The following is a 144,179-nucleotide window of genomic DNA, read 5'->3' on the forward strand; positions in this document are numbered from 1 at the left end:
CTGCTTTTGACGTAGAACACTTTAGCATCTGGGTATTTGCTGCATGCGTAACCTGCGAGAAGGGAATGCGGACAGAAAATGAGATTGCGCGGATTCAGAATCTGCCACACACTGCACATAACTATGCACAAAATAGAAGTACACACTATACTGGCAAGTAAAAATTTGCGACTCTTAACAGGTGCTGTCTAGAAAAGGAAGAAATGGGTTGCTACGGTAAATGTTAGCTAAGACACGCACAGCGATGTTTCACAGCGGGGAGAAATATTCCCGGCTCTCGCAGAACCAAAGACCACGCGACAGTGCATAGCCGATACCAAGCAGATATCGAATCTTTGGGTAGAAGTCCAGCAGCAGGAATGACCTAAAGATACGCCGAGAGCGATGCGAGCGTGAGCGTGCCTGTACGAGTGAGATGCACCGCTTCTTTGAAGCTAGCCGCTCCGGCGTGTCTCTGATCATCCCACGCGATTTGCGTGCAGAACGTCGTGTACACGCCCTTGCACATTTTGCGCGGTAGCGTCTGCGCAGTGAGCTGGCTACATGCACGCGTCATTCTTCACCGCGCAAACGGTGCTCGAGGCGACAACGCGCCGAGTGGCGTTCCTTTCGCTTCTGCAAGCAACGCACATTCGGATCGGTCCAGCTCAAACAGGCAGCAGAGAACGGTGGCATGTTTCGGTTATCGCCAATTAAAATTGTACAGTACGCCTTCAACGGAAACGCGCCGCGCTAGATAAAGATGCTTACTGCGGCAGTTTTGGCGGTGATAGGCGATAAGGCGAGCCCGTCGGCGTTTGTTCTTTCGCGACGTCGTCACCACACCAGGGGGGGGGACACTCCCCGGTTTCGGTGGCACTAAAGCCCCTCAATCTCCCAAAGTAGCGCCATTCGCTTCCCTCCTCCTCCGCTCGGCGCGGCCTCGACGGTGGCGCCGCCGGTGGTGGGCCTGCCGTAGCAGACGACGGCTAACACGCTACGGGAGGAAATCCGCAGAAAAGTTCGTTCGAGCCCTGCGGAGCAGCTTTTTCAATCGAGATCTTTCTTCGTCAGTCGGTAACTGGCCTTTAAAATGTCGTGTTAGAATTGCGAAGGAAATAGAGAAAATGACCATTATTCAAGGCGTATTTAAGGCGTAAAGTGCGCGCACGTTGAGAGTTCGTGTTGCTGAAACACGACGCAAGCACGCGGTGTACTCAAACGCGCGTAATTACCAAAGTTTCAGGTGTTGACAGCGTGAAAGTATGTGTACTTGGTTTCGTAGGTTCATTCACGTACCTGCAGGACACTTTTGTTCGGTCGGCGCGTGCGAGATTCCGACTGTGTGCGGTCACCAATGCCTGGCAACAGGGCCGTTTTTTCATTGCGGAGTGCTTTGGTAATCGTGACGACATATTGTTTTTTTTTTTTACAAGTACTGCTCCAGGAGGGCACATGTGTTGGCTAACGGAGGACTCTGAAGAGCACGTAACATTACACTAATGCAGGCGGCACAGGGAGTGTTCGCATACAAAATTGGCTGTCCGCGATCTTATACCCCCTTGGCATGCACAGGCTTCGGCGAGCCCCATCCAGCGCTGGTTCTAGCTTTGGTGTTCCCGTTGCCGCTTTGGTGCCCTGGAGGCGCCGTCAATAATACGAAATAATGACAAGTTGTTACACTAGTAAATAAAATTTATTGAAGAAATACAATCGCGCCGAGGCGCCAACTTCCAAAGCAGCGCTAGCGCGCGAGTATTATGAAACGCCACCGAGGAATTTACCGGCCCACGTACGACTCTACGATCAAAGTACACGTTAAACATCCCCAGGCGAGCTAGATAAAGTTATCCGGAGCCATCCACTACGACCTCCATCCTAGCTTTAGTCGCTTCGGAGCGTTAAAAACATTAATCACCACAAACCAAATCAATACATGCGGGCGTACATTCGAAGCTAAAAGACTGCATCGTAAGTCATAGTGAGCCTTGCAATAGCGTCGAGAATGTGATAACTTCTGGTGGAGCTCAAAACAGACCCTGAATAAAGTCGTTGTTATGTCACAGGCCAGCTGCAGATGCGTGCATTTCACCGCAAGACAATACTACATGAAACAAAGAGAGCACATTCGAAAAAAGAAAGTCAAACAACGCGCTAAAAACCACGCAAAGCATGAACACCCACTTTTTCGAAGCGGAAGGCGTGAACTAGGCTCAAAATAAGAGGTCGTGAGTAGCCGTGGCCCTTACTTCACTAAGCCGTGCGTTCTTTGCCACTTCCTCGAAGTCAGCCCGCCCGATCCTGCGAATCCACACTTCTTTTTGCGTTGCGCCCGCCGGACGGCAAAGCAAAAAGCTTTTCGCCCTCGCTGTGTCTGTTGCGGCAACCGAAGGCGTAGCAGCATGGCATCGCAATTAAGTTCTCGGCCCTGCACATTCTATTACGCTAACGCACTCCGTCAATCTGCCTGCCGTACTTTCGTCGCGCAGGCCCAACAATGGAGGTCGGCGCGCGCTGGAAAGAAAAAATATACAAAAGCGCGGCGCCTGCTCCACGCTGGAAAGAAAAAAATATACAAAAGCGCGGCGCCCGCTTCCACATGACACAGATTGGCCAATGGGGGAGCGGAGGAGGCTAGGGCGACAGGAGGCGTGGAGGAGGACGCGTCAGGGTGAGCGGGGTGGCGGAAAGATCTAAGAATGGCGCTACTTTTGAAAAATTGAGGGGCTTTAGGTGGCACAGGAAATTGGCACCATCTCTGTAATGGGCGAACGCAAAAATCCGTTTCCCTTGCATGGCCTCGTAGATTGTCACGCGCACGCGCGCCGATCCAGGTGGCCGAGCCCTTCCCCCTCCCCAACTCCTCTCCAATCTCTCTCCCTCGTTACTACCCTCGCAACTCCCTCACCTTCGACTGTCTCCGCGCGCACGCCGTGCGGCCCCGCCGGCCCGGAGCCAGCTCAGCCCGCTGCATGACGTTTCATGTTTCGTTATCTGCTGTTATCGCGAAGCGTGCGCTGCTGTGCGTTGACCGGCGTGGCTAGTTTCGTCAGTTTCGTGGTCCTCGGTAGCTGTGTGCTTGTGCTCCGCGATGTTTCACCCGTTTCACGACTCGTACCGCTCTTGCATCGTGCACAAATACTACAAAAACAACCCCTGCAAGGTTGTTCCGGGTGCCTAAAGACAACAGGTGAGCGCTCAGACCCAAGGACATCAGAAGGCGCATGTACACGAACACAGCCCGGTCCATTTGTGTGCTCCATGAGGCTCCGGATGTCGCTGCGCCTTGATTGTGCTACACTTGCGTCTTCCCGGTAGAGAAAGCTGACAAATAGATGTTCCTCCTCGTTGTCACCTGGTCTGTGACTTGTGTTTTTCTGTGCCAAGTCTCATTCTGCAACTTCAGTAACTTGCTCAGCTTTCCATACCGCCCTCACTGCTTTTTCTGTGTCACGTTCTGCAAACCTACTAATAGCTGAAAAATTAGTGTTTGTGTACTATCTCAGCAACCCCTAATGGGAAAACCGCGCGAACAACCTTCATGTGTAGGCATGAAACGCTTTTTTTTTCTTCTGGAAAGCATGAGCATTGTAAGTGTCCTACATGCAGATTTTTGCAGTTCGTGTTTATTATACAAAAGAGAGCCCAGTAGGTACGACTTAGTGCTTTAAGTGACGTAATCATATTGCTAAGCATTGCATTCGGGTCGAAAGAAAAGTTGTGTTGTTGGCTTATTTTACCTGGCCTTTGATTGAGGAATAAGCCGTTCTTTCTGCGAATGTTTTCTATGTGCTGCTGCAAAAGCCGACCACCTTCTTTCTGTTCCCCTTGCCACCGTTAGTCAAGCTGTGGCCAAGTGCAAAATAATGTGATAATGTGTGTTTCAGTTTTTAGTACAATGTTATTCTTTTCCTGCCATGTTTTTTTTTCAATTTGTTCAGCAGTAATGAACATGTCACGCATTTCATATACTTTCGTGCAGATTTATAAGTAAGCTTTCTTTTGGTATGGGGGGGGGGGGGCTCTCAATCAAACAATGCTAGCATTTTATTCTATTTTTCAGGTATATTGCGTGTCATTGTTTTTGCCATTACCAGTGAGTTTTCCCTTTTTATAGTTGTCATGACTATGTCATACACGTCGTCCAATTATGTGCAATATCTTAGTGCATATATCAGGAGCTCGTCTACATTTCGGTCTTGAGGACGTTATATAAAAATCTTTTTTTGTGTGTACATGAAACGGCCTTCGCGTTTTCTAGAACTTTCTTTTGTTATTTCACCATCTGTGAACTTTTGTCTTTAGTACTTTTGTATATGTCATGCAGCTTTCACATTTGCTCATTTTTTGAGCGTGTATTACCACATTGTAAGAAAAATCTGTTTTCGGAAACGAAGTCAATAAAGCGAGACTAAACATCTGTTGTGTTGGAGGTGTAATTTTTTTTGTGCCCTGGCACATGCTGGTATAATATAAGTATGGGCAAGACTGCGTGCATGCCAACGCATAGCCCACAGCGCACCACGCGCCGTAACAAGCATGCTATAAAAAAAAAGCGTGCCGCTTACGTGTAAAAAAAAAAAAAAAGTGAGCTGCGCGCGCGGCATGGGGGAAAGGGAGTGGAGCAGGTCGGCATAATCAAAACAAAAAGGAAAGAAAAACGTTTGGGAGAGGAGGTGCCGCGCGGCTGCTGTTGCCATGACAACGTAAACAATCATGTGCGCCGCCATTTTGCTTCTGCGTCGCCCATTGGCTAGGGCCGTAACTGAAGGGGACCTTGGCGCTAGCGTCGAAAGAGCGTCTGCTCGAAAACGGCCAATGGGAGCCATACGGAGTGTCCCCCCCTTGACCACACCTCTGTTCATTTGCGCTATGTATCCGTATAGTACAGTCACCGCGCGGAAGCTGCGGCTTATCGGTTGGCCGTTCTCCGCAAATCCCAGAGGCGAAATGTATTTTGCGGTGCGCCCCATCATTAGGCGCGACCTAAATCTAGGCGCGCTTAACCGCTACGGCACAAAAGGTGATCACACTAACCGTATGGTATACGATGAGCCACTACGGATTTTAAAAAATAATTATGATGTCCTACGTGCGTAACCAACGATCTCAGTATGAGGCAGGTCGTAGTTGGGGACTCCGTATTAATTTTGACTTCCAGGAAATTTTTACGTGCCTACAATGCACGAGCGTTTTTGCAATCCGCTCCTTTGGAATGCGGCCGCTGCAGGGATCATATCCACGACCTCGAGCCCCAAACTGCCACGGCGGCCGCCATAGTTACGAAATGCGTAAGCGTGACGTGCAACACCGCCTTCCGGTACGAGTGTGGTACAAAAGTAGCACAGCTGCGCACCTGCTGCACAATTATTTGTCGCGGTTCTCCTAAGCTCGTAGTGTCTGCCTAAATACCTTGAAAGGCAGCGCACCTCTCACGAATCGGAACGCGAGAACAAGCGCTTAGACGACCCACGAGAGCCCCTATGAAAGATGGCGTGTGCAAAATTATCACTGCTCAGAGAAGCTGATCCTTATGTTCCAATTGTGTTCTCTCATACAAATTAAGGAAAGGTCATTAGATAGGAACAAATGAAGCAATGCAATTTTACGCACTTAAGTGACGGCGGCAGCGAGCGTTAGTATTGCGCGCTTTAGCTCCGGGGCATACGGTTTGCTTGAAGAAAGTGAACGGTGTGCTTAACATCTCACGCTTGTCAATGTCAAAATAGAAAAAAGGCTACGTGTCCAAGAAAACCAGATTGCTTACCTATCTGCAAAAGTTCGGCTGCGACTGTGTCGGGGAGCCTTCTCTCCAACAGGCATCATGACCTCTGCCGCGCAGCTCATCAAAACAGCCAGGCTCGCACATCAGTCGAAGACTAGTAGCTGGGTCAGCCAACGACTTCAACAAATAAACGTCCCACTTATTGTCGTTAAAGCATTTCACTAAAATGTGCGTCATGATGTCCGAAAAGAAAAAATATTTTCATCAAAAAGCACGCGGCGTGATTGGCTACACAACGGCAACTAACTGAGTCCGAAAGCCGTTCACAGCTTCACTATCGTATGGAGTTATAAAAACCTTTCAAACACAAAGTAACCGCACGGAAAAACCACTAATTAATTGGTAATAATTTTTCATCCACTAAACTTCATAAAGTTTTAAGAACAACATAATTTGTAGCGTAAACAATAAATACTACGACCAAAATGTGCGACTACGAAACTAGCGGTAACGATGCGTACTGTTGCAAAGTGTGCTCAAAACGAAGCTACAACGGTTGCAACCGCATGCACGCGCACACACACAAACACACGAACGCTACCTTGACGTTCGTAGCGCCACCTAAAAATAAAAATTACTACTAATTTTACTGTTTTTACAAAGGCAGCGCTACTAGAATAGTTTATTGCACCTTTGCAGATGACGAGGTGACAAGTAAGGTATGATAAGAGTCCTTGACCTGTATTTCTTTCATTCCCCTTTCGTGTTCTTCTTTTAACTGAACATACGGGACCTGTCCTGCTGCAGGCATGGGAGACGGGAGGCTCAGTTCGGCGAGGCTCAAATAAATCGCATGCTTCTTGCAAGGCGAGATGATGATGATGAAAAACGTTTATTTGCTCTATTTTTGCAGTGATTTACAAATGCCATCGTCGTTTTAACATGCACGAGATGACATAGCAAGGCGAGAGTCGGGAGCAGCCGCAGATACAGCAATGAGCTACGATACTGTTGTGGCTGTTTCTGAATCAGGAGCTCTTTGAAGTCAATGGTTATAGCGGCTACGCGCTGCGATCTCAAAGCGTGTTCGTTGTTTGATCTAGTACCACGGCCGTTGGATAAAAAAAGCTATATTTACTTTCCGGACAGAGGGTGCGACGCAGGAAATTCGAAATCTCTCACGTGTATGTTTGCAGCGTGTGCGCTGCTTGCATCCTACGGTTCCCACAGCGCGTCGGATGCTCGAAGGTAGCGTCGTCGCGTGTCGGCGTCTGTCTTATCGCCGGCCGCGCTGCCGCCGTGTCTACTTTTGGGGAACTGCACATGCGCGTAGTCACCGTGTTTGCGAGCGAACTTCGCATTCTTCTGCTCCCCGAAACTTGCTCATTTTGGATCGTACCAATTGCTATGTCACCTAGTGCATGCTAAAACGACGATGACATTTGTACACCGGCGAAGAAATAAATTGTTATGAACTTGGGCGGTCATGAAGCTATTCTAACGCTGCAGTTTTTACAGAGCGAAAACGGCTACGAAAGTGGGGCGGTCACGGAGATAGGCGCTTGAAAGCGCCAGCTGTAGCGACTGCACGAGGAAGTGGCAAGCTGCGCACGCGCCAAGCATTTCAGAACTTACTGGCTTTCGAACGATAGGAGCATGCGCGCGTTCGTGGCCTAATGGTTAGAGCACCGGGCTCGACGGCCGACGTTCAATGCCACCCCATCGGTCGCACATTATTTTCTTTTTACGAAAACGAGGCGAAAGAAGAACCTACCTGCCGCAAAGTGACAGGAATGAGGTTGGAACGCTTCGCATTAAATTTTTGGAATGTCTTCATATGCGAGTCCTAATTATTGTGTACTGGACTCAACTGCTACACAACAAAAAACAACTACAAAAATCAACACAAATTACCCAATAAATTGTTTATTGAGAACACTCAATGGTAATATTGTTGTGCAAGTGTTGAGCGAACTCAATTGCTTTTGAAAATTTGTTGAAGTCCGTTGCTTCAACAATTCCCCAACAATACATCAATGGTTATCAACAGTCATTTTTGTACGGGCGGAAACACGAATGGAATGTTGTACTGCAGTTTTCTTTTCTTTTTCTATAAGAATACTTCCCGTAAATCTGAGTACAGGGCGCTAGATGGGGCAGAAATGTTTTATTTATTTGAAGCGGCAAGCAGGGAGTTTAAATCTGTTTTTCCTCTGCGTTTTGCAAGACTTACTGATGGAAAACTATATGCGTAGAGATACACACAAGAGACACATGCTGCTCGAAGAACAAGAAAAATTTTTGTTCTCCAAAGAGAACCGTACAAGAACATATTAGAAATCCGACACTGCGGCCGCAATGCACGCGCGATCACCCAGCGGCATTGAAAAAACATGCGCAGCTTGCACTAGTGGTGCAAGGCTGGAGTCAACAGCGGAGCTTCTGATCACCTTGTATTTACATCATATCATATTGACCGCAAATGTTTGTGTTCTCTCCCTCTGTCCCCGTCTTTATTTTCGGTCAATATGATATGCAGTAAATATAAACTAGGCCAAAGTGAAGTTCTTCTGTTGCATTTACATGGCTTGCCTAAGTTGTTTGTAGGTTTCGCGAGGTTATGCTAGGTGTTGCTAAGTTTTTGGTAGGCTTGGCTCAGTCGTTTCTGGGCCTTGCGAGGTTATGGTACGCATGGACAAATTGTTCCTAGGTTTTGTTAAGTTGTCTCGGCGGGCTTGACGCTGGAAGCTTTCGAGCAGTCGCAGGCCTGGATCGCTTTCTCGGCGACGTCGAGCATTCAGACGCCGACTGTCGCGTTCCCTGGACTGAAACTTGGGATCCTCGACTCGGCGTCGCCTGTTCTTAGCCGCAGCTTCGGCGCCGTGTTCCGAATTAGCTGGGCAGCGACGCATCCCTTGCAGCATGGCGCTCTTCCTGGTAAGCCGCTTCTCTTCTTCGGACGTCCGGAATTTCTTCGGTCTTCCCATGGAAGCAGCATGTACGCACGGAGTAGAACAGGCGAGAGGTGTGTCTCCGCGCCTGCTGTTCCGAGCTTATACCAGGCCCCGCACACTCTCAAGTTCAACAAATGGCCACAGAGGGCGAAAAATCAATCGAGGCGCGTTTCAGCGTAAGCGCGCAAGTGGAGCTACTGTAATTTGGTCGAATACTTTAATTTGTGCTTTCTCTGCTAGGGGCGCTGAACATGCTGAATTTTTTAATTTACACAAACCATTGACATGAACAATCGAGGTGTCTAAGGATGCTTTTTTACCTCAGGCAAATAGGCAGTTGATTTTTTAAAAATTTGATTGTTGAAGCTGCTTTTTAGTCATAGCGTCAAGGTTTTTGTGCTCGCTTAACCACCGTCAGCGGACAGCCTATTGGTATCGATGTGTTTCCTAGCCGTTGGCGTTCGAATACTACGGCGGTAAAACATTTTCGAAAGCATGCTGGTTTCGTCTGCGAGTCATTACATAGACTTGCTGTAAAAAGGTCTACTCTTGGCAAAGAATAGTGCCTCATTTTGTTTAGGCGTTGATTATCATAATGAATGCGGCGGAGGTTGAGGGAGCTCGTACGCTTGAAGGTACGTTTTTATGCCGTTGATCTCCATAACACCGCAAGTACGCAAACCGATGTCACAGAACACCCGATGCATCATTGTGTGTTCTCCGTCATCGCTTGTTTGCTGTATGCCTACTAACTCTTCATTTCTTCAAGTGTTGTATCCTCCTTTTGTCCTTGTTCTCTTGTGCTTCACTTACAGTATGTCGTTCCGTCAGCTGTAATGCGCATTTGCAAAACCAATACATTTGATAAGACGCAGTGGTTATCATAATTTCACTACACGTGTATTAAGCTGGCACATATGGTTCAGATACAGATACCTGTATGCGAACTTGCACGACGTTGATGCGGAGATTAGGATAATTATGACACCCGTAAGGAAGAGGCAGCTGACGGCCGTATAAGCTGTTGCGTTCTTTCCGCCAAACTACCCGGCCTGGTAGTGCTGTAAAGATGCTGTATAAAAGTGACACGCGGTGACAGGGAAATTATTATACTTAGCAGCCGACCGTACGTTTTGTAGCTTAGGTCTTCTTTCTTGTGCTACCCTTATTAATGAGCCATCTCTTGACTATGTTCTTGACTATGTAACCGCGTTTGTGTGGATGCGTAGACGTGTGCTTTTTGTTGTACTTGTAAAATGCAAATAAAATATTTTCAGGCTTACTCAATCTTTGGTGTCGTGTGCGTTTATTCCAGTCGAGGCCATCGTGCCACCTGGAAACCGCATTCTGTCAGTAGCCCTACACGAAATGCAACAGCTGGAGCGCGGCGGCACAATTTAACTCAGGGTAACGGCGGCGTAATAAACGAAAAACCGCTCGGGATGCCCTTAAGAGTCAGTTCAGAGTGTGCCTTAACTCGATATGACTCAGCGCTACATGTATTCCGCTGCGCCTCGATCGTGCTCCCGCCAGTTTGGTTGCTGTGTGGCAAACGTAGCGCCTACATAAATATGTAGGCGCTACGTTTTACACAGCAACTAAACTGGCGGGAGCACGATCGAGGCGCAGCAGCCAGAAACCCAGTAAAGCCACAGAACACCTGGTAAAGCGTGTGCAAAACCCCGTTTCCGTTTCCTGTTGTACAGCGCCACCTGTGGTCGCATACTTTAGTTCACGACGCCACCGCTATGCTTATTTCCGTAGCACTGTGGAAGGTACAGTTTCCCTTCTCTAAGTTTGTATAGGTGTTCTGTGCTTATACTCGCCTGCAACGTCACGACTCCGCCCTACACACGTGGTGTGCGAGGAGGTTACGAGGCTCGTGCTCTCATAGGTGGTTGCCAGGCAACGCGAGGCGGCGCACACTTGGGCTGAGTTTTGTGGTAACGCTCCACGACGGAACGAAAGCTTAGACAGCTCCGCTGTTAAAAACTGAAATAAAGAAGGGAAAGAAAGGCATCTATTCCTAAGACATAAATGCACGTCATAGGAAATTATAAACACCGTTTGCGCAGTCTGAACGCATATAGCAGTGCGCGAAGCAGTACGAATGACCATTCCGTGAGGTTTCGCCGGCACTTTCCAATGGTGCGACCTTGATGCGGCCCAATCCACTTCGATCGCAGCGCCGTCACAGTACTTTTTGTCAACGCGTGCCTCACTGCAAAGCATGCGCCGCCCCAGTCGCTCGTCCCATTCAACCGTATTCTGGTAACTCCAGCACTACGCTTTTCTTCTTGCGCTTTCGCCATACCCTCCTCCACCGCTTTCCTCCACACGCTCTTTTCGCTATCGCAGTCTTTCACCGGGCTTGCTCTTTCATCCTTCGCTGTGCTCTTTCGCTCGATTACGAGGGTCGCCGAGGAATTGCTGATGGTTGGATGGAAACAATTGTATTTTAGCTCAGGTCTCCCATGAGGGGACTTCGAGGCCTTGCCTCGTCACCGCCTCTCGGGCCTGCTGGACAGCGCACTGTTGCGTCTTGAGGTTGGAGCAAGAGCCTCCGGAGCTACTGCCATTGTAGTTGATATGACACGACACTCCCACAACATGTGTGAGAACGTCGCTCTGGTTTGCAGACATAATTTGCAAAGAGCACTCGGGTATTGCGCAAGGAAAATGTGCTGCAATCGCACCGGACTGGGGATGGTTTGTGTCTGCAGTTGTCCCCAGACGACTGCCTGGCGACGCTTCTGTTTGGGGCGAGGGGGGGGGGGCAATAACCGCCTGCATTCAACTTACCACGTTGAAGGAGAAACCAGCATATTCTGCTGGTACAGCTAAAGAATGCTATTAAACGAAATGTCGCCTCGAGGCATAACCACTGTCATGATAAACTTCAGACCTTCCGAGCTAGTTATCATTCCTGCTACCGTGCCTGCAGACAAAAGTACGTTAGCGACAATATTCGTGCTGCGTGATGCATTAGAAAACTATAAACGAACAAAACCAAACGAAGTTTAAGCGTAGATCTATATTATTCACGAGAGCGCCTGCTCAAACCAAGTTCTCTACGCGATTTGAAAGGCAAGCAATATATTTATTTTAAAAAAAAGAAGCAAATGATCTGCTCGCTGGGATGAAAGTAGTCGTCCCGAGTTAAGTGTTTTGAATAGACCAGCATAGTGTAAGTCACCTTTTACGACTGCGGAAGATTCTTATCCAAGTAGCCATGCGATGCACGTCGTCTGCTTCTTTCGGGAAAAGATAAAATCATACGGCGCTGCCTTTCCACCGCGATGACACGCACAACAGTACATATTTAAAGTATTTCGACATCTGTCTTGTTTCTTTTTTCATTCTCGGGCTTGCGCGTAGCGCCATCCCGATGATTTGAGAACTACGAGGCATCCACCACATATACCGTGTTAGGACGACCCATTACGTTTCAAGCCTGTGCCTGGATCGGCTGGTGCTCGGCGCGGCCGCTAGGCGGCCAGCATTTACTTGGAGTCGTGCAAGTGCGTGGAAATGTGAGGCACGTGTCGCCTGATGACCGTTTCACAGCATGAACAGATTCCTTTCGGTACTTTGAAAAAAGAATGTGAGTAGTGACTTTGTAGTTGTTATATTCACAACTATGTGAAAAGTTATGCTGCTTGCACGATCTCTCTTTTGTGTTCGCGCAGTTTTTCCTGTTTATTCGATCGAGCACTGATGCATTCAACAAGTGGAATTGACGCAACTATGAAAGGCGAGTTTAAAATCTGAAACCGAGTGCTGACTCATTTCGCTACACGTGCTTAGACGACATAGGTTAATTTGTTGAATTGAATTTCAGTTTTTCCCTCAAGTGCGTTTATAAACTGATAAGCAGCAACCTTGAAACGGACAACCGAATGTTTTTATCAGCCTCTTTACAAATGCTAGTTTCACAGTAGGGTGCGGAAACGTCGCTCCAATGTAAGTAGTTATTAAGTGTACATTTTAAAGCTAAAATATTGACCGTTGTCGCAAATAAAACACTAAACATACGACGTAAAGGGGAAGGGGAAAATGTGCACTCAGTAACCGCGAGTCGGAGGCTGTTATGCAGACTCTCGCAGCGGATAAGAAATGTTGTTCGGTGGTTTCCTAGTGAAAGCAATTTTTTTTTCTTGAGATTCACGGGCACTGGAATAGGGAAATCATATCGTATTAGGAGCCCAAATTTACTCTGAAGCAGATCACAACATTCATATATAGATGTATGCAACTTGACGCAATAACAAAAATTCATAGCAAGCAACTTCACCCGTAGAACCACTGCCTCCCCATATTCTTGGACCTTAATTTCTCCCTCAGCGTCATAGCCTCTGCTCTGGCGTAGATCAGGGCGGTGTGAACGAAATTTTATTCGGACATTCACTATGGAGGCTGCGCGTGAGCGCGACCAATGGCGTTTATGTGATGCTTTAAAGAAATTGTTACGTCCTCGATCACTGCCTTGCACGGTGCCTTCGTGTCTGACAAGGCTGGCCTTTGCCAACGTGCAGCAAGAAATAATTATTGCTTTAGCATGGAATCTGGGGGGAATGCCTGTAATGAGCATGTGATAACGTTTGGCATATGTGCGCTCTCTCCTGCGAGTACAGCATACACCTGTAAGGCAGCTGTAGAACGCTGTAACACAAACGCTTAAGTTTAAGGATATATGCATTTGATAAAAAGAAGTACAGGTAATTAAGGCCACGCGAGCATCTCCAACGGTGCAATGAGTGTAATATGATGCGCATGCACGAACGACGAGCAGAGCGACGATCAGTTCTACCGGTGAGCAGAAGAGAGAGAGTCCAAGAACGCCGAGGACCTGTGGATACCGGCACAGTTGTAGCCTTTCACACGGATAGGGCGTGCGGAGAGCCTTCCGACACACGGTTATTTTTTTCGCGTACGAGGAAGAAATGCTTGCACTTTAGTGGCAGTGGTTATATATAAAAGAAAATACCTTCACAATGGAAACGTTCGCATACAAGTGTGTTTCACTCAAAGCAGCAAACTAAAAGAAACGAAATCTATATTCTGCTACATAAAACTACGTCAGAAAAATTCGCATTTGTCCGGGGGGTTCATATTCGTGCCCAAGGAGCAGTTGAACGCCTTGGAGAAGAGACGAGAGTGCCTCACTGCCTCGTTGCAGGCTTGCTTGGACTTGGCACTGGCGTCTCTGCCGTCTTCGGGACTGCAAAGCAGGTAGCACATGGACACGAAGAACGCTTGCATTTCTTCTAGTCGTGGCTCAATGTCAAGCTCGTTGCGGCCGGAAAGTGGTAACACTTGTTCCACGAGCTCCTCCAGCATCTCCAGAGGGACGGCTCTGTCGTAGTCCACACAATAGGACCCGTTTCCGGAAGGACCCGAGAAGCAGCGCAAATGGTCGTCGGGGTGGCTGGCGTTGCCCTGGCTCACTCGGGCTAGCAGGCCTCGGAAGGTTGCCTGAGCAAACAAAACACCCAGCGTCCCGAACCTGATTCCTCTCGTGAGGCCGCGGTCGTACATCGGCAGCATCGACGCATAGAGCGGGAGCCGGACTGTACTAGTCGCAGCGTGGAAGAATGTATACGAAGGCTCTGTGTGAACATCTTCCAGGTGTGTTGTCCGGGAGAAAGCGGCAGCTTTGTCCAACAGCTCAGTGCGCAGGCGAACCGCGCTCACCCAGTTACGGGCAATGGACGCCGTATTGTTTCGTGTTAGACTCGCGTCCAACTCTTGTTGATACGCTCTAGCCTGGATGAGTATTGAGAAGAAATCGGTCGCATTGACGATGTCGTAAATGCTGGGAGAAATGAGCCAGGTGCTCTTGAGCATCTTCGCCTGGATAGGTGCCAGCAGAGCGAGGGTTGAGGCGCGTATTTCTTCGACCACGTCCTTGGTAAACGCCTTGTTGGCATAGGCGCTGAAGGTGGCTGCTCCCAGGAGTCTTTCTGTCAGTTCGAGGCAATACCTCGGTGCAGCTTCGCCTGTGGTCTCGGTGATGAACCTGTGAAGAGCGATGTCCTTGCTCATGAAGGGCGCCATTTCTGCGACAGCTAGCCAACTCGTGCACCACACCATAACGCTCTCGTTCCACTTGTTGGCGAGGTCGCTGAACGCAGTCAAATAGTGAACGTCAGTTACGTTTATGACGATGTCCGTGTCGTCAGTGTTGAAGTTCTTTGAAAAGAAGTCGCTCCAGCGCGTTTTGTTGAAATGTGGCGTGAACATCGAAAGGGTCGAAGTGTCTGTCAAGGGACTCACTAACGCCGTTCTATTCGTTATTGGATGAATGGCCTCCCGGAAATCTTCGCCTATGCTGACGAAGCTGTCGTGCAAGATAAGAAATTCATGGCTGCTGTTCGGACCCGCTACCATGCTGAGTACTAGGTTGAAGAATTCGTAGCTTGCAGAGGCGTTTGTCCACATCGTAGATGAGTTGTAGAATTTGTTATTGCAAGATAGCCTATGCGTGTAACTTTTCGATTTTAGGACATCGCCCGGTTCAAGCAGGAACTTGGACTCGGTCGAGCTGTCGGGTGCACTTTTCGCAAGCTTAGTGATTTTGAGTAACGAGGCAATGTCGAAATATTTTCTGATCCGGAATGTTGTCGCCAGAACATCCGCTGCACCTTCGAGCTTTGGCCAAGAGAGTTGGGCTTCGCTTAGCACTTCTCGGAAGCCGTCTATGTCGTCATTTCCTCCCAGAAGTACTGACTCGCAGCCAGCATAGAGACTGGCCGCCTTTCCCGACACTGTCTTCTCGTTGTCAAGACCTCGGGCATCCCTCAGTGCAGTGGCGAGTTCTTCGAAGAACTTGGACAAATGCTCCTGGTACACCGAGCGACTGCTCTTCCATTTCCCGCACACGAACCTGCGTAATAAGTTTGATACACAAATTTGTAAAGAGCAGAAAAATGACAATACTAGCAGTTCCTTTTCAGTCTTCTTTTAAGGGGGGATGCTAGGCTGAAGCGTCAACTTTTGAAGCGCTCAACCAAATTTCACGAAATTTTGAGGGGTAGTTTATCTTGTTGTCATTAGGACATATGAGAGTGTCGAATATGAGCAGCCTAGCTCAACGAGAAAAAGAGTGAAACTGTGAAATTGAGCAATCTTCTGTGTCAATTTAGGAAAACTATCGTTTACAAAATAATGAAAATATACAAATTATTTGTGATTAGATACCTTCTAGATGGTTTATAGTGCAGGATAAGTCAGTTTCACATTTTTATGTCATTTCTGTAAAAATGCCATGACTCTGAAAATGAAGCTTATTTTTTTCGCTGTCATTACATGTCGAAGATCTACTAAATATTAGATGTTGGAAAAAAATTTAGGCATCTGAAAAGTACTTTATCTTGTTCCTCAAAATTTCAGTCTAGAAAAAACGTTGGAAACGGCATTTGGTGAAGCAGTTTGGAAATGATACTTTTCCTACAGCTTTTTTTTTTTTTTGCAAAGGTGCAAACTGACAAAATTCAGTTCAACGGTTTCAGAGCACGGAATTTATTATTTATCAAATCAAATTTAAATTAATCAAAGTGCCCTGCTGCACATGTCGAGCCCTCCTCTTCAACACGACGCTGCTCTGCGGCGATCGCTTCAAGGCGTCGTCTCTTTCTTTCAGCTTTAGAGCTATCCGTCGCTCTTGCCTGCGCTCGTGAAATGGCTTGCTTCGTTGCTTCCTGAACATGCTTATTCGCCTGGACTCCCATGTTCAAGTTCCAGCTTTTCGAGAACTCTCTTGATGCCACGTGCTCCTTCATTGAATTCTAGCACAGCCAGGGCTGCTGCAGTCTCCACTGTTATCGGTGATGCAAATTCTGTCTTTGAGCACCTTTTCCATACAAGAGCATTGAAGGACTCGTTTGCATTCTGTGTCTGCATCCTTGAACATCGCGCAAGAAGCTCTGGCTTACTAAGCCTGTTGTAGAGAGGCACCAGCTCTTTGGCAACGTCTCTGCTGAAAGCTGGACGATGGGATCTTGGCACTGATGGCATGTCCGCTGCAACTAGGGCTCTGTGCCGATTGTAGTGACACCAAGAGTCCTCACCAACTGGGCAAGCGTGATGTCGTGAGACTTCATCTGATGAGCAGGAGTGAAAAAGCGTCGCAAGTACTCCTCGTTGCATTTTTTTTTACATCCGGAGCATTGTCTTTCAGGGCAGATGCATAGGAAGCAGTGAGTTTTTTTACAACACTGTGTGCCAGCTTCCCTTTGCTTCCTAGACCTTTCGTTGGTTTCTTTAGCTTCTCAATTTCTCTAAAGAGGGCAAAAAACAAACTTCCTAACGTGGGCATTCACTTTACGTTGCGTTTCTTGCCCACTATGCGGCCGCGTCTGGAAAAACAGCGTTCAGAGTCGCGTTCCATTGGAAATGCGCGCCACCAACTTGTGAAAGAGATGGTTTTCTTCCTTTCTACTGCTCAGATAACTACCAAACTTGGTGAGAAGATTCTTTATTAAACAAGCAATTCAGAACAACTCAGAATAAAAAACACGTTTTTTTCACCGAAATCGGTATTTTAGCCCCGCCTCCCCCCTTAAGTCTCTTACGGCGAACTTGTGCTAAGTGTGCTTTATTTTGGTTGCCGTTGTTCAGGAACAGCTAAGATGCCTCGATTTTAGCCGAGTTTGCTCGCCCTTATGAACAAGTGAGCTTTTTGTGTTGCTGCAACGCGACATCAATGTACACAGCGACAAATGGAGACGACGATTTCGTTAAGAACTCAACACGTGCAGGCTTTAAACCGGCTCTTGAAAAAGCGTACATCGCATGCAAAACGTAACACCATAACTTTGATAATAAATTGCCATTCCCCTCAGCTGGAGACAAAAAAGAACGGGCCTCTGCAGGGTGCACTTTATTACTCGGTCCGAAAGAGCCAAGACCGCACGGACCCTCGCATTGTCGCCTCCTCCGCGACTTCTTTCACGGCAGTTTTCAGCATACCCCCCTCGCCGCACCACCGCGACGCGCATATATGCTTCCCCCATACAACCGTATAGTCGCGAACAGCGCTATAACTGCTTTACGGGACGCCGGACCTGCTGGTCATTCGCGAGTATACCAGAAATCAGCGAGCAATTATATCTGTCCCTTCTTCTAAACACTAGCGATATGGGCAATCTTGCACGTCAAATATGGCACGCTTATTTCCTCTGCAACGAAAATATCCTCGAGCTCTATTAGTTTGGTGACGGCGTCAGCCTGCTGTGGTGACGAGAGCGTACGAGCAGGAAATAGTGCTTCTTCCGCCACTCCAAAGCAATTGAAGAAACTCTTCCCGATGCCAGGGACGTCCCTGCATATCAGCCTGCATGCGACGGATAGTCTTCATGGTTTGGTGCTGTCGCTTTGCACGGCGACTACGTTTCCCTCGTGGGGGACTAGGCGTAGGGGGGCGGTTGACGAAATGGCTGCCTGGGTGTCCACGTCCAGCGTGGCCTCTATTTCATTCGCAATCGGGGCTACCTTACTCTCTTCGGAGGCCGTTTCTTCGTTTCTTTGTCGTATTCACTTGTCACTCCTTGTTTTTTGTTTACCCTCCTGCCTGCCAGGTGAACACGTTGTTTCCAGCCATGGCACATTTCCTCACAAACCTGTAACTGCTCTCGGGATATCTGTGCGACCAGTCCGCGTTTGTATACCGCGTCAGTCGATTCATTCAGGTGTCGGGTGACGTCGCAGATGGACGGGCTGGGTGACCTGGAGTAAGAGTGGATCGCGTGGTTGGCCTTCTCTATCAGGCCGCAGGAGGTCGTCCGCTGCTATAACTTGCTGATCTGAGTGTCGAGTCAAGTGGAGTCGAAGGCGGATCGGGTGAGAACAGTGCCGTATAAAGTAGGGTGAATCTCCGAGTGGCTTTGCAAGCGGTGTTGGCGCCCTGTTGGTGTAGGTAATACCAATTGCTTTCCGTGACTGAATCTGTCATTTGGCGTCTAGCAACTTAGCGTAAGACAAGCGTAAGACAAGCAACAAGCGTAAGACAGCTGACATAAAGAAGTATAATATGGGTAGAATTGAACATGCTCTCAGGAACGGAGGAAGCCTAAAAACAGTGAAGAAGAAACTAGGAATAGGCGAGAATCAGATGTATGCGTTAAGAGACAAAGCCGACAATATCATTACTAATATGGATGAGATCGTTCAAGTGGCTGAGGAGTTCTATAAAGATTTATACAGTACCAGTGGCACCCACGACGATAATGGAAGAGAGAATAATCTAGAGGAAGTTGAAATCCCACAATTAACGCGGGAAGAAGTTAAGAAAGCCTTGGGAGCTATGCAAAGGGGGAGGCAGCTGGGGAGGATCAGGTAACAGCAGATTTGTTGAAGGATGGTGGGCAGATTGTTCTAGAAAAACTGGCCACCCTGTATACGCAACGCCTCATGACAGCGAGCGCGCCAGAATCTTGTAAAAACGCTAACATAATCCTAATCCATAAGAAAGGGGACGCCAAAGACTTGAAAAATTATAGACCGATGAGCTTACTGTCCGTTGCCTACAAAGTATTTACTAAGGTAATTGCAAATAGAATCAAGAACACCTTAGACTTCCGTCAACCAAAGGACCAGGCAGGATTCCGTAAAGGCTATTCAACAATAGACCATATTCACACTATCAATCAGGTGAAAAGAGAAATGTGCGGACTATAACCAACCCTTATATATAGGTTTCATTGATTACGCGAAAGCGTTTGATTCAGTCGAAACCTCAGCAGTCATGGAGACATTGCGGAATCAGGGTGTAGACGAGCCGTATGTAAAAATACTGAAAGATATCTATAGCGGCTCCACAGCCACCGTAGTCCTCCATAAAGAAAGCAACAAAATCCCAATAAAGAAAGGCGTCAGGCAGGGCGATACGATCTCTCCAATGCTATTCACAGCGTGTTTACAGGAGGTATTCAGAGACCTGAATTGGGAAGAATTGGGGATAAGAGTTAATGGAGAATACCTTAGTAACTTGCGATTCGCTGATGGTATTGCCTTGCTTAGTAAATCAGGGGACCAATTGCAATGCATACTCACTGACCTGGAGAGGCAAAGCCGAAGGGTCGGTCTAAAAATTAATCTGCAGAAAACTAAAGTAATGTTTAACAGTCTCGGAAGAGAACAGCAGTTTACAATAGGTAGTGAGGCACTGGAAGTGGTAAGGCAATACATCTACTTAGGACAGGTAGTGACTGCGGATCCGGATCATGAGACTGAAATAATCAGAAGAATAAGAATGGGCTGGGGTGCGTTTGGCAGGCATTCTCAGATCATGAACAGCAGGTTGCCATTATCCCTCAAGAGAAAATTGCATAATAGCTGTGTCTTACCAGTACTCACCTACGGGGCAGAAACCTGGAGGCTTACGAAAAGGGTTCTACTTAAATTGAGGACAGCGCAACGAGCTATGGAAATAAGAATGATGGGTGTAACATTAAGGGATAAGAAAAGAGCAGATTGGGTGAGGAACAAACGCGAGTTAATGACATCTTAGTTGAAATCAAGAAAAGGAAATGGGCATGGGCAGGACATGTAATGAGGAGGCAAGATAACCGATGGTCATTAAGGGTTGCGGACTGGATTCCAAGGGAAGGGAAGCGTAGCAGGGGGCGGCAGAAAGTTAGGGTGGGCGGATGAGATTAAGAAGTTTGCAGGGACAACATGGCCACAGTTAGTACATGACCGGGGTAGTTGGAGAAGTATGGGAGAGGCATTTGCCCTGCAGTGGGCGTAACCAGGCTGATGATGATGATGATGATGAATTGATGGCAGTTCGTAGGCGCCTTGTGCCTTATGTTCACACGCAGGAAATAAGGAAGACGTGCTCGTTTTCCAAGCAGGTAAAACGCTGCTGGGGCTTGATGCATACTCCTTGCGCCAGCCAACCATGGAGAGTTTTACGACTGTCCTTTGTGACAAACTCTTCGTGTATGTGACCAAAACAACGACAGTCCGGAAGTTAAAGAGACCGGAAGCCCAACGAGTGCACAACGTTGAGCGAGCGCGCCCGCGACCATTGGAGTTTTTGTGTGCGCGTTTGTACCTCCTCCCACTCACAGTGAATCTCACAGTTACGAACCGTTCAATGCAAAGACAAGGGACTAAGAAGGGAAAGCGTGCCACGTGCGCTGAAAATTGTCTCTGCACTGATTTTCTTTTTTTTTTTTTGTAACTATGAATCCAACATTCCAACTAGCCCCACTGGCAGTCTTGATTCATTCTCATAGTGTCAGCGCTCAGGTCGCGGGAGCAAGCATGAATATGTACCGAGCGCCGGCCGCAAACATGGCGAGAGTCTGCAGCCTACCTCTCCTCGGCAAGAGCGTTCCTCAGAAGCTATGAAAAGGTGCTCTTCGCCAACGAGCCAACAAACAGCCTTCAGCACAAGCTCTGAGTCTTCGCTTTCGCTCTTCGTTGAGGAGCTCGTCAAGCTGACCCCACTACTAATTCAACGATTTCTCATTTGTTACGCGGCCTCGTCTCTGCCCCTGTCCGCTCCTGGTCAAGCTCCAGGGCGCTGGCACAACGCTACGTCTAGAGACTCGTGATTGGTTGCAACAGTGGTGTCAGCGGTGCGAATCCTAACAGTCTCTACTTTGCATTGGTCACTACTTAGGCGTTTTATTTGTCGCTATGTATTTTGTACTGATCAATTCGTAGGCGCTAATAGCAGTCAGAGCCTTTATAGGACGTCTACTGTAGGTTCCCACTAATTTCCTTGTCGATGATCATCAGATAGAATTGTCCGTTCACACAGATGTGCGAGGAGGTGTTGACTGATAGACTTCGGATATGATATGGCGGGAGTCGAAAAGACTGTGCAGTGTCAGCCTGAAATTTCGAAATCTGAATTGCTAGGAAACGCTTTAGAGTAACAAACATCTGCGCAGAGAAGTATTCTGTCCCAACGAAAAGGAGGTCTAGCTTCTGGCGCAGTTCGCATGCCGAACGTTCTCTGGCTGTCAGTGTCAAGCAGTGACTGAAATGATGCGGAATGGCGATGTTGAACGCCTACCTTGCGGCTGTATGAATTAGGACAAGCGACAATGCAATAGTGCTACTAGGAGCATTTCCCACTTGGGATTTGTCACATTTCGCAACTTCATACAATACTTGTGCTTCACTGCTCTCGGGGGCGAGCTGTTTATCTTTTGATTCCAGATGCCGCAATGGTTTCGGAACCACGAAAGCGAAATCCCAACCTGGACTGTGCTCAAGACAAAGTTCACCGACCTCTTTGGCTGCCTGGCTGTTCGAAAGCTTTGTACCGAACTACGTCTGCAGTCGGACTCTCAGCAACCTGGTGAGACTTTTACCAGCTATATCGAAGATGGCATCGACCTCTGTAAACGGGTTAAATCGTTAATGGCAGAGGGCAATAAAATCAATCATATAGTGAAGGGTATCGATGTGGATGCGTTTCAGGTGCTGATTTGGAAGAGCCCCTCTACAGTTGCTAAAGTTATTGAGCTGTGGCAAAGTTACGGCGAGCTTCGCCGACAACGCCTCGTCACCCGCCGCCCTGTTGTACATCAGGAATCGTTGTCCGGCTTAACCCCACCTTTTCGATATCCCCCCTTCCTCTAGCAGATCAAGGCTTTCGCGTTGGCCGAAGTTGCTCGCCAGCTCTCCCTCATCCCCAAGCCGCTGGAGTCACGTTCGTCGTCCCTTAGTCTGACCCTACGACACGTTATACAAGAATAAGTGTCTGAGGTCCTTCCACAGGAGCGGGCGCCTCAGGTCACCGCTCCATCCACTTACGCCATCGCATGACCATGACCACCGATGTTTCGGACTCAGCCTCCGATCTCTAGCTCTGTTTTTACCTCCATGCCGCCACGACCTCCAGTCCATCGAGTATTTAATCCCGGGCGCACAGGGGACAACCGGCCCATCTGCAATTTCTGTGGTCTTCCCGGACACGTTGCATGTCTGTGCCTCCACCGTCCACTTCATCCACGTGACGACCCGCGCACAGCTGCGTAAGACCGTCCGTCGTCTTACTCTCCAGGCCGGGAATTACAACTTCCCCGTCCAAGCCTTCCACCAGTTTCTTACCGCCGTCTCCATTTCCCGGTCGTCGCTCGCTCTCCCCAATGCGTCGACGTCGCTCTACCGCTGACATGGAAAACTAAGCAGCGCAGTTCGCGAGGCAAGCTTATTGATGTCAAACGCCAAACATTACTGATGTCGCTGTTGAAGGGGTCTCTGTTCTTGCCCTTATTGTCATAGGTGCCACAATATCTGTAATTGCCGAAAAACTGTGCAGCTCTATACGAAAAGTCACGACGCCGTTCTTCAGTCCATTACTCCACACGGCCACAGCACTGCACGTCCAGTCGGTGGATGCGTTTGCCGTCAGATTTGAAATTCAACGAGTGCTCTACGTGGTTGAGATAGTCGTTCTTCTCCACTGTTCCCACGGCGTTACTTAAGGTTGGGATTTTCTCTCATGTCCGCGGCTTGGTACGCTGAAGCAACGCCTCCCTTACTAGATGCCTGCCGCGCGGTCCAGTAAACTAGGTCCATGCTTTCTCCCTTTTCTCGTCTCCGCGAAAGGCAACGAGCGCCGCTCATGGCGAACGCCTGCAACCTAGATCACCTGCTGCGGCCATGGCATGCATGGAATCTGTCACCGTTTAAGAGGCCCGCGAGAACGCTCGCTAACAGACGCCCGCGCACCAAGCCGTCATTGATTGCTCCCGTGCAGAAGTCGCCTTCTCTTCGCTTGGCAATGCAATATCTGACGACGTTTCGCTTTGCTGCGCCAAGTTGTCCCTCACTGACGACATCCAGATACCTCCGCATACATCCGTTCTGGCACCTGTATCCTGTTCCGTTGCCTCCGACTCTACCGCATTCTTCACACCTCCCACTATTTTCGTTGATCTCCATCTCTCACCACTCCCAACCCCGCTGCTTGGCCTTCAAGCTGGTGCGACTCAGCTTCCAGTATATAACCACTTAATATTCCCGATTACGTTGCTTCGCGGCGAATCTCTCGGCACTGTGGAGCCTTACGATACCCTTACCACGTTGGAACTTTTTGTTGGATCGTCAGAGTTCCACACACTATACTGTAGTGCAGTAACTGCCACATCGCCTGAAGACGTTTTCAGCCACGTCATCGACAATACCTTAAACCCCGGGAAACGCCATTACCTTCTCCGTCTCCTCGGCAAATTTCGCCCTGCTTTTGACAGCCATAGCACTTCTCAGGACCCACCGACAACTGTATGTCACCGGATCGACCCGGGTGCTCACTCACCGCTATGACAGCGACTATACCGTGTATCGTCGACAGAAAACCGCGTCATTGATGAACCGCCCGACAGTGAACCGCCCGACAGTCCATGGGCATCGCCAGTTGATTTAGTTAAAAAGAAGGATGGTTCGATCCGCTTTTTCGTGGACTACCGTCGCCGTAACAAAATAACCTGGAAGGACGGTTATCCATTGTCGCGGATCGACGACGCCCTAGTCTGATTACAAGGTGCAGAGTTCATTTCCTCCCTCGATCTACGCTCTACGCAAGTGCCTATGGCTGAGGACGATAAGCCAAAACCTGCTTTCTTCACACGAGATAGCTTATGCGAACTTCGTGTGATGCCATTCGGCCTTTGCAACGAGCCCGCTACATTTCAGCGCGTGATGGATACCATTCTCCGAGGCCTCAAGTGGAACGCGTGCTTGTGTTATTTGTATGATGTAGTAGTGTTTGTACCAGATTTTCCTACTCACCTTCATCGACTGGAGCAGGCTTTACTCTGTCTCGGTGACGCTTGCCTCCAACTAAACTTGAAAAAATGTCACTTTGGGCATGCAAGCTGACCATTCTCGGAGATGTGTCGAAGGACGGCCTTCTCCTCGATGCGGCTATGCTACGTGCTGTTGAAAAATTCCCGAGGCCCAGGTTTCTAGAAGACTGGCGCAGTTTCATTGGCCCTTCTTCGTACTTCCACTGCTTCATTCAAAATTTCGCTTTGATTATGGCACCGCTGACAGCTTCTTCGGGGAGACCCCAATCTTTCCGTGTGTTCTCCGGTTTACGATGATGCCTTTGCGGCGCTACGTCACCTGCTCGCAGCACGACTGATACTGCGCCATTTCGTTCCAACTGCTCCCACGGAAATCCATACGGATGCTAGTGGTGTTGGTCTTCGCGTTGTGCTCGCCCAGCGAAATCCCGGCTACCAAGAATATGTTGTCGCTTACGTGAGCTGCACTCTAACGACAGCTGAAGCGAATTATTCCGTCACGGAAAAAAGAATGTCTACTGATCACTTGGGCCATAAACAAATTTCGTCTATACTTGTACGGCCGGTCCTTCGATGTCGTTACCGATCACCACGCATTTTGCTGGTTGTCGTCCCTTAAAGACTCCTGCGGCCGCCTAGCCCGGTGTGCACCGAGGCTCCAAGAGTAAATAGTACGACATCCGGGTTGTCTGCTGCTCAGGCAATAAGCACGCCGATGCCGATGCTCTTTCGCGCTCGCCTATCCACGCCGACATTGTCAGTGTCTCCGTCCTAGACTACCCACTTCCCTCATTAGCTTCTGTCAACATGGCTTCGGAGCAGCGCAAGGAATCCTACATTTCATCTTTGACAGATTACCGCTATGATACGCCTGCACGCCCACCATCTCGAGTTCTATGCCGACAAGCTTCGAATTTCGCCATCCGCGACGGAATCGTCGATCGCCGTAACTACGTTCCGACGGCCGTAAATGGCTGCTAGTAATGCACCGGCATCTCCGCGCTGATGTATGCGCTGCTTTCCACGCCGATCCTCAGTACGCACACACTGATATCTTCCAAGACCTACACCAGACTACGTCATTGGCGGGGTATGTACAACTTTCTGCAAAAGTGCAGTCGCTCTTGCACAGAATGTCAACGCCGCAAATCTGATCCTTGCTGCTATTCTAGACCAATGCAACAATTGCCGTGCTCGCCGCGACCCTTTGACTGGGTTGGGATAGACCTTTAGGGGGCGCTGCGGTACACAGCTGCCGGCAATCGCCGGATCATTGCGCCCATAGACCACCTTACAAAGTATGCAGAAACGGCCGCTCTGCCAGCCTGGACGTCTCGTGGCGTTGCTTCCTTCCTGTTTCAACGCTTCGTTCTACATCACGGCGCTCCCCGCGAACTCCTGAGAGGCCGAGGCCGTGTCTTTCTCGCCGATATCATTCAAGAACTTTCCACTCAATGCCGCGTTATTCATCCCCAGGCAACGACAGGCTTTTCTCCCTTCTTTCTACTATATGGCAGAGAACCATAATCTCCCATTGACACTATTCTTCCTCACCGTCCAGACTTGTCAGTGAGTACACCTGTTTCCAAATCCGCTGGTATGATGCCCGATATGCAGAAGAATGTCGACAACTATCATGCTCCCTTACAACGCAAGAACAAGCGCTACAGAAATTTTGACATTACGACGGGCGCACGCGCCACCAGTTTTCGCCTGACGCTCTCGTTCGGTTGTGGGTGCCTCCTACTTCGACAGCAGGTGTCTCCTCCAAGTTTGTCTCTAGATAAAATGGACTCTACCGGGCCCTACAGCAAACTTCTCCGCTAAACTACGTCATCCAACCTCTGACGCCCCCTACGGACCTGCGTCGCCAAGGCCGCGAACTTGTGCACGCAGATCGCCTCAAGCCGTATCACTAGCCCTTCGTCCTCGCGACGCTTTAGGCCCCCTGTGTGGCTCCGTCTTCAGCGAGGGGGGAAGGTGTAATGAAGTGCGCCACGCAGAACTCCGCTGCCGGATTGCCAGCAATACGCAAGTGGGGCTCGGGCTAAACTTTCCTGGTGTGAATGGCTAAGCCTGCGCTGTTGCGCCTTTCAGTCAGCATCATTCGTGTCGTCCACAGCCGTGTCGGACTTCTTTGTCATAGTAGATCGAAATTTTGTACATTTAAGTCTGAGATAATATATTTAAATTTGAGAGAATGAGATTACATTAAAGAGCCCATTTGGTCGTGTTAAGAATTTATAGGAGCCTGTAATTGCTCCTCTGGTCCTAACCAGTCTAAAAATGCGTTGAGGTGCTGCAGCAGTACGTTCTTGTGTTTATTGCAATGTATATTTTCTATTATTTGGAAGCTGCAACTCAATCACTGCGCGACAACCGGCGCTCAATGTGCGAGGCGTAGAAAGTTGAGCTTGTTGGTATATTGCTGGCAACGTGGGGACAGCGCTAAACGACCGGACAAGAAAGACAATGAAGGCTTTAGCTTGAAGATGGATAATGAAGGTTGACAGCTGATGTGTTCGTCTAAACGCTATTTCAGGTTTTCAGAGCCGGGAGAAAGCGTGAAATAGAAACAGTTGGGTTTACTACTTCACACATTACGTCACACTTTACTACCTCACGGTAAATATCGCTCCTCACTGACACCAGTTAGCACAAATGAATGGCGGCCGTCTTTGGCCGCACATCTGGCTGAAAGATCAAGGCATCACTGTGTACCACGAAGGCAGGAACTCGAGCTATTATTGAATAGCCATGTTTCAATTTCTCGGCATACAGTATGTGTGGCTATGCCGCTTCTGACAAGTGATGGAGAGACTGGTCTTTTACTGCATCCCAGAGGACTTACGTCATGCGCTACCTAATGCTACGGGAATGCATGATGACGGTGGACATGCCTATACCCGCCTATGACAAGTTACAGCGCGCTGAGGAATTGCAAACCAATCAGCTTGGGCGGCTGTAACCACGGCATGGTTGTCTATTTCCTCGTACATAAAGCAAGAAGCGGATACAACGGGTACAGTTGCTGTTGCAAACCGACAATTATCGCGCCTCTTATCAATGAAGTGGTTAATCTGTGGACCTGCAGCCGTGAGGTGGACATTACTTCATTAGTTTTAAGGACGAGCGTCACGAGCTATTTTCCCGACAAGGCGTCCACTAGCTCTTCGAAAAATCTCTTGCCGTGTCACACGCTTGTCACACGCGGTTTCACACACGTTAATGTTTCGCCTTTCTGGCGAAGCTGCTACTTCTTTCTCAAGTTGGTGGTGACAGCGGGCCTTTCCAATAGTTTCGGAATCACTGAGGTGCAAAACTTACTTCCACCACTGCACACTAAGGAAATGCCACTGAGGCAGCATCAAACGTTTACCGGAATCTTGGGTACAGTGGCATTTTAAGGTAAGTTTCTCTTGTGTTCTCCTAGTTTTCTCGACGAATAAGTAGCCTACGAAAATTATTTACAACGTAACCTGTGTAGGCAAGCTGGTGGATACTCTAGGAAGCCAGTGTAGCCCACATAAAACAAACACAAATAGTTGAAGACCCGACACCACTGGCGTCCATGGAGTTGCGTAATTTCGTGTCTACATGCGCTACAATGACTGCTGCAAGTAGTTGTTGCCGCGTTACAAAGCAGCGTGTAAGTTTACGCATACCTTGGCACATCAACGCAAGCTCACAAGGAGCTCTTACTAGACAGGGAAGCGAAAGTGGTCTTCACCATCATCACGAGCTCACCCACTGACCTGTAGAAGTTGTCGCACGGTTCGCTGCTGGTGTCCATGCTGGCAGCCAAGAGCTGCACGAAGCTTCGACAGGCTGGCGTGTCGCAGTGCTCGAGGCGATGGTTGTCCTCACTCGAGCGCGTGGCAAACGCGAGCGCGACGAACACGAAGAAGGCGATCACGATGCTCAGGGAAGCCACCAGGGCCACCACGATGGCCCAATGTGACTCGGACACGCGCTGGTCGTGACCACCATACACGAGCCGCACGCGAGGACGTTGGCGTCGTGGGTCCAAGTGTTGGGTAGAGGACACCATCTGGTGGTCCACCGTCGAAAAGCGCTGCATTTTCGGAGGAAAATGCAGCCCGTTAACAAAACAACTGACCCCGTCAGATACAAGGCTGGGCGAGTACTTGGACTGCAGCGCGCACCACATTCGTCAAGGGCACCAAGCAGGGCCAGCAGCAGTATTCCTTAAAGTTACGCTGTCTGAATGCGCTTGCCCGCCAACCACTGCTCTAGCGACGTTAAAGGGCATGCAACACGGAAACAAGCTCGCCGACAATCTGCTAAACCCTGCCGATGCCCAAAGATCCAATATTCGATTGATCAGCGAAACTCGATCTAGGTTTCGCATCAGAGAAAACCTGCTAGTAATGGGTTTATAAGCACTTTCGAAGCCAAGAGGAAGGTTCCCTGCACCACTAAAAAATGGGTAATACCAGTTGCTCCGCTGACTCGGATTCTACCGTTTCATTATTTATATCGGTGTTACGTGCTGGAAGATAATAGACTTCACTGTCGACCTGAAGTTGCCACAGGTCGGGTTTGGACACAAATAAAAAATAATTCCCGCAAAGTTGAACTTCGCATGCGAAGTGTGATCGTGAGAATAATCTCCTCTCAAACCCAAAAAGTTGAAATGATGAAGGCAGCATCATCCTACCAGAAATGATGGCTGAGTGACTGTTGCCTCCGTGTGCTTACTATAGAGTGAAGGACCCGATTGCAGACCCATCGGACTGATTTAGAGCAGTAAAGAACTTAAAAGCATCAATGCACCGAGGTTCTGTTGCACTTTAAAGAACCTCTGGTCGGTAAAATAGATTTCGAGCACTGCAGTACAGCGTTGCTCGTTGCCGCTGTGTTGCACTGAAACCTTAAACAAAATAAATAAATAAATAAATTGATCAATCAATCAACTGTCGCAAGAATAAATCAAACGAACAAAGGCACATTATGTCCAGTAGAACGATACGCCCTTAAAATTCTGAGACCTGCGTTCTCATGGGTCAGCCTGTAAGGCATCAGCTAATTGTTGACACCGTATGACTGGCCCCTTAGTTTACTGGATGTCAATCTAGTATTGCATAAAACAGGCAAAGGTCAATAAAGAGTTGCCGTACTAAGCGTGTTTTCAGCATGTGATTCCTGCTAGAGGTGTTTTTCATACCTTGGTAGCGTCGGGCCATGAACTCACTCGTTTCACGGATGATTTTCTTAATGGTACGGAGTTCTTGAGCGTTTCCTGTCGAACATAGAAAGCAGAAGTGGTAGGAGGACATGTACATGCATGACGGGCACACAGCAAGGAACCCAGTGTACTGCCTGTCAAGAAATTGATGAAATCTCGCGAAATGGAAACGTAATAGAGAATAAAGGCTTTTTCCGCGGTGTGAAAAACAAATGAAATTCATTAAAAAAAAAGTCGCGGATTCGCCCGCAAGGTGAAGCGCCGATTGCGATAGCAAATTAGTAGATAGCTATGCGAAGTAAGGATGGTACTTTCATCGGCCGTACAAACTTGCAAACATTCGCTTACTAACTACATCAACAATGACATAATAAGTAAGCGCCACTGAACGAGGACGTAAAAAGAAACGCACAGAGACAGCAACAGCCTTGTCTCGGTGGGTCTGTTTCGTTCTACATCCTTCCCATTACTTAAAAGACGATGTAAGTTTTAACTAGATTAACAAGCACGGCGTCGCGCGCGCACAGGTAAACTAGAAAACATCTCGCGCGCGACAAGAGAGGACGCGCTTCCGGCCCGCCTTCCTCGCGAACGCGGCTCACCCACGCACACTTTCACTCCCATATACAGCATACAGCGCGTGGCGATGATTTTAGCGCCCTTGGACTTTATACGAAACCTCACGGCGATAGCGACATCGACGGCAGAAATGCGCCAGAAGTGTCCATATCGATAGCCTGGAGTGGCTATCGAAATCAAGTACAAAGCACTGCGGCTGCGCTAAATTTAGTGTTGATTTTTTTTTTTTTTTAGTTACAGGCTACAGCTAAGACGTTGGTATGTTTCCTTCGAGGTAAAGGTATTCTCTCACACTTGCATTGTAGCACAACATAATAACATAGCAATACAAAGAAAGGCTGTGACGTGTAGCGAAGGCATGGAATGAATACCTTGGGGCCGGACGATGAAAATGTCAGCGACATTGAAACGACGATTCTTGACAGGAGAGTACGGACGAGGTGAGCCAAACGGCCTGAGCAAGGAACGCTTGCACTTCTTCTTCCGTCCTCGCGCTCTCGTGTTCACCCGAGCGCAGCAGGCTGAGAGAGCGCGCTGTGTACACCAAGAGCCAGAAATCAAGGAAACGTATTAAGAGGTCTCAAACTAAAACGAAAAAGACGAACCAGGGAAAAGAGTCTGCGTCTTATGTCAGCCGAATCATGGGCTGCACTGTTTAGATCCGTTATTGTCTAACGTAAATTTCTTTCCTTTTATAAATGCTCAAATTTAGTCTGGTGGTGGCAGCGGATTGTAGTTAAAGGTGGGTTTCGCCTGGAGACCTAGGCCGCTTCACTTGAGATAGATAGATAGATTTAGTTAATAGGAAAGACAGAGAGGTCGACCTGAGTTAGTACGCTGTAATCTGCGACGATGCACTAGGGAAGCGGGATCGGGAATGAAAGTACTGCGATGGATGATGATAATGATGACAAGAGAAGTGGTGAGTGCTTTGTACATTAAACGGTGGCCCTACTAGAACCGCTCGTCGAGTTTCGTGCCATGCGGAAACTTCGACAGCGCGTTAGTCGTCTGCATTGGAGTTGCGGTGTCAGGCAACGGGCTGAGAATAGCTTCCGCCGACAGTGGTCGCCTGCCAACGTTGGATAATGAATTATCTAACGTCCTTCGCTTCAGCCTATATGCTTGGCAATCGCGCAATATGTGGTCCAGCGTTCCAGGCGTCTGACATTGTTCGCAATCAGGGCTGTTCGACTGGCTGATAAGGTGTGGGTAGCGACGGGTGGAAGCAACGCCCAGCCGAATCCTGCGTAGCAGTGAAGCTTTGCTCCGCGTAACTTTCGGGGCAAACGAAATTTCCGATGTCAGTCGACCATATGTAGGCGTCTGTTGGTGTTGTCAACATGGGCTCTGTCTGCCTGTGTGAGGTGCTGCATGCGTCCCTTGATCATTCAGTTGGTGTCCGGTCGTGACTAGGCAATCAGCACTTCATCAGAGGAAGAGAATGCAGATCTTGCCCTACTGTCAGTGAGTTAATTGCTAATCGCACCACAATGGCTAGGCGCCCACTGAAAACTGATCAAGTGGCCACATCGCTTGGTACTGTGATGAAGTTCGGCTATTTCCAGAACGAACAGGTAATATGGCCCTCTCTGAAAAAAAAACCATTTTAGCGCCTGTAACGCTGATTTGGCATCGCAGAACATCGTCCATTTATGACGTGTCTGCTTTCTCATGAAACGGACAGCGTACCGTATTGCCGCCAGTTCCCCACTCGTAGATGTTGATTTGTGGTCCTATTGAAATCGCCGAGTAAGCCCAAGCTGCGGGATAGCAAATGCTGCCGTTGTGGAAGATGGTGTGGCCGAACCATCGGGATGTACTTGTACAGTCCTGATATATAATCTAAATATATGGGACAAGGTCAGCTGCTTCAAGCCAATAAAAGAAAGGTGGGATTTCATTGTAATTCCACTTGAGCGTGTGTTGCATTGTCAGCGGAGCATTTTACCATACGTGAAACAAATGAAGACGTGAAGCTTCAGTGCTAAATATATGATTGTTCCTCTTGGAAACACAATGTATTCAAGGCAGGCATGCGCAATCCTTTGACTTGTAGGTTCTCAAGAATAGCACCACTTTAAACACAGCAGCTTGGGCACGACCACAGAAATTTATGTCTGCTTCCTTGCACGACCAACAGAGCACACGGAGGTAGACATAGAGAATGTGGAGGTAAACAGAGAGCTTGAGCTTCTGTGGCACATTCGTCTCTATTAGTCTACTAGCAATTAGTCTCAGATTAGTGAGATAAGGAACAAGAATACCCCACAAAGAGACAGTGATGCTATCGCAAACGAAGAAACAGCTTCGCATTTCAGAACTCGGATTCCATGAAAGCATCAGTTAGTTTGACGTGCAGTGCGTTGTAGTGTGGGTCAGCTAATTTTCTTTTCCTGTTCATCCAATAGCTTCAGCAGCAGTCGAGCAAAAGAAGGGATGTGGTCAAGGTCCGAAGTTGGCGTCTTTTCAGACTTCAGTGTACGGTGGCTGCGCAATTTAAGAGCCGTTGTCAGGTCGTTCTTGTATAGACAAGAACGGCACCGAGAGCGGCGCTGCTGCGCCGGCGTTGAGAGCGCCGCATGCGAAGCAAAATTCTATTAGCGGGTGGTACCCATCTCTCGTTCGTGCCGCCTTGATTGCCTCCTGCACTGCGCGTGTTTTGGCACGTTTCGCGCCGCGCGCGGTGTGTGCCTACGTGTGTGCGCGTGGACATTTCGTTCGAAGGGCGGTGTCAGCGTTGCCATCTGGTGAAATGGGCCACCAGATTTCGGAAATCTGGTGAAAATGTAGAGCTCCTGGTGGCCAGGTCAACAAACTACTACACCAGACAAAATCTGGGGATATCTGGGGAAAACCACTCTACCGAAATTACCGTCCACCCGCGCTGCTCATCCAAACATTTAACACTAGGTAGCGCCTGCGGCCGCCACGATGCTAAGGTCTATATTTGTATTGGTTTATTCCTCATGAAATCCCTGTGTTGCTGTGCTACTGCTAGGGTACAGTGAACTATATAAAGCTTACTGTAGCTAAGGTTTGTGCTACCGTATGATGCTAGCGCTAGGTTTCAACGCACGTATAGTTATAAGTCGCTTCAATAGACGGCACCGGCTGTTTTAGTGGAGGAATGAGTTTACCGTGGGAAGCACGGGAAGAGCAACGCCGGGCCACCGGCAATGCGTCAAGTGGCTAGCCAACACACGTGCTGACGCTCCGCTCGTTTCGCTGTCACAAAAACCTGTTGCGCAGGTCGTCTTCGACGGGAAACTTCCTGAGGATTCTGCAGCATTCTGGGCTAGAATTTTCAAGTTTAAAAATGCCATGGGGGAAAAGCCCTTCCAGGAACTTGCATTGTATGCACTGGCATGTCTTTCTTACCCAGTGTCGAATGCAGTGGTGGAGCGTGTCTTCAGTCAGGTCATGTGTGTTAAGACGAAGTACAGGAACAAAATGTCGCTGAAAACTTTGGATTCCATTGTACGAATTCGCACAACGTTGACCTCTAGAGAGGGGTGTTGCGTGAAGTTCACTATCACAGACGATATGCTACGCAGGTTTCGTTCAGGCATCTACGATGCTCCAAGGGATGATTAAAGGCTTCTCATCGTGATTTTATATAAATAATAAGATGAGTGCTTGACGAATGTTAATTCTTGGTCATTTTTGTGCATATTAGGGAAATTTTATTTTCTGGTGAAATCTGGGGAAATTTTAGCGAGTTTCTGGAGTCGTGCCGACTTTCCAATCTGGCAACGCTGGGCGGTGTACAGTCTGTTTCACATTTAGGGAGAAAACTCGCAGCGCATTGCATCGTGATGCGGCGAGCGCTTGCGTCCGGCGGCGGCGGCAGCTCGCGCAGGTGCTCGAGGGGCGGGATATTGAACGGCGTCGTCTGCTACGGCGGCGCGCGCTGGCCGCATTGTCGGGAAACGTTCTACTATCAGTTGCAGGGCGCCGATCTCATCGCTACGGCGTGAAATTTCATTTCATTTCATTTATTTTTCCCTTAAAGGCCCGAAGGCATTACATAAGGGGGGAGCAAAATCAAGGTCAATTTTTAGAACAATAACAAAAAAAGAGTATGCAACAGTTAAATGAGCCGGTATTCTTTACTATGCGTTGTGCGACGCCAACTGATACGCCTCGAAGGTAAGTTCATCGCTGCAGGGCAGTCATAGACGACGTACTGATTCCATACATTCTTGACGGCCCGTTTCTGGAAGGTGACTATATATTCTAACGCGATAGGTCGCCAATCCACACTGCTCGTGTGGTGCAACAACTGCTAGAAGAGCGCGCAGTCACTCTCTTGGAGTGGCCGCCTGAATCCCCGGGCGCCAACATCATTTAAAATGTCTGGGGCTCGTTGAAAGTATCGCTGGCGCACCGTCCCCTCTATCAGTCGCCCGAGGATAGGCTTCGATCCACCATCGTCACTGACTGAGACGTGCTGCGAATGAACACATCCCTGATCAAGTCATTCTGCACTTCACTGCCTTCCAGGATGAGCGCTGTCATCGCTGCCGCCGGGGACATGACGAGATACTAACTGAAGTTCCGAGCGTGACGTATCCGATTCCCCGCCGGCGGGCAGAGTCTGTCTGGTGTAGCGAATGATTGTCGAGGAAAACCATTTCCAGCTCATTGTCTGAACCTAAAACATTCATTTAATCGTATCCGTTTGTTTCATCGTGTTCGGCTCCCATAGTTATCATTGTTGAGTGCTTTGTTTTCCTTTCGAGTGAAACAAAGACTGAACACGTTGCGCGCACATCTTGGTGCGTCTTGTCGCTGCTTATTACGGTAGCACACACAGTGAAGAAATATACGTGCACTGCCCCTGACAGTAGCACGCTTCCCGACAATGCGGCCAGCGCGCGCCGCCGTAGCAGACGACGCAGATCACGACTCCGCCCCTCGAGCGTCTCCGCCTGCTCGAGCTGCTGCCACCGCACGACTGCATTGCTTGCCGCATCGCGATGCAATACGTTCCCAGTTTTCCCCTAAATGTGAAACAGACTGTACACGCTTCTATTTGCCTTTAAGAAGATCGGTAGGCTTGACGATTATTTTTATGGCTGCAATGCGGCGAAAGGACAGCGTCTGCTTAACCATGTAAGTGACGCTGAGCAGGTGATTGGAAACGACATCGTATGTACCGCCGGAAAAATCGTCAGCACATACGATGCGGCACATACATACGGCACATACGAGCTAAAGTCATTTTTGCAGTTTCTCACAATATGTTTGCTACAAATCCGTGTTGTCTCTGATGGCGACAACGGTCTTCCATCGACACTGTGCGGAAATAAACAAAATATATCGCTGCATAGCACCAGTACGACATGCGCACACAACTTTAACTAGTGCGTCCCCTACAATATGGAATAGAAGCAGCAATGTAGACAGCTTGGCCATTTTTTAACAGTGCTCAAGAGACGGAAGTTGAAAGTATTAGTAATCATTCCTGCTTCAGCAATGCCGGCGCGACCAAGATGCGGGCCGCGTATCGTGCAGTAACTCGATCGATCGGTGCAGTGGTGAAGCGGGAATGAACTCCGGTCATGTTCAATGCATCGTGCACATATTCAATTTCTCGGCACGCGTGAACTTCGGCCACTGCTAGCGCATACAACAGAAGTGGTTTCCATTCTTGGGCAGCGCACACATAAACGAAACACGAGAAAGAAGACAGGACAAGCGCTCGTCGAACAAACGTTTTTATATGAATAAAAGGATTATGTACCGAGTAATTATTAAATTCATGTGGGTTACATATAAAAACCGTCATACACTCAGGAGTGATCAATGAACGAGCTCGCTTCGTTTGCCAGTTGTTTACTTCGCTCGGCACACCGCAGTAATCCATGTGTGTCGTCTGCTTTTTTCGTACCATTTTCTTGTGAATCGGCAGAATTTCACTGGTGGCATCAACCATTTCGTGTTTACATTGCTGTCGTGACAGTTAACAACACAATAATAATTTCCGGTCATCCGAAGAGGTGCCCTCGCAAACAAGAGACGTTTCGCGCGCAGCGCGAACTGAACGCGGGCGCGACCGCTAAGGGAAGCAGCGGCGGAAACCTACACCCGTTGGAGATGAAATCGTTCCGCCAGGGGAGAAACGAGCGCTGGCGTCTAGGATGAAACTTGGCGTGCGGTCGTCTATAAACGGCCCTTTACTGCTCTCTTCACCGTCACCGGTACGTGACAGTATAAAGACCCCATTGCGGTAAAATCGTGGCCGCGTCCAGTACGCTGTAGGGCTGTAGGTGCGAAGAGGAGCTGATTGAGAAGGCTTGGTGGCGGTGGCGTCTTCTGGCGCACGGAAGGAAGGGATGCGAGGTGGGTGCGCACCGACTTTCTGCGCCCGCAAAGGAGGGGGGGGGGGATTAAGGTGCGTCTGCTCATGGTGCGGCAAGCGTGGCCGAGCGCTTTGTTTGAAGTAATCTATGCTGGGCTCGTAGGCTAACCGACCCGAAAGAACTGACGGCTTTGTGGACACTGCGTTCCTGTGTGCCTGGTTCGCGCTGAAGCGAGGTGCAGCCAAAATGGAGGAATTCGCTTGGCGCTCCTGCCGCTCCTAATCACTCCAGCCTTCTGACAGCGAGCGTCTGCCGTCACCTTGCGAGATGTGTTCATGTCTGCTTGTGCAAGGGTGGCATCTTGCTTGTTAATTTAGTTGGTAAGCGAATGTTTATAGCAGTTTACACAGCGAATAAAACTACTAACCTTTACTGCGTATAGCTGTCTCATAATGTGCTATCGCAATCAATGCTTCGCCTTTCGGGCGAAACAGCGACATTTCCTAACCAGTAATCCACATTTCTTTTGCTCACGTGACGCTTTACGCGCTCCACGTGGAAGGTCAGCTAGAATTTCGTATAGCAGCAGTGGTAACAGCTGACACCGTGTTGCCGCAGCATTGCCGGCGTAGTAGAGGTCACCGCCAGCTCTAAGATGCAGCAGCCACTGCTGCAGCGTTCAAAGATAACCGTGAGCCACCAACATACCACTAGTACTTCCGAAGGGTGGAACTCACTCATACAGCTTCGCTGTGTTTGCTGTATTCGTTGTCAGACGGGGATAATATATTTCAAGGATCATTTAAAGTAATTGAAGACATTCATGCGTGCTCGCTGCCATCCTCTAGCGTCCAGAAAGGTGCTGCGGAGTTTCTAGAAGGTGGAAAATATTGGGAACTAGTGCTTTGAATTAGCACTGCAGCTAAGCCACCTGTGCCAGTTATGACATCGTTACTTTTGTAAAGTCACTCAAATGCAGGTGCGCAGCGGGCAATTTTGTTCGTTGGGGGGTCTCTCGTTGCAGCGCGGCCTCCTCCTTGCAGAATTTGTCGAGGGATCAAATACATGACTAACAACTGCATTGCCATTGTCAATGTCCTTGTGTATTTGATACTGCAAATGAATTCTTGAATGCTACGCATTCTCATGACAAGTAGGTATTTTGTCATAAAATAATATAGTCGTATGTCCAAAACAGTTGTGGCAGAAATAACTGATATCAATGCTTCCACGTTTTTGTTTATTTACTAGGATAATATAACAAGAATATTAGAACTATATCAGTTCGAAACCAGCAAAACAGTGCATGCCACTGATATGAAGAAAAGTAAAGGCCATGAAATGAACAAGTGTAGGACAAATATTTTAATGAATCTTTGTCATTCAAGAACCTTGTTTACATTTTTTTACATATGCAACGGCCTGGGGAAGATCTCAATGAAGGTGTCCTTCGTTCCAATGAATAGCGCAGCAGCAGCTGTCACTAGTAGTGTATCGTGAGTAACCGCACCAATATTATAGTCGCAGCAGAAAGCACATATATATAGCGGGAGTTCTGCAATATATACATTAAAGGTTCGAAAATACAATGGAGTATACAAATGCGAAGACATAGCTTGATAACGGGGAAAAAGGTGTCATTGGAAACAAAGTTCACTGCATGTACACAAAACCTGCCAACAAGATATTTAAATATACGTATAAGTCCCCAATAAACCTGCGTGTCTAAGCAATAGTCACTCTATATAATGCGTCAAACAAGACATATAAACGTGTTGCGCAATCACAGATAGTAAACATTGCGCGTAGAAAGACAGACGATCCAGGCAAGAACTAAACTGTGATCGCAAAAATCGTGATCTTCACTTCGGCCATGCTGCGGTCGCAACAGCAACATATGGAGAGAATAATAAAAGAAGAATGCAGAAATCAATACGAAAATGTGTATTTTAAATGCCTGCACATTGACAACAATTATTCTGCCCTCAAAATTAGGGAAGGGTATTCATTTGGTTCAAAAAGGAAGTAAAAGCACGTTAGCTAAAAAGGAAAGAAAAGGACAAATGAAAGCCACAGACGGTGCGGCAAGTTGAACTACCCAATAAGCGAGTGTGCTTATTGGGAGACACCGCGTGGGGCTGGCTTTCAATGAGAAAGGTCGGTCGAAATTGGTTATTGATGTCCTCGTATTTTTAGTGCTCGCATAATAATTTTTTTTCACAATGCTGTTACAATAAACGGCTAAAATGTCTTCTGCTTTAAAAGCTATTGAACAGTCATATGTTCTCATCATATTTACGCTCCTATGGACCTGAAGGAACAGAGCTTTCTACTTCCATAGATCTTTGCTGCCTTCGCTATCTAAACGACAAACTTCGCTCGGCGGAGCAGTTTAGCGAAGCGGTCAATGACTTCAAACAAGTTGATGTCGACGTTTCTGCAGGGGCATAGAAGCACCAGCCCAACCATGCGTTCCTCAGACATTCTAGAGCGCAGGTATGTTTTTAGTAATCTCATGCTTGAATATGTTCTATCTGTGCTAGCAGTGGTCACTGGAAAGGTGACCGGAATCTGCAGCATTTTGTGCAGACTTTTATGGAACCTGTAGTCGCAATGAGAGAGGGCATCTGTTCCTGCGCTGGGGCGCTGGCTTGTTGCTTTGTTCGCCCACTTTGTCCACCATAGTCGCAGTTCTCGCAAAGAAGCCCTCGCATCCTCGCCCTGCGCAAGAACGGCCAGGAGATTTTCTGCTCCTTTCTCTCGATCATGTTGCATTGATTGTATTGCGGATGGTACAGTTACAGAAAAGTCCTTTAGCATAGCCTTGTGCTTTTCGAACCGTTAGTGTAATTGTGCTAATGCGTGGTCCATGAATGGAATGAACACAGTTCTCTGGAAATATGCCTCAGCATTTTCTGATGCAACGCTCCCACGATCCTGCTGTTGGACACCGGCTCGTCGGCTGGTGATTTCCACATCCAGTCCTTTCGCAATTCCTGTACTTGTGCAAAGATCTTCAAGAAGGAAGCAGTCGCATTCTTGCGGTCATTTTCGATCGCCTGCTGTACCACATCTATCTCGTCAATGGCGGCGCTCATGTCGATGTTCCTGGTCTGCAGCTTCTTTGACAGAGGCAGAGCCACCGCTAACACATGCTCTGCCACATGCGGACTCACAAAGAATGCCGGTGACAAAAGTGCCAACGCTGGACTATTTGCCTGAACTGGACTTTCGTGCCTGCCGCTTAACTTTATCTGCTCTAGTGCCACGATCACCGGCTCAAACAGACTTACAAATGAAAGAACTGCATCATGCTTTTCCACCCAGTGCGTTTCACATAATACCAAAAGTCGCTGCCTTGTGGACTCATGACACATCAAACTTATCATTTCTCATAAAACATGTGGGTGGTTAGGAGTTTGATTTGTAGAAAAAGCTGGACATTGCATTTAGCGTTCCAAAACAGTTACGGATATCTGTGATGGAGCTCGCCGCACAGAGAACGATGTTGAGGAAATGGCTGGTGTAATGCGTGTACAGTGCGGCTAGATATTTTTCGCAAACGGCAGCTGGCTTACCATGCGGTTTACCAGCCATCGAGCTGGCACCATCATAACCCTGGCCACGAAGATGGTGCATGCTAATTCCAATGTCTAGCAGAAATTTTATAATGGTGTCGACGAGGGCTCTGCCACTTTGGTCCTGAATTGGCACAAAACCTAAAAACACTTCTTCGATATCGTTGGCATCCTTGTTTAGGTACCTTGCACAAACGGTAAGCTGTTCGATTCCAGCTATATCCATCGTTTTGTCAGCAAGTACGGAGGAGGAGCCTGCGGCGTTTACTTTTGCAACTAGACTTTGTTTGATAATTTGTCCACAAATTTCCATATTTGGTTTCGTACCACTGGGCTTAAATACGAGGCATTACTGGGGCAAGTTTCCAAATGGTTCTTGAGATGTTTATCTCCGCAATCAGGTTGCATACGAAGAAGCGCTGCGAAAATACCAGCATTGTCAGCGGCGCCTTTCCTTAAATACATAGGACCACTGTCCCTGTAGCTACGGAGAGCTAGACCATGTCGTCAGCAAAACATGGAATTGTCGCAATAATAGACCGTCACTTTTATGTTTTCTCTTATTTGACTTTGCCTGCCCTGGTCCACCTGGTCGATCACATTCCGCACGCTTCCTGAGAATGTTTGGAGAAAACTATCAGCTGGCAGCTGACAATCGCGGTGATATTTCGTATTTTCGTGTATTTCGAGGATTTCGAGCGCGTGCTTCGGATTCTGGAACGGCTTGGACACGAAGGCTCCAGTGCGCGCATATTGGCCCTTGCCAACCTCATGTCTGCAGAAAAGGACGCACACTCGGCAAAGGGCACCTTCTCGAAGCACTGAGTAGCTGAGCCATCGATGCCTATCTAGCCAATTGAAGACTTCGCTTTCGCTTGAAATCTTTCGTACATTGCAACCTTGCGGAGGAATCCAAGGAGAAGTTAACCGCTGATATCTGGTCTGATCCTCTTTTTTTGAGCCATCCTGGTACATCAGAATGCCAAACATCCTTGTTTCCACCTCCTGCGTATCTTAAATAAGTAAATATTTAAGGTATCACTATGTAGTACGGTAGATGACTGCGTTGTTCAAATTTTATACTAATTCAATTAATAATAAAGATAAGGCAGGGATTCTCACCAGAGGAGCATGTTGGCACAGGCGGTGCAGGCGCCTGCGGCACACTTTTCAAACGAGTCTCTGGAGCCAGTGTCTTAGCTTCAGTGGCGGTAGAAATATTTTGTCTACAAGCAGTATCTGTGTAAACTAAAAGGTAAAAAAAATTAAGTAGCCGCTGTGAGAACTCGCTGTTCCCTTTGAACCAAGGGGGTTTCCAGGTTCGGCGAGAAAGGTATGTTACCAGCCGTGCAAGATGCCGCTTTTTTTTTTTTTTTAATCTCATAACGTCGTGTATGACAAGAGGATTACGTGTGAAAGTGAATCTTTTGCCTCCATGAGCAAGGCCCTTCCTGCATACTCGTAGCGTAACGCGCTGGTCCGCGGTTTCGAGACTTGACTGAAAAGCTGTTTCCGAACAAAATGGCGAAAATCGCCCATGTTTAGTTTTGTTGTGATGCTTTTGTTTACACATGCGTGCCGGCAACGCAGTTAGCGTGAGATTTTCCCCCAGTGGTGCGGGAATATGCGTAATGAGTGACGATATTAAGGCGGCTGATGTACGACGTTGCGAAGGTTCATTCTGAAGTCGGTAAAAATGTATCAGTGCTGTTATCGGGGTACATGTTTGTCTCTACCCCACCAGAATGATAGTTAACATCTTAAGGTACTTAATTGGCTTGGTGTTACGTTTTGCACGATTCAGCAAGCAGTGGTGCTGCACAGCTAGCTAGCTCATTAGGCAGCTTCAACATCTCAGAATTAAGAATGCTATGAAGAGCAGAGTTGGTAAATTACCAATAGTAGGCTGTTCATCCCCTTAAAGGAACCCGGCTTCGGGGACATCTTCCCTTTCCAGCATGAACTTCAGTGCTCGTCTGAGGCCCTAGGCTAGTAATTGTGTCATTGGTGAATTATACGAATCTTTTGTGCGATAAACGTATTACCGGAGTTTACTACAAGTTTTACAAAATATATACGTGGTCTATCACAGCCATCGTGCCCATAGTTGATTTTTTAAAACGCCGGTTATTCGAACGCTAAGGTACATGGCAGCAAATGGTCAGTCAGTCATGAGTGACAATCCGAGCTGTGAATCTGTCAGTAAATTTTGTGATAAACAAGTAGCCACCTGAAATTATTTGCCTACCTCATAAATGAATGACTAAATATGGCCATGGTGTGGTTTGAAGAGTTGCTGGGCATGTCTAGAAAGAAAAAGTCACAGTTTCACCGGGTGGGCGAAGCAACGAATGCGATAGCAACACAATAGAAATCTAAATTAGCAAGCATGGCGTCAGGCGGGCACAAACATAAACACGTCTCATTCCATGACCGCGGACACTCGCTGTGAAAACGCTGGGGTGAGCAAGAGCGGCAGCAGCAGCTACCTTCGTGCTGCCGCTCGCTTCAACGCTAAGTGGAGAGCAAGGCGAACAGCACAAGAAGCACTGCGACGCCATCGCATAGGCGCATCGCCCGCGCGGCCGCCGCAGCCCAGCTTTCAAGGTCGCTTTCAAGATAAGGCGCAAGCGGCCGCCCCATATGGAGCCCACCCCCCTCCCGCCACTCCCCCCGGTGCCTCGCGCGCGACGGAAGGCGGCGCGCTTCCTCCCCGCTTTGTCCCCTTGCGCACACAAGATTGAGCCACCATGGTTGGCTCCGCCCTCCTCGGCCCCACACTTTCACTCGCACATACAGCGTGCGGAGCGCGATGACGCTGATATCACCCTTGGACTTCACACGGTACATATGTTGATGGCGACGGCAGGAATGCGCCTGGAATATCCATATATTTGCTATCACAATAATATAAGACTAGCGGCAACTAAAGAATGTCGTGGCCTATTACTTTCCGCAAAAGAAGCAGTAACAAAATCGAATTTTCACTGTGCTACAATTCGCTGCACCGCAGCGCTTTTTTTTTCTTCTGCGGGAACTAGTGCCCATGAAGAAATGAAAAATTAAAAAAACAAAGAACGCAAAGGAAAGCATGGTGGCCAGGACCGAATGCCTACTCTGGGCACCTAATGTGGCTACCGCAGGAATATCGAATAAGACGTGAGATGGTTGTTCCATTGCGAGCCATACGCATACTGTTAAGTATCCTACAGCGGCGAGGCAACATACTCAACGCCACGGAGGAAGGAAACTAAGGAGAGGCCCTGACGTCACTCTTTGTGAAGCTAAAGTGAAGCCGGAAGTTCGCGTTGCTCATGGCGTTGCTCCGCCAATCGGGCCAGCTGTCCTCTCTTGTTTACATTTCTCGCGAAACCACGCCGCGCTGCGCGCAACCGTGCTGCTCGGACGCGCGCGCTCTGCAGCAATACAAAGCAATGGTTAGCACGTTAGCATGATTCCGCCAAAGAGGGCAAAATTTCCCGCCTTCGTCCGTAGCCATTGCCCTGGCGCGGTACATTGCGTACAGCGTTGCATGCACGTTCATTCCACGAACTTTAGTTCCTCCTGGCCCACCTGGTCACAGCAACATCCGGGAGAGCACGGTCCAGATAACGCAGCGCAACAAAACACGGAGACCAACGCAAACCTGCCCGCACGGCGCCTTTGCCACGGTACGAAACCTACAGAGCAACACGTGTGAGCGCACAGAACCAAAACAAAGCCGCCATTGTGGCCCGAAAGGCGTGGCCGCTATGGCAAAGAAATAAAAAAATCAGCAAAAATAAGGAGAACGTACTACGTCACTTCCTCCACACTTTTCTCCTAACGCGCGGAGGGGGTAGGGCCTCTCCTCAGTTTCCTTCCTCCATGCTTTACGCAGAGGTTGCGCTGACATCGAAGTGGACGTGACGCCCTCAAGCGAACGCGCTGCAATCCCTCGAGTCCCCACAGCGATGGCGGCGAGCGACCATTGGTTGTTTTTCTCGTCTGCTAGCCAGAAAGCGCCCAAAACACTGCAAGGCCGAAATCCACTCGTCCTGAGTAAAACGAACCCGCTCGGAAGTGCGCCGCGCCGTGGTCGAAGCAACACGAGAGAAACGCATAGCTTGCTCTGGCAGCCCGCGGGCAGCGAGAACAAAAAAAGATTGAAGAGGTTGAATGTGTCCTCGCGAGTAGAAGTCAAAGTAGAAAAATAAGTAAGAACGTAGTTACCTTTGCTGGCTTTAGTGTCGTGACACTGCCTCCTTTATGGATGCCTGCCGTATGAGCAAAAAAACAGCTGCCATACCATTTCCTTTTCCGCCTCTTCATTAGTGTCTGTCGCTAGCGCCACATCTTGCTGACGGTCCAGTAGCTTTAGCACCTCGCATAGCCTCTGAGACAGTCGCACGCCGTAGCCAATCTCGAAGGCCCCTCAATTGGCGCTTCCCCAGAGGCCGCCGACAAAAACGCTTAACAGACGACGTGCGCGCGCCCCGCAAAGGAGATGCCCGCAGCGCGCGGTTTCGTTTCATAAATACTTCAGACGAAAGACCAAATAACACGCATTTTTACTAGATACCACCCAAAAACGTCAAATAATGCATTTTCAGATTGTGGCAGGCATCTTGCATCATGTTTTAAGCGGTTTTCTTGGTTTTGTGCGAAAATCGAGACAGCAGACGTACTTTGCCTTGGCTTCCATCCAAATGCGGCCGCCGTGATCGGCATTTGATCCCGCGATCTCGTGTATAGCAGCCCAGCCCCATAGCCACTAAGCCACCACGGTGGATGGCTTGTAGCTTTGTGCGTGCTGTGTATTCTCGGCTCTCACTTTGCGTCACTTCGCGCTCACTTTGCGAGACAGCACGAAGGTCACTTCGCTCGCTGCTGCTGCCGCGTTTCCTCACGCTAGCGTCTCCACAGCGAGTGTCCGCGTTCATTGAGTGTGATGTGTTCACGTTTGCTGTGCGCTGTGACACCATTCGTGTTAATTTAGTTAGCAAGCGGATGTTGAGAAGTTACTTGATATGGCTGCCAGCTAATTTGCTATCGCAGTCGATGCTTCGCATTCCGGGCGAAACTGCGACTTTTTTTCTTCATTCCCGGCGATAGCTGGGACGGACGTCGGCAGCGGCGGCGGACGCCATCGCCAACTAAAACGGCGATTAGATTCAGCCCATAACAGCTTACGCTGTAAAATTGCAAAAAAAAAACACACAAATCCTGTCTGCTTGAGCCGTATTCGGTAGTGTTTCTCTACTTATAGCTTGCAAGTCGCAGCAGCAGTGCAGGTTTGATCCTCGTCAATGTGTGCGTAGAGAAGCATGATTGTCAGGAGTTCCGAAATATTGTTAACTCAAGTTTTGGCATGGTCATTGCTCATAATAACGTCAGCTGCTACGACTTCATGAAGTGTGCGTCTGGCTCCTTACAGAATCATTTCTGCCGCTCGTTCATCCAGGATTCTCAGGCCCTGTCAATCTGCTGACCTGGCCAATCTTCAAAGACGTACAACATCAGTACCGGCTTCTTGGTCACCCTCTTTGACGTCCTCCTTGTTCCAAAACAAAGCGAGTGGGGCCTTGACACTACAGACCCGCCACACGGCAGTCAGAGCCCATCTCAACGAAAAGACCTCTCGAAGGCTGCTTGAGACAACTGTTCCTGAGGAGTAAATCTTGTAGCCTCCGAGTCAAACAATGCAGTCGCACGACGTTTTCTCAAAAAGAAAGAAGAACTACAAGTACGGCAACTCCAATGCAACGCGGAACTTCCTCATCCTACAGTCATGTGCTAATTTTCTCCAGTTCAAGAAGCGTCAGCCTCAAAAACGCTTGCAGAACTGGGTCGCTTTGGCCAAACGATTTTGTCTGCGGTGCTTGCTTATTGTTCATAGATAAGATTGCGACGCCCGCCGGGAATAGCTCTGAATTTTTTTTTATTTATTTTGCGCCCATGTTATTGATGAGGGCCCCCGGAAAAAGAAATGAGTTTCATAGGAATGAAACTAGATTATTATCCAGGCCTCGGTGCTGGTCAACCGTTTGTGGACAGCCGCCGGTCGTTCTGAATCAGAATACGTAACTCTCAGACACGTAAAGTGTGGTGCATACAAAATTCTAATCTGTAAGTAGTAGTAGTATCTCTTGTAGTATTTTAGGGCAGGCTAGAAATGTTGCTAATCGTTCTGTCTGTAAAATTGGTGTATGATCTGGAAGATGAATAAAAAAATATTATTTAAGAGACCATAGGTGCCGATTGCGGGGGGAGGGGGGGAGGTTCCACCGGCGATGCCGAAGCCTACCCCTATCCCCTAAGTAGTCATTACCAGAATTACGTTACCCACATCATTCGAGGTTGCTTTTGAGTTGCCTCTGCCTTCCCATTTAAATTTTATTGGGGCTAAAAGCTTACTGTAACATTGCTGGCGCGGACGTGCACGACTTTTAATTCATATTTTCGCTTTATTTCTGCAAGTCCTGAATATAGGAGGACAAGCGCATTAAACCACCAGCGGCGGCTGCCTCATCGGTATTTCTCACTTAAACATCTTTTTTAATTTCCGCTGTGAACACACAAACACACACACACACACACACACACAAATAAAATGTATGTAAATACAGAAACAGCGTACAATGTGAATTATACTTTTAAAGAGGAGAAGCTTGTCAACTAACAAATATTTCTAATTGTATGGATGGCCCATACCTAGAAAATGAATATGTTGCTGTATGTTCACCTTGCTTAAAATTGCTTTGCGTGCTTTGTTTACCCTGAAAAAAAAAAAGAAAACCTGCGTACTTCAGTGACCCCTTCGGCACAGTGCTTTATCAGCGGTGAGTGAAAACCACGTAAATAATATGTGTTTAAGTATTGCTAGTCTTTCTAGTAGGCAATGCTAACGACTCATAAAAAAGGCAATTTTAATAATTTACAAAATGTACGAAGGATGGAAACATCGCCACTTGCATGTAGAGGTCATCGATATATATAATTCACTCAGTAACCGAAGTGAGGCCAAGCCGGATTGACTCGCAATCAGAACACTAGCCGTCATGCACAGCAATGCTTTCACTCGGACTTAAAGAAAAAAAAAAAGAGAAGAGGATGCAGTTTTGCCGGCAAGTATTAGCGATAGCGAAGTCTAAGTACACGAAGGAAGATTCTTACCGTGTAAATCCGTCTAAGGGCCGCAAACGGCGTTTCCCCAACTTGACAGCCAATACTAAAAAAACAAACGATAGAAATCCAACCGAGAAGCAACTGCGTTCGGTGCGCTGATTCCGATCGAGATCAACAGCGAATTTTGGGCCCAGCGTACTTTCAGTTTCAGCGTACATTCAGTGTTAATTAGCAACCAAAGTTTAATGCACGGACCATGTAAACCTGTAACTATCTCACTGGATGACTACGAGCACTCGCTCTCACAACGCTGGCATTACGAAGAACGCCGACAGCGGGGGCGAACGACTCGGACAGCCTAAAGTACAGCCACGTAATTACCCCGACTACGAAAATTACATTCATCATCTCCTTCATCATCTGCCTATTTTTTTTTTTTTTCACCACAGGACGGCCTCTATTAGCGATCTCCAATCACCGCTGTCTCTTAACTTTGGATACGCGATCTGCAACATTGGGCCGCAGAAAGAGAGCCCGGGAAGGAAAACAGCGCGCATGAAGTTAGCAGTCATAGCTGCTCGCGCTTCATCATTGCACCCAGTAATGATTAGCAACAATTAGACAGGGCACATGGGTCGCGTAAACGTCAGCCGCGCACAGTCATTTGCAGCTACTGCAGGGCTAGAAGAGAAGACGCGCGCTTTCCTTCCCAAGTGCACGTTTCATCGTGCAAGCGCGTTGAAAAATAACGCCCATCAAGCCGCCATCCTTTTCAGCTAAATGTTACGTGATATTGCTCGCACCCACAGTGTATTGGTCGCTCATCCTCATGGCTTTTAGACTTATAGCAAACATCACGGCGACGACGGCAGCGAAAATTTGGACGGAGTGTCGATATAATTGCTATCGCAATGAAACGTGAAATAGAAAACATGCGTCGAGCTCGCTTCTACTGCTGCTGCGGATTTTGCAAGGTGCACTGGCTACAAACACAGCGTGAACGCCAACGACAAAGCCAACATTGGGCAAGTCGCTTATCGGTACCAAAGAGCTTTAAAACCTCCTTGATCGGTACTTCGCCAGAACCCGTCTGGCGCGGAGAAGAAAGCGTATTTTCCACCGCGTAAGCACTATAGCGGAAACATAACGCTATAAGCGGGCGGAGAGACAGCGCAAGCGAAGCGACCAGCCATCTCGAATTGCCCAAAGCGCGCTACCCGCCTATGTAGTACTCCTCAGGCGCACGGACTTAAGCCCAGACCACACGTACACTTGTGGACGCGCGCAAGCTAGCGTCTACGCACCTTGCGCCTGCCACGCCTCGCGAGGAATGGTGGTTTGCATCCACAAAGACGCGCTTGCATGCGCGCGACAGCACGCGTTGACTGGGCTCACTCATACACGCCTTGGAACACGCCACTTCGTACTTTGTTATTGACAGTGTTCCAAATGCTTCGGTGTCTATGAACGTAACTGTTATTTTTTAGAGATGTTAGATCAGCACAAAAAGGAAAGATTAGGTACTTTCTTGCATGATATAAATCTGCTTCACTGAGAGTTGAATGTACTGCGCCGTAGCTGCGTAGCCAGGCGCGCTGACGCGAGGCAGCCCAAGCGCGCGATGACAGGGGTGCGATTTTGTAGCAATTCTATTACTTTTTCCATGCCTTTTGCCGCCATCACTGAGCAGCCATTGGTCGAAAATGACCGGGCCGCGCCCATTTTGTCTGTCAATCACGCGACGTCAGGAACCCGCAAAAACTGTAATCGTCATCGTGACGTTGAGGCACTCATTATGCGGAGCAAAAGGCACGGATTTTTGGAACGGCCTGAGGCAGGGTCGTTTCCGAAGGCATGAAAAAAATGGCCGCCCCTCTGATCGCTATGGCCGTGGCTCTTCGCCGTCGCCGACGTGAACAGGGAGAGCCAGACGACGCGTTTGACATGCCGGATGACCATTTTCGACGGCGTTTTCGCCTCTCGAAGGGAACGGTGCGGTTGTTGTGCGAGGAACTGGCGGGGGAACTAGAAGCTGAGCGAGCGACGGGACTGTCGGTGGAGCGGAAAGTGTTGTGTGCGCTGCGCTTCTTTGCTACCGGGAGCTTCCAAGCGTCCGTTGGGAGCGAGGAGACGATCCGTGTGTCGCAGTCGACGGTGAGCGAGTGCGTGCGACGTGTGGCAGAGGCTGTCGTGAACGCAGGGGCCCGCAACAAGTGGGTCCATTTTCCAAAGACAGCTGAGGAAAAGGCAGCCGTGAAGGAGGGTTTCCTTCGGCGCGGCGTTATCCCCGGCGTCATCGGATGCGTAGACGGCAGCCTCATAGCCATTATCGCACCCAAGGGTGAGCGCAAGGCTGTGTTCATGTGCCGCAAGGGATACTACGCCCTCAACTGCATGTTCGTAAGTAAAACTCACGTTTTCTGCGATCCTTTTTGAAAGTTACGTTGCTCTTGCCAACGGGCACTTTCTCTGGTTTACGTTTTACCTCAGATCTGCGACGCGGACATGAAAATCTTGGCCTTGGACCCTATGCGACCGGGGTCGGACCACGACGCTTTTGTCTGGCGGACGACATGGTTGCGCCGGCGGTTCCAAGCGGGGCGCATCGTGAATGCCGGGGAATACCTCCTCGGTGAGAAAAAAACATTTTTTTTTGGCGCAGTCACGCTTCAGCAGCGCAGAACGCCGTGTCCGCTCCAACCCAAAGTTTTAACCAAACCACAAGAACATCAGTAATTCCGGAGTAAAAAAAGAAAATTAAGACATTGACTGCCACCATTGGCAATGTTCGAAGTGTTAAGTTACAAGCACATTATGTGTCTGCGAGGAGCTGACGAAAGCAACACGTATTAGTGCTTTCTGCACCCAGTGACTGCCAGAAGCAGAAGAAATGAACACACATTACTGCTACTATTGTCATTGATAGCACCAACAAGTGTTGATTTCTTGTTTGTGGCAGGCACCGCGTACACTTGTAAATTGGTTAAGAGTTTGTGACGGGTATGGACATGCTCAACTCATGCTTTTACTTGGGACTTGCAACCCTGAAGTCTACCTTTGTTGAATGATGCTGTAGCTTTCCTCAGTTGACAACTTGCCTCTCGTCAGCGGAGTACTCAATGTACTATTTCCATCTTTGTGCAGGTGACAGTGGCTACCCCTTGGAGCCGTGGCTCCTGACCCCGGTTCCTGGCCATCCTCCAGTGCACACAGCCGAGGGGCAGTACAACACAGCACATGCCGCCATGCGTTCCGTAGTGGAGAGGTGCATTGGGCTCTTAAAGAGCCGTTTCCGCTGTCTTCAGCGATATCGCACCCTCCTCTACGAGCCGGAACGTGCAGCCAACATTGTCGCGGCATGTGCTGTGTTGCACAACCTTCGCCTTTCTGAAGGCGACGAGTCAGGCGATGACAGTGATGACGACAGCAGCAGCAGCAGTAGTAGTAGTGAGCTTGACAATAACGGCGACCCCACGCCACACAGTCTGCCCCGTAACACGGGCTCTAGAATGCACTACTTGAGAGGGCGGGCTGTTCGCGACAATGTCATTGGCATGTTTGGCACAACCCGTGCGCAGCACATGCGTTATTTGAGGAGCGTGCGGCGGCAGCTGCGACGTCAACAGCAGCGTCAGCATCGTTAGGTGCATGCACACAGTTTTAAGTAATTGCATTGTGCATTTCATGCTGTGAAATTGCAGATACATTTCCCGTGCTAAGTTGTAGTTGATGTCTGCGTAATGCAAAGCATTCATGATTTGTTGAGAAATGTAAAAGTTGTTAAAAAAATTAAATTATGGGGTTTTACGTGCCAAAACCACTTTCCGATTATGAGGCACGCCGTAGTGGAGGGCTCCGGAAATTTCGACCACCTGGGGTTCTTTGACGTGCACCTAAATCTAAGTACACGGGTGTTTTCGAAATGCGACCGGGATTCAATCCCTCGTGCTCAGCAGCCTAACACCATAGCCACTGAGCAACCACGGTGGGTACATAAAAGTTGTGTAGTGAAGGGTTATGTAAAGCCTGCACTTATAGTAAGTAAAACAGTATCATTAGAGGTGACACATGAGATTGAAAGCAAGCTAAAAATAAGTGCATATTCAAAGTGTCTGCCACAATTTGCTTGTTGCTGCTGTCGTCATCTAGATGCATGTAGCCTGATTCTTACTCGTATCCCCTTACGCATTGATGGACATAAGCGCCTGTCTCCTCACTTTCTACTAGCACAGAGAAGCTCACAGAAGCCAAGATGTACAGTGCACGTCACACCTTCCGCTCCATGGAACGTGCTGTTGCACGCGCAGCTTCTAGGTCCTCCACCATTTTGTCTCGCAACAACGGCAAAGTTCCTTTCGAGTGACGAAAATGCCGTCCAACTGGTCATCCGACATGTCAAACGCTGTGGCTCCCGCGAAGTGTGTGCACGCACGAGCAGTTGACAGATTTCAACAAAGTGACCTCACTTGTATATAGCAGAACTCAGCAATGTTAAACAGTAATATTTGTACAGTGCAAGCTAGCACTAGAAATGTGGTTGCGATGTGTAAATAAAAGCACTAGAGGAAAACTGCACCTTTCTGTATTTCAGCCTTCAACATACACTTGTTTATGTACACATCACATGCGACAGTCTCTACATTGAAGAAGTGTGAGAATCATGAGTACTCAGTAGTAGAGACATTATGCAACATATCACAGACATGTTGGAATAAATATCGGATCACATTGTTCTTGCATCATAATATATCACAGGTAACGGCATGCATCGTTTAAGAAAACTGTTGTACACTGCACAAGTACACAGTAATAACAACTGGCTTAAACTGCACCAGCAACAGAAATGAGCAGGTGCTTAAATCACATGCCAACCGAATATTTATCACAGCGAAATGTATAGGTACATCACTACATGTGAAAGGAACATGCTGTTGTGGTGCTCAAAGTGAAAGAGCCATAGCACCATATTATGATATTCAGTAAGACAAACTGCATAAATATTACACACAAATTGCACCACAAGGGCTAAAATACAATGTATCACAACCTGAAAGATTACTGAATGACAACAAATTGTTTGATAATGAGACAGATGTGCAAGAAAAGAGACATTCCAGCTCAGTACGTAGTGACACAAACAAATATGCATATGCAACAAACAAAAAATAAACATTACAAATGAAAAGAAGGAGCATAGGCAAGGAATTTTCATAACTTTTTTCTTTTTTGCTGTGTATATTGACAGGTTGCTTTCGACATTATAGTAAGGCCTGAAAATTTCACCATTCGATGACAAGGATTAAATTGTAGAACACTTGCAGTGTGGCGTCGTGCTTAAATTGACATGACAATAACTAGGCACCTCAAAATTGCAGTGCCACAGTCGGAATGCCCACACACACCAGGCCTACAGGCACTTTTGCAGGTGAGCCTGATGGTGTGCACGCTCTTATGGCTGAAGTAAACCTTGAAGAAAAAATTCATGCTGCAACGGCTATGCTACTTATGGTTGCATTAAAGGGTGACTTCAGCAATTATTTATTTGCAAACTAGCAATATTTGCCCTTCATATCATTAATACATCAGCAAATTTTAAGATAAGTTACAAATTCCTTGCCTATGCTACCTTTAATTATGTGGGGCCTGAGAGGGGGGAGGGGCTTGGCTGCCACCATGCCCCAGTGCAGCCAGCAGCAGCTGAAGCAGGCGCTCGTTGGTCTCGTGCGACCGACGCGCCACTTCGAGGCGTTGCCGCTGCACTTCGAGGCGCTGAGACTCCACTTCCCGCATTGCCGCCACCTCCTCCCCGAGGTGCCGCAGGCTCTCCATGTGGGCCTCGTGGTGCTGCCGCAGGCTCTGCAGGTGGGCCTCGTGGTGCTGTTAGCAAAGATGTGTAATTAGTTTAATTACAGAAGCTCAGTAACAGGGCCTTTGTGTGTTGCATTCATCCCCATTTGCAGGCTATTGTCTTGTCATTGTATATTCAAACACTGGAAATATCTTTCTGGCCCATCAAACTTGTGCCGTCGCATTCCATTAAGAAGTGTTACATTGCTATACCTGCTTCCTTGAATTCAACGCCACTTTTTTCTTTTTGCCACATAATTGGGTAGATATTTACACATGTTATATCACGCGAATGTGTACAAGATATCACCACAGGACTACACGTATACATTATGCTTGTTCACTGATTAATATAATTTTTAGAGAGGTCATATGCTCATCAATTTCATACGCAGAAAAATATACATCTGTGGCCTTGCACATACCTGCCGGTTTTGTTCCAGCAGTTGTTGGCGGAAGCGAGTGTCCTCTTGAACTCTGGCTTCCTCCAACTGGCTCTGGCGAACGTATGCGGCAGTAGCCGTCATCACAGCACCATCAAGTTCCTGCTGCCTGGGCTGTCTACGGGGTGCCCGTGGCTCTCGAGGGGTAGGCTGCGGCACCTGCGGGGTTGGCTGCGGCACCTGCGGGGTTGGCTGCGGCACCTGCGGGGTTGGCTGCGGCACCTGCGGGGTTGGCTGCGGCACCTGCGGGGTTGGCTGCGGCACCTGCGGGGTTGGCTGCGGCACCTGGGTGGTAGGCCGCGGCACCTGGGTGGTAGGCCGCAGCACCTGGGGGGTAGGCTGCAGCACCTGGGGCGTAGGCCGCAGCACCTGGGGCGTAGCCGGTGGCTCTTCATGCAAGGCAAAAGCAAAGACTGCTCATTCACTGTTATCCGACCTACACAGATTGATTGTCCTAACCAGTCACTTTGAAATGTCATTATAGCTGCATAGCTACAATAATGATACACAAAACAGGTAGTTAGAGCAAAAGATGCCACAGAAAGTTGCTGGTAGCAGTAACCCATAAGAAGCACAAGGAATCTCTATTACAACATCAAGTCATTTGTAGTCTTGCATTTCTCCTTCATGAATGAGAGCTGGATGTTGGACACAAAGGTAATAACAGCAGAGTGACGTACTTTACTTCATAGCAAGATCATACAGCAACTGCAAACAACAATGCTACTACAAAAGCTAGGTCACTGCCTTACGTGTAAGGCCACTTGGCCCAGCAACAGCTGCAGGGCCCGACACCACGAAAGCAGTTGTCGCTGGTAGATTTCTGCGGGAACCGCTGGGCCCTGCAGCTTCCTCTGAACTTGCCTCGTCCTGCAATCAGAGTAGTGTTCAGACATTGCGAGCAGTGTGTGCAATGCGCATCATGTACACAAGTTGCTGCTCAGAGTACATAACCTATATTGTCACTTGCACAAAAAAAAGGGCTTAAAAATTTTGCAATATTGTGTTCCAATGTAATGCTGAAAATTTGTGAGGTCACAGCAGGTCACACAAACAACACTTTTTTAAATCCAATGTACGCACCTCGCTATCGGGGAAGTACTCAGGGGGGGAAACAAGGACCCCTCCTGTCCTCATAAGGACGTCGAGGACGCGGCCGTCCACGCCACCCACTTTGCCACCTCCAGTAGCCCTGCAAACACGGCAACAACGACAACGTGGAACTACGTTACTGTCAGCATCATTAGAAGCTCACCTCTTCTCGCTCGCGGCCCTGGCCGCTTCTTTTTTCGCTTTATGGGCCATCTTGGCCCAATGGTTCCGCCAACGGCTGGTGGCCTTTACGGCTGGCCCCTGTGCGTTAAGCACCGCCGCCACCTCCTCCCACAGTTCGTTTTTTCGAGCAGCAGTCATACGTGGCGAGAACTCTGTAGAAGCTCTCGCCAGGTATGGGCGCTGCTCGATGAACTGCACGAGAATAGCCGCCTGCTCTTTGGACACCCGCGGCCCTTTTGCTGCCATTTTCTCTTTGTCAAATTGGGAATTTCAGCCGGCCCGCAGCACAGTAAGAAATTTAGAGGCAAACATTCTGTCTAAGCTAAGCGCCTGCATAAAGTGCTCACTACGACTTATTTCTGCCTTTTTATACCACTAATGTAAAAAAAGGTGAAGTCACTACTCACATTTAATGTTGTAGCAGCTTCTTTCTCGGAGCGTATCAGTGCAGGAAGTATTACCGATGCAGCGATAACTTTAAGGAAGCTATCGTTATGTCATGGCGGTGCCCTATGGAAAATGCCTTGACAGTTCTCGATCCACTATGTTGCAAAGTTTCACCTCGGGGGCTACGGATAATTCTTCTTGGCTCTTCCTAAAGAAGAAATTATCACACGTCAGACATGCAGCGAAAACCACACGACAATGCAAGCACTACACGAGCAATAATTACTCACCTCAATCAGTATCTGACGGGGGCGGGGCCGCAATTACGGGCACGCAAGGGGCTGTCAGCTGTTCAGACAGACACGCTAGGGGCTGTCAGCTGTTCACAGGTAAACAAAGGCTGCCATTTTGCTTGCGCTCAACGGCATGGATTGGATGCACATCCGACTACTATGTGGCTACGACTTCAAAAATAGAGCACTTGCGTTTGCATTTCTTTGGACTGCGGCAGCTTTTGCGTTGTACTGTAACAAAATGAATTTGCTTTACGCAGCATGGAAGTCCGCTTTTATTAAGTGCCGTTTTACAAAACAAATTTGCTATACAGTCCCGGAAAAAGAGAAGAGAATACGAAAGAAACATCCGGCCAATGAAGGGAGCTTCTGATTGGACGATCCAAGAAAACGTCGTGCCTACGTACACACAATTTCCAAAATCGGTGACGTCACGCGAGAAGGCATTGGCATGAAAAAAGTCATTTCTACAAAATCGCACCCCAGAGCTGTTCACCGAGATCGCGCCGTGTACAAGCCGTGCCACACCGTCTGCGCATGCGTGGGTGCGTGGGCGTGAGCTGCGCGCGTCCGCAAGCGTACGTGTGGTCTCGGCGTTAGCACGGACAGCCGAGCGCAGTCACTACAAAGGAGTAGGAAACGCGCGCGTATTTCCCCCTGCTCCCAGCCCTTCAAAGCGCACGCTACAAGTTACCGCGTGCTTAGGTCATGCACTCTGCGCATGCGCCGCTGCCTACTCTTCTGAGCCTTGCAAGAACCCCAAGATTAGCTTTAAGGCTAGTGCCACCACTGCGCCGTTTAGTGATGTCTCGCAAACATTAGCAGGAGGCGTCTTCGCGCTTGAGCAAGGTGAGAATCTGAGATATGAGAACAAAGCGAGGCGCCGTTGTGTTAGTTTTTTTTTTTTTTCATGCGCACAAGTTTGGACGTGTAGAGAACTTTCTCCCCGGTTTCCACTAGGTACTATGGTGTCAAAACCCTTTGGATGCGCCTCACTCGTGTCACCTGTGAAATTAAGCGAGTGCGTGCTCATGTTGACAACTGACGTCCGGGACCTAATCGGTCAGAACAGGTGGGTGAAGTCTTTGGTATCAATACATATCTCTTCGAATCTTCGGAGAAGTCCTTACTAAAGGTTCACAGTCGCAGTAAGTTCCGTGAGCAAGAATGCAATGCGAAGTGCATCGTCATGATACTTTGGCTTGCGTGGAACTATAACACACGCGTGCGATCGCGCATGGTTCTTTAAGGCTACCTTGCGCATATGGTGTAACTGACTGATTCGGAAAATCGTTCGCTCTAGTTCTAATATAGGGGTGCGCCTTCATGACCGTCTCGTGGCGATAATCTTTTATAAAAAAAAAAGTGGGGAGCTATGGTATAGCACTGACCCGTTCTGTACTAGGACTACATACACGACGTATTCAGTTGGCAAAAGTTATTAGGCGCTAATACTAAGTGAGGAGGCGGTGAAGGAAGCTTCAGGCAAAAGTGAAAAGTGAACGTGCATGATTTTGATTGCGTAAGAGAACGAAAACTACTGTGTTAATGTAAAGATCGCATAGAGCGGAACGCTTGATCGCCGAGAGAACTAGAACCATTTGGGAAGCACTGTTTCTGGCAAACTTGGTTCCCAATAGCAGGTGTAATATTCTAGCTTTCAAATATTGAGCGAATAACCTTTAAAAACAGCAACCATTTGCTCAACTGGCAATAAAGGGATGAAATTGTTTTCTATGCAGTTTGCATAACTTATTCCTAAATGTATGGTCATACTGCTCAACGCATTTACAAACATGCCGTCACACAACTTATATTCAAAACAGCTATGATCTGCACATTTGTGGTACTTATTTAACGTGTGGTACTTTATTTAGCGTCCTGATGCCGCTCCCAGGAAGCCGTTCCTGTGCCGAAATATGAACTTGAGCTCCTTCGCAGTGTAGCCAGTACACATTCCATGGTGAAAGCAAGATAATTACGGTGACGTCTCACTCAGTGAACGCAGGTTACACGCGAGCGTATTGACGCCATTCCTGCTTTGTTGCAATTATATAGACACTAGAAATTATACAGAACATCGTCGCCTCGATGTTCTGTATAAAGTCCAAGGGCGATAACATCGTCTCCACGGGACGTATTGCTGTATGTGCAAGTGAAAGCGTGCGTCAATGAGCCGCCGATCGCGTCTCAGACCTCGCGCGCGCAAGAGAGGAGAGCGGGGAGGCAGCGCGCTGTCTTCCTTCGCGCGGATGGTCCCGCGGGGAGGGTAGGGAGTTGGGGGCAGGGGCCAGAAACTGCGTATCCCGGAACCGTGCGCGCATTCTCTTGAAAGCGATCTGCAGAGTGAAGGTATTGGGGGCGAGGACTTATGGAGTCGCCATCTGTCGGGAGCGTTTCCCTTGGGTATTATGAGGGATCACTCGACGCGCTCCTCATAGGTTTCGCTTACGGCGCTCAATAAAAACACCACGGGGCAGCCCTTGTGGACATTTATGTAAGTACTCTCAAAACGAGGGAAGTTTTTAACTGTCGATATAATAATCTTGGGCAAACTGAAAGCACAGAATCGTTCACAGACGCTATCTCTTTACCGAATAGGTACAGTGAACGCCACTGCGCGCGGTCGCCGCGATGGAGTCTCCCGAACCGGCTTACTAAGAAGGACGTCTACCCGCTCCCACGTATAGACGACGCCCTTGACTGCCTCCACGGTTCCAGCTATTTCTCTTCCAATGATCTTCATTCTGGATACTGGCAGATTGCTGTTGACGATATGGACAGAGAAAAAACCGCGTTCATCACACCTGATGGCCTATACCAATTTAAAGTAATGCCGTTTGGATTATGCAACGCCCCCGCCACCTTTGAGCGTATGATGGACTCCTTGCTCCGTGGTTTCAAATGGTCCACATGTCTCTGCTACCTCGACGACGTCATCGTCTTCTCGCCCATGTTCGACACTCACCTTGAGCGTCTAACAGCTATACTTGGTGTATTTCGAAAGGCGAAGCTCCAACTTAACTCGTCCAAATGTCGTTTCGGCCGCCGCCAAATTACTGTTCTGGGCCACCTCGCTGACGCTTCCGGAGTACAGTGCGATCCCGACAAAACTCGCGCTGTCCGAGACTTTCCGGTTCCGAAGACAGCCGCAGACGTTCGAAGTTTTGTCGGGCTATGCTCGTACTTTCGTCGTTTTGTTCAAGATTTTGCGGCAATTGCTAGACCCCTCACTAATCTTTTGAAGAAAGGCGTACAATTCTCGTGGGGTACTGCAGAAGCCACCGCCTTCTCTCGTCTCGTCACTCTTCTCTCCTCACCACCCATTCTCGCCCACTTCGACCCTGATGCCCCTACAGAATTGCGTACAGATGCCAGCGGTCATGGCGTAGGTGCCGTCTTAGCCCAGCGTCAGCGTGGCCAGGATCGCGTTATTGCTTATGCGAGCCGCCTCCTCACACCATCGGAGCGCAACTATTCCATTACGGAACGAAAATGCCTTGGTGTAGTCTGGGCGGTTGCGAAGTTCCGTCCTTACCTTTACGGTCGCCCTTTTTCCGTAGTCACTGACCATCATGCTCTCTGCTGGCTCTCATCGCTAAAGGATCCTACAGGCCGGCTTGGTGGATGGACTTTGAGGCTACAGGAATTTTCATTTTCTGTGGTCTACAAGTCTGGCCGCCTGTACCAGAACGCTGACAGCTTGTCGCGTTACCCTGTTGACGACCCTGATTCCTCCAATATTACCACTGCTGCTTGTGTATTCTCTGTGTCGCAGCTGCTTCATTTCCCCGACGAACAACGTCGTGACGCCTACATCAGAGCACTCATCGACCGTTTTGAACACTCTCCGGCCGACGCCACTCTACGCCTCTTCGTCCTCCGCGACGGTACTCTGTACCGTCGTAACCTTCATCCGGACGGCTCTGAGTTCCTACTTGTCATACCTAAACACCTCCGCTCAACCGTTCTACAAGAGCTTCATGACGCACCAACGGCGGGACACCTCGTCGTATCTCGAACCTATGACCGTGTACGTCGCCGTTTCTTCTGGCCGGGCCTTGCCCGTTCCGTACGACGTTACGTCGCCGCTTGTGAACTTTGCCAACGACGCAAGAATCCTTCCCAGCTCCCCGCTGGTTACCTACAATCGCTGGACATCCCTGCCAAGCCCTTCCATCGTGTCGGCTTAGACCTTCTCGGCCCATTTCCGGAATCCACATCAGGAAACAAGTGGGTTGCGGTCGCGGTGGACTACGCGACCCGCTATGCCGTAACCCGCGCTCTTCCGACCAGTTGCGCAACTGATGTTGCGGACTTCCTCCTGCATGATATCATTTTGATTCATGGTACTCCGCGTCAATTGCTAACAGACCGTGGCGTACGTTCTTAGCCAAAGTCATTGACGACATCATGCGTGCCTGCTCAATACAGCATAAATTTACCACCTCCTACCACCCTCAAACCAACGGCCTCACTGAGCGTTTGAACCGCACCCTTACAGACATGCTATCCAAATACGTTTCAGACGACCACCGTGACTGGCACCAGGCTCTACCTTACATTACATTTGCGTATAACTCTTCCCGTCTCGAAACTGCTGGCTTTTCGCCTTTTTACCTCTTGTATGGCCGTGAACCGACGCTACCACTGGACACTGTGCTTCCGTCCACCACAGCTTCAACTAGCGCTTATGCCCGTGATGCTATCGCCCATGCTGACCATGCTCACCAACTTGCGCGCACTCGTCTACAAGTCTCTCAAGGCAAACAAAAGCAACGCTACGACCTCCGTCACCGTGATGTCCATTTTGTGCCCGGCACCCTCGTGTTGCTTTGGTCACCATCATGTAAAGTTGGCCTTTGTGAAAAACTGCTTTCCTGCTACACAGGCCCATATCGCGTGCTTCGCCAAGTAACCGATGTCACCTACGCAATCGCTCTAGCCACGCCCACAACGTCCTCCGCTGTGACAACCAGTGACATTGTCCACGTCGCCCGACTCAAAGGCTACAACTCTCCACGTGCCTTGGATATTTAACAGCACCGTGACGGCGCTTTTGCCGCCGGGGGGTAGTATTACGATATCACCGAGCGATGCTCAACGGACGAGCCGCCGCGAGGACGACGACGAAGTGGGTCTGTGCCCTTGGCGCGAGCGAGTGTCGGCCTGGCGATCTGTCTCCAGTGTAAATAGCCTGTATATAGCCTCTTTATTTTGTGTCTTTCCACACGTAACAATATAATGTAAATATGAACGACACCGATAATGAATCAAATGAAATTATTGCGGATGAAGTAATCTGCTTTGCAGAAAAGGGATGCAATACAGAACCTAAAATAATCATATTCTTGTGTAAAGCTTGCGTACAGAGAGCAAGGCTGCGACACATGCTCTGGGAATGTGCCGCCAACCACGGTAATGAAAGCACCTCCGTTCGCGACGCGTACATAATCGCGGTCGTTGCCAGAGTACGGGAAGCCTCGAGCTCGCTTCTTCCCGACGATGCCCCGGCTGCGGGGGCCGCCGGGGACCTTCTCCGTCGGCGTCGCCGCCGCTGGGAGGCGGCTCTCAAAAGTTCGGAGTTGGCAGACCAGCTCTCGGCCGTCCGGCATGCCGAAGATGCCGCCCCAGTCCGAGGACTTCGAGCCGCCACCTGAGGCCACCACAATAAAAACTGCCGCACCATTTTTTAATAAAGTTTCTTCTTCTTGTCCTATATAAAGGAAAGACTTCGAATTCAGAATAATGGTAAATGAAATTTTCAACTCTCTTATTATTGTTATAAATGTTACTTTTTGCTGTTTGAATGCTGTAAATAATTGAAGCAGAAGTAAATTAATCTGGGCAAACGAGAAACAATTAGTTTCGATGACGTAAATACACATGGCCCGGCACACGTTCGTTTGGCTGTATCCTATGTCCGACGTCCCAAGTGAGAGTACAATAGTACTACAAAGCACGCGTATATCAGATACCTGTAAAGTTCGCCTTCAACAATTTATGCGCCCAGCAATTATAGGTAGCCCGAGAGCACGCGCCCTTTGCACCGGTGCCTTATGACAAGTCCGACCATTGACCACCGACCGCCGACAAGCCACGAGGACGGACGAAAGTGCCAAAGAGTACTATTCGCCTTGGAGCTTCACAAGAGCCACCACGACAATTCCACAATGAGCATCCGCTTTGAACTTTTTTTTATTTTCTCCTTTAAGTATTATGTTCAACTTACATTGTGGTCGACAGCTGACCACAGTTCCCGTGCTACTTGTTCCGCGTGCTACTTGTAGCGGCCTTGCCGCGTTTCTCAACGACGGCGGTAGCCCCGATGGGCGGCAGGCTGGCTTCCATACGCGGTCTGTCCACCAATAACACTAGGGGTGTAGCCGGCAGCGTAGCCGGCGGGACCATAGGGAGCGAAGCTGCCGTAAGCCTGCCCACCGACAGCCGCCTCGCTGGACCCATAGCCGTAACGTCCGTAGGGCGCATACTCGAAAGCGCCAGCAGCGAGTGCGTACGCCTCGGATGCTGGCCGTCCATAAGCTCCATAACCTCCGGCGTTAGGTGCCGCAGGCCTCGCACCATACGCTGCAGCTGCAGCGTCCTGGGCAGATCCTGGGGGAACGCGGAGGATGATGGGCGCCGCGTTGAATGCCGCATCACGGCTGACGCCAGGGGCAGTGCCCCGCTCGTGAGCACCCACGGAGCCAGGGGTGGCCTGGAAGCGTTGTTGGGCGTCCGCGTAGTTCATCTGGCGGTAGAGGCCGCCGGCGTCCGGGTAGCCGTACATGCCGGCCTTGGGAAAGTTGGAGCGGTCCTGCGCCGCGCCGAACTGCCGATTGTTGTACTCGCCCGCCGTATTGTAGCCGAAACCGTACTGTGCCGGAGTCTGGAAAAGCTAGAGAAGACAACACTGATAGCTTCGACAATTTCCCGCCCATTCATTTTCTGTTTCTTTCTATGATTGCATGTAACAAAATTCAAGCCTTGATTCACCTGATTATTGATGATTGTAGCATTTCGAGCGTGGTTGGTAATTTTGCATATGCAGATGCACTTAGTTTTAAAGGCGATGCAAACAATGCCGAAAGGGCGTTGAATTTCTAAGAAACTTTGAAAAACCAAATTGAATGAATTGGTATTTGCGCATATTTGGCATGATATAAGATAGATCTGAATGAAGGAAAATTATGACATGGTTAGGCAGTGCTTGAAGTGTGTGAAATGTGAATTGCTGCTAGCCACACAACTCCGGTTGGTCGTTCACACAACAATCTGGGAGCACTCCTTACGATTTGTGTATTTCATTTATTAAATACTTTCGCAATCATATATTAAGAATTAAAAGCAGCTACCAGCGTGCTCAAGAGATTTTCCTGAGAAGTCATGGGAACCTGAAATGTTGCTTTCGTTCGGCAACTCATCTAAGTGCAAATGCCTAAGCTCACAAATCTAAAGACACCGTTGCCTCAAAATGCTATTACCAAGTAGTTGCATAGGTACCGCAGTTTACACTCACAGAGGCGTAGGTATCGTATCCTCGTCCGTAAGGGGCTGCAGGAGCAGGGTAGTTTGGGAAGCCAACGCCTCGTTGGGCTGGTTGAGTCGGCTGGTTGTAGTGTTGTGCGTAGGCTTTACCAACGAGCCAGTAAAGCAGAACTTGCACCTGGTGTTCGAGAGAAACATCAATACTGCGCAGCAACAACATTAGATATCCGTACTTTTCATCCAATGAGAACTGTCTGATTGTTACTATAAAGACGCGGGACTCATAAATTCATGATTAAGCAAGAGCGTAAGAGAGATGCTTTTATTATGAAGGATATAGTAGCATTGTTTACGCTCTATATATCGAACCCCTACAAAGGGCTTTGCGCATCGAACATTGTTTTGTTTTCGCGAAGACTACGCCGTCTTGCACAGCTGTAGGTACATGACAGCTGACATACCAAGCAAAGCCGGAAGACGCAGATGGGGGACGGCTACTCTCGTGGAATCGTCTGAGTCGTGTAGCCATGATACGCTAAAGAAAGGGCTTGCACAAGCCATCTTGTTCTAAAATATCATCGAGAATGCACACGTTGCAAGTATAGCATAACGTAGGATATAATAGCTAATTGCGATAAGAGATTAGCACGCTCATGCAAGTCTGGAATTCCCATTATCGACTTGCAGCATTCGAGTGTACTTCCACACGTGTTCGTTTTAGGCAATACAAAAAACACGTTAGCGTGCTATCGCCGAGCAGAGAACTTAAGAAAGAATACCGACGGTGCTTTGACCTAAATCACTTCCAATTAGCTTGCAGTGCACGTCGCCTTACTTAAATTACTGAACCTATTGACCTAACACGGAACTGTAACTACAAGTACAATGGCCTTGCGTAGCTGCTCCCACGTGTGACAAAGCATGATAACCAAGAGAAAAAAAACAGCTATGAGCGAATACTGCTGAGGGGGTTCGTTGACGGATAAAGAGCGCCGATTTGTGTCTCACCGCAGGAAACATTTCGAGTCTTATGAAGCTCCCACTTCTGTCCAGAGACGTTGTCCACCAAACGACGCTGAGGCGATGGCGAATGTCTTCTGCTGGCTCCTTGCTGCCCCCAGCTAGCTTTTATACTCTCGTCAACGACGCCTGCGAACTTGATGGACACACGTAACACACATTCCAACCCGTTGTCTTTTTTTTACCATTTTACGCGTTGCTACCGCTGCTTGCAGAACTACAATGTCTTGTGTTCGTTCGACTCAGGTCGTTTATCACGAAAAACGTGCATTTGACGTGAAAAGCGTTTCACATCCGCTCCGTGAGCGCGTACATTTAGGCGGAAAGCGTTAAACGTGATTGCAAGCACTTCGGAGCTCCTTACCTGATGTAATAATTTCACAGAAAGGCTGGTGTACCATTCCGTCACCCACGCTGTGTCTTTGTTTTGGTCTCGGTCTCAGCCTCTGTCGAAACGTATTCTTGCTTTTTTTTCTGGATGACTTCACCGTTGCAATTTTTCTTTATGAAGGCCTAAGGTGAATATGTAAGTTCTTTTGGCACGTGCCTGTAGCTATTTCTGATTCTGCATAACACTCAGTGCACCAAAATAGCATTTTCATAATGTGTTTTTCGTGAACAGAAACAGAAATAAAAAGGAGTGTTTTTTAATGTCCTATCTTTTATCAGTTATTGATTTCATAATGCACTTTTGTTACTGCTTTAGATACTCGTAGAATTTGAGAGCCCAAAGCATTCAGTGTGTCTATTATGCCACTTTCTAGCCATTCCGTTCATGTAAATCAGCTCTGGTACTTTTTCTTGTTAATCGGTGCCAAATTCGAAACATGTAGTGCAGTATTTTCTCAGCAAATTTGATTCAGCTACACTTACTTCTCAATGCAGCACAACGAGCGCTGCATGCGATGGTAAACTATATTGCAAACAAGCTTCGTTATTGGTGTACCTGCGCAGTATATCAGACTCGCGCACAGCCAAAATGTATCGTGTGTTTGCGTCTTCTTGTGCATGTGTTCCTGAATGTGCTACCCAAATACCTTATGATGTCCTACAAACAGCCCGCATGACAGTTCACTTGGAACAATCTACCAAAGGACGTCAAGCCTCGACAATTATCGCCGATTAGGGGCTAGACGTAGACATGCTGCAGTTTAACGTATGTTTTGCATAAACTCTGTTTCGAAGCTTTTTTTAGGACTAGTAGTGTTTGCTATCGATCTTAGGATGACGTGAAGTCACGAGCATTGGAGTTCAAGATTAAATGCAAACAAAGCTATTACAAGCACCATCAATACGCCGGGGGATAAGAATACAAAAAATGAATACGACGTAATCCGCAAGATATAGAGATATCAAATATGCGTCTGCTTTATTCAATTCGGCTGTCAAATTTTTCCAGCTTCCCGGTTTCGCGATTTTTCTGTGAACGCATATTTTCCAATTCGTATTTTCGTTTCGCATGGTGAACTATGTTGTACGTTCGGCTTTTCGGCATTGTGTCTGTCAACCTTCAAAGATAGTGTGCTCCACTCCAGAGACCACATCCGAAAGTCAGCTTCCAGCTTTCGGTACAAGCTGCACCAGAGCAAATAGGAACGTCACTGGGCGAGAGAAGCGTGGGCGCGACCCAAGCGATTCTCAACCCATGTTTCAAGCGTGAATGACGCGCGCGCTGTAAAAAATTTTAGCCCTGAAGTCAAGTATCGTTCCGTGCTCCTTTCGATGGTTCCGAAACGCACGCCTTTCTATGATTTGTATCATCACCTCATTAAGTTTTACAGTGCTAGAGACATTGTCGAGCGTTCAGTTTAAAATACCACGCAAACATCTGAACTAAACGGCGCTGCTTGCTCTACAACAGTGACACGCGTACACTTGCTTTTTCTCTTTGCTGCGACCGTTTATCACCTGATAACAATTGCGAATGTTATCGGTCAACGTAAAAGGCGCTTTCATGTGTCAGAACATTCTCGATTGTCGTCGCCCTTTCTATCTGCTGTCGATGTTGCTCCCTGCGCTTGCGGAATCAGATTACATGCGCGAAGCGATAATGCTGTGAATTCTGCAAGGCGCACGAGCACCACTGACTACTCCGGAAAATTCTAGAAGTCAGATATAAAATAACCGGCGTGCTTGACCCGCGGATCAAATTTCAACGTTCGCCGACTTCGCTCGCTGCCAGGATGCCGAACGGAAAAGCTTTCGGGTTCGGGTTCAGCTTTCGGCATAGTTTCCGGTTCCGTTCATGTACAGCTCCTGGGCAGAGATGTAACGGTTCGAACCGGCTTGAAGCGAATTGAATTCTGGGGTTTTAGGTGCCAGAACCGCGACTTAATTATGAGAGACGCCGTAGTGGAGCATTCCGGATTAATTCTGACCACCGGGGGATCCTTAACGTGCCCCCAATTCACGGGACGTGGGCGTTTTTGCATTTCGCCCCCGTAGAAATGCGGCCGCCGCCGAACCGGTTTGAAACGGTTCATGCGGGTTCATAAAAAATTCGGAATTAGGGAGAATAAAAATATTTCGCAAAACGTTTTTCGGCCTCACCCGCAAATCTGTTTCAACGAAACACAGTGTTTCAACACTCACGTGACGCGTACAGGCCGACGTATACCTGCCTTCTTCAACATTACGCAAAAAATTTGAGTACGCTGTGACCCGATTGAGGCGTGCGCGGGCACGCGCGCAGGCGTATTGTGGTTTGTTATTGAAGGCCGCAGTGCCGAATTTTTTTCTCTCCGACACTCATTTCGCCATTACACATTTTCGCAGGCTTTCCTTCAGGCTTGAAAAACTTTTATGCAGGCCGTTTAGAGCAACGGAAATCTCAGTCGGAAACTTTTCACGATGGTGTACAATTTTCTCATTGACACTTCTGGTCGAAATGTCATATTTACAATGAAGTTGATTCATTAATAATAACTAAATATGCAACTAGGACAAATGCAAAAATTGGCTGACTTGCTCCAAGCGATGGCAAACGACATTACCTTGTCATTTGTCGACATTGTCCGGCTACGTGGCACTTGCACATGTTCTTAAAATTTTGCACAGGTTAGGCTGGACATGTAGTATAAAAATATGACAACGGCAGGGTTTCTGTTTATTGTAGTAAGTGTGGGGGTTTGCTCGATTTAGAACACATGCTTTGGCGCTGCTTGGCGTTGGTCGGTGATGGTTCTCGAGGTGAACAGTGGTGGCAGCGGATGCTGCACAGTGAAGTGCTGGCGGACCAACTCAGGGCTGTCCAGAGGGCCCGTGTGACGGCAGAGGGGCTCGACTTCTCTGTCCCGACGTGGGAGCGGCCCGCATCAGTCCCAGACTGATACCTCAGGACCTAAATAAAGTTCCTCATACCATACCATACAGGTGTGTGTGACAGGTGTCGTCCTTACGAAGGATGTTCTGTTCAGTGCACTCAGCAGTCGAGCTCTAACAACGCACCCATGAAAACGGAGTGTCATACTATGCACCGTGCATTGTATAGACGCTGGCTTCATTTTCAATATAATAATAATGCGGGCAAAAAGGCTCGTTTATGGCATTTTCTACATCATGTATAAAAACTTATGATTTATCCATACTCTTTTTTAACTGTTCTTGACAGCCTTGTGTCTAAAACATTACCTAAAATATTTGCGCATGCAACAATGACTAATGTACCAGGACAATTATCACAAATTTGTAAAAATGGCATTTCTGTAAAGTTTTCATCGGTTAATTCACGATTGGGATGGTCTATCTAGACAACACAGAAGTTACGCGTTTCATAGAAGTACACGTAACAATTCATTTTAGAAATATTGATTGGAATAGTTTTTTTTAGACGAGAATAATGTGTCCTTTTAAAAAAAAAACGTTTGGTTCCCCCTACGTACAGCGCTTGGACCAGCGTCTTGACCATATTGACCAGTGCGTCTTTACTGTAAAACACGCCCCGGGTTGGTGGCGAAACTCTACGCACTGACCGCCTATCTCTAAGCAGGGTGTTTCAGAAGTGTTGGAGAATGCCTCTTCTTACTGGGCCGCCTACACATCCTGTGTCGATGAGTAGTAAGTCAGCCCTGCACAGATCGCCAATAGTCGCGATTAATGAACGTGGGGGGATAGGCACATTTAAGAATGGCCCGCTGAAGTGCAAGTTTTGCCAGCCAGTTGCGACAGCGGCGTCAACTTTTCCTGGAACGCCACCGCAACCCTCTAGCCACACGGCGTCACAAAGTCTACTGTGTCCGGAGAACAATACGCCATGTCTGCCACCCTTCGTCGCGGGATTGCCGAGATGAGTTCGACGAACCAGGCTTTATGACTAAACACGCCACCGCCGACCTGGTATGCCGCGAGCGGGTGAGTTGCCGAGGGAACGTCTTCGGAGGCCCCTTCCCACGCGCCTTTCAAGACACAAGACGATGGAGCACCGGCGGCCGCGCTGTGGGGGTCAGCTCGGGGAATAAGATGCACCTTTCCTGACGTAAGCCCTGAGTTCTGCGAAGACCGTCTGACGTCGGTGGGGACCGTGAACCAGTGTTGCCAGATTGGGCTATGTATAGCCAAATTGGGCTACTTACAATTTTTCCTGGCTGCTTTTTAGATAATTTGGCGTTGTGGCTATTTTTCGGCTATACGCTCCCTGAAATTTTTAATGGTAAAAAAGCGTGTTTTTGGAAGAGCGCTACGTTTAATTAGTAGCTGCTGCAGCCTTTTCGCGGCTTGCTTGCATTCTTTGCTTCCGTCTACGTGGCGTGTTTCCGTGGAGAATGTCGTGGCTTTTGTTGGCTAGGGATTCTGCGTACGGCGCATTTAGCCAAAGCCGCTCTCCTGCTCGCTTGCTTGAAAGTGAAACTATGGTGTCTGGATAGTGAAACCATGCATGCATGAAAGCTGCTGCTGTTGTGCTCGCTCTGTGTGTTTGTCTCGCCTCTTCATTTGTGCACAATGGGGAAGTGGGCGAAATACCCAAGGAAATACCAGAAAGAATGGGAGCAAAACCCAGATTTCAAAGGTAAGTATCTGCTGTTAGCTAATTTTATAGTCTACGACAGGTTTACAGCATAAATTCACAGTTTACTATTTTTTTTTTTTTTTTGAAATAGACTGGATCATGCCTTCGAGACAGGAGGGCAACGGAGACGCCATCGACAGGGTACACTGCAAAGCACGCAAGTGCAAGCTGAGGCCGCACGTGCAGGACCTCAAGGTCCATGTTACGAGGCACAAGCACATTCAAAATATGAAATAGATGAAGCTTGCGTCTGTAACCAGGCCTATCGACTCGCACTTCAAGCCCGGGCCTTCGAAGCCAACATCAACTCAGCTGAAGATTGCAGAGCTGCGCTGGCAGCGCATGTCGCTGTGCATAGCTCGCTGTGCTCTGCGGATCACTTGGCTCCACTGTTGGCAAGTACATTTCCCGAGTCAAATGTTGCGGTCGGAGTAACGCTTGGACGCACAAAGTGTACTGCTCTGGTCTCAAAGGTTCTTGGACTTACCTTCCGAGAGATGCTACTCGAAGACATCGGAGAGCAGCCCTACTCCCTTATCATCGACGAGAGCACGGACATTTCATGCGAAAAAGAGATGGGCGTTGTCGTTAGGTTCTTTTCTATGAAAGCAGATGATTTTCAGACCAGGTTTTTGGGACTGTTCCCTATCACTGACGCGTCTGCTAACGGCATGTTTGTGGAACTTAAATCTTTTCTTGAGTTATGCCACCTAGATTTAACAAAATGTGTTGGAATTGGTACGGACGGTGCCAGCGTGATGTGCGGCCGGCACCACTCGTTATATTCTCTTCTAAAAGAGGAAAACCAAAACATATACTTGCGAAGTGTACTTGCCATTCCCTCCACCTTGGCTGCAGTGAAGCAACCGCTGCTCTTTCTGCTAACATTGAATTTCTTGTGCAGGAGTGCTATAATTGGTTTTCATGTTCACCAAAACGGCGAGAGCAGTATCGCCTTATCTACTCTGCTATCAATAAGACCAACCCAATCAGGTTGGTCAGCATAGCGAACACTCGGTGGCTGAGTGTTGCTGCAGCTGTGAATCGCATTATCGACCAGTGGACGGAGCTGCGGTTGCATTTTCAGATAGCTCAAAACACAGAGCGGTGCACAGCACGACTACTGCACGAAATGTTCCGAGACGAAAAAAATTATCTGTACATGCTTTTCATTCAGCCCATCATCTCGGAATTCGACAGAGTCAATAGGTTATTTCAATCGGAAAATCCTGATCCAGTTAAGCTTTTTGAAGATTTAGATATGCATGTCAGGTCGATGCTGTTTAGAGTGGTCCTGAAGGAGCATGCTTGTCCAACTGCAGAGTGGGAGAAGCACTTGCTTCACGTACGTGCGTGTAACTACGGAACTGTTTTCTCTGACGCCTTTCACAAGAGCTCGCTTTCAGACGGCGAGAAGGACCAGATGCTTGACCGCTGTCGTGTGTACCTTGTGGCGTGTATCAAATCACTGCTAAAAAGGCTGCCTGACAACCTAGAGCTACTGCAGAACTTCAAACTGTTGAGGCCCAGATGCATTCGTGACACACCGTTTCGTACGTTTCACAGAGTCATTTCCATTGTTGCAGCACCGAGTAGTACATCAAGCCTTGAAAGCGAGTACGGAACTTTGCAGTCGATGCTCCCGTCTCACGCTATGAGTGACAATGTGAGTGAATTCTGGCGAGCGGTTGCGAAATTCACTAACAGTGCAGGCGAACCTCTCTTTCCTAAATTGTCGGCAGTTGCCTTCGCACTTCTGTGCTTGCCAGTGTCAAACGCCGCTGTAGAGAGAGTTTTCAGTCTGGTGACCGTAACTAAAACAGACCATCGAAACAAACTAAGCGTGCGTACTTTGGAAATGATACTCCATGTGCGATGTGGCTTAAAGGAGTAAGGGTGCTGCAACAATTTTGAACCAAGCCCGCGTTTCTTGGCGAAGCTTAACAGTGCTGTCATGTACGAGTAGTGATGTGAATGAATGAAGGGCATAAACTGGTGTGCGGTAATCTGAAACATGTTCCTTGAGTGGCCATGTGTCAACGCGAGTAAGATTTTTATAGCCTAGTGATCTCGCTTTTTTTTACAAATGTGATAGTTTTCGCTTTCTGCTGCGTCACTTGGTCTAGTCAACCGTAGGTATCTTTTGTAACAAGTTTATTGTTTTCTGTTCGAATTTTAGTTGCGAATAAAAAAACTTCATCTGACTGTCCGATGGGTAATGTTGGCTACATTTTGGCTACTAACTGTCTTGGCCTGGTTGTGTGGTTGGCTATTTTTGGGCTACAATTTTCCTATACTTTGGCTACGGCACTCTGCGCCATCTGGTAACACTGCTGTGAACCTGTGCAGAAGTGTGTGTGTGTAAGTCCTCTCGCAGAGAGGCGGCTCGTCTACTGGTCGAACGTTTCCTTTACCTAGGGATCGAGGGAGGACCGAGTGTTTTTAAACCACTGTTGTGCGGCTGCTCAATGTACTTTCTCTCGCAATCATGCTAGACAGATGAACTGCAACGTCCTTATGTAGATACTGTAAATAAACCCATATTCCTGGTTGTCGATGAGAAGCAGTCCTTCCCTTCAACAACGTCGTCAGCGTGGATAAGTTGGACGACGGCATGGGCCAGCTACCTTCTAATTCATGCCCGACTCCAATCTTGACAACTGGTTACGAACGGTGGGATTGACCTACCAATCCTAACAGCACATATCTGGTGACTGATACAGCTTTCTTGCGGCGCTAGTTTGATTTTTTTTATACAACCTGCTTAAGCACGCACAGGATCATGGCTTTCTTCGCTTTTTCTTTCGCCCATTTGAAGACCTGGTAGTGGGTCGTCATGTGTTCTCTGTACGGCCTCTGAAGGCTAGCTATAGCCGTGATGTTGATGATGATGATGTTTATTGGCATTCCCTTTGAAATGGGGCGGGAAGAAATGGTCCCATAGCCTGCTTAAATTTATCACGTTTTATTACGTGTATCGGTATCGAGCCTTTCGCCTGTGCAATCGCGATCTTAATTTTTGTATTTAAAACCTCTATCCCTGTACTGTACCATTACTTGCACTTGCGATGACTCCGGTTCTATAAATCTCTTCCCTGCTTTTCTTCCACCAATACTCTAGTCGTCTCTTACTCATATCGACTGCTGACCAGTTAAAATTTCCATCTTCTTTGAATTACGACGCTTCTTGAAAGAGCACATGGCACTAAAACGATGATAGTGCCGCCAACGTCATCTTAGGCGCTTTTACCGTGCGCAGTAGCAAAAAGTTCCATTTCCCAAAGATTCTGTAGTCATGTTCATGGCGTCAGAGGTTTAAAAATAACTGCGAGTTTTGTATTGGAACTAGCTCGCATCAGAAAGGCAGCGGAGCTTTCGTAATCCTGGGAAACTGCTTGAAATTTCGAGAATTTTAGCTTCGAACGCTGATGCCAATTTTTTGACGTTATCCAGGCACTCTGTAATGATCAAACATCATGATTTAAGAGAAACGTCATCCGTAGCTTTCATCCGAGCTTAAGCAGAAGGCTATTGTATGGTGGGTGACTTGTTCGTTCATCGACTGAAAAATAATGGGGAGTGAATTTCGGCAAGATTCATACGGATAATGAGCATTGCTTTACCGATGATAAGTTATTCCTCCCGCAACTATTTTGGTTGTTGCTTGGTTATAAAAGAATGAACTTTCAGATCCTGACTGACTTAATTCGTATTCATCGACACAGCATTTGGAGGTACCTAGAGCATTAAGGCTTAAAACATCATTGATAATTATCCATGTCATGGGAAGCATTTATGAAAAGTATAGACGACGCAAATGTGTGGGCAAAGTTGTTTTTTTTTTCCTACGTGCTCTTCGTAAGCGCTTTCGCTGATGTTTCTTCAGCTGCAAGGATGCTAACCATTATACCGTGTCCCGGCTAACTTTAGCGAAGCTGCTCAAATAAAAAGAAAACGAAGAAAAATACACGCTGCAAAATATAATTATAAAACTTGCGGTCTTCGTAAGTCACAGCTAAGGTAACCGAACATCGTAAGTCCCATAACCTTATCTTGCACGTAGTTTTTTATTCCTTTTTTTCATATGACAGCTTGGCTAACGCTAGATGGTTCACTCTATAGATAGTAGCGGCCTATGTGTACTGAAGTACGATTCGCGCTGGCAAGGGGCTGGACCAACCCATTTGGTGAAGACGCCGTCGATGATACTGCCGCGTTGCACAGTGGGCACTCGGTTCATGGTGTTTATGGTGGCGCCAAACACTTCCACCATGTAATGGAGGAACCACTGGCTAGCTGGTTTTGATATCATCTAGCTTTGTTCAAAAGAGCCAGGCCGAGTGCAATTCTATCGCGTGTGGCTGCATAGAACACCCAAGAACGAGAGTCTCCAGCGTCCTGACCATGGATTGACGACGCTGTGCGGAGTGGTGACGATGATTTAACGACAACGGTGCGAGGACGACCAGATGACGACCATGTAATGGCGACAACTGTACGACCACGATGGTGAGATGACGCCGGGTTGACGATCAAGGTAAGACGACGATGATGTGACGACGATTGCCTGATAACCATGAGCTAACGACTCTGGTGTGACATCGACGGCGTAACAATGTAATGTCGATGCTGGATTGACGCCGATTGTGTAACAACGACGTGATTCCGACTCTGAATTCGTGCCGGTGGTATTACAACGACGACAGGATGGCGGTGATGCGAAGAATGGAATTACGGAGCTGGAATGACGACAACGGAATGGCAATGGTAGAGTTATTACGAAGGTATGACGACGACGACGACATGACGACAATGCTATAATGACGGCGTATCGACGATGGCATCAGTACAAACGGATTAGAAAAGTGGAATCACAACGATCGCGTGACGAGAAAACTATGACGAAAATGGGTTGACCACAGTGCAATCCCTACGACAAAATGACGAAGGTGGAACTGTCACGACGGCATGGCAGCGACATTGTGATGACGACGCAATGTCGACGATGGAATGACGACGATGGCTCGAAGACGGCTTGATGATGACGATGACAACGTAGCTACAGCAACAATGCAAAACGGTGAAAAGCGACGTCCACGGTCTTACATATGGCACGGCCAAACAATACCAATCGCCGGATAGCATATGCACGGGCACAGCTGCTATATTCGTTGTTTTTAAAATGGCGTCCTCTGAATCCTGTGAGACATAATGGGCCCCACAAAGGGTGTATAGATATACCGGGAGCAAGCTAAGACAGTTTCATTCAACAAGAAACGCAGCGAAATGACTGAGTAAAAATCACATCCGTACGTGATACAGAAGCCGACGCGGTGAGCAAGTACTGTTCTTAGCGTGTAGACGTAGCATCAAAGTTCAAGCATAACATCGCTGTTTTGGTCGCTTTGGAAAATTATAGGTTTTCACCGGTTTGCTCTGAGACGCCGCTCCCTTTTTCGGTGATGGAAGTGGAATCGGTCGAGCACCGTCCAGACCAGCCAGCGTATGCGGGAAGAGGAACAGCCCTGGGAGCTTAGCTGACCGCGATGGCACACAGCTGTACTCTCCTTCGAGTGACGCAACTTCGGACGTTGAAAGCTTCGAGGTCTAAATACGCCGGAAAGCGAAAAGACCAAATATCAGTGGGTGCTGCGCATCAAGTAATTCGACTGTGACTCCTACGCCGAGAGCTCCGGAGCATACAATTATCTATGTTCCCGAGGCAGCTACGGACAATCTCAACCGGTTGATTAGACAGGCCATCTCTGTTTATCGGGTGGCTCTCGCTCCAGGCGAGATAAAAGACGTCAGAAGTAATAACCGCAAGAATGTCCTCGCGATCACTGTTACTAAACGAAACGCCTTAGATCTGTTGATGAAGATTAGGCAATCAGATAACATCAAGGTGCGCTGCCACATTCCACAGAGCTTAGAAACCACTGCAGGTGTGCTTTGCAACATCCACGTCTCAATCTGTGGCAGTGATCTACCTACTTTGATCAAAAAAGGACAGACAGCATTGTCAGAATGCAAGCTTATCGTATTGGAAATCAACTTGCGTGGAGTTCCTCTTCAAAAGTGATTGCCTACCATCGCACGTGAGTGAGTGAGTGAATAAACTTTAGGTCGGCCATTTTCGTCATACTGTACGACCTTCTGTGCCCGAACCCCTACACTCCAGCAATTGTCAGAGCATTGGACACTTGATTGTTGTCTGTAAGAACCCAGGCATATGCTCACGGTGTTCTGACACAGCTCTGACATTTGTCGTGCAATGCACTTCAAGTGCTACAACTGTAGGGGTGCGTACGATATGACTTCGAAAGAATGCCCGTTCCAGAAAAATGAACAGAGGATCTTGAGGCAAATGGTTAGAGACCATTAGGTACATCAGCAAGCCACAACTAAAGTGAGACGCCAACGTTCCCGGCACCTCAAGTAAAGAAAACACACTGGCAGTTTTAAGGAAGTGCACAATCGCGCCAAGACTGGTCGTGAACCACTGACGTCATACATTACCAGTAGAGATGAGAGAGGGACGCCCGCCATCGCTAACTCAAGTGAAGCATGGCCACCTCTACCGAAGCCACGCTAATTCGCAGAATCACGAGACTTGCCATCCTGAGGTCACTTATGAATGTTATGTGCACATCACTGACAAACTTCAACACCCCGAATGTTCGCAGCGCACTGCAGATACTGGACGCGATGGATCCAGTACAAGTCTTGAACGGCATCATGGCTCACTCACCGCTGTCATTCCATAAAGATTTCAAGGAAGCATAACTTTTTCAGCTGAATTCTCAAGGCCTCAGATAAACAATTTCAGATTTTTGACCTTCCATGTTTTTGAACAAGTTCCCAATCAGCGTCATCTGCGAACCGAATCTTCAAACTACAATAAAGCTACCGGGCTATGAATGTGTGTCATCCGCGATGTCCTCAGCGAAGTCGTCGTTTATGTTCGGTGTGAATTTACTTACGTGCTATATTCAGTTATGCGTCACGACGACGACCAATACGTGCGTTTAACTGTAAAATCAAAGAAACACATTCACTCTTGTAGCTGCGTATGTTTCGCCATCCAGTCGTTTTGACAGGGAATGAGTAGGTGCTTTGTCATTCGCAACACCTGGCCCTCGGATTCTTCTCGGAGTGGAGTTTTTGGCGCACACTACCCGTTAAGTTGGAGTTTCAAGATTGACTCCAAGGGAAGAAAACTAGTAGCATTAGCCTCGTACCAAGAGGTTTGTTGTCTCAATGACAGCTGGCCGACATATTTACGGGGCCTGACCTACAGCAGCTATCCGGTCTTGACTTTGGGCTCTGGGTGTCTTCGAAGCAGTGTAAAGTGTTTCTGAGACGTAAAAACCCCCGGAAGTGACCGCGTTCCAGCGTATTTCAAGATCAAGGGAATGGCCAAGCCTCTGTCTACTGCCCTCCGTAGAACTTTACTGGACGAACTTCAGGTCGCATATGGAAGACGGATGCCAAGAAGGCCGCACGTCATACCTGGAAAATCAGATACGAAATGCACTGCAAAGAGCCATATTTAGTTTTAGGCCTTCTGCAAAGTATACAGAATATGAAGGTGAATTGGAAAGGCTTCCAGGCGATTCGCCGACGAACAGAAAGAAGATATAGCGCAGCAAATGTATTCACTATTGACGGAGGCGAGGCGGATATTAAAAAAATATCCAGCGCCGCATCGATACGTTAAAATCTCAAACGTGGAAACCCTTTTGCGATTCCTTGGATACTCATAAGCCTCTCTCTCATACATGGAGAACTCTGCGAGGCCTACAATAGACTCCGCAACAGCGCCACCCTTTTTAGTATCGTGCCATGAACAAAGGACGACGTGAGATAGACGTTGCTGAGGACTTTCGCGCAAGAATTGCTGGCTTGCCCTCACTGCCTCTATCAACATCACGCGATATTGCGGCATCCCATTACTCTCGCAAGGATCTCATGTTTTCTATGGGAGAGCTGGAAGCTGCGCTGGCAACTTGTAGGAAGTCATCATCGCCTAGGCCCGAGGGAGTCACATACAAGGCGCTTGAAAACCTTGGCCAAAAAGCCCACAGGGTACTCTTAAAGAGATGTAACGATTCGGGACGCGAAGGATTGATTCCTTGTAAGTTAAAGGTCAGCCGCCTATAGTACCTTTACTTAACAGTTCTAAATCTCGATTAGACTTGACATCGTACCGTCCCATCGCTCTTGCCAGTTGCGTTTGGAAACTCATGGAAAGGATGGTGTTGACGTGCCTTGATTGGTACTTAGAACATAATGAGGTACACTCGCCCACAAAATATTGCGGGGTGCGCGAGCGCGCGGCAAAACGGCCCTCCTCCCCTTCTAGCCGCGCACCCCTGGTGTCGAGACCGACGCCTGCGCGCATGCGCTTCTCTCCGAGACTGCAAGTGTGCATGTTTCGGCGCTTCCTCCTTGCGCGCCGGCGATATGCGAATGTAGTCGCGAGGTGCCGCTCTTGCGATTGGCGCTGTGACGGCTTTGAGGAGCAAAACGTCGTTTATATACAACGGAAATAAAGAGCTCATTTTCGTCTTCCCTTTCTCCTTCTATAGAACGCGTTTTCTGCCACGCTCATCTGCGGAAGAACGCTCCGCTCCGTTCGTAAAAAGAAACAACGAAGATTGGCCACGAAAAGGTGCAGCGCAGAAAAAAAAATGGAGGACGCTTAAGCTTCGCCTTCAAGAGGGGAAAGCGACAGCGTTCCCGTCGACCCGCCAAGAGGTGTAAGACAATGCGCTACGGCGCAGCGATCACTTACGAGGCGCCCCGCATCGGACTTTGCACCCACCAATCACGCGGTGAGCGCCGAACAACGCAGCGTTCGGCGCGGCAACGAAATTTGCGCCTGAGTAAGCGGAACGAACCAAAGAAGTCGGTGTCTCGGAGGGGGAAACGATCTACGCTAGCCAAATGTCGTGATCGGCACGGACAGCCGGGCCGCGACGCACCTAGCACCGGTCCCCGCACAGCCCCAATGCGCTCAAACGAGACGAAGGCGACAAGCGGGCGAGTGGCGTGCAACCTGTCGGAGTGGCGCCGTACATTGCGAGGAGGGTGTCTTCTGTATTTGCCGCAAGCTGGCTCTGCGTGTGCGGCAAGTGCAGAAGAAATGTAGCGGAAACGTACTTCGCTACGCGTTTAACTGCGACTTCTGTAATTTACATGCTCATAATTGCCGATATACACAGCAGTATAACTTTCTACGGCACGGTTCTAAGGCAACACCGCATTCACTAGAGGCGCTTTTGTCCCACTTTGAACCATCAAACTCATGGCGGAGTGATAGCGTCTCCGTCTCACACTCCGGAGACCCTGGTTCGATTCCCACCCAGCCCATCTTGGAAGATTTTATTTATGAATTACCTGCCGCCATTTTTCGCTCACGGCCAACGCCGCCGACACCAACTTTTCTGCGACACGAGCTCCTTAACGCTGTCGCGTGAAAAATGGCTCGTTGCGTTCACCACCGCGCCCTATGCGTCAGCGCTCGTGACTCGACAAAAAGCGACTGCAGTGGCGCGCGCAAGCTCACGCTTCGAAACACGCTTCACGTAGTTTTGCTCGTCGAAGCTGCCACAGCGCGAATCGCAAGAGGGGCACCTCGTGGCTACGTTAGGATATCGCCGGCGCGGAAGGAGGAAGCGCGGAAACATGCACGCTTGCAGTCTCGGAAGGACACGCATGCGCGCAGGCGTCGGTCTCGACACCAGAGGTTCGGGTACGGGCTAGTTGGTATTGCATGGTATCAATCGTCACTTGCAATGCGCTTGTCTTCGTCGTCCTTTTCTTGTCCCTCGTCTATGTATGCCCTGTAAGTGACGATTGATACCAGAGGTTCGCCGTTACAAGGGGAGGAGGGTCGTTACGCCGCGCGCTCGCGCACCCCGCAATATTTTGTGGGCGGGTGTACATCCGAATGCAATGATGGTATTCGGGCGCGGTCAGTCATCCACGATAAAGTGATTGATTTGGTAGCATCTATTCAACATCAAAAGAGCAAGAAGCGATTAGTGGTGGCGATATTTCTTGATGTCAAAGGCGCATATAATAACGTAGCACAGCAAGCAATTCTCCATGCTTTTACTAATCTGGGTATTGGTGGCTGTGTACTGCGCTGGATTCATGTCTGTTTGGAGGATAGATCCTTCTTCTTGCTTACACAGAATGGAGTCACATCCCACCAAGCAACCAGCAAAGGTGTGCAGCAAGGCGCAGTGTTAAGCCCTACGCTCTTCAACGCAGCACTCTTAGGCCTTGTTGGATCATTGCCAAAGACGTTCTGGATATCTATCTATGCAGACGATATATGCTTCTGGGTGTCCGACGTGACACGCAGACATCAGCAAGGATACAGAAGGTGGCCACACAAACGTCTTCTTACCGGCATATGAAAGGCCTAGAACTATCGTCAGAAAAGTGCTCATTAGTTGCTTGCATATACACGCATTACAATGACTCTATAAGTTATATGAATTAATGGAGAATTGCTTACGAAACATAGCACCGTTTCATTGGAGTCATCATCGACCGTGATTTATCTTGGACGCCTCATATTTCATAGATGAATAGTTTTATTGCAATATATAGCCTATGTATTCAAATTTGCCGGCGGAATGTCTTGGAGCGCATCTGTGCAATCGATGCTACAGCTATGCCATACATTATGTATGGGATTCGTAAGATATACCCGGCCCGTGCTGGGAAGCACCGGTAAAAGGAACATTCGCACACTTTAGAGTATACAAGGCCAAGTACTACGGACGTGCCTTGGTCTCCCAAAGTTTGCTTGTGTGCATCCACAGCAGCTGCAATCGCCAAGGGGCATGACCAACCTATAGCAGCGTTCATTGCAGTAAACGCTCGAACAGTGCATATTCTACACGTCACAAGGACACCTTCTCACCTTGCTTGCCTGCCAAAATCACGGCCGCATACGAGTTGTAGTCGTCTCCTGACTACTCACGGAGCCATCGAATTATGTCCCAGCAGCATGGCCTTCGTTGCCACTGTGGTCTTTGCATTCACGTGGAGTATTCCACGTGAATGTATTCACGTATTCCTATTACGCATGTATTCATGTGTTCAGTATTCCACCATTCCAGGCATCAAGGAGAAGGCACAGATGCCGTCAGTAGCATTGAAGCGAGCACAATTATTGCTACAACATAAGGTCTACAGCGACCGCTTACACGTTTACACCGGCTGCAACATTTGTCCCACCAAAATCGACAATAATAAAATTCGGGACATCGCTCATCACACCAATGACGGCTGTCGAAGTTGCGGCTCTGCGTGCAGCAGAGAAAAGAAAACGCCCCAGAAATGGTTCATATTCTGCGATTCCATGGCCGCTCTCCAGAGTTTGCTCTCTGCATTAAGTCGTGGATCCCTTTATTCAAAAGACTAGCGCAAAATAGCAGGGACAAAGACAGAGAAGACGACAGGATTAGCGCTCGTCCTGTCGTCTTCTCTGTCTTTGTCCCTGCTATTTTGCGCTAGTCTTTTGAATAATGATGACACACCAACTAGCCCAGCTTTCTGCCTTGAACGTGGATCCCATGAATGACTTGTCACGGACACACGAGAAATTTACCATCGGGCAGTTGAGAAAGGACATGAGATCGTATTTGAATGGTTGCCAAGTCATTGTTGTATCCTTAGAAACGAGCAAGCAGACTCAGCCACTCGAGGCTCACATAACAGTGCCAACATCGTCGCTATGCCGATGTCCAGAACAGACGCAGCCGGTGGGCATCTCCGTGCGCTTGCTCGCGAGCTTACACTGGCCCAATGAAATTCGCCAGACTCCGAAAACCGGCGCGTTTGTTCCCTGGATCCTGATCTGAAGCTCCGCCTTCACATGGCTTACCACGACGGGAGGTAACTTTCATTTTTCTCCTATCGCTTCGAATAACTTTTACCAATGGATACTCCTACCTCAGTGGAATGGCTACAAGTCCAGATTGTGAAGCTTGTGGGTGCAAATACTTTCTGTTTGATTCTCGCCCTTTCAATGCAGAAAAATCTCCACAGCACTACGCTCGACAAGATTGACAGCCATCCCCTTATGGAAGCCAGAATCCTTGGTCCCTGGTCCCAGCCGACGTTGGCACAAACTGCTTTAGAAGCGTTAGTGTGCGTGTTAAAAGAAACGGGACTCTGAAAAACTGTACAGTGTGCGAACTGATACGTTCAGTTTCCTTTTTTCTAATCTTCTCTTGTCTCGTTATCTTTTCTGCCCCAACCCAATCCCCCTGTCCACAGTAGCCAATTGGACACTTAGTCTGGTTAATCACTATGCCTTTCACCTCTTGTTTTCGTTCTTTCCTAGACATCTGATTCCACCGTGTTTTTTTATTGGGACTCGTATTTACTAACCTCCCCCCCCCCCCATTTCCTTGCTATCGTTTGTGTAATAATAAGGAGAAGCTTTATTCGCCTCTTCACCACAGTTTTCGGGCGCTGGCTACTCCTTGCACGATTGGACATTCCCGGAGATTGTGCCTACTGGTACTGGAGATAGGGCGACCCGCGATTTCCTACAACGGAAAGGGTTGTACTCAAGCTCAGCCGTTTGCTCAAACGCAGGCTCACAGTCGTCATTTTGGTGCCTTCATTCAATAGTCATTCTTTCAGTCGGCAGTCGGCGGCAAGGCGCTTTGTCAATCCAAACTCTGTTTTCATTCTTGGCAGGCCGGACTGGTGTATTGCTGAACAGGATCGCGGCATTGCTGCTGCTGAACACAAGCCTCTGGAGTGCTCTATCACGCATGCGTACACCTGGACGGCTGTCTCACCCACCGGCAATCAACCACCGGCGGGCCTGGGCGCTATCATCTCGACTGATGATCACCTGGTACCTCACGCCGACTATATAGAGCCTGGCATTCTCAAGATACGTTGCAGTCAGCGGCAAGCCGTTTCGTCAATCTAAACTCTGTTTTCATTCTTGGCAGGCGAGTTCTCTGCCAGCCATACTCATACATACATATAATGTCTTGTGCCGCTGACTGCAACAATGTCTTCTGCTTGTTCTGCCTGTACCACTATTTTTGAAGGGAAGTGTTTGTCTTCTTTTGATTGCAAGGGGAGTTATCACCTCGGAAAGAACTGTTCCTCAGTAAGTGAGAGCGCATACACAAAGATGTCAGTTACGAAGCGTGAGACTTGGACTTGTCAGTCTTGCAAACGTGTCGAAAACAGTCAGCCAGACACAGGCTCAAACCGTGATGGCGTTTCATTTGCCAATCACTTTTCTGCAGTAAATGCTAAACTAGATCAACTGACGACAACTGTTGTGGCACTTGCTACTAAGGTAGAAGAATTGCTTACGTTTAAAGCTACGTGGGAAAAGAAGGTTGAAAAAGTGAAATTCAGTCTGTAATTGAATTTCTGTCTAATAAGTATAATACCGTGGTTTCCACCATGGAAGCTAACCAAGCGGAGATAACCCATCTACACGCTCAAGTGGCATCTTTGTCTTCAAATGCTGTCACTCATGCTGACTTTCTGGACAAACTGAGGAGCGAAGCAAATGATCTAGAACAGTATAGTAGCAAGTGCAATTTTGAATTGCATGGTGTACCGATCACGCCTAATGAGAAATTTAGGTCTTTTATGGGTGAGTTGGCCCAGATTTTAAGGATAACAGACTTCACACCTAATATGATCACTACTATATATCGCCTGCCCAGTAGAACGGATTCTATTCCGCCAGCGAACATTTTACTGAAAAAGGGTGATTGAAATTGACACTGATCACTTACCGCTTTCGAAAACACCAGGTCCTGAAGGAACGACAACATAATTTTCCAAGCCCTTACATTGTACTAGGTCATGTTTTCAACTTATGTTCTCAGCTTGGATGACGGGGGCGTCTCTCAATCCTTCCCAAAAGGTAATATTACGTTCATTTCTAAAAGCGTTAATGACGAAAGTATACAATTCTGTTGAAGGCTATACACCCATTACACTGTCGAATTTAGATTTCAAAAGTTCTGCAAAAATGTGTCTAGTACACTCCGGTTCGCAATATTTCTCAGCCACTGCGCCAGTGCTACATTAGAGAAAGATTCCGCATCTGGAAAGCGCGCTCACGCCGCTAGGCGCGCCGATGGCCTGACGCCACGCTCAGCAGCTCACTTAAACCAACACCGAGGTCAAAGAACAGAAACCAAGCTAGCTGTAAATTGGGAAGGCAGGAAATGAAAGAGCAGCAAGAAATAGCCACGCCGCCCCATTTCGCTAATGGGGAACTCCACCTTCACAGTGATTGGTTTTCTTCACAACAGGGTATCGTAGAGCGCACATCTGCGAGCGTTTACTCCAACCGAACGACGCACGATACGGCGCCAGACTCACTCAGCATATTATATTGCTATTACGCCGATGCTAAAGATAAAATTCTAACACGCATGGAGAGCTACGTTTGGCTGACGCAAACCGGATATCCTTGCAATTCAAGAAACGAACTCGCGACCAAAACTCGCGGGGTACGTCACATACACCGATCCCAGTGAGAAAAGCACAGCCATCCTAGTCCGAAGCAACATAGCTGCAACGCAGCACATTACCACCCAGAGAGGGTGTGAACACGTTCTCTTGGAAATTCACAGCAGAGGCATAGGAAGCAAAGACAACATCTTTATACTCAACGCATACTGTCGGCCCTCCAAGAAGAACCTCGACATAGAGGGCACATTACTCGACAGCAAGAGAGAGGCGGGCAGCCGACCCCTATTGATATTAGGAGATTTCAATGCGCCTCACACAATATGGGGTTACAAATTTTGCTCCAAGAGAGGCAGGGTGCTGGCGAACCTCATGGATCAGCACACATTAGCCCTACTCAACGAACCAGACACTCCCACCCGCATGGGCACAAGTACGACCCGGGACACCAGTCCAGACCTTACCCTGCTGAGTGGAACCTTGGACGTGTCGTGGCAGAACACAGGCGCGAACCTGGGGTCGGACCACGATATCCTCAATATTACGATCAGGGGGCCCGCGTTCAAGGCCCGAATGGGAACAACAAAGATAACTGACTGGGACAAACTTCGAAAAAGGCAAGCAGCCGATGAAGATGAGGACACGAACAGCACCAAATCGTATGGGGAATGGGCTAAGGAACAACTCGAGCTGGTAGAAAAATACACCCAGAAAATTGCGACCACACTGCAGACACCCTGTGTGGACGCAAAGCTTGCCCACCTTTGGGAAGCACGACACAGCCTCACCAGACGCTGGAAGAAACAACGACACAACAAGAAACTTCGCAAACGCATCCATGATCTCAACAAGCAAGCAGCTGAATACGCGTCCAAGCTGTGCAGAGAGAACTGGCTGAGCGTGTGTGATGGACTGCAGGGCACCCTTTCTACCAGGAAGACGTGGTGCCTCCTTCGTCACCTGATCGATCCTCTCGGCAGCAAGAGTGCCACTAATCGAAGCCTCACGCGCACCCTCAACAACTATACTGGGGGTGCCGACAAACTCATCAACGACCTGAAGGCCAAGTACCTGAAAACGGAGAAGGGTGATATCGCACCTCCCGACTACGCAGGACCTACCAATGAAGCGTTAGACAAGCCATTCACTGACACCGAGTTGATATCGGCAATCTCCGAGAGCAACAGGGGCAGCGCGCCGGGACCCGATACCATTACCTACAAGTTACTTAACAACCTCGGGCACAAGGCCCGCAGACAGCTGCTCGAGTATATGAACCGGGTCTGGGAGTCTGGCAACCTTCCACACGAATGGAAAGAGGCAGAAGTCCGCTTCATACCCAAGCCTGGGAAGACACCTCACATCGACAACATGAGACCGATATCCCTCACGTCCTGCGTGGCGAAGGTCATGGAACGTATGGTTCTTAAGAGGTTGCAGCGACATCTTGATGCCACCGATCAGATGCCAGAGACAATGTATGGCTTTAGGCAGCACCTGGGCACCCAGGATGTTCTCGTACAACTCAACGAACTGGTAATTAAGCGAGCAACGAAGCAATCGCCACGAGCGATACTAGCGCTAGACCTCACAGGTGCCTTTGATAACGTCACACATGAAAGTATCCTCCGCAACCTGCGCAACACGGGTTGTGGAGTGAAAACTTACAACTACATCCGAGACTTTCTTCGTGACCGAACGGCAAGGATCAGAATAGGAGAGGAGACATCCCAACCGATCTCCCTGGGGGATCGAGGAACGCCGCAAGGTTCGGTCCTTTCCCCCCTCCTATTTAACATGGCTCTCCTGCCGTTGCCCAAGCTTCTCGAATCAATAGATGGTCTGGGCCACGCATTATATGCCGACGACATCACCCTCTGGACTGCGAGGGCAGGGTCGGATGGCTGGATGGAAAACACGCTCCAAAAAGCGGCTGACACGATCAACAGCTATGTGAAGACATGTGGCCTTTGCTGTTCGCCTCAAAAATCGGAGCTGACAATAGTCAGACCACGTGCATCAAGGACACAAGCAGAAAACATAGAAATCACTTTGGAAGGGAACCGGATCCTCCCGGTACCTCAACTCAGGATCCTGGGTCTCCTGATCCAGGCAGACGGCAAGGCAACAGCCATGATTAGAAAAATGAAGCTCACGTCAGACCAAATCTTGAACATGATCAGACGAGTGGCCAACAGGCAGAGGGGTCTGAAGGAATCGGACACCTTGCGCCTCGTTGAGGCCTTTGTTATCTCACGAATCGTCTACGCAGCGCCGTACCTGCAGCTCCTCAAGAAGGACGTCTTACAACTTGACGCAATAATCAGGAAAGCCACGAAGCAGGCCCTGGGTATTCCCATAAATTCACCCACGACAAAATTACTTCAAATGGGAGTCCACAACACAGTAGCCGAGCTCGTAGAAGCCCACCTATCCAATCAAAGGGTACGCCTTAGCCAGACCAAGGCGGGCAGAAGCGTCCTCCGCAAGCTAGGATGGCAAGAATCGCACTACACCCGCCACGACCAATTACCCGAAAAGTTCAGTGAGAAGTTGGAATGCAAACCGCTACCACGCAACATGAACCCCACAAGGCATGTCGGACGACGCGACGCCCGGGCAAGAGCCATCTCCAGGACCCTGGAGGAAGACGACACTGTTTTATATACAGACGCCTCTCTATCGAAACGCTCCACGAGGGCAACAGTCGTGGTCACCGGGCTAGAAAAGCTGGTCACCTGCGCATCAATCTACACTCCGTCTTCGGAGGAAGCAGAAGAGGCAGCGATAGCTCTCGCACTCCTACAACCAAACGTCACCAAGATCGTCACGGACTCACAAGCTGCATACAAGAACTACAGATCTGGCTGGGTGTCCCTTGCGGCACTAAAAATTCTTGGTAAAGCTACGCCTCCTAAACAAGCGATCGAATTAGTTTGGGTCCCGGCTCACTCCTCAGTTGAGGGCAATGAATATGCTCATCAACAGGCCCGAGCGCTAAACTCCCGGGCCAACGAGGAGGAGGCAAGGGGATGGCAACCCATCACAAATTATAGAGATATAGTCAAATATTACAGGGACGGCAGGAAGACATTCCCGCACCCCCACCACTCCTTGACCAGAGCCGAACAAACAATATACAGGCAAATCCAGGCAGGATCCTTTCCCCACCCCTGCCTCCAGAACAAGATATACCCAGAGAGATATAAGAACACATGTCCTCACTGCAATGCATTAGGAACCCTTCAGCACGTCATAGGAGAGTGCAATTTTTCCATACACCACATCCCACCTATACCCATAACTAACCCCCCTGCTATCCCCACCCTTTACGAGCGATGGGAGATCATGCTGTCCAGCCCCGCCCTGGAAGACCAGCTCAGACTGATCCACAGGGGCCAGGCGGCCCTGGAAGCATATGGAGCCCGCGAAGAGGGAGCCACCCCATCAGACGCTTAACGCGTTTCATTTCATAATGGACCAGTAAAGTTGTTTCTCTCTCTCTCTCTCTTGGCTGACGCCGCGCTCGACAGCTTATCTTTAAACCAGCGCCGAAGTGAAAGAAGTTAAACGACAGTGACGATAAATTCCATTGAGGACCATGGTAAATTGCTTCTCCTTGGTACATGCCATATGTCGAAGGCGACTAAACAACAGTAAGCGAGATACGAGATAGGAAAGACAAGGAGGAACTAGCCGTGTCGCTTCTCCACTACAGGGGAGCGCCGCCTCCAGAAACGGAAACTACATGAATACCGTTTTCTGTTTCTCGAAAGCAGATTTCTCCTCCGCACTTCCAAATGTTTACTCCATCCGACACAGCACGAAAATGTACAAGACATCCTGTGTTAACAATGCGCAGTGCTGCGTATTGTGCGTTAAGTATATCAGTACTTCGAAGGGCCGGAGAAAGTGGAATTTTATTCTTGCAGATCAAACGCAAGGAAGGCGATCAGTGTTGAGTGGGGTATGCTGCTTCCCAAAATTTTGTATCTTTCGAACGCGGAATGGTGCGTGCCACACTTCGGTGCTACTTCGTCGGAAGCGAAGCATTTTGTACAGCGGCTGGTAACCCTTTGCTCATTTTAACTGTTTTGCCAGCCGTGCAGCCCTGCTTCGTGTTATCGGACCGCTCCAAGATGTTTCCTGTGTATGCTCGTCAGTGGATGTCATTCGTTCTTTGCCTGTTGAAAAGGAGCGATATTTTCGATTCTTAGGTATAGGAGAGCCGAGGTGTGCAATACTTGACAGAGGTGTCAAGTTTTCAGCGCACTCTGCACAAGTCTTTGCAGAGCCAGAGCTTGAACCCTCCCCGAGTGATGGCGAACTTGGCCTATCAGGAGATGACGTCGGCTCTTGCTGCATAGAGTCAAGATTACACAGACGAGTCATTACGGGTGCACCCGATATAATTTTCTGTGTCATTGACACTTCCGAGGGACACTCCACGCTTGATAGAGCGTCACCTGAAGCACAACCATCGTTCATGGTAGTCTTGTTATCGGTGAGGGAGAAAAGAGAGGGCGATTTTGTTGGAGGCTGCTCCACGTCACAAATGTTCGAGAACGATGCCTTTCGTGGTGCTTCTTCATACTCGGAACAGTCGGATATTTGAGAACGGCTGAGAGGAAGCACTTTTGCACCGTCCAACATAGATACTTCCCGATCTAACACTCTGGACTCACTCGCTGGTGTTGATGCTTCGGTGGGCATGCTGACTTTCACATTGGCTGCGTCGAGTATGTTAACCGCGGTATCAGAATGCCGAGCTTCAATGCCTTTCGAATTGCTGTTCACCGACTCCAGAACATGATGCAAGGTGGCTGGAAGGTTCGCGCCAGTGGCGAGTAAATCGAACGAGCCAGCCGACGGCGCGTCAGATGGAGGCGGTGCAGCCGCAGGTGGCGTCTCTGTCGACGTAGACGGGACCGGAACTTCATGTACAGCGTCAAGCGCCAAGCTTATACCGTGCGCATTCTCTGCAGCATCGGATTCTACGGCGTCTGAAGCAGGCACCGAGGGCTGGTCGGCTGAGGCATTTACTTTTCCAGTGCGGCTTTGGAGCTCGCTACAAAAAGCTTGCTGAAATCCCCATGGCATTTGAAGTCCGTCGCAGGCCATGCGCGGGGTCGTGCTGTAGCTAAGGTTGGTGCTCAGTGGCGCAGCATTTGCGCCGTCGTTGTGAACGAACATAAATCGTCCCTTTACCTTGAATGTGTCGGCCGCCTTGGCAAGCGTGTAAAGCTGCTGCTGCGGCACGACCACTTCGCCCCGATATATAAACTCGACCACCGTTGTCAGGTCCGCGTAGCGCACGCCATGCGGTATCACCACGGTGTCGCCGCCGGGATTCGATGCAAATTGCTCCTCGAAGAAAGGACTGAAAGCTGCCAGCACAGCTTTGTGAGCCGTTAGGCACATGTTCTCGCACAGAATCGCCACGTCCTGCGTGGCTTCATCGATGCCAAGCTGCACTGGCACGCCCAGCTGCACTGGCACGCCCGCTTCTGACGGCTGGTTTCTTTTCCACTTAAGGCAGTACTTTCGCAATTTCATACTTGGCTGATTGACGGGATGTTGCTTTAGCGCTGGCTACGCCGATTAAACGAACTTCTGCGAGAGCGAGCTCACCGGTGATGCTGTCAGTCGATGTTAAGACCTTGCTTCCGTATGGTTGCTGTTCGGCGGTGACCAGCAATAAAAAATGCTGCACACGGGCTTGCGATCTTGCTCCTCGTTCAATGTCCGTTGCCCACTACGGGGGAAGGGCCAAGAAACCGGTACCAAAGGGAAGAGAGGAGACAGGCGTTACGATCTCCGGCAAGGTAAGGTAGTAATTTAGCTAATAATAGGGAAAAAGGCTAATCTTCAACACTGCATTTACACCGAAGCTGTGTATGCCTAGACGAAACGCTCGCGGTCCAACGCATAAACCCTGTTAAGTTCATACACCCTTATGCAATGGCTCATACCCCCGTAAACGCGCCCTCCCTACTACGACGTCCTATTAGACGTGAACTTCTACGCTAGAATAATGAGCGGCAACGTAACCAGCTGTGGAAGACGACGACACTCGAACCATTGCTGATGAGGATAGTTTTTTTGCACAACGGAGCCAGCTGTAGAAGAAGACGACGACGACGAACGCACCAGCAGCGGCACTAGCGCGTTTCCGCGGTTGGCGCTGAGAATTTTTACGGCGAAGCTGTATTGAGGGCGAGGACTTAGGGTGTCGCCATCTATCGGAAGCGCCTCGGTTGCTTAGTATGAGCGACAACGCGTCGCCCTCCTCATAGCGTTGGCTGTTGGCGGTCAATAAAAACAATATGCGATAGCTCTCCTGGACATTGCTGTACGTACTTTCGAAACGAGGGAAACCTTTACTGTCAAAAGAATCACCTCAGGCAAGCAGAAGGCACATAATGGTTTACAGACGCTATCTCTTTACCGAATACGTAGACTGAACGCCCACTGCGCGCGGTCGCCGCCATGGAGTCCCCCGAACCAGCTTCTTGTGTCAAAGGTAGGCAATCGCTGAGAGCAAACTATGTGAAATGTGTCTTTGTAGTCAGCTGTCTCTATAGCCAAAATGGAGCCTAACATAATGATGCCTCAATGCACCGATCGCACGGGTTCGCTGCGGCCGGCTGCGCTTCTGCATGCATGTCCGCGCACAATGTTTCGCTTTCGCTACGAGACCGCTTTCGCACCGTTTTGCGAGTTTAGGCCTTGGAATATATACATTTGACAGTACACAAAAAGGCCACTGCTCCGTGGACGCTATCAGAGCCGCTCAAAAATATTTTCGTTATAACTTCGGCGCCTACCGCGACTTATGATGTGCCTTTGCGACGATTCAACCTTCGTTTCCTTTTTCTTTTCTTCTAGACTCTTGGACGTTTCAATACCTTCGTTTCTCAAGCTGCGTCCCACTGTATGTTTATCGCTCTTCTCAGCGAGCAATTTCCCGCTGCTTACTTTTCTTAATCGAGTACATTCACTGTTTAGTGCTAAAACAAACATGAGCATAAGCCATGCCTTTTTTGATATGATTGTTACCGGTCCCTTTCCATTCCAATGAACTTACCAGTATCTATCATCAACAAGTCCACAGACCAGAGCTTTGTGCCATTAGCCGGGAGCCCGCGCGGGCGAGCGTCTCAGTGCGTGCTTTCTGCTACTCACCGCCAACATTGCAGCTCTTAATCCATAGCAGAAATCTTCCGCACGGAAGTGCTTGCTGCACACCCGAGTTCTAGCCGATGGCTGCTTGCCGGTTCTAAGTTTTGCGATCCAAGCTTCACGCAGCTTCTTTCCGCGTGGCTACGTGTGAAGGCTGACACCGCGCTTCGTTGCGTACGTCCGGCACTGCGGCACCGAGCAGTGCAGGACCTACCATGTTGCCTACCATGTAGCCTACCATGTTGGACGCCTTGAAAGGCAGCCACTACCGGTTATAGTCCTTTCAAGTGTAGTCAAGCAGACACCAGAAGCGGGAGAACATCCCAACTTAATCAGAACCGCAGCGCAGGTGGGACTAAACTTTCGTTTTCAGCTTGCTTCGGCACTTGCGAAGCAGCCAACCAACGCGGCCACTGTGTCCACCTGATCTCTCATGTCACGTCACGCCGATGGCGGCGCCAGCTTTTTCAGTGATGGAACTCGCCCGCAATATGCCTAGGTGAAACGCTCGCGGTTCGACTACAGAAACCCTCCGGCGGAAGGTACGGTGCGCTATTAGCTACGCCGATAATTACGTCGTTTCTCTCTTGCAGCGGAGCGCGCGCGCAGCAGCCTCTCTCCGACTTCGCAATCATACGGCCACGCTTCGTTCATTCTCCCGAGGAGCAGCTGGCCTACACGAAAGAGCGCCGGTGCCAGGTGGCCGGCGGAGCGAGCGGACGCACCTCACCTCGGCTCCGTGGATTTTCACTCGGGACGGCGGATTTTCGACGAGAAATGGACTGATACCACCCATAATCGGTCAGTGAAGGTGTTCGGCACCCGTTCCCACCATTTTCCGTGCAATTCCGATCGTTTTTGCCCGAAAAGGACTCTACCGCTCCGAGCCAGGCGCGGAACGCTAGGCCTCGCGTTGAACCTAGCACAAGGGCCCCCGCCGCCGCGGCCGCCGGTTAGGCCTACGGCCACCGGTGCGTCTAGACTAGCATCGCCTGCGTATTGGCCTCGGCAACGATGGTTTACAGCGTAGAAGGCGACGAAATCAACCCCGAAGACTTCGCTAACGACCCGCGCTGGTCGAGAGCAATCCAAGCCCGCAATGTGGTCTTCCCCACCCTAGCCACTTCGATTCCGGCTCTGAAGGCTTCCCAAGCTCCCCCACCCGCCGGTCCGGCCACGTCGGCGTCGCCCAATCAAGGCAAGACTATTTATACAAAACTTAAACGTCATGCTCCACTACCAAAACTCCCGACTACGAATCTGATAGTAATTTTCCGACCTGGTGGCGTATTGGATCTTCGACAATGTAACGGCGGCGCGCCGCTGCCTATTGTGTGCGCGGCTGTGAAGCTCAACTACCATGACGCCCGGAAGCACGACCGACTCAGAGTTAAACCGCACAAAAACTCATTCACAATCAGCACCCCTGCCGAGGTGCGTGCCAAAAACTACGTGCAGCTGCAGACGCTCCAACTCAACGACAAGCAATTTGCGGTAAAGGCTTACATCGCCGCGCCCGACGAGGCCGTACGTGGAATTCTCTAAAACGCAATCTACAACCAAACCCAAGAAGACATATTCAACGACCTCGTCGAACTAAACCCTAGCCGATCCTACGCGCGCCCTTTGGGCCGCACTAAGTCAATCCTGATCACCTTCGTCAAAACCAAGGAGGTTCCCAAACAGCTCAACTTCTACAGAGCCGTCTATAACTGCCACCCCTTAAAAGCCAAGGTAGAGGCCTGTTTTAACTGCTGGAGACCGGGCCACCGATCGGACGTCTGCCCGCAAGCTGTCAGCAACCGATGTCACAGATGCGGCGACACCCATCCGGCAACTTCAACTCCCACATGCGACTCCAAATGTATCCTGTGCGGTGGCTCCCACTTCACGGGGTCCAAAAAATGCAAAGTCCGGTTCGACCGGGCTGGCAACCCGAAATCCAACACCAATGCTATAACCACCACAGACAATCCCGCCGGGTCTTCATACACCGAGAGCACGGCTCACAAGTCCCGGTCATCACGCAGCCGGCTTCGGAACAAGTCCAGAACCGGTTCCAGGTCCGCCTCACGGAAAAGCCAGCACAGGAGCCGGTCCGGCTCCTTCCCGCCACTACCGAGATCAAAAGCCCAGCCCATGGATAAACAGGTGAGCTGGAAGCCGGGACCTCCCTCGCTCGCTAAAGAGAATGAAGAGCTCAGAGCACAACTCAGACAGCAGAGTTTAGAAATTGCAGAGCTCCGCCAACAATTACAACTACTTCTCAGGAGAGAACAGCCTACAAAGAATTCTGTCCCCCCCAACCCAGTACAAAATATCACACCTAAGCAACTCACTCCTTCCCCTGCCTCCACCTCCTCCTCACGCGCTGGGTCACCTACTCGCAACCCCCCAGTTAAGCGCAAGGCGCAAGCTGAATATGACCCCCCCAACTCAGTAGACACAGCTGCGCTCACTCAGCTAACCTCGATAATTCAAAGTCTCGAACAAAACATGAACGCCCTACGCACTGATACTGCAGAATGGATGACATACATTGCAGGCCGGATGACTGCCCTCGAGCGACGTCAAGGCGCACATGCGGCCTCTATGGCTCAAATTCAGCCCCACATACAAGGAACATTCATCACCCAACCACACGGCCCAAATCTCATACACCCGTCAGTTGCCCCCCAACATGGCTGCACAACGTAGCTGCATTCGAGTGTGGCAGTGGAATTGCAGGAGCTTCCGAGCGAAGCGCAACAACCTGCAACTTCACCTCCAAAACCTCTCAGCAGACGAGATACCTACCGTTATAGCATTGCACGAAACTCTCTGTAATGTCAAGCTTCGAAACTACACAGTTCATGAGTCAACCAGCGGGCTGCCACGAACGCGAGTAGCGACACCGGTTCACCGCAACTTTACCGCAATTGAGCACGATTTAGAGCTTGATGACATAGACGGCCTCCGAGTAGAAATCTTACCCCGCACACGCAAGGGCAGCAGCCTCTTCATACTGAACGTACATAGCCCGCCAAAAGGCCCTCCGGCACCTCTCATTGCAGCTATGCGCAAGGCACTCACGATCAGTGCGGACCACCCCATTCTGATAATAGGAGACTTTAACGCCAACCACACCAGTTGGGGCTACCGTAAAAACTGTCGTAAAGGCACCTCGCTTTGGACTTTCATCCAGAACGAAGGCTTATCCCTCCTCAACGACATAGATCAACCCACAAGGATCGGAACAAGTATTCAACACAACACCAGCCCGGACCTAACACTCTCAAAACACCTCCCCAACAGTCATTGGACCAACACGCAGCACTCCTTCGGTAGTGATCACTATATACTCAGCACCGATCTCAACCTCACAACCTTGGCCCAGGTTAGAAAACGACGCCTGGAGGTGGTGGACTGGGACAAGTTCCGTCAAATCCGAAGAGACGTCCCAGTCACCATCACAGATCTGGACACCTGGACACAAACCCTCACCAAGGACGTGGCTGGGGCCACATCCACAATCCCTAACACCCCAAATGCAGAGACGGCAGATAGTCGCTTACTACATCTTTGGGAAGCGCATGCCAGCCTTCAAAAAAGGTGGCTCACTCACAAACACAATCGGCCACTTAAACGGCGCATAGCCGCTCTCGTAAAGGAGATTGAAGCACATGCAAGCCAACTGGCACACCAACAATGGGGCCAGCTGTGCGATCGTATGAGCGGCAACCTCGGCCTCAGAGACACGTGGACATTTCTTCTTTGCTTGCTCGAACCAGGAGGCACAAAAGCAGCGCAAAGGAAGAATGTCAACCGCATTCTGCACAAGCTCCCTCTGCAGGATGACGTCTTGTTAGACGCTCTTAAAGCACATTACCTTACCACAACTCCACCTACCCCGCTCCCTACTTACACCGGCGGCCCCAATCCTACACTAGATGAGGACATTTCCAAATGGGAAGTTAAAGCTGCCATACAGAAACTACGCACCACTTCGGCCCCGGGGTCAGACAAAATCAACAACAAGATGCTCAGGAATCTGGACGAGCGCTCCATACAGGCTATAACAGACCTCTTCAACAGGTACTGGCAAGATGGAGCGCTACCAGCCCAATGGACGCACGCCCGCATAACCTTTATTCCGAAACCAGGCAAACCCCTAGATCTAAAAACCTACGCCCAATCTCCCTCACATCCTGTCTAGGCAAACTGTTCGAACATGTGGTCCTGGAACGCCTACAGAACCATATGGACGATCACGACCTACTCCCCCACACGATGATTGGCTTCCGCAGTCACTTGTCGACACAGGACGTTATGCTTCAGATTTCAGAAAAGGCCCTCCACCCCCGAAATGCAAAATGCACGCGAGCAATACTAGCTTTGGACCTAACCAAAGCCTTTGACAGCGTCAACCACTCCGCCATCCTAGAAGCGCTCTCGGCACTAGGAACCGGCCCGCGCACCTTCAAATACATTTCAGCTTTCCTAAGACACCGCACAGCAGAAATCAGCTTCGGATCTCTCTCCTCCCCAACCTTCGCACTCGGCAGCAGCGGCACCCCGCAAGGGTCAGTCCTCTCGCCGCTGCTCTTCAACATAACACTCATTCCCATGGCCAAGGCGTTAGACGCAGCACCTAATCTCTCGCACTCCTTCTATGCCGACGACATTACACTGTGGACAACCACAGGAAATGCCGGAGCCATAGAAGCAACATTGCAGTCCGGTGCCGACCTGGTGGCAGCGCATGCTGCAACCGTCGGCCTGGCATGCTCCCCTACCAAATCCGAGTTACTCATTCTTCGACCACCTAGATGTAGGACGGACCTAGGCCCCCCACCTCCAATAAAACTCACGTTGGACGGCACCCCCATCCCAGAAGTGGAAAAGGTCCGAATCCTAGGCATCTTACTCCAGAGCAACGGCAAGAACACCGCCACGATAACCAAACTCACAAACACCGTCCATCAGACAATGCGGCTCATACGACGAATTGCCAACCGACACAGGGGCATGAGAGAACATGTCCTCCGTCGCCTAGTTCAAGCATTCGTCGTCAGCCGCATAGTATACTCTCTCCCATATCTCTTCCTCACGAGAGCAGAAGAGAAAATCAACGCCCTGATTCGCCAGGCATACAAGACCGCCCTCAACCTCCCTCGACACACCTCCAACGAACGACTTTTACTCATGGGCATACATAACACACTAGCCGAGCTTACCGAAGCTCACCGGACGGCACAACTTGAACGTCTCTCCTCCACCCCTACAGGCCGCAGCATTATTAAGAACCTAGGTCTTAACCCAACCAACACTCTCCGACCTACATATCCCACCCCCGGGGCCACCCAAAAGCTTCTAACAGTGCATCCACTCTCAAAAAACATGCACCCAGTCCACCACTAAGCTCGACGCGCAGCAAGAGCCCAGGCACTACACAAACGTTACAACCAGCACACGGAGGCTGTCTACGTAGATGCCGCGGCATACACCACTCAGCCAGCCTTTGCCATTTGCGCAATCGGCAACAATCTTTCACCTCTAGCAGCTGTATCGGTCCTGACGCACACCTCACTAGAAGCCGAAGAAGCTGCCATTGCCCTTGCGATCTCCTCAACCACTGCCACACTCGTATTCAGTGACTCAAAAACCGCAATCAGAAACTTTGCAAAAGGACGGACGCATGCCGTCGCCCATAACATTCTCAACTCCTCTCAGCCCCCCACTAGGCCCATTCAACTCATATGGGTCCCCGCGCACGCGGGTCATCCAGGCAACGAAGCCGCCCCCTGACACCGCTCGAGCGTACGTCAACCGAGCAGGGCAAGCCGCCGAGCCAGGAAGCGCCCGTGACCGAATGGTCACATACCACGAAATTTCACTCCACTACAGAGAGCAACGACTCCACTATCCTCCGCCTCACAAATCACTCACTAAATTAGAGCAGGTGACGTGGCGCCAGCTACAATCTCGCACTTTTCTCTCCCCCGCCCTTCTAGCACTAATGCACCCAGGGCTGTTCTCTCCAGAGTGTACCTTGTGTGGAGCCCCAAGAGCTGATTTCCATCAGATACTGTACATATGCTCTGAGTTCTAGCCGCCATCAGAATGGCAACTCACTGACCTCGAGCGATGGGAGGTCGCGGTGTCCAGCTCCGACCCAGCTGTCCAAAAGCAGCTGGTGGGCTGGGCTTCGGAAGTCGCTGGACGTCACCGACTGCTGGCCACTTCACGAGACCAAGGGCCAACCCAGGAATAGCTTAAGATACGGCTCAATATTTATTAAAGTTTATCACCACCACCAGAGCAGGAGCGAGAGAAATCACGGAACACCTATATAACTTAGAGAAAAAGAACTGTACCTTCCACAGTGCAACAAAAATAAGAGTAGCGATGGCATTGTGAACCAAAGTATACGGCCGAGAGATGGCACTGACAAAATCAACACTAATATCGTCATCATCATTACGTAGCGAGCACTATGGCCGCTGCGGTAGCTCGTCGTGGGGCTCGTAGCGCTGCTCGCTCGCTGGTTCTGGGTGTTTTGGTGCCGCTTTCGGAGTAGCGATCGTGTGTACGATACTCTAACAGGGCTACAGATACCGTTATCAAGTCGCCAGGTGACCGAGAGGCCTCAGCTGCCAAAAAAAAAAAACACACTTGAAACAAGCAATCTTAGAATGTTTATTGTCAATGGTGAATGAAGAAGTATATGCTCACAATTTTCGTACAAGTCAGGTGGACTTAGTGCTGTAAGCCACTACGTTTACAGCATACAAAAACAGAGATAGCCATCTATTTAATGGAATCTACAGCTGAAATCGCGCGAAGTTTTCTGTTCGGCGTGGCGATAAAGCAAGCAGAGCGAAGCTCCAGACTCGCCCAGCTCCATATATATGCTGGGCTAGCCTCGCACTTGTAGTTGCGTACAGTGCTGCTTGGCGTGTTTGATACCATGAGTACATTGTTTGCGTTCTACGATTTTAGCTAGATTAAATAATAAACATAGAAAAGTGTTTGGCACTGGTGTACTCTCAGCAAGATAAGCTCGAGCTGCAACGTCCCATTGTTTTCATAACTCATTGGCGAGAAGCACGAAATGTAGGGAAAAAAAACGTTACGCTAAATTTTACAGCACGCATTGTCTGCTCTTGATACTTATGCTGCACATTTTGTGCTCAAGTGCGGCAGTAAAGGCTTTCACACAAATGGAGTACTCGTACGAAAGCAATTAAGGAACGTCGTGGAGACAACAGTACTAACAAGGACTTCTGCAAACATTGTGTGAATAAACAATGACACTAAACAAACACTTAAGTAAGCACAAATAATGCTCCATGGAAAATGCAATTTACGGTTTCATGTTGAAAACACTTTTCGGTTTGTGTATTCAAGCAAGCCAAATAGATTGCAAGCAGATGAATCCTTCAACTGGGTAACAGAGGTGAGCAAGGGAAGCCTCAGCCTGGAGCCAACGCTTCAACAAGCAAACATATTTGTGCGGGCCGACACGAAGACAAGTTTGAACACTGAGGCCTCCCTTGCTCGTCCACTGTTGATTGGCTGAAGGCTGAGCCGAACTTACTCCGACATATTTCAAAATCTTTTTGGGAACACACTATGCTCAGATTGGTCATCTGCTGTTTGAAGAGAAAGAAAAATTATTTTTAGTTATTTGTCTGTTTGAGAAGTGCTGAATAGGCCGATTTTGTGAACATACATTTTCTAGCTATCTCTCACCGTGCAGGGCTAGCCTAGTTATGGATTTCATGCAAACTGTACATGAACCGTTTGTAGTTAACAAATGTAAAATAATGCACATATCCATATCTAATTCTAATCCTAGCACTTGCCATCTTAACAAGCTTCCCTTAACTTCGTCATGTCATATAAATATCTGGCTGTACACGTCACCACCAACTTAAATTGGACCATTAATATAAAATACGTCTTTACCAATGCTAATCATATGATTGGGTACTTACGGCGCAACTTTTCCAAAGTAAGGTCTACATTAAAATTGCAGCTTTACAAGACTCTAATACGCTCGAAACTTGAATATGCACCTGCAATATGGGATCCCAGTCGCGTTAATCTTGTTACTTCGCTTGAAATAGTAAAATGACTCGACTCCTTTCATTCTTTCTAATTATAAATGTACTACGAGTATAACCTCAATGAAAACTAACCTAGCACTTATTTCACTAGCCAACCGTCGTAACGTCGCCCGTCTTTCGCTATTTAATAAAAAATTTCCATCACACGACACTTCACGACGACTTCACATGCGGCCTCAGTATGCTTCAAACCGCGTCGATCATCACAGTAAGGTAGGACTTGATTCATGTCACGCGAAGTATTTCCTTAAATATTTCAGTCCCCGTACATCTCCAGGAATTTACCTACCTTCACTCAAGTATCGCAGCCACACCGATGACAAACGTTTTCGCAAAACAGTAGCTAACGTATAATTTCGATAGTTACTTTATTACCAGAACTCACTGCACTTGTTTGTTTGCTTTACTCTACTACTTTGTCACCACTCCCTCTTTAATGTCATATGGCCCTGAGGGTATGTTAAATAAAAAAATAACACTACAAAATGAAGAGTGACCGCCAGAGTTGCAGTCATCATGAATTATCATTTCCTCAAAATTGCAAAGAGCGCGTTTGGTTTTTTAGTGTTCTTTGTGTTTTCATGTAATAAATTGTTGTGAGGGAACATGTGATACCTGGAAGTAATGCCGTCAAGCTGATTTGCAAAGAGCACATGACAGAGTCTGTGCATTAGGAAGTAAAACCTTGCTGCATTGTTTCTCTTCAGGTCATCATGGCTATAATGACTAGAAAAGAAACAACTTGGGACTCAACGTGTTACTTCTCCGTTTGTGATGAAATGCCCTTAAAAGCAACGAGATTGTATGTAAAATTTTAGCGTTCCCGCTCGATACAATAGAAAACTGTAGACTGTTGCTTTCCCGATAGGGCTCGCACCCCTCTATATAGTAAACTTGCAAACATTTCATGGTGAGACACATACTTCAAGGGGCCCTGTTGTCATTATGGGGACCATTGAACTTCTTACGGTTTGGCATGGGCAGCTTGCAGAATAATTATCTCTCTTTTGTCCGTCTTCCTGAAAAGAGTAATGATGAAGCCATGACAAACATGCAAGCAAACATAGTGAAGCAAACGTTAGTCCAATAAATAAACAAACCACGGTTCTAGTTTAAGTGTTCAGAAATGAGCTATTGTGAGGATTTCGGCCCTTGATTTTACTTCCAGTGGTGACACATTCACTGTTGTATTCTACGTCCAGATACAATAAAGTCCAAAGGGGTGAACAAATTTGAGCAGCGTCTTTGAGGCTGTTGTCCAAAGAAAAAAAAAGAGCCTCTCTGGGTCTCTGCCAATGGAAACTGACCCTTTCAACCTTTAATTGCCGTACTCTGCCGAGTGAGGCTAGCTTAGCAGGACTCTGAGGAACTAAAATACATGGTTTGGAATATCATCGGCCTTAGTGAGATTAGAGAAACTGGTGAGGATTATATATTGCTGAATAACGGCCTTGTACTCTGCTATAGATATGTGCCGGATAAGAAGCAGTACGGGGTAGGATTCCTAATCCATAAGGATATAGCGGGCAACATTGATGAATTCTACAGCATTAACTAGAGGGTTGTTGCAGTCATAATCAAACATAATAAGAGGTATAGATTAAAAGTAGTACAAGCCTACGCTCCAACATCCAGTCACGACGATGATGAAGTAGATCAGTTTGATGAAGATATTGAATTAGCGATGCGAAAAGTGCAAACTCAGTATACTGTAGTGATGGCCGACTTCAATGCGAAAGTGGGGAAAAAGCAGGCTAGTGAACAAGCAATTGGCAACTACGGCGTCGATTCTAGGAACTCCAGATGAGAGATGCTGGTAGAATTCGCATAAAGGAATAAGCTTCGAATAATGAACACCTTTTTCAGGAAGCGTACCAACAGAAAGTGGACCTGTAAAAACCCTAACGGTGAAACAAGAAATGAAATTGACTGCATACTTTCTGCTGGTCCCAGCACAGTGCAGGATGTAGAAGTGAGAGGTAGGGTAAAGTGCAGTGATCATAGGTTAGTGAGGGCTAGGATTCACCTCAATTTGAAGAGAAAAAGAGCAAAATTGGTCAAGAAGAGACAGGTCAACCTAGAGGCAGTAAGGTTAAAAGTAGACAAATTCAGGCTGGGACTTGCAAAGAAATATGCATCCTTAGAACTGAGAGATGAAGATGACATAGAGATAATGAATGAAACCGTAACTAGGCTGGCTTCAGAGGCAGCAACTGAAGTGGGAGGCAAGGCACCAAGGCAACCAGTAGGCAAGCTCTCCCAAGTAACAAAAGGCCTAATAAATAAACGGCAAAGAATGAAAGTGTCCAACTCAGGAGATAAGATAGAAATCTCGGAACTCTCAAAACTGATCAGCGAGGCGAAAATAAATGATATTCGAAACTATAACGTGATAAGGACTGAAGAACCCGCAAAATTTGGACGCAGCCTGAAATTAGTGGGAAACCAACTTGGCATAGGACAAATTGAGATGTATGCCCTGAAAGATAAGCAGTGTAATATGATCAGCGATCTTGAAGATATAGTTAACGCAGCGGAACAATTCTATACTTATCTGTACAGTACCCAGGGGAGTCAGGATAACTCCATTAGAAACAGTAATGAACAGGATACAGAAACTCCTCCAATAACTAGCGATGAGGTCAGAAGAGCCTTGCAAGACATTAACGAGGAAGCGCGGCAGGAGAAGATGGAATAACAGTAGATTTAATCAAAGATGGAGGAGACATAATGCTTGGAAAACTGGCGGCCCTTTATACGAAGTGTCTATCGACTGCAAAGGTCCCAGAAAACTGGAAGAATGCAAACATTATACTAATCTACAAAAAGGGAGACGTTAAATAATTGAAAAATGATAGGCCCATTAGCTTACTTCCAGTATTATATCAAATATTTACCAAAATAACTTCTAATAGAATAAGGGCAACTTTGGACTTTAGTCAGCCAAGGGAACAGGCTGGCTTCAGGAAAGGATACTCTACAATGAATCACCTCCATGTCATTAATCAGGTTATCGAGAAATCCGCAGAGCAGAATAAGCCTTCCTATAAGGCTTTCATAGATTACGAAAAATCATTTGATTCAGTAGAGATACCAGCAGTCATAGAGGCATTACGTAATCATGGAGTACAGAACGCTTATGTAAATACCTTGGAACATATATGCAGCGGTTCCACAGCTAACTTAATTCTACACAAGAAAAGCAGGAAGATATCTATAAAGAAAGGGGTCAGATAGGGAGACACAATCTCTCCAATGTTATTCACTGCATGCTTGGAAGAAGTATTCAAGCTAATAAACTGGGAAGACTTGGGAATAAGGATCCACGGTGAATATCGCAGTAACCTTCGGCTTGCCGATGACATTGTTCTATTGAGCAACAATGCAGAAGAAAACAACAAATGATTGAAGACCTTAACAGAGAGAGTGTAAGAGTGGGGTTGAATATTAATATGCAGAAGACAAAGATAATGATGAACATCCGGGCAAGGAAACAACAGTTCAGGATCGCTAGTCAGCCTCTAGAGTATGTGAAGGAGTACGTTTACTTAGGTCAACTAATCACAGGGAATCATGATTATGAAAAGGAAATTCATAGAAGAATAAAAATTGGTTGGATCGCATACGGCATACATTGTCAGCTCATGACTGGAAGCCTACCATTATCATTGAAAAGGAAGGTGTACAATTACTGCATTTTACCAGTGCTGACATATGGGGCACAGACTTGGAGACTGACAAAGAAGCTTGAGAAGAACTTAAGGACCACGCAAATAGCGATGGAACGAAGTTTGCTACCCATAACGTTAAGAGAGAGAGAGAGCGGTTTGGATCAGAGAGCAAACGGATATATACGACATCCTAATTGACATCAAGAGAAAAAATAGAGCTAGGCAGGTCATGCAATGCGCCGGTTATATAACCGTTGGACCATTAGGGTTACAGAATGGGTACCAAGAGAAGGGAAACGCAGTCGAGGACTGTAGAAGACAAGGTGGGGTGATGAAATTAGGAAATTCGCAGGTGCTAGTTGGAATCGGTTGGCGCAGGACAGAGGTAATGGAGATCGCAGGGAGAGGCCTTCCTCCTGCAGTGGACTTCAAACAGGCTGATGATGATGATGATGATTATGATTATGATGATGATGAAAGTTGCGAAAAGGTACTGGAGCTCTTCAATCAAAGTGACAGACAGTGTATTGCACAGTGAACGCGCTTCCAAGCACTTGCTATATGCGTCCCCAACAATCAACAGCATTCTGCCTTCTGTGGGGCTAGCGAAGTCTGCGTGAACTGTGTCCCGAGGCGTTGGGGAGCGTTTGCGTTCGGGTGCCCTGGCTGGTGCCGTTTGGTGTTGATAACAAGTTGCGCAGCTTTTAGTAAGCCTTTCGATATCTGCGACAACGCCTGGCTGCCAAATGTGACCTCGTGCGCATGCCTTTATGGCCAGAATTCTGCGGTGGTTTACATGTGCAAGTTCAAGAAGGTAACTTCTTGCCCTTGTTGAAATTAGCACCCGGGAGCCTCTAGACACAAGGCACCCCTCCTGCGCTGAAAACTCTGTCCCAAGTTTCCTGTACGATGAAAACTGATCCTTGCACAGCTTATTAACTTCATCGTTTGAGACAGCCTCCAGCAATCAGGACAAACCCGAGTCCTCTTCCGTCATGCGCGCGCGTTGCCGGGGTGAAAGGTCGAAGCGGGGCGTGCTCGGTAACATGAGCGCGTCTCCCGGGGGATAAGCCTCAGCAATTTGTGCTTGTAGCGGAAGTCTGCTGTGAGCGGCCGCATTTTCGTGCAGTCGGCCAGGCCTCTACACCAATTTGTAATCATCATCATCATCATTATCAGCCTGTTTTATGTCCACTGTAAGACGAAGGCCTCTCTGCGATCTCCAATTACCCCTGGCCTGCGCCAACCGATTCCAACTAGCACCCGCGAATGATTTGTAATTCTGCATTGCTAATTTGAGGCACCATCGCGTCATCCTTAGGGAAAAGACGCGGGGTGCCTGCTTTGTTTCACCCATGATCCCAGTCGACGGGCTGGTGGTCCGTTATTATGGTCACGTGCTGGCCAGAAATGTATTTATGAAAATGACTGGTGCTGTAGATACTGCAAAATTTTTATCGAGCTGGGAGTAGTTCTTTTCGGCGTTTCCTATGGAGTGTTTGCAAAGCGAAAGCTGTGGGCACTTCTCGGCCAAGAGCGTCTTCTTGAACGAGGGCGGGACCGACGCCGTACGGCGATGCGTCCACAGACAAGAGAAGGGGCTTCGTGTCGTCGTAGTGAGCGATTACTGTAGATGCCTGGATCATCTGTTTAAGCGCTTTAAAAGCGCTTAATGCTTGCTCTCCCACACTGTAAACAGATGTAAGCCGAAAAGGGCATTATAAGGGCTGCGACCTCCCTTGAGACTACGTGCCTGAAAACCGTGCTCCCTCGCAGTGGGGTAAAAATGTTCAGCGTCCTCCATTTTGCTCCATCGCAAAATGGGGATGAAAGAAGCAGGGAGATCCTCAATTTTACATCGTTTTTAGGAGGGAGTTTACAAGGAAGAAGGCTCCCTTTCGCGGAAACGGAGTTTTATTTCTTATGCCCGGCCTTATATTTTCTTAATTTTTTTAGCATTATATGCTTTACATACGAACGAGCATGCACCTGTTCGAGAAGTAAACGAGCAATGAGATGTATATTGCCCAAATGTTTTTTTTATCTTGCAATATTACACATTTCCAAGGGCCTAGTAAAGTTCTTCAAAGCGATACAATCAACGATTCGTTCGTCTCGTCGACCACATTGTCTTGTCGCGTTGCTAGAACGCCCCCGATCTGACTTTGGAGGCGGGACCTTGCAGGATTTCGACGGCTTCGACTGCAATCTCCTCGCTTCTGTTCGTTCGCGCAACAACTGAAAGTGAAACTGAAGGCAAAGCCCGCGAAGCGCCACTGTCGTGGACGCTGGTGACGGTACTCGTTTTGCTCTTCGTAGTTTCACCATTTCAGGTATGGTTTCACGCGTGTATCTGTATGTATGTTTGCGAGTCGTCGGAGAATGTTTCGTATACTGTGGTGTCTTTATACCGTACAAAAGAACTACCATCGCGTTTTCGTGATTTGTGCACTACAATACATCTTTGGGGGTTGTCCGCGCGACCGTGCGCGGGGCATTCCCCGATGCGCTACGATATGCAAGTGGCATGTGAAGCCTCGCCCTGTCTTGTCAAAGTCGGAGCCTACGGCGTCGACTTCTTTGGAAACAGCGTCTTTCGGATTACCACTTGTTCAACTTGCGTTTTGTTTTACGCGGATTTTTTAGCTGCGGTGGTGAGTATTTGCGTACGGTGCGGACCCAATGCGCTATGTGTGCGATGCCTAAATTTTGCCCATCGGTCCGCTGCTGTCTCAGACGGATTCCTAGAAAAGGAGCTAGAGCCGCACAGATCTCTCTCAAGTGCAAGTATTTGGGGCATGAGTTAGTGTTCTAGTCAAACAGTGTTGGATTTGGTCCTTCAGGTGTGTCTAATCATTTCGCCCTATGTGTCGATATAGGTTGCGCCGCTAAGCGACGCCCCGCAGAATTGTCACATCGAAATTTGTCACATCGACATAAGTTCAAAGGCGTCAAATTACGGTTATGTAGCTTGACCATTGTAAATTTTAGTACCTTTGTCTTTGTTTAATGGGGCCACACAATGTGTGCACACAGTTGTGTCAATTTTATCAATTTTGTGAAATTAATGGAAAATGAGACGACCACCTAATCGTAGCAATTGCTACAAAAAAAAGCCATACGGGTTTCCTTTGTAGCAATAGTGCGGGAGACCTATACTGTTACGTCCATTTTGTGAAATAATCTTCAAACTTCAAATTTCATGTATTTTCATCGGGAAATCTACGCCAACACTATCATGTAGCAAGTTGTCTATGTATTCAGTAGGTTCAACATTTTAAATCACGTTATATTGTGTAACAATGTGCTAGTTTGAGGCAGTTACAATGCACAATTTTTCTTCTGTATGCAAACACTGTGTGAATTTTCATAGTTGTGTGTATTCCCCGAGTTTCGCCCGTGCTGAAAATGACAAATGGAATAAATTTAAAAAGGCCTGTATATTTGTCTGCTTGTGCACTTGTGTCTTGGACAATTCCTCAAAACAAGCATGTTTCAGATAAACGAATCCTTGCAAAACGTGTTGCACATATTGCTCTATTTGTCTTCGAAGATTTATTAGGAAAAGCAGCTTTCATAGATTCAGTAATTCATTCATTGTGACCGCTTCAACTGACTCTGAACTTGACCATCAATTTCATAGTGGCTGCTTCAGACAACCCTAGTACTGAGTGCTTACTCCTAAGTTTCAGATATGTTTGCACCATACAAGTCTACCTGCCTAAATATTAAACCGCCAGAGCCCACATTGTTCAGACAGCAATCTGAGAACCATGAAAAAATGCAGTAAGAACGGCAGCAAGAACAAGTACTCACAAGTAAATCTTTATTGTCAGAGGGATACAAGAATAATACATCCGTCCAGGATATGCACAGAAACCACATCATAGTCACAACAGGCGAAGCCTAGCCATATGTCACAGCCATTTAATAAAAAATGTCATTTAACTCCAGTGTATGCTTAATGAAGCCTTGCCAATTATGCCATTTTACTAGGACTACTGCCAAGTGTTCCTGAATGGTGGCTCACATTTGCAGGCAGCAATAGGCATAGCAACATCCATTATCTGTTCACCACTTATTCAAAGGGGCCACAATATAGCTCTGAAACAATTCTAGGCAATTAGTTTGAGAGAGGCATTTCCGACCACACCAGACTGTACCAGCATTGCCTTGCAGCATGCTCATCAGTGTTGCCAGGGGGGCACACTGAGAACGTAACTCCTCGCCCCCAAACTGTACATTGCTTTGTACCTGGCATAAAACTACGTGCAGACAACACTCAACTGCCACCCACACACCCTTCCCAACTTCAAAGGTCAAAGGCACGTCACGCACACACATAAGCAGACCAAAGAATCCTTGGCTATCGCACTGGGGCTTGTTACATGAGGTAGAAGTACAGATTCTTCGTCTCGATAGTCACGTCCGAACAGGATCAAAGTGGCTAAGCAAAATGAAGATCCCAAAGTCGAACCTACACCTGATACGAAGGATTGCTCCTAAATGTGGAAGAGCATGTAGCCGGTAGCATTGTTGGGTCTGTACTCCACCCATGCTTTGTTTATCAGGCTCAGTTTTACTGGCTCTCATTGAAGCAGTAGTACCAGATTGAGATCATGATTCAGAACATGATGTGGGCAGTAGCTGCTCTCCCTCACATTACCCATCTGTTCACTCAAGAATATGCCCATCGCTGCCCACCCAGCACATTCTGAAGGATAGAGGCGGTCCTTCTTTGCCGAGCCCAGACCAGCCAGCTTCTGTCACCAGCAAGGCTACACCTCACAAATCCACACTCATACCTGAGCCCTAAGTGCCCAGCATGCCCAGCCAGAAGTACGGCCAAACATCTTCTGTTGAGTTGCTCCGCGTTTGGCACAATCCGACAAAGGACGCTTCACTACCTGGGCGGGCATCGACCTGGCCCCTGCAGGAGTGGATCGATCCGCCATCGCACATTGGTCCCAAGGACTCACTCCGGCTTTGGCTTGCTTTTCTGGGCTATTTCAAGGAAAAGGAAGGGCCGGGCCGCCTCCTTGCAGAGCCAACCTCGGGACCACTCCACCTCGAGGAAGAAGAAAACACTGGTCCCCCACCCTCATAGAGTACCTCTTTCCTGCCACAAGGTCTGACCCATTAAATGCAGAAATGAATATGTTAAAAACAAAAGAACACTGTCTGCAATCCAAAGTGAACAAGCATGTGAATTAAAGAGGTGGCATGTTGCACCTGAACTTTGAAGCTTCTGAACCCTTTGACTATTTCCCGAACACATCACCATTGCGGAGCCTCGAGTTGATTAAGTGCGCCCTACAAGTGCCCTTCCTTGAGAGATATCAAATTGCTTTGCTGCAAGAAGAAACCTAAAGCCCTGGTACTGCGGTACACTGAGGTTGCTTTAGACCAATTCATTTTGTACAGACGCTGCTATTACAGGAGATGGAAGCATGGTATGGGTCAGCCTTACGCATTTCCCTCTTTATGAAAATAAGGAATATATGTGATGGATGTCTGCAGCTCAAGTGCAGCTCCATACCATACATCACAAGAGTGTGCTCAACAGGGCTGTTACATGTTACAGCCATTCATGACGCCAATGTGGCAGCCACATTTTTATCGAATGTCAACCAAATACACACATACACCAATTCATTGACTGCCATGAAATAGCTGAAGTGAGGCAGTAAAGCCACATTAGTTTGTCAGGAGACACACAAGCTTCACAACTTACGTTTTAATGTTCGCCTAAAATGGGTACAAGGCCACAGCTCTGGTCCTTTAATTCCATGGCAGATAAAGCACACAACACGGAGAATATGTTTCTACCCACACATTCTGAGTCACACTCACTTAGCATCCTACCCAAAAAAATTCACTCCGGCATGACACACTTGGTTTTTAGCTGAAATGTGGCAGCCGTAGCTGCATAACTTTTGCCAGCATTGTCAGGGACACGATATTCTTAACTAAAGTTTACTATCAGAAAATATGTAATTTTAACAATGTGAGCGCAGGCATTTTCACTTTCTGGCTGTGAATGGAAAGAAATGCCATTGCTGCTTGAATGAAGAGAGCAGTCTTCTGCAGTTTTAATGTTAGTGTGCCTTCATGTAATACTGTTTCACAGCAGGTTTGTACAAATGTTCATTATCGGCAGAAAATTGTAGGCCTAATTCTGATATTCGCTTGCACAGAATGTGACCTTCACTAAAGCAAGTGTGCAAAAAAAGCAAATGTTCTTTAAAGTGAAGTATCTTTCAGTGAGCAGCTCATTGACCTTTGAGATAATTTAGTATCCATGGTGGACAGATTAAATTGACATTGTATCTCTCTAAGGCACGCTTCGAAAGGTGTATATGGTATTTAGGAGGCTGAAATATTTGCTACCGAGAACATTTAAGGGAGACACAAGTGCATTGTTGCAAAATATGGTAAAGCGTTGCTACGCTGTTAGAAAGGTGATTCAGAAAACCTCTGTAACTGCATTCACTAATTTATCAAAGATCCTTACTGATTGCAATGAACGATTTCCCAGTGGCTACATTAAGCAACTGTAGCATCCTTAGTCTGCTGCTTACTGTCAGTAATATACACAGCATACCAGCCTTGGAGCTCAAATTTCAAAAGCTAAGGGACATGTCATGGGTGACCTAATCATTGAATTCCTCAAAGAGACTATTTTGTCACATTCACAGTCTATCAAAAGAATTTTGCCAACAGTACGGCTGCGAAAAGGCCATGGTGTCATGTTGTGACCTCCAAAATGCCTGGCCATTTACATTCTTTGTTCAACGTGCCATTCAGGCCTCCGTGCTAAATTGTCAACAACACAGGTGTTGTCTTCTCTATGCAAGGCTACCACTTTATTAGCATCTTTTCTTTTTAAAACTATTCATTTCATTTTTTTTATGTTTTTCTTGCTCTTATTTTGACCCTGTATTTTACTTTCTTTTTCTTTAAGGCCCTAATGTTCTAATTAGTTGGCCTCCAATGTTTAACTGAAATTAACTTGTAATATCCCATATAATCTGACATGACTAGTCTAAAAGAGGAAGAAAACAGAACAAGCAGTGGATCAGTCACCTGTGAAGATTTGAAAATTGGGTCGCTCGATGGATTGAATAAACTCAGTTGGGAAGCAGCACCAAGTGTGTTTGTACTTCTCTCGCTCATACCGTATATGTAAATGTATGTTGCCTAACTAGTTGACTTTCAGACTTAAGTGCAATATTTAATATGTCAAGTCTAATGCTGTTTCGGTTAACATTATGAATGGAGAGAGAGAGAAACAACTTTATTTATCCCATCTTAAAGGGAAAGGGGCTGCGAGAAGAAGGCGAGGGAGGTTATCCTACTCGCGGTAGGCCTCCTCTACCACCTCAGCCCACCTCAGGATAGCTTCCTGAAGTTCGGGGTTGTGGCTGCGGATGGCATCCTCCCACAGCTCCCTACTACTTAAAACACTACAAAGGTTAGGGGGAGGGGAGTGGTTCTTGCATTGCCACATAATGTGTTTAAGGTCTGCTCTGCTAGCAAGACAAAACTTACAGGCTGAGGTAGGGTATATTCCTGGGTAAATTTTGTGCCGTAAGGCAGGAGATAGAAAAGTGCGAGTCTGTAGTTTACGCCATAGTACCTCTTGTATGCGTGACGACCGAATCATTAAAGGTGGGAGGGCTAGGAGACCCAGGCCGTAATGCCCGCAAATGTGGTGGTATGTAAGTAATCTGTCGTTGGAGGTGAATGCTGGAGGGAGATTATTGGCATCTGAACCGTCCCTAGCCTGCGCTCCGTTCGTGAAAGCTCGAGAACTTAAGTGGGTCGCTTCATTGCTGATTAGGCCTGCGTGGGCAGGTGTCCAGATTAAACTCAGAAGTTGGGCTGGCGGATTATGAGATAGAATGGCTAGGGCTGCCCTGCAAACCCTACCCGCTCCGAAGTTGTGTACGGCAGTTTTTGAGTCACTTACTATGACATAGTAATTGGGTATTGTTGTGGCGAGTGCCATTGCTGCCTCCTCCGAAGAACAGGCTATAATGGATGCTCCCATCGCAACACTGCCAGTGATGTCAACGACTGATATAGCAAATTTGTGTCCACACAGATACTCCGCGGCATCGACACAGAGCACGTCTTTGTAGTTAAATAACTTTTTCTGCAGGGCTTTAGCTCGTTGTTGCCTTCTATGTTCGTGATGAACAGGGTGCATATTCTTAGGGAGAGAAGGTATATGAAAGTGCTCATGTATCGGGTGGGGAATGTTGAATTTCTCATTGGTCATGGGTGCTGGGGTAATACTTATGGAGTTTAGCATGTGCCTACCAGTGTGGGTGTTCGATAAGCACTGGTATTGAGCTGTCAGGCGGGTTTCTGCGTGCTCACTAAATGTATTGAAGGTACCTGTAGCCAAAAGTATCTCAGTGGAGGCTCTACTTGGCACTACAAGGGCAAATTTATAGAGTCTGGATATCAGTGAGTTAACTTCATCTTCCTCGGCCCTAGTTAAGTGGAGATAAGGAAGGGAGAACGTGATTTTACTGACGGAAAACACCTGTACCAGTCAGTCTTAGCAATTCTGCCTCACGGAGACCACCATGCTTATTGTACACCCTTCCTATAAGCCGTATGATGTGGCCTACACTGGCAGTAACCATTTTAGATGTATACGTATTGAGTCTTTGTGCATCCCAAGTAGACAGATTTTGTCTACCACGGGAACTTGCTTCCCGTTATTGTTAATCTGAATGTTGGGCATATCGCGTTTATTTGCGGGCAGAAGTAACAGCTCAGATTTGGCGGACGAGCACTCGAGGTTCATGAACCTGGCTCTCGTAGCCACTGCATCTGCAGCCTCTTGTAAGGTATATATCTTGAATGTAGCCATCCGAGCCACCCTCAATTCATAGGGTAATCTCGTCTGCATATAAAGAATATTGGAGATCCGGTATTTGCGCCAGCGTCCCAGCAATAGACCTCATAGCTAGGTTAAATAGAAACGGCGAGAGCACGGATCCCTGAGGAGTGTCAAAGCTACCTAGGGTGATTGGGGCAGAAGTTTGATCATTGAGACTAATGGCAGCTGTGCGATTGGTAAGAAATTCGTGGATGTAGTCATGCATTTTTCAAAATTATTAAAATGAGCAAGCTAGATACAACTACTACAGTATCTAATTTGTGATAAGTACTGTATGATCTCGCCAGAGAACCGAATTCATACTCATCTCGATATTCTGATCGATGCCTTTCATTCTCCTCTGAGTCTCTCTTAAAATAGGTAACATTGCATGACATAAGCATTGCTACTCACTTTATAGCGGAGACACCAATGGGTTTCAGACAGAGCCAACTCCTGTCCCTTATGCACATGTTTGGTATTGTCAAAAGTGTCCCTGTCATATAAAGCCAAGGCACATTGGCCGCTCATATGGCATTCAGAGAGAGAGAGAGAGATAGCAAAGAGAGGAAAGGCAGGGAGGTCAACCAGCTGAGCGTCGGTTTGCTACCCAACCTTGCTCAGCAATTATAATGGATGATGCATTTTCTGGATTTCTTCAGATGCCATCTCCCTTCTCTTTATCATGGTATGAAAGATAGGTCCTGCTGGCCTGATGCAGCTATCTTAATAAATAATATTATAATTTGCATGCTTCTTCTCTCGGCCACTGAAGTGTATCACCCAAACAGAAAACAAATGCTTTTGTTCTTATGTGCACTCTTGAAAACAAAAGCTTGCAGCCACACACTTGCAGCATGGTATTGATTCTCATAGACACTTGTGCTTTACACTTTAGCCAGCGAAGGTTGCACATTGCAACAATGTTTTTTATGAGATCTCTAAGCATGTTCATGCAAGTAAAAAGTAGGTTATGCAAATGTGCAGTGCCAGCTAATTAAGGCTGAACCTCTAAACAAATGCATAGGGGCTGTATTCAAGGTTATGCTTTGCTGATTAAGCAATGTTTTAAGATTGGTTCGCATGCTCGAGCTGCATGTGACTACAATGTGGTACCTCAGTTGTAACAGCTTGTAAACAGTATTCCAATGGGGTATGTTTGTTCATTTGAAAAGCATATTTTACTCAGTTGGTCATTAGACAAGCAGTTTGGTTGTTGAGTCCTGAATATAACTAATTTCTACTTAGATATTACACTACACGCAAAGATGCATACAGCCCTCATATGACAGCATCAAATTAGCAAAATTTGAATGCCATGTGCGCACAATAACTACATTTAATGTTGCCATTCCGTCGAATATGTACAGCGTTGTACGTTCCGCGCTCATCATTCGTATACAAGCTAATATGAAGTTTATTTAGAGTTGCATGCGAGAAAAACAGTAAACAGGATTTCAGCCGCATCGTCTGGCGAGCTTTTCCTCTAGGTGCATGGTACTAGTGCCTCGTCCGGTGCCAATTCCACCGAGAAATATATACATGCGGTGCGATTCGACAAACACGCACCTATTGCAGGGCCCGTATATCGCAAGGATTCTTTTCTCGAGGTTAAATCTCTTCTCTCTTTTTTTTTTTTTTTTCGTGTTATGCACCGTTCATTGAACGACCTATCGGTGATAGCGGCCTAGCGAGCACGGCACCTCCGGGCTGCCTGCTCAACCGCCGCCGACGTCGCCAGAAAATAAAATATAGCTTATTTAACTATAACAGTCGAAGTGATCGCAATCGCGCCTACTGTAAAATACAAAAAGCGAAAGCAGTAGGGCTACGATACGAAAGCGACTACTACCATCGCGATTTTCGCTTTGCCGTCAACACCAACCTTTTTAGAAAAACCTTGGTCAACACGGTGACAAAGCATGATTTTTACGACATCACTGGTCAGACAAAGCGTTGTCGGCCGCATACGCTATCCGAGGACTATCGAACATTCATTAGCGACAGCCGGAAAGTCGGCGAGTCATTGAATGTTTGCCGCTCGAGCGAACATTGCAATATCGCTATTGCTCGAGCGAAGTGCAGGCAAAACGCCATTTCGACGATAGATAGACGATATCCACCGTCTACAATACTGCAGCGAGCCGCATTGGGCCGCGCTACTTGTTATGCAGTTAATCGAAGTATCCTTGGGCTATTCGTACGTCGTAAACCTAACGCCGCGCCGTAAGAAGGGGCAATTTTCCCATGCCGTTCGCCTGCGGCCCCTCATGCAGCGGGCACACGAGCACACCATCCGAAAGTCCATCTTATTGCACGGCTGGCATCGCATGCGGCAGACGTGAGGCGGCACCCAGCGAAAGGAGCTCACGTCCAAGCCGGTTTAGCAAACCGCAAGAAACGGCTATTTTGTAATCAATCGTGGTTATCACCATGTGATAAGGCAAGAAGAACGAGCTCGATCATCGCCTGCGCTCGTCCGTGTGGGCCTGTACGCCGTTGTCGGCAACAAGACATAAAGCATTTATAGAAATTTATCCATAAACCATTGACAGCTAGCCCTACTCGTGTAATTAACAACATTTACCATGATGATTAATTGGCACTGACCCATTATATAGCGGAAAGTTTTTGTAATGTATGACATGCCATATTCATATCTATAGTTTATTCAGCATGCAACAAATTCAAGGGTGTGAACCTCAATCTGTATAATTTCACATAATTACATATTGTTCTTGTTTTTTCATATTACTTTTAGGCTCCCAATAAGTTGTGGCAGATTGAACCCATGTATACAACTGATAATCATTAATAAAGGGAAATGAGACATCCACCCAAATGTAGCTAATTGCTACAAAGGAATCCTTGCGGATTTCCACCTTGCGCGTTTCCACAGAACTATTAGGCCAAATTCTTGCCCTTGTTTCGAGTTGTTGATAAATTCGATTTCGCCCTGTCATCTGCTAGCCGCCTGGTTTGCTCAGATCGTAGAGCGGCTGCACCGGAAAGGCAGTGGTCCCAGGTTCGAGTCCCAGACCAGGACGAATTTTTGAACTGCGAGGCTTTTCTTTCCAGAAACCCATATGGGTTTCTTTTGTAGCAGTTAGCTACGTTTGGGTGGGTGTCTCATCTCCCTTTATGGATTTTCTCCATCTTGCGTGTTTTCGCAGAGCTATTACATCAAGCTAATAATCATGTAAAGATGCAGTACAACATGTACAAATAGGTTGTATGTCACTTTTGCACTGCTCGATCACTTGAAAATGGCAAACCAGAAATTTATTTTCTTATTGATGTTTTAATTAAAAGCTTGTACTTAGTATGAGATGCACACCTCACATTGGTTTTGGGCACTAGAAGACATGAAGGGAAGGACAGGACATAATGAAGTGACAGAGTACAAAATGGTCGGACAAATGGAAGGGCATGTCTCATATCTATCACCCAAAAATAATGTTTAGTAAACCTGACGAATTCGCCCAACAAGTTTTTTCAAGAAAACTCCAATTTTTATTTTCATCAGAAATGTACAATAGTGGAATAAGATGCGGTTGAAAACGCCATGACGAGTTATCTGAACAAAATTATGTATACAAAGGGAAATAATTTGCCTACTTCCCACCTCTGTGTTACTGTAAGAAAGGCCAAACAATTAATAATTCACAACAGTGAATGCATGCAGCTACCACCATGGTTCCACGGTGGAGGGAGGAGTGGCACATTCCTCAGGATACACATCAGAAATAACAGAGCCATGAATGTGATGGCCATAAAAATGCAAAGAAACTGGATATCAAACATTAATTCAGCGAGTAATGAATAGGATATCACGTATATAATGTGAGCATCTATTCAGCACCTGTTGTGATTGAACATAGCTTTGCCATTGAAAGTTAAACATTTCAAACTGATGGAAATCCTTGTTTTATTTAACAATCTTCAAAGTATGTACACTGAAAGCAGCAGGTTAAAATTAAAAGTTTGAAATCTGTTTCAATGAACAGGAACTTTTCTTTAGCAAATGCTTGGCTCCTTAGTCAACTGTAGTTTTAGTGGGACAGCAGTAAGGACCACCTTAGATCAATGAGAATGTTTACAAAGGGTAACTTAGTGTTAGATGGCGCAAGCTCAAAAGCATATCTTATGTTATTCGCTACTATGCGAATGACAAAAGCCTTCTGAATTAAGTTTAGCAACTGTGATGCCTAGATTTTTGCATTTATTCACACAGGTAAGTTCTCAGTGAACATAGGAAAATACTAAAAAAAGTTTTTAATATGTATTCGTGCAGTTGCTAAGTACAAATGGTATACATATGAATTTTTTCGTGCAACCCAATGTTTATGAAGGCTCTGCAGCAAAATTTACCATTGATACATAAAACTTTACTGTGGTCTGAATAAATTACAGTTGCCACGTATTTGAGAAGCACGAATAAAACATAAATTTTTCACTCATAACTTCAGCTTGTTAATCAAAGAGCGCATGACATAAGGCCCACATAAGATAATATACCAGCAATGGACTTGCACAGGGGAGCTATGTTATACTAGATGCTGCAGGTAAATCGTGTTTTCTAAAAACAAGGTATACAACCTAATGATGCTTAAGTCAGGCAATTAGCCATTGTATCTTTCATGGAGCAAACTTTTAAATTTTGCTACTAGATGGCATACATTAATTACATCATAAGATCACATGCCCTCACTAGCTACTATGCTAACCCCACTATAGTATGAAAGAAAGGGTGGCAATGCAGATTGAGGTATCATTTATGTACCTTTAATATCCCTTTTTAAAATTATTTTATGCATTAAGCTTTTGTGAGGAAGTGTTCAAGTTCACATGGATGATAATAATGAAACTTTCAATTTAATAAATATGTAGTTGTTTACTTTGCAGCTTACCCTGGCACCTCACATGACATCTGCTGCACTTAGGGAAAAAGACATGCTGTATCACTTCCCCCCCCCCCTTTTTTTTTCTTGTGCAGGGGGTGTCCTTTAAGGCAAGCACCTAATGCACTTCAGTACATGTATTTTAATGATGCTTATGATAATGTCTGTGTGTCCGTATAGGAATTATGCAGCATCAAAGCCAAATAAATATGCCTACACTGAACAGAAGGTTACAGTACCATTATCATCAGTCTATTTTATATCCACTGCAGGACAAAGGCCTTTCCCTACGATCTCCAATTACCCCTGTCCTGCGCCAACCGATTCCAACTAACACCCGCGAATTTCCTAATTTCATCTCACCGCCTAGTCTTCTGCCGTTCTCTATTGCGCTTCCCTTCTCTTGGTACCCATTCGGTAGCCCTAATCGTCCAACGGTTATCTAACCAGCGCATTACATGACCTGCCCAGCTCCATTTTTTTTCTCTTGATGTCAATTAGAATATTGTCTACACCCTGTTTGCTCTCTGATCCAAACCGCTCTCTTTCTGTCTCTTAACATTATGCCTAGCATTCTTCGTTCCATACATTACCAAATGTTGCCATTTATTATAGAGGCAACCAAGAGCTTTCGAATGCTCTGCATAGATGAGATGGCAAAGGGTTGGAAAAGACGTCACTTTCCTGCTGCTGAGCTGGCTGGTCAGATATAATGCAGTGAAAGCGCTCGTGAAATGTTTCGAAGAGCAGGCCATGCTCCGTGTAGCCCTTCCCCTAGCCCCACTTTTATGGCTTTGGAGACAGACATTTTAGTTAATATTTGCTGCACATACATAAAGACACTGACATAGATGCAGCAGCGTTTTGCGGTATTTTGCCACCCCAGGTAAAATCAAAATACTGCACTCCTCTCCACTTCGGCACCAAATTTAGGCATATCAGGTTACGAAACTTAAGACACATTGTAAGGCATTAGCAATTAAAATCGGAAGAAGCTTTGTGCACAGGTTTTCAGGCATCAGTTCATGGTTCTTTCAACAATCAGCCATTGAAAGTGCATCTGACATTGAACATCCAACGGAATCAAACATTGACCATTGCCTATAGGTGAAATACACATGTTAAAGCAGGGTGAGGGACGACAAGGTGTGCTGTGACCATCCAGAAGTGCCACATCTAGGCAGCCACCTGTTTTGCCGGCAGCACTATTTTTGGCATAGTTTGGCATTTTTGGCAGCACTATTTTGGCATAGGAACAAACTTGGCATAGGACAAACCAAGATGTATGCACTGAAAGATAAGCAGGGTAATATCATCAGCAATCTCAAAGATATAGTAAAAGCAGCGGAAGAATTCTATACTGACCTGTACAATACCCAGAGGAGACGGGATACCTCGATTAGAAACTAATGAACAGGAACAGAAACTCCTCCTATAACTAGCGATGAGGTCAGAAGGGCCTTGCAAGACATGAAACGAGGAAGAGCAGCCGGAGAAGATCGAATAGCAGTCAATTTAGTCAAAAGTGGAGGAGACATAATGCTTGGAAAACTGGCGGCTCTTTATACGAAGTGTCTATCGACTGCAAGGGTCCCAGAAAAGTGGAAGAATGCAAACATACTAATCCATAAAAAGGGAGACGTTAACAAATTCAAAAATTATAGGCCCATTAGCTTACTCCCAGTATTATATAAAATGTTAACCAATATAATCTCCAATAGAATAAGGGCAACACTGGACTTTGTTCAACCAAGGGAACAGGCTGGCTTCTGGAAGGGATACTCTACAATGGATCACTACCATGTTATTAATCAGGTTATCGAGAAATCCACAGAGTGCAATGAGCCTCTCAATATGTCTTTTATAGATTACTAAAAGGCATTTGTTTTGGTGAGATACCAGCAGTCATAGAGGCATTACGTAATCAAGGAGTACAGAATGCTTACGTAAATACCTTGGAAAATATCTACAGAGGTTCTACAGCAACCTTAACTCTACACAAGAAAAGCAGGAAGATACCTATAAAGAAAGGGGTCAGACAGGGAGACACAATCTCTCCAATGCTATTCACTGCGTGCTGGGAAAAATTATTCAAGCTATTAAACTGGGAAGGCTTAGGAGTAAGGATCGACGGCGAATATCTCTGCAACCTTCGGTTTGCCGATGACACTGTAGTATTCAGCAACAATGCAGATGAGTTTCAACAAATGATTGAGGGCCTTAACAGAGAGAATGTAAAAGTGGGGTTGAAGATTAAAATGCAGAAGACAAAGATAATGGTGAATAGCTGGGCAAAGGAACAAGAGTTCAGGATCGCCAGTCAACCTCTAGACTCTATGAAGGAGTATGTTCACCTAGGTCAATTAATCACAGGTAACCCGGATCATGAGAAGGAAGTTCATAGAAGAATAAAAGTGGGTTGGATCGCATACGGCAGACATTGTCAGCTCCTGACTGGAAGCTTACCATTATCATTGAGAAAGAAGGTGTACAATCGGTGCATTTTACCAGTGCTGACATATGGGGCAGAGACTTGGAGACTGATAAAGAAGCTTGAGAACAAGTTAAGGACCATGCAAAGAGCGATGAAACGAAGAGTGCTAGGCATAACGTTGAGAGACGGAAAAAGAGCGGTTTGGATCAGAGAGCAAACGGGGTGCAGACGATATTCTAATTGACATCAAGAGAAAAAAAAATGGAGCTGGGCAGGTCATGTAATGCACTGGTTAGATAACCGTTGGACCATAAGGGTTACAGAATGGGTACCAAGAGAAGGGAAATGCAGTCGAGGACGGCAGAAGACTAGGTGGAGTGATGAAATTAGGACATTTGCGGGCGCTAGTTGGAATCGGTTGGCTGATGATGATGAGACCAGCTAGTGTAGTTCGTTGCAGCCCAAAGGTGCTCTGAATACTGTAGAGAAATTGCTTTACCTAGAATTTTATGTAGTCAAATTATTCTTGGTATGACAGTATTTTTTTTGTGTGTGCAGGCCTTCTAGAGTTGGTACACCATTCAATATGACTGACGCAATAGGGAACAAGAACAATGAAAATCATGCAAAATAGAACTGCAGTGCTAGTGAAAAGTGAACTGGAATATTCGAAAGCTATTCATCTTTGAATTGAAATATCTTAATGCCATCATTTTGATCAAGATAACCTGTAAATGTCCTCATTATTAATAGCAAGAAAGAAAAAAAAAGAAGATGCTTTCATTCGTAGGAAAGTTCATTTTACTGTCCTTCATTTCTGTTGTATTAAGATGTGTGGAACTTTCTCCACTGGTGGTGGCTAAATAATGAAGAGCTCGATCAATGTCGGACGTTTTGTTGTTCCCTTGTTAACCTCTCATTATGTGACGAAAATAAATGATTAAACTGTCACTTTCTTGCAGTTCTCCTGGCGAGCATGAGGTGGTTACTGTACCTCTACAGAACAAGCAGGACTACCTGGAATTTAAACTACCAAATTTCCATCCCTATGAAAGGGTGCTCGAAAGTGGAACCCCCATCAGTAGTTCGCTTCGGCGGTTTGTAGTCGACAGACTCTTTCGAGAGTGCTACAAGACTGCATGGTATTCGTTGGGTTTCATGTTACAAGTCATTTTTTTAATGACCTTGTTACCGTTGTCGTGAATGACATAGACATTGTTTGATGTCTAATAAAAACTTTGCCTAGGAAACATAATGCAAGTTGCAATATTTGCTTTCCTTCAAATCCACCTTTAGCATAAAATTAAGTATGGATAAACAAACAATAGGTGCATACTACATTTAAGTAATGTATTATATACACTTGTAATTTGTTTAGCGTGAGGTTCTGGATACAGCAGACATGTTTCGTGGGACAGTCACTTTTACTAATTGATCCAAGCACATGTACTTGCTAAATGCACAAATCATCAATCCTTTTTTTCCCAGACAGAGTTCTTGAACGAGAGTGCTTACACAACATTTACTTTCAATATGTAGTGTATTTGTCGATGTATAACGCAAGCTAGTATCTTGCTCTATAAGTTAATTTGTACACTTCAGAAAAACCAGCATAAAGTTCCTGTTATTCACTGCCTAAAAATTTCTGATCTTCGAAACTGCTAAGAAAAATGTTCAGCTATACCGGTGTGCAGTAGTTGCAAGGGCCATACAAACTTGTCCATCTGTTCCCACAGGTACCCATCGAGGCAGTTGTACCGAGTCGCAGCACAGCAGCTTGTGAGCAAATACCCACATTTGATGGACAAAATACGTGGAAGCAGTGGCGTGGTGAACAATATTTTTATAATGAATAGTGTCATGTGACATGTACAGGCATTTTCTATATTCATAAAAATTAAGCTTCCAATAAAAAGTTATATCAAGCGCTTTGATAATTTGAAGACTGGTTGTGGCCCCTTGGCTCAGCAAGGTTTTTGCAGAAAGACTGCTTTCAAAGCCTTTGGAAGTAAGATTTTCAAAGCAGGCAGTTAACAAGTTGGCTTAATGAGCTTGTATACTTTTGTTGTAATTGGTTGTAAAATTAAGAAACTCTGAATCTTTGCCTGTGAGAAGTGCTCCATATGCTCTTCTGAATCTAGCTAGGTTTTGGAAGAATTGCATCAACATTGATCGTCACATACTTCTTAAGTGACTATCAAAATAATAATGCTCTGCCTGGTCCTTCATTTATTGCTGACTGTTTTTTTTTTTGTTAACAGGATTCTTGGGTATTGGGCATTCGAAGGAAATGGAGGAAATTAAAAGGAAATTCTTGCACAAGTCTGCGACCACGACGTCTGTCTCCGACGAAGGCACAAGTAGCAGGATCTCTCGCTTGTCTGTGAGTTCATATTGGAACTGTTACAATTACAAATCCAAAGAAGTGTATTTTACTTACATAAAGCAATAGTTTGTAAAAGGCACTAATCTGAATTATAGTAACATCTTTCTATAGCATGCATAATGCGCAGTACAGGATGCGGGTGTTATTCAAATCAACTTACTGCTGTAACTTGGCACCAAAGAATTCTTTTCTTTTTTTTTTCTTCATTGAGCATACTTGCATACGTGCAGTTTTGTAGGCTCCTACAATATTGTGCAAGATTTTAAATGGCAGCTTTATTATAACTAAATTTTTGTCTTACTAGGATGGTACAGCTAGGTTGGAGACTAAGCTGGCAAGATTTAATTTAACCGAGGAAAAAAACATAAAACCAAGGACATAGTTGCCATGTCTTCAGTAGTGGAATTTTCTTGAATTGAAAACTTCAGGATGGCACATGCTTAGGCATTGATCTATCGTTTGGCATGCTGCAGGACTGCAGCCACCTCGTTGTTCACGGGGAGACGGCAGAGTCAGTGGAAAGGCACACAGACTGGCTAAAAGCCAATGCATCGTCATCTGATGACACAGAGCTCCGGCCGCGGCTTTTGGCAACAGCCAAAGCACGTCAGGAACAGCTGCAAACTGTGCATGTTGCAGAAGCATTAGCGCCTTTTCCTTTTTTGTCAACAGAGTCATCGGTCTGCTCAGATGTGTTCTATTAGATGTACCGGGACTGATATTTTCTTTACTTACAGCTACTTATGGAGTTCGATATACTCTTTAAGTGTGATATCCTCCACAACATGGAAGCAGGACTAGCCCACTTGTTGAATGTCTTTCTGAAGAATGGCACCGAAGCGGGAATGGCTGCCTTATCAACAGCTTCTGGTAAATTTGGGCACTTATTTACTTTTGCATTTACTATTATGTTTACCCAGTGTATTTGCTGCTGCAATTTTACTCGTGGTGTGCTGGACTGTCGCAAAATATTAGTTTTACACAATGTCTATACACACCCTACTAGCACGATTTTTGAAATTAAGATCTGCAGGTAGCATCTTTTAGGTATAAGCTGTGGGTTTTTTGCTTAAGCAATATCAAGAAATTTGCTTTTTACTGAAGTTACTCAAATTGTGTGGTAATGACTTGGCAAAAATGCAGTTACTTTTAATGAATAGTTGTCCAACCACATAAGGTCTTGGCATCAGTGTCCATTGGTACTAGACCCAAATTTACAATATAGGCCACTTGGTTGATGCATTATTCATCGTGGTGCATGATTCATTGTCCTAATCCATATTCAATAGATTTGTGGAAAATACAACAGCAATGTGTATCAGCAGGATGACACTGTATTGGCACATTGTTTTTTTTTTTCTTAATATTAATTCAGTAATTGTGGTATGTGGCAGTCGGCTGCTGTGGTACTGAGTAACTTTTAACTTAGGAACGTAGTGGTGCCTTAGCACAAAGCGGACACAAAAGAAGGGGCGTGCAAAAATTCTTAACTTTCGAATAATGAATCAAATGGTGGCCTATCGGATTTCGTTTTCGAATCAAATAGTCGCTATTCGTGAATTCGAATATTTTTCTAGTACCTATCGAATATTTCAAACTCTGAAGAGTCCTGTGCATGTCAAGAAACTACTTGTTGGTTCTTAATGCTTAATTTGTGCTTTCAATAAACTGTTCATAACATACTTTCTGATGACAGATACTAGCACGTGAACATCATCTTGTATTAGTTTGATAACGACTGTTCATTATTCAAAAACTCTTCAATATCCAATTCGATTGGCTAATGGCACCATTTGATTCGTATTCGATTTGTTCTCAAAAATTGCTATTCACTCACCCCTACACAAAAGACAACCACATTTATTATGTTGTGCCACTGCATACTTGTATAATTTTGTGTTCTTGCTTTGTGCCAAAGCACGAAAATCAATCTATTCCACTTAGCCTCAATTTCACTTCTGTAACATAACAAATTCTTTCGCATGCCACTTTTGGCTGCTGGCTGTTTTTCTGGAGTGTAAGTAGTTAGCTTCCAAGTAACACATTCTCAAGCTTTAAATTCATTATGTATCAGCGATATGCCGCTAAAAATTCAACGAAATTTCTCATTTAGAACTTCAGGACTCGTGTCCTTTTTGTTGCTGTATTTACCCTTCAGGCATTTCGTAATGGCGCAATAAAGTCCTCTGAACAAGAGTTCGTATGAAGTTCTTGAATTTCTGGATCATTTAAAATATGTGTAGGATTTTTGTGCTTGTCTGCCATGCCAGAAAACGACATGCTAGCCACCAGATTTCGTCTGTTGCACCATGTTTCGAAGTACGCGGCTCAGCCAGTCTACAATATTCCATATTTGCAAGTTGTCCTTGGCACAGCACTTTGAAGATTTAGAAGCATTGTTTAAGCTTTTTATGTTTATAGAGCCAGTTCATACTGCAATGTTTAAATTGCTTATTGTTTTCTCTTTATGAAGTTAGCCTGCCGGTTTGAGTGAAGTTGCATGCTAGCTTAGGTGAAGGAACAATGAGGCAAGAGAAAACTTCGTCTCATTGGGGATGCAATATATTTTTTGCTTGCATAATTCAACTTGTCACCACTAATGCTCTTGTCCCTTCTATGTCAACACTAGCAGTTGGCAAATGTGGTCTACAATTTGTTCTAATAATTAAAATATCAGTGCTTTGATTTAAAATCATCTTCACATGATCTCTTCATGCTCCCGTTCCCCCCCTCTTTATTTTTCAGAAGACTATGTGCTATGTCTCATGGAACTAGTGGCTTCTCGCTGTAGAGACAACCTCAGTACAGTTTTTACTGAAGTAGGCAAGTTATGCAATCTATATAATTGCATACAGTTGTGCTGTTATAGCTATACATGCCCTATGAACTTTCATTCTATGCCTTTTGTCGAAGTAACTCGTGTGTTGGTCCTGCAGACAGATGATGTGCCACTGACACCTTGCACCATGGTTGCCAGCAGTGCATACTTCCTATATGTGGACCGCCACCTGATGTTTCAAGCTTCGTGCCTGCTTTCAGCGTTTGCATGCACGTTCGCAGCATTTTGGGCTTTCAATATTGAATACCCAAAGAAGGCCCACCGGCTGCTTACTTTTATTGAACATGCATTCTTGGGCTTGACCCAAACCAAGCCACGCATCAAAGCTCTTGAGTTGATCAATTTGTACAATTCTGAGCCCAAAGCTTCTGAATCGGCTTAAGAACTAGCTTCGCTCTGCATTCCCACTTTGGCTTGATTATTATTTTTGTTTATCTTGTTCATTAATATGCAGGAAGAAGCTAACCATCCTGAATGGTCACTGCTAAGGAATCTTGAGCTTTATAGTTACAAGTCACTACCAGGTTGTTCAGGAGGGCGAGCTAATGAGAGGGTTCCTGTAGCGACCCTCAGATGTTCAGTTCATAAGCTCTTCTTTCCCTGCTGCAATTGTCGCACTAGCTATGTGTACCAAGGCACATCATTTTTTTACAGCGTTTTACAGGGCTAACTAAGGAGCTTTTTCTCCATTGTACATAGGGCTCAAGCGACAAGTTAGCTACTGAAGTGGTGGTCAGAAAACTGGTTTGTCAGCCTTTTCTTTTTCCTGCCAGAATCGCAATGTCAGCCATGTGAACTTGTCTTCTAATTAGCTGTGCTGGCAACGCTGACAAAGGAGGCACATATAGGACCACACACAGTGCCAACTTCAAAAACATATTGATTTCCAGTTTTCACATTTGAGCGTGTACCACTCAAAATATCATGGGACATACGTGCATTGCTGGGTAATCGCCAGCAAAACCACAGAAACCACAAGCTAAAGCTTTTGAGGCCAAACTGATTGTTCGGTGCGTTGTTTAACGCAAGCAGAGATGCTGTACTTCTTTTTTCAATGATAGTGGGGTGTACTGATGCACGCATAATGAAAAGTTGCAATGTTTCTTGCTTCCGTAAACAAGCACGTCATTCTGCACTTGCTTTTGCCCTTAATTCTCTTTTGTCATGGGTCGACAGTGCATCTCTGGAATCGGAGGCCACATTCACATCTTTGCTTATGAGCTCCTCTAGCCAATTCTTTATGCATCTACAGATGTGAGCGATATAGTTCTTTCCACAAGTGAGAGGAATGTAATTTATGAAAGACAACGTGCATATTATGCATTTGTTCTTGCATATACTTTATTTTTGCGTGTGAAGCAAGCATTTCCTTCAAGCCTTCTCTTCCTACAGAGGCTTACTAACTTACAGCACTGAAAGAGTGGGGCTAACATTACTCCTTCCAGCCATCTCGTTTAATGTGTGGAAATCATGTCACATTGAGGATGACAACAGCATTCCGCGTGTTAACGGTGCTTGTATTGTGCGATTGCTGAGAATTTCTTCTGATTTTTTTTAAACAGGCCTCTGGTCACTGATAAGAGCTCATAGCTCCAGCATATCCTAGATGTGCGTCTTGTTTAAAGCAGTTGTGTGGGAATTGCTGGCATGATTTTTTTTAGTATTTCCCGCTTAACAGAATTTGTATGAATGGAATGAAATGGTAAAAGCGGCTTACTTGCTCTAGGTTCCTAGGACCAAATTGATTCTGGTACTACAAATGTAAAGCAAGTAAGCAAGTCTTGCCATTTCATTTCATGCATAACAAACTTTGTAAAGAGGCGAATAGAAAAAATTCTACTGAAAAACTCGTGCACCAACCTTGTGCACAAGAGCTTCAGACAAGGTGCATGTTTAGGCCATGTTTAGAGATAACGATATGCTCATGTGAATCGCCAGGAGACTGAATTAAAAAGCACAAGGAAAGTTCTAAGCAACCGCATGATACAAGCACCGTCGACGAGAGAATTGTTATCACCAGCATTGCAAGATTTCTCCCACATATTAGAAGAGAGCTTGAAGGAATACCATTAGCCTCGTTCTTTCAGTGACTGATAAGTTGGCAAGCCTCTGTAGAAAAGGCCAGCAGAAGCATTTTCTTTCCATGCAAGAAAGAAAACAAAAACAAATTCAGAAAAAGCTAGAAGCATCTCAACTTTCGGTGATGCATGCATCATTATTAAACTCCCAGCATCGCTATCAAAGAGAAAAAAAGGAACTAGAATATCTTTGTTTGAAGGAAACAACACGCCTTCTAATAATTCATTTGGCCTCGGAAGTGTTCACTTGTGGCTCCTGTTTTCTTCGTGTTTAACTAGCAATATACAGGTGTCCATGATATCTAAAAAAATAAAATATGTTAGAAGTTCGTTGCAGTGTGCCAGCTCAGGTGCCTTACTTGTCCATGTCATTGTGCCTGTGCTACGACAAAGTTCACATTACCTTCCAGTGAGCCCATAAGGCTACCGTCGCCGTGAGCATTTCTTTTATTGTTATTTTTTTCAGGGCTAGCCGAGAACTTTTTTCATTATGCATGGTGTTTGCAGTGGCCTGAGATATTGAGCTCGTCAGCAGTTTTTCTTTCTCGCCAGCTGCGATCATTCGCGCTAGTTCGGTATACCAAGGCATGTAGTTTATTTATGGAGATTGAGGAACTAGCTGGAAGAGCTTTTTTTTCTCCTCCATTGCACATGGCACACAGAAAGGGAGCTAGCTCCTCTAGCAGCCCTTGGATGTAAAGTTTGTCAGCTTTTCTTTTTTTTCAGGCTGCGACTACAGCTAGGTATACTAAGGCATGTGAACTGTGTGTGCGCGTTTTCTTCTTTTTCTTTTTTGAGGGCATGTTGCAGAATTAGCTGAGGAGCTGTTTTCTTATGCACGGTTCCCATAAAGTGAGCTGCCTCCTGCAACAGCCCTCAGATGTGGAGTTCGACAGCCTTTCTTTCTTTTTTTTTTCTTGCTGCAAACGTGACTAGCTAGGTATACCGAGGAATGTAGTTCACTTATGGACGTTGCAAAACTAGCTAGAGGAGCTCTTTTTTTTTCTCTCTATTGCGCATAGTGCACAGGAAGTGAGCTAGCTCCTGTAGCAGGCCTTAGATATTGTTACGGGAAAAAAGAAGCGTGCGTCTATTTACAGATGGCTTTTAATGGCTGAGCCAGCAAGCGTAGAGCAGCGATAATGGTACACTCTTCTTCGTCGTCTCTAAGGCCACCATCATCGTCCTTCTTTTCCCACATTACCGACTGTGACATCACCCCCGTCGGAAAAAGCACCTTATTGGTGCGGCTCATCGGTCTGAGACAGGTAGGGTTTGAGGCGGCTGACGTGGATGATGTCAGAGAGAGGTGAAGGCACCGTGGCATCCAGCGGAGACACTTCATATGTGACAGGGGTCACCTGGCGAAGGATGCGGTAAGGGCCATAGTACCGCGAGAGGAATTTCTCCGAAAAACCAACACGCCGAGTTGGATACCAGACTAGCACAGGAGCACCTAGTTCGTAGTGCACGTCGTGATGGCGCTGGTCGTAACGGCACTTTTGGCGTGTCTGTGAGGCCGAAAGACGAATGCGGGCAATCTGGCGTGCTTGGGTCGCTGTGGCTATGACATCCCGAGTGTACTCTGTCGGCGAGTCGAGTGTGGTCGAAAGGAGAGTCTCGAAAGGCAAAGTCGGCTCACGGCCGAAGAGGAGATAGAAAGGTGAATATCCAGCTGTGTCGTGGCGCGAGGAATTGTAGGCGAACGTGACAAATGGTAGAGCAATGTCCCAGTCGCGATGATCGGAGGAAACATACATTGCTAACATGTCAGTTAATGTGCGGTTCAGGCGTACGGTAAGACCGTTTGTTTAAGGATGGTAAGCGGTAGTAAATTTGTGTTTAGTAGCACATGATCGAAGTAGATCGTCTATGACTTTGGAAAGAAAGTATCTGCCGCGATCGGTGAGAAGTTGACGAGGTGCACCGTGGTGCAAGATAACGTCGTGAAGCAAGAAATCAGCGACGTCTGTGGCACAGCTGGTCGGTAGGGCTCTAGTAATGGCATAGCGAGTTGTATAGTCCGTAGCGATGGCAATCCACCTATTTCCGTCATTTGATATAGGGAATGGTCCGACAAGGTCAACGCCAACGCGAAAAAAAGGGTCGGCCTGTATGTCCAAAGGCTGCAGCAGTCCGGCGGGAGGCACAGCTGGTCTTTTCCGGCGTTGACACGACTCACACGCGGCAACATAACGCCGGACGGAGCGGTTGAGACGGGGCCAGAAGAACCGTCGCGAATTCGGTCATAGGTCTGCGTGACGCCGAGGTGTCCAGCGGTGGGAACGTCGTGCAGTTGCTGCAGTACAAACTGTCGCAGATGAGACAGAATGACTGTTAGTAGCTCGGGCCCGTCGGGATGCATGTTGCGGCGATACAGGATGCTATTTTGTAGTACGAACATGTGCAGGGATGGGTCAGACGGATCAGAGAGCAGGCGTTCGATAATTGGGCGTAACAACTCATCGCGTCGTTGTTCAGCGCCAATGTCTTGCAAGGCAGAGAGCGAAAGAACGCAGATCGGTGCGACATCCACTAAACCGTCCGGTACCTCGATGGCATGACGAGACAGACAGTCAGCGTCCTGATGTAGACGACCCGACTTGTAGACTACAGTGTATGTGTATTCCTGTAGCCGTAGGGCCCAGCGACCGAGGCGTCCGGTGGGATCCTTGAGGGAGGAAAGCCAACAAAGGGCGTGGTGGTCGGTTGTAACTGTAAATGGTCGACCATATATGTAGGGTCGGAACTTGCCCACCGCCCAAATGAGGGCGAGACACTCGCGCTCAGTAATCGAGTAATTACGCTCTGCGGTAGAGAGGAGGCGGCTGGCGTTGGCGATGACGCGGTCGTGCCCACATTGGCGTTGAGCTAAAACTGCGCCGATACCGTAGCCACTGGCGTCAGTGCGGATTTCTGTCGGAGCGGAGGCGTCAAAATGGGCGAGAACAGGAGGTGTGGTGAGCAGCGTGATGAGCTGCGGGAATGCAGACGCCTGTTCAGAGCCCCAACAGAAAGGAACGTCTCTTCAGGAGGTCAGTCAGGGGACGGGCAACATGGGCGAAATTTTCCACAAACCTGCGGAAGTATGAGCAAAGGCCAACAAAGCTGCGAACATCTTTGGCAAAAGTTGGTACGGGGAAATTCTGCACAGCATAAACTTTAGCGGGGTCGGGGCGAATGCCTGACGAATCGACGAGGTGTCCCAGCATGGTTATTCGGCGGTGACCGAAGTGGCACTTGGACGAGTTGAGCTGTAAGCCAGCGGTGCGAAAAACAGAAAGAACAGATGAAAGTCTTTCAAGATGCGTCGCAAAAGTTAAAGAGAATACGATGACGTCATCCAAGTAGCACAAACAGATGGACCATTTCAAACCACGTAAGAGCATGTCCATCATCCGTTCAAAGGTCGCCGGGGCATTGCACAAGCCAAAAGGCATTACCCGGTACTGATATAGGCCGTCTGGTGTGACGAATGCGGTCTTTTCACGGTCCATTTCACCCACGGCAATTTGCCGATATCCAGAGCGAAGGTCTATAGATGAAAAATAAGTGGCACCGTGGAGACAATGCAGAGCATCGTCAATGCGGGGAAGTGGATATACATCTTTCTTGGTGATCGCGTTTAGATGACGATAGTCAACGCAGAATCGCCAGCTGTTATCCTTCTTTTTGACGAGAACAACAGGGGACGCCCACGGGCTGGAAGAGTGTTCAATAATCCCTTTGGCAAGCATCTTGTCAACCTCGCTCTGGATAACTTGTCGCTCAGAAGGCGACACCCGGTATGGGCGTCGGCGAACAGGTGCCGCATCGCCGGTATTTATACGATGCTTCACGACCGTAGTTTGACACAAAGGGCGATCGTTCAGGTCGAAAATGTCGGAGTAGGACTCGAGGAGGGCACGGAGCTCTGCGGCTTGTTGGGTTGAGAGGTCTGGTGCAATCATCTTTGTAAAGTCGTCGGTCGGGGCTGATGCAGAAGGCGCAGAATGAGCATTGGTCGAAGACGGCGCAACAGATAGAGCGGAAATGTGGCACTCGTGCGTCGGTGACGACGTGGCTAGAGACATGCCTCGAGGAAGTACTTGTGGGCACTGTCCGAAATTTAGGATGGGAGGACATGTCTGATTGTCCGCAACAGAAACGATTGTGTGCGGGAAGGAGACGTTGTGAGAAAGCAGGACTGAAGTCGCGGGAGTAAGGACATAGTCTCCGTCAGGTACAGGTGGGCAGGCTAAGACAGGGATGCAGGTTGCTGCAAGAGATGGCAGGCGTATAAAATCCGCGGAACAGAGCTGAGTTGGATCTTGAGCAGGAAGATCAACGGGGACAGGTAGTGGTAGGTCAAGTTGTACAACGCCGGCCGAACAGTCAATCAGAGCAGAATGGGCGGCCAAAAAGTCGAGTCCGGGGATATTATTGTGAGGGCAACGTTCGAGCACACTAAACAAAACGGACGTGTGGCGACCGGCGACACTGACACGAGCAGTACACATTCCAAGTACAGCCGGAGTTCCACCGTCGGCGACCTGGAGCAGTCGAGTCGGAGCAGGAGTCAGTACTTTCTTCAAGCGCGTTCGAAGCTCCGCACTCATGATGGGAATTTGGGCTCCTGTGTCGATGAGTGCTGTAACGGGCAAACCATCCACGTCCACGTCCAGAAGGTTCCGATTAGTAGGCAGGGTCAGCAGAGGAATTTCAGGCCGGTGTTCTAGAGCAGCGTCACCTCCAGGAGCTGCCCCAGTTAGTTTCCCGTCGGAGAGCGGCGACGGTAAGCTGGGGATGGAGAGCGACGCAGCTGGGGCGAACGGGAGCGGTGACTATGTGGTGATGGCGAGCGGCTGGTCGCGGTGGCTCGAGCGTTGTCAAGAGCGTCTTCAACCTCGGTGGAGAGTGATGGCGGGCGAGGATTCAGTCGGGAGCGGCGGTAGGCGGGAAAGCTTGGTCGAGAGTGGGATGGCTAGGAACTTCGACAGTGGCGAGAGATGTGGCCCACACGTCCACAGTAAAAGCAGATGGGTCTATCGTCATGTGTGCGCCATTCGGCCGGGTCGCGATAGCTCGGATATCGACCGTATTGGCTCCGGTGAACAGGGGCAGAGGCCGCAGACGAAGCAAAGTCAGAACGGCTGGCGGCGCAGATGGACGGAAGGCCCACATTGGCAAGTTCTTGGCGAATTACCGACTGAATGACAGACACAAGCGGCCGGGAATCGTCAAAGCACTGCGTCACTGGCGTGGCAGGAGACGCTGCTTCGATTTCTCGCCGAACGATACGTACAACGTTCTCGCAGGAGGTGGGCTCACGCGGTGGACAAACGTCTTCGCACGTCGATGAAGCTGCGGTATTAGGCAGACGCGTAAACTGTTGAACTATACGGCGACTCTTCGCGTCTTCAAAACGGCGACATTCATTAATAATTTCATTGACCGTTGTTACGTTCTTGTAAACAATCAGGTTAAACGCGTCGTCCGCGATGCCTTTTAAAACGTGGCTGACCTTGTCTGCCTCTGCCATATTGTTATCCACTTTGCGGCAAAGGGCGAGGACGTCCTGGATATACGCCACGTAAGATTCAGTGGACGTCTGCACACGGGTCCCAAGGTCCTTCTTCGCAGCACGTTGGCGGCCTACGGGCTTGCCGAACAAATCTCTAAGCTTCTGCTTGCACTGCTCGCAACTCGTAATCTCTTCTTCGTGTGTTTCGAACCAGACCCGTGCCGTTTTCTTGAGGTAGAATATTACATTGGCCAGCATAAGCGTGTTATCCCACCTGTTGTGTGCGCTGACCCGTTCGTAATTCTGCAACCAGTCATCGACGTCAACGTTGTCGATCCCGGAAAACATGCCAGGGTCGCGACGCTGGGCCAGGATGACCGTGGGCGGTGACAACGGGGCCGTGGTTGAACTCTCTCCTTCGGATGACATGGCGGCCAGGGTACGTCCGCTGCGGAGCTCCGTCTTGCGCAAGTGATTACCCCGCACGTCCACCAAAGATGTTACGGGAAGGAAGAAGTGTGCGTCTATTTACAGATGGCTTTTAATGGCTGAGCCAGCAAGCGTAGAGCAGCGATAATGGCACACTCTTCTTCGTCGTCTCTAAGGCCACCATCATCGTCCTCCTTTTCCCACATTACCGACTGTGACAATATCAAGCTTGATAGCTTTTTTTTTCATGCTGAATTTGCAACTCTAGGTAGCTATACTAAGGCACGTGAACTTGCTCTTCTTTGTGTGTGTGTGTGTGTGTGTGTGTGTGTGTGTGTGTGTGTGTGTGTGTGTGTGTGTGTGTGTGCACGTGCGTGCGTGCGTGCGTGCGTGCGTGCGTGCGTGCGTGCGTGCGTGCGTGCGTGTGCATTTTGCAGAGCTAGTCAATCGAATAATTTTTTTTTCTCACTTGTGTGTGGTGCTCAGAAAGTTGGGCTCTAGTATCGAAGGGCAGTAGAAAGCTTTTGTGGTTCTTTCAGTTGCTAGCCTTGTTTCTTTTCTGTACTGTAGCTTCACAGGCTCCTGGTCGGTTGCCTTTTTATTGCAACAACTTGCAACATGCTGAAAGCTCCTTCAGCTGTCTTCCATTATTTTTTTCAATTCTGTGATACTAGCTATGAAAGTCTCCAAGCACCTTATTTTCATTTATGCGTGCTGTGGATCTTGAGACTGCATGTTTAATATTTTGCTGTTTTAAACGTTCCTTTCTAATATTCAAACCTGTGATGTGTGGCAAGGGTCGTTAAGTACAAATTTTGTATGTAGGCCTGGTATATTCTAGTCAAGATTTTTAGCACTTGTACATTCTTAAGAATTGTGGTGTTTTCTAGTCGAGCTTCCTAGCACCCTTTCATTCTTAAGAATTGTCGCAGTTCATAGACTGGACTGTCCATTTGTACCCTGTGAATTAGGACTGCCCAGAAAGAACTTATCAATATTCCTTACCTCATTTTATTTATATGCTGAATCCTGCCATATTGCCTTGTGATGTGAAAAGTGAAGTGTTTAGTGTTCAGAATTGCTCCTGTCTAGCCTCATTATGTTGTTGTTTACTTTCTTTTATAAGAATGCTCGTTCCTGCCATTTGTGTTTTCACCTTATCAGTAGTGAGCTGTGTGGTAACATTGCCTTAAGCTTTCTGAACCTTCCAAACTGAAGAAAAAAGATGGAAGTGGATATCTTATTGCTTTAGAGAGGCCTGAAGAAAGCCACTATCCAGTAAACATATCTTTCGTTCCTATGATTTAGGTTCTTTTTGTTACTTTCAGCATGGTTTTAAGTGATGTGGGTGCGTTTGTAAACATTGCTGAATGGCACATAGCTTTGGATTAACAGTTTAGTTCAATTTTGTGAATGTGTGGAAATTGCCACATAAGTGCTCCTGGATGTGATATATTATAGTGTACAAACAGAAGTGTTTCATGTTCACTGCAGGTTTGATTGTATTATTTATGCAATAAATCTTGTTCAATGCAGAACTTTGTTTTCTACTAAACACTTGCTTACAAAGTGGAAGTTTCATGTGCTACTGCCGCACTTAATGCACTCAGTATGTGTCAAGTAGTGGGCAGATAGGAAAGAAGCCCAGCTGCTGTTGTACCCTAAGAGGGGTGGGAAGGGGATGATTCAGGACGAAGCTTGTGTTGGTTGGGAACATAGATTGCTGTTGTTACAGGCTAATAAAACTTTATGGCTTCTCGGAGAGTTCTAACTCCCAAACTAGATGGCGTCGGTTCCTAAAGGGAGTTGGGGACAAGTGGGCATTATGGCATCTTGCATCACTTCATTGCTATTGAAAGGAAAACATCCTAGAAGTTTACATACTCTTGCCTTTCCTAACCTGCCACAAGGTTATAAAGTCACCAGTCTGTTTCATAAAATATACCATTATAAAATAAAATCTTCAAAATTATCTTTGCCCCATCCAAGTCTTACTGGGACCACATATTTAGGTAACAGTGCAGTCGTGCTGATCTACAGTTAAAAATCCACAGGCAGTGGCACTGCCTTCACCTCTCGTCATGGGAATCGCAATGCCCACTGTTAACCCCAGTGTTCTCTCAATTTTATTGCGCAGTACAACTTCCTTGCTACCTCTTGTAATGTTCTCGGGCCTTGGAAATATTTCCAGTAAATATGTCTTTTATGTACATGAACAAGTGGCGAAGGTACAAAGGGCCACCCTCATGTGTGCTCATTGGCAAAATTGATGCAACATCAGAATTGTTGCAGGTGGCTGTGTCCTTGCTAAGTGCTGAACAAATTGTCCCGAGGCCCCTGTGCTTCTGTATGTTGAGGCTTATTACTGAAGGGGCTTAACGAAGCAAACAGTTTTTGGAGACTGTAGTATTGCTTTATTGTAATTGCATGGGCTTCCCTAAACAGCATGGATTAGATAAACGCAGGCCAGTAAGAAAAATTCGTTGAAAAAAAATTTGTGCCTTGATATGTTCCGTGATTGCAACTACTCTTGCATTTACGAGGGGTGCTCAGGTCTGACACAGTCTTACTCCTATGCAATGCACATTTTCTTTCAGTATTCTTCCATCAGCAAAATTTTACTAAGTGGTCTTCAAGAATGATACCACACCCGAGCACATAAAAAATCAATTAAATTATTAATCAAATCAAGTTTATTTTCATTCTGTCAAGATACAGAAAAAAGGACTGACAAGAAGCTCTTTTTCAAAACAGCTTGACTAGTTCACAGCCTTGTAGAAAAATTTCAGAGCGGTAACAGCACTACGGTAAATTAAAGGAAAATCGACACTTAACAGACGGCGTCCTACAATAGAGCATGAACACTAAAGAATGGAAATGCAAAGCTAATACATAGTTACAGAAGAGTTCAAGTATTACAATATGTGTAAAAAATGAAATACAGATTTTTTTTAGAAAACTAAACATCTGAATGCTATAAAGTTACAAATACCCAGAACAAATACAGTGAATATGTAAAGAAAGAACAATATAGAAATCGGCTTATTACAAACAGCTACATACAACCAAATAGGACAAGTAGTTACAAGAGTATCGATTTGACACTTGACAAGCTGCATAATAAAAAATCCTAAGTAGTCCTTGTTTCGAAGTTATACAGCACTGCGTATAACATGGCGATATCCTGATGTGAACAATTAAGTCAAAATTGCTAAGGTCACAGTGATATATAAGGGAGGGAAGAGTGTTAGACAAGCGCTCTTTTCAGTAGTTTAATCGTACTGTGCATACCTCTAAATTCTCTCCGTGGCACGCGGGATAATTTAAATGCCTAATTCGTAAGTTGTCTAAAATGTGCAAAGTTGTGAAGTTTTTAAGAGTTTCTAATTTGAATTTTCTGCTTAACATATAATTGTGGATCTGATGAACCTTAACTATTCCTGAACTGCAGAATAAGACGTTAGTAGTTGCTGTAAAATGCACATTTAAAGTTTGCCTAATACATTTTTTTCTGAACCAGGTATATTTGATTAGATTAGTGACCATCGTTGTACCCCACACTAGTTGGCAATAATTTAAACGAGAGCTAAAGAGCGGGTGATAGAGCAGAAGCTTGATTTCTTTTGGAAGCAAGTATCGAAATTACTACAGGCACCTCATCTGACATCGTCTTCCGATAATTTAAAATTGTCTAGGAAGCATTTGTTTCAAGCATTTCTTTTTTTGTGTGCACTTCACTACAGTGGCTATCGCTGCAGTTTGATAGCAAATGGGCCAAAGTACCTCGACAGCTCGGTAGCTATGATTTGCTGCTGTGCACATAGTAATGAATTTAATTTACAGCTGTGGTGGGCAAACTTCAGGAAGAGCAAAAATGTATCTCAAGCTCTGCGTGCATGTAAAATAACTTAGGTGGTAGAAACCAAACAATCTGGAGTCCTATATACAGCTTCTCTTGCAGAATATACTGCTTTGGAAGTCTTTGTTTGGCCGGCACACCTGGGAAGTCAACTGCACAACATAAGACAGTACACACAAAGAAATGTACGTCGCTGCTCTTTGCCGAAGAATGTGTGATGAGGACAGACGTAAAAAAACACAACATAAACGATACACACAATGAAACATACATCATTGTTCTACGCTGAAGAAAGTGTAACGAGGACACACGTAACAAGCACGTTTTTGCCTGTACAAGTATAGTGGATAAAAAAACTCCGCATTGTGTTGAAGATCCTCAATGATAACAGTGTTGCCTTTGTGGTCTACAACAAAAGCATGAAAGTGCTCATCAAAATGTTTCGTACTTAGTATTGATGCAACAAGAAAATACCTGGAATTGCAATTTGCAATTGCTGTGACTCGTGCAAAACTAGGGAGCTCATCTTCCGTTACTGCCAATGGAATAACACAGTCTTTATGTAGCTTCCGTTCAGATGCTGTGAGCGATGAAATAATGTAGCATATGTACTGTCAAGTCCGAGATCACGAAGCTTTCCTTTCAATACGTCTGGTAATGAGCTTTCCTCTGCCTTTCTTCTTCCAACAGCCACAACTGATTCGTGCTGTTGTGACAGTTCATACATGAATTGGAGCTGATGACGATGAGCCAGTGTTGCACAAATGTTCTTAAAGTTGCGGGTCTTTCTAGCAAGAGATTTAAAGAACTGGCGCTTCGCCTCAAAACGTATGCAAGACAGCTTACTGAGTGGGCCACAGGAAAGCAAGAGCCTGGGATAATGAATTATGTAGTGCATTTTTGGAATTATGTTCACATCGGGGAACGTTTCTCTAATTTCACTGTAGAAGTCCTCAATCAGCGTTTGCAGATAGGGTGCTGCACTGCGGCTGACCTGTGGTGCGAGAACAATGTCTAGCAGAGCTCGCAACTTAAGGTATACTCTATAGGCCCTGTTTTCTTCAGCCACACAGTCTCCAACAATGAGAGAAAAAAAACGAAAAAAGCAAAGCTTTTCTGCTGCTGAGCCTTTGATCATTGCTTTTCCGTGCACTGCCTGATGAGAAATGGGGGGTAACTTGGACTTGTCTGCACCTTCAAAACTAAATGAACTAAGCCTCTGATTCAGCTGATCGAGAGTGAGGATATTATTGGTGACCAAGTGAGAGATGACATGTTTCATTGCAAAAGGAATCACCCCCTCACATAGGTCGTGCATTATATCGGGCGGCAAACCTTGCACCACATCAAATGACTGGAGTGCATTCATGCAGCTCTCCCCCGAGACTCCATACACGCTTGAAAGGCTCTTGTCTGTTTGAGTCAATTGGGCATGACGTGCATGCATTTCTTTTGTTCTTAAGGTGAACTCGTTCTCGTGCCATTTGCCATTTATTTCTTCTCTTGTCGCCATACAGAATCGGCAAATAGGACCTGAAGAGAAGCATTCGCGAAAACCACCAAACTGGTGGCTAGATAAATTGTCACCACTCACATACAGCACTGAGCCCTTCACAGTCTTTCTACTAAGCTCAACTCCATGCACTTCTAGATGGTGTATATCAGCAAGAAGCGGCTGAACAACCTGGTGCAGAGAAATCTTATTAACAACAGACTTCTTGACAAGGAGGACTAAATACTTGTCAGCAAGTTTTGAACGGGTTTTAGGAAGTTCATTCAAAATGGTGAAATATCCTCCTAAAACTTTATGCTTTCCACGTTTGCTACCCAAAGGGTTGCAGACTTCATATTCGTCAAAGTACAATTGAAGAATGAACAGATTTTGATCTTTTGCATTTCTCAAAATGCAGTGTTCCTGAAAGTAAGACCCATCAGTTACATCTTTCAACAGCATTGAGTCATTGCCTTGACTATATGAAATGCCCAACTCGGCTTCAGAAAAAAAATTCGTGCTGTAGCAACAGCCTTTATAGTGTCCAATATAGGGATATATAAATAGCTCTCAGATGCCTGTTGACCAGTGCTTATGTTTACAGTGTGTGGAGAAATGAATCCATACATACGATTCCAGTGTCTCTCCCTCCCACATTTACTTCTGAGTTGCTCAATTTTTGATGTGTCAACTATGGAGCTTGATTTATATGCCATAAAAAGTCAATGATGTCATTTGCAATGCCAGTAATAGCACCCTCAGGCAACTGTTTCCCTTCTTGCCACTTGAGCAGTAGAGACGTGAGACACATAGCACATTCATCACCTGGGTCTGCACAGCTGGAATCCAGGTCAGGCTCAGCATCACACACACTCTGCTCATTCACCACACTTTGACTGGACCCTGATGTGCCAGCACACTGGTCAGCCATATCAGCGCTGGGATGCGGGTCACTGGATCCTGATCGACCAGCGCATTGGTCAGCCATGTCAGTGTTGGGAGTGAGGAAGTGTTTGTGGCACTTGCTTACATGCATGCGATATGACTGCAGACCTTGTAGCTCTTAGAGCAGCCCTCCAAACTGCAGGTCCAGTTGCTCTCGCTCCCATAACATGCGTTAAAGTGGCGAAAAAGGGCACACAGAGTGGGTTCTCTTCGATGGCACCGTTTGCAGCTGTATGCAGTGATGCCCTCCATCTGAAAAAATAGTAATTTAATCACAGAAGCTGAAAAACGAAAAATTCATATGAACTGCGAGTGTAGGTAACTTATTGAATTTAATGGATGAGCCCTTCTCATTTGTGTACAAAGTATAGTTGTCAATGACATGTGGGCTATATGTTTTGTAGTACAACAGACACAAAAAAATGTAGTACGAATATTTTAGTTTGAGACATGCGTGATTTTTGTGACAATATAGTTTGAAATTATAGCAGTTTGGCCCAAGATTAAACAATGAAAATTTGGAGGACGCTTAAGCTTCGCCTTTAACAGTGAAATGTCATAGCATTGAAATATCCCCGACTGCGTCTCACGCTTTTCAGCATTGCAACTTCAGCTTATGTAACCGTAATGTTTACCGGGAAATGCTGGTGGTGTATGCTATGCACGACGGCGAGCTTTCTGGTAGAAACACGGCCTCTCGCGTGGGCCAATCCCGAAGGTAGTGAACAGCCGCGCCAAAAAAATCGCATCGTTTTCAGGTTTCTGTTGTTGTTTCAAACATTTAATATTTAAGTCTGGGAAGATTTAACATAAAAGGCATGCTGTCAGTGTTTTGTTTCATGGCATTTGTTTCTGGGCTGTCATTCTCAAAATTCCGAGGAATAACTCTGTCAAGAATATAACATAAGGTATGATTAACTTTAGATATATAATGGTGTGGCAATATAACCCGCATATACTGCATGTCATATAGCAAGGCGTGGCATATACATATATATATATATATATATATATATATATATATATATATATATATATATATATATATATATGGATGATTTTTCTCTAACGGACAACAACGCCAACTCCATATATTGTGCGCCATGCGTCCTTAATGCTGTCGGGTTAAAGGGAAGCTTTTTCTCGGGCCCAACTCCGATGCCACCTATTCAAATGCATGTAAAACGAACAAACACTTTTCCGAGGTAACCACTTAGCCAATTTTAATGAAATGTGTTGCATTTGAGAGAATGTTCCATTCTAGTGACTATGGCAAGCGGAATTTTCATTTAAGGCCCGAATTTTTTTAAAGCAACTTTAAAAAATTGGCAAGACTGAAAAAAAAATGGAAGCACACAGTCAACAATGTCGTAGCTCTGCACCAAGGACAGATATCGCAGTTTTGTAAACTGCATCCATTAGAACATCCAAAGTGGGCAAATCTGATTTATCAGTTTACATCTTGCATGATCGAAAGTGTTACATCAATTGTTTGCACGGGTATTGCAAAAGTCCTGCTCACATATGAATGGTCTATCAGAGGGCCATATACAATACATAAATTTTGCCTGCTTTAGATGTACTATTAGATACAATTTACAGAATTCTTATATTGTTTTTCATTGTCGAATTACGGTGTTGTAAACCTCGAGTTTAGTTTTCTGACGGTTTGCGATCTTTAACAATTTTTATTATAATATTGACCACATTAACCGACATTTCGCTGCCATCAGTCACTAGAACTTGACTTTTTCTTTTAAGTGCAGCAAACGTCATCAAATTTCGCACAGTGGTTGCCCAGGAAAACGATTTCTCCTTTCCCATGTATTTAGATAGGAACCCCCGAGCTGAAGCTTCCTCTTAAAATAGAATGACAAAATGAGTAATAATAAAGTAGTTGATAGGCCAACCAACCTGAAATACGGTGCAAGTCCGTCCGCGGCACTTAGGCCCGTATCGTGGTAACGTCACACATTGACTTAACTTGGTGACTTGGGTGCTGCAGCTCCGTCGTTGCTGGTGCATACATTCTCAATCAATGCAAGTAAATAATATAACCGTTAGAGGCGCTGGCAGGTTCGTTTTCCTTTCTCTTTTTTTTTCGTTCTTCCCCCCTTTTTTTGTTGTTTTCCACTTCATCTTTTCTACTCTCGCCCTATATGCCTCTCTCACCCCTTCCCGTACAGCGCTGTAGTTGCGGCGCTTTCTCTTCCTTTCTTTAACAATCGCTTATACGCGCTAGCAGGCGCTAGCGTCTTACTAGCGTCAACCTTAGGTCCGTTCGATTAGCCTGCACCACTACAACCTGTTGACGGCGGGGCACGAGACGTTGGTGGGGGCATAACGCGCGCTTGAAGCGAATGCCGATCAAGGTGCCGACGCAGCTGAGCAGGCCTTATGTTAATTGGCCATCTAATATGCACAGTCCGCGTAAGCTTGGGAGGTCCCGAACCCAAGTATGGTCAGTTTCTGATGTGTGAACAACGCACCCTACGTTGTGCAGATAGCAGACGTGCCTATGCGGTGTTTTAGCGGCACGATTGGTGCACCGCTGAATCGAATGACAGGGTGCTGCATTTCGTCGACTAGTCCACCGATCGACCTGTTGTATCGAAAGGAAATCTGTGGGAAGCGTTGAGTTGCCTACCGGTCTATTTACGTTTAAGCCCAAATCTGGGCAGAACTTGTTTATTTTCAATGAAAGAGAGTACGCTGATTGATAGCGCATGAGTGACAGCTGTCAATCATGCGCTAGAACAAGGAGCGCTATTTCCCGCGTGGGCACATTCGCAGGGATATAACGCACACAAATATAATTGGATTAGTTCACAGTTTCGTACTGCTGGCCAAGGTTTACCCGTGAAGGCACAATCGCAGGCCACGGGAGAGGTGCGGCAGGAAATACATAACTATAATTCGTTTAATGTACACGTAGTACGTTTAAATTAAATGCGTTTTATTGGTGCAGTAGGTTACTGCCTGTAGATTTTGTCTTTCTCGATCCGTTGTACGTCCCGTTGCAGCAACATCTTTATATACAGTAGAAACACAATGGTTTCGGTTGATACTTATCGACATATCCTGTCCGAATATTATCAATATATCCCGCTTTAGAGACTAAAGGATGTCTGTCGGAGGTCTGATTTCGAGTGTGGATATCATACCTGGAATATTTAAGTCCCACACGTACGTGCAATATAATAATTTTGCTCCTTCTTAAAAGGCGGACAAATGGTGACCTCCGCGATAATTTGTCCACTGATTAGATTATGAAAATGCTTTCAGATCAAGTTTCATATTGGCGGACTATATATATGTAGTATCACTGGTGGAGACCTGGGGCACTATTTCGACTAAACGAAACTTTGTACGCGTTTAAAAAATCACAAGCACGGAGAATCACCATATCGCCTGTTTCATTAACACGTTAATTGAGCAGCAATTTGGCGGCTGTCCAGTGTATTTGTATGCATGTTTATTTTATAGTTTCTCACTGGTTAGCCAAGCCAGAGTGTACTAGTAACCAAGCCTAATTGGTCTTCCCGAGACTTGCTCGTCTGCCTCTTTCTGCCGACGCTGATTAAGCAGCCTCGCTCCATCTCCGGGAAAGCTACTCTAAATAGTGCAATACTGTTCCTTCATTCAAACCTAGGTTCAATGTCTCCAAGACTAAGCCACATTCTGAAAATGAAGATTTTTGTTTAAAGACCGCTGGCCAGCTGCCAATGCGCGTAAATTGGAGGGGCCAAAGAAACGAAACCAAAACATTGTCGTGAGTACTTTCTGAATATCATGCGCTTTCAATCATTATATACGAACAACTAAGCCGATATATATACACACACACAGATATATATATTGGAACTTTGTTGCGTTTTGTGTAAGCTTGTAAAACCCACATTTAAACTCTTGCAGATAGCGCCACAACAGCTCGCTATGCGCGCGCGGCGCGAATTCGAATCCACGGGGAAATTAGAACGCGGGAAACTGCGGTGTGCGGGCACGCTGGGGCAAGCTTGGAAGTTCAACATTTTCCGTTTATACTTACGAGGTGGCGTTATTTCGTAAAAAAATAACAATACTTCCATGCTCTTCTCACGCTTACAAACGAGGACGACGTGATAAAACAGCGCTTTATGGTGCGCAATGGTGAACGCCAACGAACTTCAAGCCGCCACCAACTTCCCGCCTTTGGACGAGGCATTTTGGTAAGGTTCTATTTTATTTCTCGTTTGCAAGGTCTTTTGCAAAGAAACAATTTTTTCCTTTATTTCTAAAAGGATCGCATTTGATGTCGTGAGCCTATCGTGAGCCTCGTGTCGTGAGCAACGGCTGCTGCAATATCTAGAACGTATTGATTTGCTCACTGCGCATGCATGATGTAAGACTTGATACTACTGATATGGAATAAGCAGAACTGTGTAGCTTCTATGTCGCACAAAAGGGAAAAGACGCGATGGTAGTGTCAATTCAAATAAACAGGGCAAGTCTCGTTTGTGCGCGTGCTCTTGTTTTAATTACTGTATATTTTGTTAATTGATGTACTGTCATTTGCTCTACCAGCCACGGGCGTGCTTCACGCTGTCCTTCTCGCGTGCTGGGCGTTTTTGCTGAGGTATAGCATGGTAAACAGCGCCGGACAGGGCACGACCCCTCCCGGTTCTTGAGCGCCTGCCAAAGAACTAAATTCTACTGTAGCAAAATTTTTTCACAGCGTTGCAGTATGCTTCTTGAAATGTTTTTCCTTGTTCGGTATAAGCCTTTAGCTTACTTTTAGCGTTAAGATTTGACTATATTCTTTCTATGTGTAATGCATTTGTATCCGACCACCGTGGACAGAACCTGAGACTTCGTTTGAGATAGTAGCACCTTTCTCATAAGTGGTAGGGATTACAATTCATTGGAAAAGTGTAACGGTTGAGATGCTTATTTTCAACCCTCATAATTTAGAAATACAAATTTATATCAGTGTAAAACTTGCAAAGTGAAGTTTGAAACTTTGCACTAAACTTTTTTAAGGAAACTGAAAAAAAATTTTTCTGTGTTCCTTTATAATAGCATCGTTGTGCACTGTGGACACTGAACTTATGGAACGCACAAATTGACTGAATGGATGTGCAGCCAATCTGCAAGAAACCTTACCAGAAAGAAAAATTGGGCTAGTTTATGTTGACTCAATGCGATTCTGGCACAATAGATGTGACACAAAACGAAGGCAACAGTCTGTGTCAGTGCGTTACCTGCGTCATGTGTCCCGGCTATCGTGTTACACTACACCATGTTCTACAATAAATCAATTCCAACTGGAACAGTGATGTTTCAAAGTATTTAACCAAATTATGACTGGCATCACAGAAACTTCAACATATGTTAACATCCGCCTGCCAAAGTGACTGCATTTCAGCATATTGGTTAGAACTGATCACTTTAGTTGTTGCAGGACTGAAGCTACCTTGATGTGTACAATACATTGGAGTACATGAATAGCTACCTGAAAGCTGCTTGAAGCGGCAAGCTCTACAGCTGCGCTTATGTTCATTTCCATGGGCTGGCAACAGGAGCAGTGGCACGCAACTCTACACGCACTTGTCCTCTTCACCACCTTCAGAGGAGATGCATTGGTAGGCCCTACATATATTTGACTGTGAGTTCCAGCTGTATCTGTTGCATTGTCATTTGATGTACAGGCAGAGAGTTTACCTCTTGGGTGCACATGTTGGTAAAAGATGCGAAAAAGGAAGGTGCTTCTTCGAACACCGACGCCCCTGTCCTCCTCTTATTTCTTTTCATTTTCTTGTTACCTTATTCTTGCTGACTATATAAAGCGTGTTAGGCAATTAAGCCAGGAAAAGGATTGACATAATTCGCTACAGTTGAAATTGAAATGTAGAAAACATTGAAAAAAATGTAATGAAAGAGCATGAAAAGATATCTTGTTGCTGGGGTTTACTAAATCCACAACCTTAGCAGTACACATGCGATACATCATCGAT

At 47.1% G+C, this 144,179-nt stretch overlaps 5 protein-coding genes across 7 annotated transcripts; 1 reads left to right on the top strand and 4 right to left on the bottom strand.

Annotated features, from left to right (window-relative positions):
• Positions 1–13,737: 13,737 nt before the first annotated feature.
• LOC126540296 (neprilysin-1-like) lies at positions 13,738–40,166 on the bottom strand. The gene is made up of 4 exons (XM_050187097.2): positions 40,106–40,166; positions 39,461–39,684; positions 28,187–28,506; positions 13,738–15,544 (listed from the first exon to the last, which is right to left on the bottom strand). Exons 1-4 carry the CDS (start codon positions 40,164–40,166, stop codon positions 13,738–13,740), a joined length of 2,412 nt encoding a protein of 803 aa, XP_050043054.2.
• Positions 40,167–48,837: 8,671 nt separating this feature from the next.
• LOC126540309 (putative nuclease HARBI1) lies at positions 48,838–51,782 on the top strand. The gene is made up of 3 exons (XM_055075949.1): positions 48,838–49,612; positions 49,703–49,844; positions 50,357–51,782. Exons 1-3 carry the CDS (start codon positions 49,067–49,069, stop codon positions 50,854–50,856), a joined length of 1,188 nt encoding a protein of 395 aa, XP_054931924.1. The 5' UTR covers positions 48,838–49,066; the 3' UTR covers positions 50,857–51,782.
• Positions 51,778–55,945, bottom strand: LOC129387204 (uncharacterized). 3 transcript variants are annotated; one of them, XM_055075953.1, is made up of 6 exons: positions 55,455–55,945; positions 55,185–55,372; positions 54,586–54,694; positions 54,255–54,372; positions 53,485–53,891; positions 51,778–53,089 (listed from the first exon to the last, which is right to left on the bottom strand). In XM_055075953.1, coding segments are annotated over exons 2-6 (885 nt in total). In that variant the 5' UTR covers positions 55,187–55,372; positions 55,455–55,945; the 3' UTR covers positions 51,778–52,840. The 3 variants fall into 3 exon arrangements, with proteins under 3 accessions (XP_054931928.1, XP_054931927.1, XP_054931926.1); XM_055075952.1 differs by having other exon boundaries at positions 55,185–55,945; XM_055075951.2 differs by lacking the exons at positions 55,185–55,372; positions 55,455–55,945 and adding an exon at positions 54,758–54,946.
• A 5,698-nt stretch (positions 55,946–61,643) lies between these two features.
• On the bottom strand, positions 61,644–64,163 carry LOC126540303 (uncharacterized). Its single transcript, XM_050187106.3, has 3 exons — positions 63,954–64,163; positions 62,977–63,123; positions 61,644–62,355 (listed from the first exon to the last, which is right to left on the bottom strand). Exons 1-3 carry the CDS (start codon positions 63,963–63,965, stop codon positions 61,765–61,767), a joined length of 750 nt encoding a protein of 249 aa, XP_050043063.1. The 5' UTR covers positions 63,966–64,163; the 3' UTR covers positions 61,644–61,764.
• A 23,199-nt stretch (positions 64,164–87,362) lies between these two features.
• Positions 87,363–89,184, bottom strand: LOC126540807 (uncharacterized). Its single transcript, XM_055076315.2, has one exon. The coding sequence runs from the start codon at positions 89,014–89,016 to the stop codon at positions 87,541–87,543; it is 1,476 nt and encodes a 491-aa protein (XP_054932290.1). The 5' UTR covers positions 89,017–89,184; the 3' UTR covers positions 87,363–87,540.
• Positions 89,185–144,179: the final 54,995 nt, after the last annotated feature.

This window comes from Dermacentor andersoni, chromosome 2, assembly GCF_023375885.2.
Source record: "Dermacentor andersoni chromosome 2, qqDerAnde1_hic_scaffold, whole genome shotgun sequence".
Lineage (NCBI taxonomy): Eukaryota > Metazoa > Arthropoda > Arachnida > Ixodida > Ixodidae > Dermacentor > Dermacentor andersoni.

Bases quoted from the DNA above. Each gene is read 5' to 3' on its own strand.
- LOC126540296 (XM_050187097.2), bottom strand. From the start codon at position 40,166: ATGCACCATCTTCGTGGCCAGGGTTATGATGGTGCCAGCTCGATGGCT. The intron at 39,685-40,105 runs GTAAGCCAGCTG...CGCATGTGGCAG, and splicing joins GATGGCTGGTAAACCGCATG to AGCATGTGTTAGCGGTGGCT. The intron at 15,545-28,186 runs GTCAGTGGGTGA...CTTATTACGCAG, and splicing joins CCGTGCGACAACTTCTACAG to GTTCGTGTGCGGGAAATGGA.
- LOC126540309 (XM_055075949.1), top strand. From the start codon at position 49,067: ATGAAAAAAATGGCCGCCCCTCTGATCGCTATGGCCGTGGCTCTTCGC. The intron at 49,613-49,702 runs GTAAGTAAAACT...GTTTTACCTCAG, and splicing joins ACGCCCTCAACTGCATGTTC to ATCTGCGACGCGGACATGAA. The intron at 49,845-50,356 runs GTGAGAAAAAAA...ATCTTTGTGCAG, and splicing joins TGCCGGGGAATACCTCCTCG to GTGACAGTGGCTACCCCTTG.
- LOC129387204 (XM_055075951.2), bottom strand. From the start codon at position 54,915: ATGACTGCTGCTCGAAAAAACGAACTGTGGGAGGAGGTGGCGGCGGTG. The intron at 54,695-54,757 runs GTGAGCTTCTAA...CCGTGTTTGCAG, and splicing joins AGGGCCGCGAGCGAGAAGAG to GGCTACTGGAGGTGGCAAAG. The intron at 53,892-54,254 runs GTAAGGCAGTGA...CCTTGCATGAAG, and splicing joins TGGGCCAAGTGGCCTTACAC to AGCCACCGGCTACGCCCCAG.
- LOC126540303 (XM_050187106.3), bottom strand. The intron at 62,356-62,976 runs GTGAGTGTAAAC...TGTCTTCTCTAG, and splicing joins GATACGATACCTACGCCTCT to CTTTTCCAGACTCCGGCACA.
- LOC126540807 (XM_055076315.2), bottom strand. From the start codon at position 89,016: ATGAAATTGCGAAAGTACTGCCTTAAGTGGAAAAGAAACCAGCCGTCA.